We start from the raw sequence: 110,434 nt of genomic DNA on the forward strand, positions 1-110,434 counted from the left end.
CTAGTTTACTTGTTTATGTTTCTCTATAATGTAGTGTACCCTTGTAATCCCAGATACACTCTTCCTATATCTGATTAAATTCAAGCACCTTTTATCAGGTTTGACTTCCAGTTTATCAAAATGGGCTTCCCATAAATAGGATCAGTCACACTACAGGAGGTTTTGCTTTACCTTTTAGGTAACTAGCCATAGAAAATGGTTTTGTTTTCTCAAAATAATTTCTGGGTTGTCTTTGTTAGATTTTTTATTACTTTGGAAAACTGAGCTTTCAAAGGGTTAAAGTTTTTACATCCATATATATTTCTGTATCATTTTTGAAGTATTTTCATTATTACTCTGGTTAAATAAAAAATTATTATTTAGCAATGACCTGTAATTCTGTTTTGATCCAGTGTTTTGAACCTTTTGAAATTTTTGGCAGGTTTCTCCAAGATCAAAATACCAAATTAAGTCTTTCTGACCTAAAATTAACTCTGGGGTTTTGCAGTTGGACGCCTGGAAAAAAAAAAAAATATATATATATATATATATATAATTATTTAATATTTATATAGGTATTAAATAATTAGACCTATTTAGCAAATTGTATGAAAAGCATTTGGAAATAATAAATGATACTAGATCTTTTTTCAGTTACATCTATGCATATGTTATTGATATAAATTTCTAAAATGAATATAAGTTTATAAAAACCTAATGTTATCTATCATAATTTTGATTATATTATATCTTTTCTATGGTTATATTTTTATGTTACCAATGTGAGTACTCTAAAGATTATATGAAATTCATAAAGCTTGATGGTATTAATGCACCACTGTCAGTAATGATTCTGGTTGTTACATGCTGCATGTAATAAAAATAACTAAATTTCCTTGTCATTTGGGAATGTCATCAGATTTTAATCATGGCTATCTTAAGTTTTTGTCATCCACCGTTAGTTATTAAGTTCTTTTTTAAAAGTATTTGCAATCAGCTATAGTCCAAAATTGCTTTTTGTGGGAAAACTCTAACATACAATTTTAAACACAAATTTCTTACAAGATTAAGATGCATAAGCTAAATATAAATTTCCAAAACTCTAATAAAGAAACAGATGGGTTTATAAAACTGCTAATTAAGATAAAGCAAACAAATATTAATTACATAAAATTAAATAATTAATAAAGATTATTTTTATTACTTTTATTTAAAACAGCGTTAGTCCTTCACTTAAATGTTTTGTTTTCTAGATTTAAGAAAGTTTTCTCTCATAAGCTATCTATAGTTTTACAACAATTTGGTAAAGTATACTTTCATGAGTGAGGTGTGGATTAGTTGTCCTCTCTGCTTAGGCTGGGAACTCTCCAGGGCAAAGCTCAGAGACTCCAAGGGTCATCAGTTCTCACTCTACCCTGAAAGTGATCCTTAGTGGGTCAGAAGCCAAAGTCAGTCCCCTTTTTCTGTGTGCTTTGGGGATACTGAACCTAGGGAAGAACAGAAATTAATCATCCCTGAATTTTCGCTTAATCCTCCTTTCAGTCCTTCAAGATGCTTACTATTTTCTCCTTTGGTCGACTGAAAAAGCCACATGAAGGGCCAGGAATCAAATGTGCAAGGGTCTTTTTAAAAAACCTATGTCCATTACTTCTACATTGAGATACCTCCTTCCAAGTCTTATAGAGGAAGCTTCAGGGAAGGAAACAGTCTACCAAGGCTCCCCACTCCTATGTCTGTTCTCACCATTACCAACATTCTACTCCGCTCAAAGTAGTTGGCTCTTTTTTTTTTTTTTTGAGAGGGAGTCTCGCTCTGTCGCCCAGGCTGGAGTGCAGTGGCCGGATCTCAGCTCACTGCAAGCTCCGCCTCCCGGGTTTACGCCATTCTCCTGCCTCAGCCTCCCGAGTAGCTGGGACTACAGGCGCCCGCCACCTCGCCCAGCTAGTTTTTTGTATTTTTTAGTAGAGACGGGGTTTCACCGTGTTAGCCAGGATGGTCTTGATCTCCTGACCTCGTGATCCGCCCGTCTCGGCCTCCCAAAGTGCTGGGATTACAGGCTTGAGCCACCGCGCCCGGCCTGTAGTTGGCTCTTAAACCCAGTCCTACAATTCACCCCCTTGATTTCATTTATTCTCTCAGCAAATATTGAACAGGCTTTCTGCTTAATGCTGAAAATACAGCAATGAACAAGACAGACAGGGCCCTGCTGTCTTGGACTTTACAATCTGGTAGGAAAAAGAACAAAGTAAATAGGTCCTTGTCATTTTGCTTTTACCCTATAGCTTAATGATAGACTTTTAAATCACCACTCAATTTTCAGCTCTGCCTCTTCAACTGCCAACTGATCTTTTAAAAATACCATACTAACTGTGGGCTATTCTTGCTTAAATCCTTTGCTGATCACTCAGACCTAAAAGACTCTATGGTAAGTTCCTTGAGTGTGACAGTCAAGGTACTCCAGAAGCTGCCCTTACCCTTCAGCTGTTACCTGCTATTTCTTCCCCATGATAAACACCGCAGTTCAACTGGATGACTCCTTATCCTCCCAATATGCCATCTCAAATATTTCCAAACAGTTTGACTTAGTTGCCAACTTTTTTTTTTTTTTTTTAAATGAGAGATCTCAATGTGAACAGAAATCTGTATCTCTACCTCATCTGTCAGCACTATCCACATTTCATTGTGGCAACAATTGGCTGAAGCCAAGGAGTGATTGCCTACTTTAGATTGGGCATGGATTTTCTGAAGTGCCAGGTGCCCTCCTGATCTGAGTGTGATTTCCTCATTTATGTTGTCTGCCGCATAGGCATTTGTGCCAGTGATCCCTGTACTGCACTACCGTTTAAGTAGAACAAGAATGAGACAGTGTGTATCGTATAATGTTAACAACATAGATATGAGTCAAAACCACCAGGTTTTGAATCATGGAGAGGTTTCCTGGGGCAAAAAATTTCCCATGAGAATTATCTTTGGCAGACCAAAGACCAATAACCCAGAGACTACTGAGTTTGAAGTAAGCTGTAACATGACACGACTGTGCTTTATACACCCAGCCAGAAAATAGCATAATAGGTCAAAGGACTTGTTAAAAAGAGACAAGTTTTTAAATAATACTTTTATGAACAAAAGTAGAGATGTTTTCTTTTTATCCCTACCTGATTCCTTCAAAATTCAGAAATTACTTATGAGTATTCTTATTTTTCTTTATATAAGCTCAGTCAAAACCTGCTTTGTAAGCAGGATACAATTGGAAATATTGTTTATATGACCAAGGCTTTGACTAAAAGTCAAAGAATGCACATTCTTAACTACAGTTAACTAAATTAACTAAGTTAACTTAACTTACAGTTAACTAAGTTAACTCTAGTTAAGAATGTGCATAAAATCCCTGGCTTCAAAAGATCCCAGACATACAATGAATGAATAAAAATTGTCACTTCCTAACAGGTCCCAGAACTTAAGACAATTGAACTGGATCTTGAATTCTCTTGATTTCCTCTAATATTTGGCTATAGGTCTCCAACTCAAAACAAAATCTGCCCTGTTTCCAAAGCCCTGTGAGCTGAAACTAATAGATTGTAAAGAACAAACCTCATGCATGATATATGGACCATGTAAAAAGTTTATAAAGCTGCCTGATGTCATGATCCAAGACATTAAAATTAAAACCAGCAGTTAATGTTTTCATGCTGTAGACAGCCTTCCCAAAATGATGGAACAAGACATTATATTATAATGAGACTTTTGCCACCCTTAATGCTACCTTTTTACTTGCAGAATAATGGTGTAATTGAAATTTCATGGTCAATAGCTTCTTCTGGTAACTTAAACTTAAAAAAAAAAAATCCTTTAGTATCCATTGGTTATATAAGAAAATGGTCATGCTATTGATAATACCACATGCTATACTTGAATAATTTCCTTGGGAACGTTGAGACCCAGAAACACAAAATAAGGAAGTGGCCACGTGGTTACAATAGATCTCACCTAATTCCTTTTGGTCATAGGAATAATTCAATTGTTTTTCTTTAAGCCCAGGTTCATGGCTCAAAGCCGTTATGTAAACTGGAATTGTTATATTACTGTTAATTTTACTTTATATTTTTCCTTTTAAAACTTTGTGTCTATCACTTGTTAAGGTTTTGCAGATGCACAAGTCCTAAAAAAAATAATGCTGGGCCAGCATTTTAAGATGATCGCTAAAGACACTGAAACAGACAAAATTGAACTTAATATGGACTCCAGTCACTTCCTTCAAACTTCCCTTGTCGCTCAAATGTGACTGAAAGGGTTTTAACACTGATTTCTAATCATCAGTCACTCCCTGTGGTATGGGACAAGACCAGCAACTAAGATAGAACCATCCCTACATGAGGGCACATCAAAACCTATCTACAGGATTATTGATCAGTGATGCTTTTGGAGAAAGATCTTGATCAAAAGGGGCAACTGGGAAAGTTGGCAAAATCAAGATGGCATCACTAATATTAAGAAAACCCTGGGCTGGGTGCGAGGACTCATGCCTGTAATCACAGCACTTTGGGAGGCCGAGGAGGGAGGATCACAAGGTCAGGACATCGAGACCATCCTGGCTAACGTGATGAAATCCCATCTCTACTAAAAATACAAAAAAAAAAAAAACCCAGCCCAGCATGGTGGCGGGTGTCTGTAGTCCTAGCTACTCGGGAGGCTGAGGCAGGATAATGGCATTAACCCAGGAGGCAGAGCTTGCAATGAGCTGAGATCATGCCACTGCACTCCAGCCTGGGCAACAGAGCAAGACTCTGTCCCAAAAAACAAACAAACAAGCAAACAAACAAAAAAACCTGAAAAATAGAGTTAAGGGAGGTCATGAAGACAGCGTACTTACATTAGTATGCCTGATAATGAAAAACACTCCACAAAACCACAACCTTGCACAAAGGCCATCTCAACCTTACACAAAGAAAATACTTCCGCAAGTATATCTGTTCAATAACTGCATATCTAACCTTGAACTGGCATTACTCACCCTTGTTATTGATTTTTGCAGCCAAAGATAATTATTTAAAAACAATTATCTAATTCTCCTCATTATTTTCTTTTAAAATCTTTTATCTTCCTTTACCTCCTTGGATATGCACATAGTGTACTACAGTCTGCATATCCCTATTCTAATACCCTCTTCCCAAATGAATGTATTTTCTCTCAGAAAACCTCTCTCTGTTATTTAGGTTGACAGCCCTAATATAGCCAAATAAATACATTCTCAGTTTGCCTGGCAAACAGAACACCATGGAAGCCCCAGGCTTCAAACTAATGAATAGTGACTTTTCCATTGATGGTTGCAAATGGTGCATGGAAGGTTTAAATTTTCATCTGTTACTGTCACTCATGATGCAAATGTCACTGCAGGTAGGCTTCTGACTTTTCACCTGCCAAGGAAAGTATCTTTGCAGAGTCCAGGAAGAGATGGATGTGTTTTCAAGCAAGTTTCCTGTGTACAATTGTCAGATTAATGAACAAAGCAGATATTTCAACTAACGAAAGAGTGAGCGTCCTTCTCTAACTCAAGGACCACAATCCATCAGTCTAATGCTTCTGCCAGGCCTCAGGGAGAGGCTTCCTCCTGTTTTTATTTACTTGACCTCAGCATCAATCCAGGTGCTTTCTATTGGATAGAAATCATTCAATTGTAATGCCCTATAGAGTCAGCCTTAAGTTTCCTGTACTTTAACTCCTAATTTGTAAGAAAAGCTTATCCGGAGATGACATTTCTTATAAAAGCATTGACATTTAGTTTTTCTGCTCTTCAAAATTTTTTCTTGAAACCTTGGCAGACACTAATTGCACTTCTGATCTATTTTCAGAAAACTGAACTAGAGAGAAAGAGCTATGCTCTTATTTGATGCCCAGGCTTTTGTACAGGCTCTTCTCTACCTTTCCTGCCTGGTGGATTTATAGTGCTTGACTCACATTCATTCCATGTACATGATCTACTTGATGCAAAAAGCAACACTACCTTCATTTTTACCCATAGTACCCTTTGTACCTATCTCTATCCTAGCACTTGAGTCCTGGAGCATATAATTCTCCCACACGAGTCTCATCTTCTTGAGAACAAAAACTGACTTATTTATCTCTGTATGCTTGATAATAGTAAATGCTCAATAAAATGTTTGTTGATTAGTGTGATGAATGGATAAAGAGATAAATGGGCAGAAGGAAGGAAACTGCTTGTATCAGACTCAGATCACTCTCAATATGAAGACAGGGGAGGAGAAATCTGATTTATTTTCCCCAGGCCCCAGAGATGCAAAGATTAATGAAACATTTATCTAATTCTCAATGTAGCCGATTAGTGATGCAATGCAGGGGGTGCCTACTAATTAGTCTTCTAGAAACACTCCTTATAAGTAGAAATTCTGAAAACCTTTTTAGTAGTTGTAACTGATTGATAATCACAGTATCATCTTTCTCAGCCAGGAATAATCAGGGTGGCAGATAAGGTGAGATGGGGAGATGATTGATTGACTTTCTTCCCACACAGTCTGAGTTGGAAAAAAATTAAGTTGAGGAAACTTATATTGTCATATGTGATAAGCCAAAAGTGATTCAGAGATTTCCCAGAAATCAGGATAACTAGGAAGCCTTTTTTAAAATTTGAATGATTGTCTTTCGGCCTCTCTGTTTCCAATAAATAAAATTCTATGCTATAAAATAAAACTTTTTACTTCCCTATGTTCATCTGAATTTATTTTTTTTCCATTATAAATGATAATAATGATTTTTTACTCATAATTGTTACCTAAAAACTGAGTTTCAGCTAGTCTCAAAAAGGCTTTTGCTGAAAATATGTGAAAAACTACCCAAAAGAGCAACCTCACAAATAGGAAGATTGACTAACCTTCTTATGGCTGGAACTGAGAGAGGCTAGGAAGGTCCCATGCCCACCTCACCACCTATCACATGTCACAATGTTTAAATTTGCACATGGAAATGTATACATTTCCATATTACATTTTTCAATCTTTTGGAGGCCGTTCACGGGAGTGATAACACTTACTAGTGTCAAATAGTCTTCACATTGAGTTTGCCAGATATGTGACACATGGGCTGCCATGCCATCTTCATTCTCCCTCCTTCTCCTATAGGCTGGTCTTGGCACTCATAGCCTCAGATTCCTCAAGACAGATTTCCAGGCAGCTGTCACAAAGGGATTGAAGTTGACCTGCAAAATGATACCTCTTCTTTAAATGTTAGCTGAACTCTTCCTAAAACTTGCTTGGAAGCCCCGTCTTTCATCTGTGATCGTTCAGGTGAGTCGAAATATGTGGCTTATATTTCCCTCCATAAAAGTACCTGTTTGCAAAATGATACCTGTTTGTTCTCCCAGTTCTAAGGAGACTTACTGACAGCTGGCAAGTATAAAGAAATTCAACTATCTTGATCTCAATATAAGGTGATGTAAGTGATCATGGAAAAATTCCCTGTGATAATTCTGTGATTATCAGTAATCAAAATGGTAGAATGATTCTAAAAGAAAAGAGAATAATCTGGATGGCTCAACACTTGAGGGAAATGAGTGACATAAGTTTTTGTTGTTGTTGTTGTTAAATATACAAGGAAGACTCCATCTTCATCTTAATTGACTTTGTGCATAATTACCCCATATCCATGTTGAATACTGTCATGCAGGACCCCAAGAGAAATACAGAAAGGCGTTTGCTTTTCCCTGAGGAAGTGTTCAGTCTGAGGGAGAGTTATGTTGCTGAAATAAGAAAGCATAGAGAATCATTAAGGAATTGAATGAGAGTATAAACCCAGGAGAGAGAAATCACAATTTTGTCTGTCAGTAAAGCTGGCAAATAGCATGGTATAGTCACTTAACTGTTTTAATTTGATATTTCTCAAATCTCAATTCTTCTCAAACCATCTTTACCATTTTGTAGCCATTTCCACATACTACTGATATAATTATTTAAATGATATTTAAAAATCAACTTGTTGACTTTTAAATAATCTTTTTATTTCAGAGTAATTTTAGTCTAAAAATGTGAAGCTAGTGCACAGAGTTCCCACATACCTCACACTCAATTTTTCTTGCTATTAACATCTGGTGTCAGGAGAGTGCCTTTACCATGATTAATAACTCAAAACTGATACATTATTATTAGCTAAAGGCCATAGTTTACTTATAATTCCTTGGTTTTTTATTAAACTAATAAAAACATTACTTCTGCCATTACTTTTAATGGCAAAAACCACAATTACTTTTGCACCAACTAGTATTTTATATCTTTTTCATCTTCTAGGATCCTATCCAGAATACACATTACATTTAGTCATCATGTCTGCCTAGGATCCTCTTAGCTGTGACTAAGACTTTTTTTATTTTTGATGACCTTGACAGTTTGGGAGATTATGAGTCAGGTATTTTGTAGAGTGTTTCTTAACTTGAATTTGTCTAATGTTTTTTGCATGATTAGATGGTGTTATAGGTTTTATGAGGAAGACCACCGAAGTAAAGTTCCCTTCTCATCACATCCTATCAGGATTGCACACTGTCCAGATGAGTTATCCCTGTTGATGTTAGCTTATTTATTTTTCACATCAGCCTCCCTTCAGAAGTCAAGATCAGATCACAGTTTTGATGTGCTGTTTGTATCTTCTAACACATTTTTCACGGTCTTTTATCTTTGTGTTTCAGTTTAGGCAATTTCTGTCAACCAATTTTTAAGTTCACCGATTCTTTTCTCAGCTGTGTCAAGTCTACTGATGAGTTCACAGAAGGCATCAGCTCTGTTCTCTACTTTTATTTCCAGTATTTTCATTTGACATCTTCCTGTAGTTTCCATCTCTCCACTGAATTATCCATCTGTTCATCCATATTGTTCAACTTTTCCACTAGAGCCTTTAATATATCAATTGTGGTCATGTGAAATTGTGGTCAGATAGCTCCAATATCTGGGTCATATCTGAGTGTATCTGTATGTATCGCTTTGCCCATTGAGAGTGTAACATGTTGCTTACTTCTGTGTGTGTTACGTAATTGTACTGAAAGTTTTACATTGTTTGTAGGACAGCAGAGACTGAAGTAAATAGCATTCCTGCCTGGAAATGGGTATAGCTCTTCTGCTAGGCTTTTAGTTTATGGGAATGCAGGTAAGTAAGAGTTGAGCTGGATTTGAGTTTAGCTGTTGCGGTGATACCTTCAGTGCCTCACTGGCTTCCATTTTCTCTACTGTCACCTCATGCTTAGGGGTTGGTTTTCTGGAAGGCTTCTCACCATGTTCCTGCTCTACTCTCAGCTCTAGGTTTTCCCTGTGCTCTTGCCCTTCAGAGAGGCTTTCTCTGCAAGGTTTTGGCCCTCCCCAGTCAAAGACAGCCATTGCTTGTTAGGTAGTGCTTGCTAGCTTGCTGATGGTGGGCAACAGGATTTTCTGTTGCCCTGATTCAGTCTCGTATCATTGCATCTCAGAACTCTCACAATCATCCTTCTCCCTCAGTGGTAGAAAATCTCTTGTGGTTTGGCCCAGTAGGTTTTGTACCCCTACCAAGATGTACATTTTCCTTTTATGAGCTACAGTGGGTCCTGACCTGTGAACTGTGTGTGGTAGGGTTTGCTGTTCTTCTCCCCAGTGACATAGGCATTTTCTCCCAGAGGGAGCATCCCAATGGAATGTTCTGTCTTTCTCCCAGGTTGTGATCTCTCCCTTTCTCCAGGCCTGAACCACAAGGGAAGCTTTCTGTCTTTTCCCACCTGCCCCCAGTCTTTCTTGTGAACACCCAGTGGAGAGCTGTGAATAGCCTGCATGCAGATACAAATTCCCCTTCTGTTATCAGTTCCCAGGGCTTCTATATTCTCACACTTTTCCACACTCCATTTTTAGCAACCCTTCTTTAAATGTTAGCTGAACTCTTCCTAAAACTTGCTCGGAAGCCCCGTCTTTCATCTGTGATCTTTCAGGTGAGTCGGAATATGTGGCTTGTATTTCCCTCCGTAAAAGTACCTGTTTTCCTTCAACTTTGGGTTAGTTGGTAGACCTGTGACCTCAGCTCTCTGATGCATTCAGGAAACTGTATCATTTTGCAGAATACCTTGCTATTTCTGACTGTTAGGGTGTAAGCAATGCTTTTCTCAGTTTTTATAACCTATGCAAAAGCCAGAAGTCCCTGGTACATTTTCAAATAAACATATAATAACTTATTAATGTTCATCCTCATCTACCTGAAATTATCTAGTTTACTATCATATTATACATATCAGACTTTGGGAGATTTTCCTGTACTAGTAGAAAAATGGACTGGTTATCAAGAACCCTGGATTGTACCCCTGCTGTACCACTAACTAGGTGTGTAGCCTGTGGAAAGTCATTTATACATTTTGGATTTCAGTTTTTTCACCTGCAAAATGAAGGTGTCACATCTTGTTGATCCTGAAGAGCCCTTTCTAGCTCTAACTTTGATTACATTTCATATTTTTAGAAGGAAAACATATTTTCACATGCTTTTAATTGTGTGTACATTCTTTACTGAATAGAGAGCTGAAATTAGAACTTAGACAAATGTTCCCTGTAATTTAAGTACTTCCTAGCAGCAAGTTACATGCTTGATAAATTGCACTGAATGGTAAGTGTTACTTTAGGAAGTGAGAATAGTAAACAGCCCACAAAGAAGGCCTGTGCTTTGCTGGCTGAGTAGTTCATTAATTTCAATAATTGATTTAATTATTGGCAAAATATAAATCCAGAGCAGCTGTGACTCTACACATAGAAAAAAAAAAAAAAGGAGATTTTCTGTAAATAGTAGCCATAGAATTGCACCTCAAATTTCCAAAAGGAAGTTCAGTGTACAACTCACATGAAAATCAAATTTTACAGGATCTACATATTTTATAAAATATATGTGTTCACTTTATTATTTACTTTTTACACTAAATAGAGTATCCAAATAAATACTACATTTATTTAAGTGTTAATGTTAATGTGTATCTGTTTTTAAGATTTCAATTTGTCTGGATTTAAAGCATAAATAAAAATTACTTGTTAAATTGTTTTACAGTAGGAAAGTACAGGATTTAATATAACTATTAATAGTGAAAAATACATGAAAGCATATTTATTTTTGGCTTGTCATCTCTCTGCTTGTCCCCAGAAGAGATATTGATTTTTTAACCTATTTGTTTATTCTTGTTCTCTAACTTTATTTGATAAATTTGACATGGAATTTGTGAAAATGTCAAGTATTACTTTAGATATATTGCGTTTATGTTGATAAATTATTTAAACTGACCATAGCATTGCCCTGTCATACCACCATTCCCTGAATCTTGTGAAAGAGCAGTGCTTCTGATTGATCAGCAGGGTTGTTCTAGGTCAAGTATGGGGTTCAGAGCCTTTGGTTCCCAAAAGCAGTGTTTGACTCAAGGTGGCCTTTCAGATATGTTGTACCCAAAACTCTACTCCTCTTCTCTGCAGTGTTGGGTCAAACTCAAGAAATTTCTCCTATAATTTATCTTTTTGTCCTTTGAATTAACTTATTACCGTTAAATTTGTTGACTGCATATCATGCACAAATGTCACGTGTGATGATGTAGTGAGGCATACACAAACATAAGTGAGATAATTTTTGCTTTTAATATGCTTACAATTTTAGGAAAAACATAGACAAGTAAATATTCAACATCGTGAGGATGAGCATCAAACCTGATAATCAAACAAGTTCTATAGTTTCAAACATGGTACCATACATTTTTGCAGTGCTTTATAGCAATGTTTGTGAAATCTGATTGTCAGGATTATCTGAGGAACCTACTAAATTAGAATCTCCAGTTTGGGGCCGAGGATTTGAATATTTGGAAAACTCAACAATGATTCTGATAACCATCCAGGTTTGGCAGCCACGTCTTTTGGGTTTAACAAAGTGAAGAACAGTTTATTTAATTTTTTTTTTTTTTTCTGGTAAGATACCCATAATTTTATGGAGGGACGTACTTTAATGCATAGATACAGAAGGAAGGTGAACCATGATGGTACCAGAGCTTTAAGGAAGAAGAAACTACTGCTTGGCATTAACATGGATAAACATGTTGATTGCATTATTTCTTGTCACTATGAATGTACCAAGTAACCCTGGCACTCTCCTGGTCATCAAGATGTATTTAGGATGGTCCAAATACTGTGAGGTGAAGGTTCTTGGTCATGGGTTTTGCTGTGATCTTTTCTCCTCATAGCCATGTGAAAGAAACTACTGTGCTATAATCATGGGTGAAGGCAGCCTATGGACAGTCAAATGATTGATAATGTTGAGTTTGAGAAAATCACCATGAATTAGTAATAGCGATGAAGGGCTTTCTGTATGTCAGAGAATGCTCTAAATCTCTCCCTACCTGTGCTCTTATCAGTTATGTGAACTAAAAATTCACTCTGTTATCTAATCTAGTTTGAATTAAATTTTGTCCTACTTTCAACCTACTTTACCTAATGAATATGTTCATCAAACATTTATTGAGTACCAATTTATGTGTTACACACTTTCTCAGCACTTGGGGCAAATAAACAAACATAACTGAGAATCTCCTTGCATTTTGTTGACTAGATGCTCACAGCTGTATCACAAGTTACTAATAACTGGATATAGTTGCTTCTTTTGGGATGGGGCTGCTACAGTGTTTGTACCTGGTCAGCAAGTCTAGTCATCTGATTAATGTGATCATTAATTCAGTAATGATTTATGAGAGCTTTATGAGCTAATCATCTGAGTTAATCCACATTAATGTATCTTTTAGGTAATATGCTTCTTTTCCCAGATTATAAACGATTGCAACATCGTTCAAATGCCTCTGCTTCCAAGAGGAATTTAGAACCAGGGTGGAGTTTTCCATATTTTAGTTTCCATCAGAAGACTGCCTGCCATATGCATAAAAGGACAGATCTTGTTTTTCACCCTTAATCACGATTTCGACTTACCAAGCTTGCCCAAAACTTTAGTTTGAAGTGGATGAACATTGTGCTGAACTCTGGTTTTTTTTCTCATGGTCTACTATGTCCTTCGGACCCCATTTGCTCATCTTCTACTCCACTCTCTATTAGAACATCCTCTAAGGAAAGGATTGTACATATGTGTTGCCCGATGGAAAGACTTCAGCCAGGATCTCTTTTGCTTGGTCAGCATTCGAATGAAGTCCAATCCAGCTCACAATCCTGTACTCCCCAGCTGTGAGGGCTTTGCATTTTCACATTTCCTGCTTGTCTTCTCAGGTGTTTGGCTTCTCGTGTCCCAGCCTGATGTTCTAATAGCAGTTACTCATACTTTTGGTAGAATTTTGCTCCGTGTGTTTACTCTGAAATATTCGTACTATCTTATTTCTTCTTGGAATAGCAACAGGCAAGCAGGTAAAAGAAACTTGGAAGGGAAACTCAGCATCTAACTCAACCTGTGTGTTCCAACACAGCTTCCATTTAACTCTGTCATCCCCTAAAACTATTCAATTTTTTAAAATTAACTTCTTTAAATCACTTGTGTTTCCTGTTTTATCTATTTTCTGTTTGTGATATTAGTTTCTGTCAATGTGGATTACTTAGTAAATTCTCAAGAGACAGATGGTGTTATGTACTTGGTTCGAGACTTGGCAAGAATACACAGTCACTAATGGACTTTTTGATATTAAATATTTTAACAATTATGTCCCTTGGACTAGTAATACTAAAGAAAAATATTTTTAATTCAAAACCCCTTGTAAAGAGGGTAACTCTTGAAAACTAAAGACTTTGAAGTGCTCCTGTTTATGTTGGTTATATTTAACTATACTTCCCGTGTTATTAATTAAAATGGATTTTTTTGTTTGTATTTTGTTTTTTGTTTTTTTTGAGAGGGAGTCTCACGGTGTCACCTAGGCTGGAGTGCCATGGTGCGATCTCAATTCACTGCAACCTCTGCCTCCCAGGTTCAAGCGATTCTCCTGCTTCAGCCTCCTGAATAGCTGGAATTACAGGTGCCCACTATCTTACCTGGCTAATTTTTGTATTTTTAGTAGAGACGGGGTTTCACCATGTTGGCCAGGCTGGTCATGAACTTCTGACCTCAAGTGATCTGCCTTCCTCAGTCTCCCAATGTGCTGGGATTACAGGTATGAGCCACAATGTGTGGCCAAAACAGAAACTCTTGATATTTTTATTGATTAATTCATTTATAAATAACAACTATATTAAACCCATTATATGTTAACATAAATAACATTTTCACTAAAATAACTATATTTTCCAAAACAAATAATAATGAAGAGTAACATTGTTTGTTTTTGCAAACTTCTTTAACATCTGGTCTAATACAACTCAGCTGAATTTTCATATCTTCTTTTTCGTTCAGTCATCACACATCACGTAGCCTTTGCAAAATTCCACTGTCTACTAATAAAAATGGAAAAGAAAAGCGCAGATAACATATTGGTAGCACCATTAAGTGCCTTTGTCTTGTCTTTTGAGATTCTCTGAAAAGGTTCCAGAGACCTCACCACTGCCACCATGTTTTGAGAGCTGCTACTCTGAGTGATAATCAAACTTAAAGAAACATAAGAGGCATCTTACTGTAAGTGTGATCTGGAATAGCAAAAATGGCATGTAGAGTTTCATCATGAAAAAGGTAAAAAAAAAAAAAACAAAAAAAATATAATTTTATTTGTCCAACCATGTAGCTTGATATTTACCTGCTCAGATGGGAAGGCGACAAGAGAGACATCACCCATCACCTCCAGTTCTGTGGCTGCCAGATTTTCTGATGGTATGGGTATAGCCACAAAGGTCCTGGTGTATGGCACATGACTTGACCTTAACATCTTTGTTATTCTCTTCATTTAGAAAGAGAGTTTATGTCTCCCACCATGAATCCTTCTAACAAATTGACGAAGTCTATAAATTCTATACAGAATAATGTTTTCAATGTTAAAAATGAAATGCATAAAATTAAAAAGAAAAATGTATATGAAAATAAGTTACCAACATATTTTATTGAGACATAATAAGAAATGGCCTTTTTAATAACCCATAACATAATCAAATCTAATGACAGATAAATAATCAATATTATGTCAAAGTGGTGATGTGCATAAACCATATTTCAAGATATCTGAAACCATTGTAAGGTGATATGAAAATATGTCTTATTTATATTGGGATAAAGTCAGGTACAACTAATATTTCTGTGGTTTGTTGCCTATATTCATAGTAGGTTAGTAAAATACAAATATAATTGTTTAAACCATCTTTTTCATTTTTATACTCTCCCTGAAATCTATCCATAGATGGTTGGAGATCTACTAACTCTAGCTTCAGTCATGTTTTAGCGAGAAATGTTTCTGATAATGTTATCCTTGGAGCAGCAGAATCACAATCACCTAGAAACTTGTTGGAATCGCAAATTCAAGGGTCTCACTCCAGAACCCCTGGATCAACAACTGAAGTGGGGCCCAGATATCTGTGTTTCTTCAGGTGCTGATGTACACAAATGTGTGGGCACTAATGTTCTAATAGTTCATTTACTATACTCATGAGCAAAGTGTGTCCTGCATTAAGGAAAAAGCAGTCAACTAAGGCACATAGTAGAGAACTGGAACAAAAGGGATCCCTTTCAGAGGTTATGCAAAATTTCTTGCACAGAACGATCCATGCAAGATCACAGAATACTAGGAAAATAGAAGAGGACTTGGAGACCATCTGCTCCAGGAGTAATATTCATGTTAAATGACAATTCGATTATGTTTATACATGTGTTGAAAACTACAAAGTTTAAGAATGAGGGTTTTGGTCAAATTTTAGTAAATGAATGAATGAATAGGGTCAGGTTTAACTATCTATATAGATGAATGTGGAGATGGCGGAAAGTAACAACCCTCAAGTAGTATATTTGCTCTCTTAAATATTTCCAACTCTCTTATCTGTAACTAGAAAAAGATTTTGAGGAAAATATGTAGGAACTTGCCAAAAGACAACAGAAAATTAGGTCCAGAGCCTGAACTAGAAACTCGGGACCTCTAACCCATAATCTAATACTGATGCTCTCTTATATGTCATAGGGCAGTAACTTCACAGCCTGTACAATTTTATATGCTTGGACCTCAGAGTCTCCTCCAGAAGATAGATTGTTTCTTTCCAGATTTTACAAACTAGGTAAATAACTCCTTTAGATAATATCATATTCTGGCCAGGCATGGTGGCTCATGCCTGTAGTCCCAGCACTTCAGGGAGGCCAAGGTGGCTAGATCAAGACCAGCCTGGCCAACACAGCAAAACCCCATCTCTACTAAAAGCAAACACACACACACACGCACACACACACATACACACGCACACACAAAACAGCTGGGTGTGGTAACGGGCGCCTGGTAACCCCAGCTACTCAACCTGGAAGGCAGAGGTTGCAGTGAGCCAAGATCATGCTAATGCACTCCAGCCTGGTTGACAGAGTGAGACCCTGTCTCAAAAAACAAAAAAAACAAAAAAAAAAAAAAGAAAGAAAAGAAAAAGAAAGAAGAAAAAAGAGAGAGAGAGATCACATTCCATTAAATGATTAGGATTGCCATGGCTGTTTAAGTTGTTTACATGCTATTTGAAACATTGGAAACCCCAAGCCAAGCCAAACCAAGTCATCCCTTCCAGAAAGACAATTTAAGACATTGATTTTATAAAGACTCATGCACACGTATGTTTATTGCGGCACTATTCACAATAGCAAAGACTTGGAATCAACCCAAATGTCGATCGGTGACAGAGTGGATTAAGAAAATGTGGCACATATACACCATGGAATACTATGCAGCCATAAAAAGGGATGAGTTTGTGTCTTTTGTAGGGACATGGATGCAGCTGGGAACCATCATTCTCAGCAAACTATCGCAATAACAGAAAACCAAATACCGCATGTTCTCATGCATAGGTGGGAACTGAGCAATGAGATCACTTGGACACAGCAATGGGAGCATCACACACTGGGTCCTATTGTGGGGAGGGGGTAGGGGGGAAGGATAGCATTAGGAGATATACCTAATGTAAATGATGAGTTAATGGTGCAGCACACCAACATGGCACATGTATACATATGTAGCAAACCTGCACGTTGTGCACATGTACCCTAGAACTTAAAGTATAATTTAAAAAAATAAAAAATAAATTTAAAAAAATCATTTGAAACAATGTTACTGAACAAAGAGAAAGTAGGATTGTTTTCTTGAATGAAGACATATAATTCAATGTACCAAGTTAAAATGGAAAAAAAAAAAACAATCAGACCTGGAGAGAGGGCATTCTAATTGTAAATACCAATGAATAATGGAGCACACTTCAAGGGAAACACTAGAAGATTCATTGCTGACGAATGGACCCGAGAATAATTTCTCATTTCACGATTTCATTCCATAGAGCTTTAGGTTAGATGAACAATTTACTGCTGCTGTGCCTTATTTTTCTATTTGTAAACTCAGTAAACTTTCAAGACCATGTTGTTTACACTCTCTTACAGAATGTTGTCCGAACCCCTCTGATATTACCAAAGAATATTTACCATAGACCTTGAAATTGGAAAGGGATTTCCTAAAAACTAAAGTCGTTTATATTACAAGTAGTTTAGCTAAGTGACATTTTATTATAGATACATTTTATGTATAGGAAAAATTAAAACTATTCGTAAAGTTTTTGATACAGAAGAATACTAAGGTTAAATAAAAAATAATCTTACACAAAAGTCATGGAACTTGCCTCCCAAAATTCAATGGTCAACGAATATTTAACCTATGCTACATAAATAACAACAGAGAAAAAATAACTGGGGAGAGTTCAAGGTTATTGTAGGAAATATGTGCATATAAATAAAAGACTATAGCAATGAAAGTGCCCTTATACTTGTTCATACTGTCACCATGGGGAAATCTTTTGAATAGGCTTCTGAGTCCACATAAATAAAAGAATTAGGAACACTAGTCTAACTGCTACAGAGAATTGTGCAGTCATGCCAAAGTTTCAAACAGGGTAACATTTAAATTAAGTGACTCATGGCTCTGGAAAGTATTTCTTGTTCAAAGTTGTATAATATGGGTGGACCGCAACAATTCAGAAACCTTCACCCAGATTCAACAAAAAAATCTCAATTAGTGTATATGATGAAATAATAAAATTCATAGGATTACTTTAAAAAGGGACTTGGGAGGTCATAAAATCAGAAAATAAAATCACAAGCTCTACAATTTAGAAGGCAACTTACCAATCTTATAGTATAACTATTTCTCATCACTTTTTTTGCCTTACTCTACTGATCAAGCATATTTCTGAACTCTACTTTCCTACCTTCTATGCAGATAGTTCTAAATATAATTAATATTTGTATTAATGACTTAAAGTTATCAGTCTAAGAGGACATTAGTTTTCTATTGTTTTGTAGCTAGTTATCACATACTCAGTGACTTGAAATAGCACCTATTTATATGCTTACTGTTTCTACAGTTGCAATCTAGCACATTTGAGCTAGTCGTTTGATCAGGGTCCATCTCAGAAGGCCAAACTCAAGGTGCAGCTGGCTGTGTCCACATCTGGAGCTGTGGCTAGGGAAAGATACACATCCAAGCTCCATCAGGTGGTTGTCAAAATTCATTTCCTTGTGATTGTAGAACTGATGACCTTATTGTATTGCTATCTGTCTGTGAGGATTTTTCTCTTCTTCTTGAGGCTATCTTTGGACCAGGTGCAGTGGCTGACACCTGTAATCCCAACACTTTGGGAGGTCGAGGTGGGAGTGTTACTTGAGGCCAGGAGTTCAAGACCAGACTGAGCAAGAGCAACATAGAAAGAGTTCGTCACTACAAAAAAAAATTTTTTTTGAATTAAGAAAGAAATTGAGGCTACACTTGGAGTTTCACCAGGTGGCTCCTTCTACTTCGGGAATGGAGAACCTTCTTCAACTGGAATTTCATTCATGCTGCTTTTGACTTCCTCTGCTGAGACCAGACACAAAAGGGCTCAGGTGACTAGGTCAGGCCCAGTTGAATACTTTCCTAATTCCATTTAACATTACCAAATCCCATGCATTAAATCAATTTATATTCATAATTTGGGGAATTATCGAGTGTATATGACAAGAAGATGGGAAATCTGGGGGAGTCATCCTACAATTCTGTATACTATAGAATTCCGTGGAATGGAGAAGATATGGACTTTGAAATCAGAAAGGGAGGGGTTAAAAACCTGACTTTGCCACCTGATTTATTTATAGTAAGTGCTTAAGAAATATTTGTTGATTGAATTATGAGTGAAAAAGTGAACAAGGGAATATGGAAATGAATGAGCTTAACATTTCAAAGCCTATTTCATCATTGAGAAAGAAAAATAACAGCACTGAATTGAAGGATGCTTACAAGAATAAAGTGAGATTATACACAAAGAGATCTTGGCACACAGTTAATATTCAATAAATTGGTACCTAGTATTAATCTTTCTACAATGGCATAGTATCTAGGCTTACCACTTTTATAAGGACTTCTACTGTTTCTGGTTTGCTGCAGCAGTCTGCTGCTAACACCAGCAATAATTCCAATCTTTGCATTTTTCTTCTCTTTCCCTTGCTTGTAGAGCCCCTGGTTCTGCTACTTCTTTGAGCAGCATTAAAGTCAGATATCTTTAATAGCCATATAGTGTTTTCTTCCTTATGCTCAGTAAATTAGTTGTATCGGTTGGGATAATAGGGGTTTACAACAAACAAAAAAAAATGCATTTTTACATATTTACATGCTACTTGTCACAAGTAGGCTATGGATCTCTCCCACATCAGAATCCAGGCCAATGAAATACCCCTCCCTAAACCACTGCTAGTCTCAAGGCAGAGAGGAAGGGAACATGGCGGAACCACGCCATGGCTTACTTCGTACTCTGAATCATATGACCAAGCATAACATCCATGGGGCAGAATGCATAATTCCCCCACAGCAGAGCAGCAAATATTTTAATACAATCAGTCTCATTTTAGTGTTCATCCTTATGTAGTTAGTGGTTTTCAATTATGCTGCTCCTTTTTGCTTTATGTTCAGGTACTGTTTTATTGACACCACATTGTTGGTTTATGTGCTTAGAGATGTATTATGGAAGCAGTCATAATATTCAGCTTTGTTTAGAATTTATCTCACAAAATACATTAGTTTAAAATTATAACTAAAAGTATTCTGGAAAATATCACCTACTTATTTGTTTTAAAGTCATCCTAATTTAGATATTCTTTTTTTATATTCATTTTTAATGTATGCTAGCCACTTTTTGTAAACCAGCAAGCCACAGAAATACCCTTGTTCAGAACATTTCAAAATTGAGAAGGTAATTCTTTAGAATGTCAGTCAGTAGCATTTATTGGAGAGTGAATTGAATCAAAGGTACATTTATTTCATAGTACTATCCATAGTTTATACTTTCAGTTTTCATTTCCAGGTAATTCAGAGAAATTACAGTCATCAATTCTAATGATCAATAATATATGTCATCTTTACAGTTGCTTTGATTAAGGAAATAAGATACAGTGTAATGTAAAGACCTCCATAATGCTCTTCATAGCGAATGGAAATTAGCCATTTCAGAACATTACAACACTACTTTAGCCACAAAATATTGTACTATTGCATTGACAGTATATTGACCATAGGTCAAATTATTCCCTCTAACTCTACAATAACTTCATAATTTAAAAAAAAAAAAGTATCTTGCAAAACAGATCTTTCACTACATAGAAGAATTTTTGAGATCTTGAACATTTCCTTAATTTTATCTGTAACACAGAGGCCCCCTCGTGGTGGCATCTAGGTATTTGCAGTGACTATTTCTAAAGAAGAGTTTCAGGCTGTCTGGCATAAACAGAGCCTTTCTGGTGGAGTGAGGCTTGGATCGGTTCAAACTTTTGAGGCTCTTGGCATATGTAAAAATTACCAAAAATAAGTCTGATAAAGACAGAATATATTCTGGTGTATTTTAATTTTTTTAGCATACACAAATGCAATGGAATATAATTTTATCCTTTAAACAGAGAGAAAAGATCAAAAATATTAATTCAAAGTTTTCTAGATGGAGGTGACATGTATTCATAGAACCAAGTTTAAAGGTGCACGCTGAGCAGATTCCAGGGAATTCAGTTAATCTTTGTGATATTGGTGGGCTTTTCTCGTTAACTACAATTTTAAATTTGAGTTCTTCTGTTGATGGGGGATTAAGCCAAGTGTTCCTCCTTCCCAACCAGTCCAATTCCACGCCTCAGCTCCTCTGTTCCCCACCCTGCCCTGCTTATTCTTGTGAACAGATAAATCATCTCAAATGAGGACTCTAAACTAAGAGGAAAAAATGGGTATTCAGCATAGGACAAAGCTTGCTCTATTTCCTTTTTTCCCTCCTATGTCACCCTTGGTTCAGTAATAATCATGAAAAGTAAAAATAAAAATTGAGAAAGTGTTTTGGACGGGAAGTGGAATATGATAGGCAATGTCATTAAACTTCCACGGTAAGAGTGTGACTTGAGGTCTTCATCAACCTTACAGAATACTCAGGTACACAGCCAAAGACTCTGATTTAGAAGGCTGTTTTGGTCCTGTGAAGCTGAATTTGAACATGCACTCCAAGGTATCCTGGGTCAGTTTAGCATGTGTGTGTGTGTGTGTGTGTGTGTATAACCTTGGCTACAAATTAGAATCAACTGGGGAACTTGGTAATTCTGATTCCCAGAACACACCCGACTAATTCAATCAGAATTTCTCAGAAAGGGTCCAGGAATCTCCTCAAATTCTAATATGCGGCTAATTTGAGAAACACTGGGCTGGAAAACAAAAAGGTCACAGGAGTGTCCCCATCAGGCTAAGACAACCAGGGACACACCCGAAATTCCACAAAGTTAGATTTCTTAATTCATTGCAATGAAGGACTTGCACACAGAGGCACTGTGAGTGCCTCAGTAAACAAAAGCAAAGATGGAGTTATTTGAGTACACAGGAGGAGGGTGGATGCTAGTGTTTCAATAGGCTGAAAGCAAAGCAGAGCTGTGTATAAAGGGGTCAACATCAGGTCTGCAATGCAAAGTGGACCCAGAGTTTTCCTTCCTTGGCAGCAGGAATGTTGAGATAGATATGCAGTGTGGTATCCAGAAACCCTTTATCTGAAGCTCTGCAGCTGGGTAGAAATCAAGAATGCTTTTCTGTGTCAAAATGACTTAGATCTTCCAGGCAAGAAAGGAATACGTCTTTCTCATAGATATGATTTCAGGCAGTAAGGTTTCTGATAATCCATGATTTGGGAGAACAAAAATTTCTCAGTGTATAAGAAAGCAACAGTCACTCAAAGAAGCGGACACATTACAGCCGCAATATGTGCTTGGAGGAAACACTGATTCCTGTTAACTTCGCAGGTGACTTAATCGGTGTCTATTATTCCAACCTGATGAATGGTGGGACAGATTTTTACAGTCCGAGCTAATTGTTTTACCTTCTCAGACATGACAGCTATCCCCACAAAATTGCTTCCAATAAGAAACATAGGGCGTAAAAAGAGGATCCCGATAACGTGTCAGTGTGTAGATGTTATTCATGAATTAATTCAGCAAAGATGTATTGCGTGCCTACTATGTGCTGGGCTCTGTGCAGGGAACTGAAAATTCACTGATGAACACTACTCAATCCTCAGTTCTCAAGAAACTTACAAACTGGTTGGAGAAAAACACAAGTAAATAGGCAATTACAACAGTGTATAGAAATGTTATAGCTAGATTTAAAATAAAATTCCACGGACAATTAATCCAGTCTGGGGTACTCAGAAACTGAAAAAATATTATCAGATGTTATGGAAGAGAGAGGAGTGGTGGGGAGTTGGGTGTAGGGAAAGGGGCAGACAGGTGGAAGTAAAAGAAAAATGACTTTGAAAATAGAATCATCTGACTTCTAACCCAGACTCTACTGCAGTAACTGAGTTTTCTCACTTATAAAGTAAGGAAAACAAATCAGAGAAATATTCATTGAGTACCAGACAGAGTTCTAAGTAATAGGAATACGTCAGTGAAAAAAAGAGACAAGCACCCTGACCCTTGTGTAACATCAATTAAAGCAGGTGTTTATTTGCAGAAAGTAAATAAAAACCATAACTAGTAAGTAAATTATTTGCTATGTAGGTAATCAATGTCGAGAGGTGGTGGGGAGAGAATTGCTAGTGGAGGAGTCCTGGGAGAGGCGGGGGGAATTGAAGATTCGTTGTGACGTCTGTCAAAATGCGTAGGCAGCACGGGGCATTCTGGTGAGGTCAGCTCATAGAAGTCATGCTTAGCTAAGCTAAGAGGAAATCCCCTGGACTGTGTCAGCCACAATTTTGACCTCACTCAATATTCCCCTATTCTTCTGACTTCAGAAAGCCTGACTTTGTACCTTAGATAAACTTCTTATTCTATAGCACCGTTCTGGACTTCTCATTGAGATCATTTCTGAAAAAGCAATCAGACAGCAGTTGACATTTCTTGCAAACACTGGTAGCAGTTGAAAAGTTTAAGGCAGAGCCCTGGTTTGCTTATAATGTTCTAAATTTCCCTTAGCTGTTCTTTCCCTTTCTTTCATTCCCTACTTCACCCAAACCTGATTAAACCATGGTTCTCAACACCCACGCTTTCGCCCCCCACCCTCAAAACTAGAACAATGTATAAGAAATTTGGCTTGTCACATTCACCAGAATGAAGAGGTGTTTTGTTAATTTGGTGGAGATGGTCAGGGATGCTGAATGGTCTGCAATTTATGAGCCAGTGCATGTTAATTTTTTGAAAACGGATTTCATTCACAATGCCAATAACTTCTCTTTAAGAAACACTGGGTTAGGAAAACAAAACTTTGCCCAAAAGATTTAGCTATTTCGAAAATTAGATTATAATGTGCTCAAAGCCTACCTACCTCATTTGTTAAGGTGTTTCTATTTTAGTTTAAAATATTTCAGAAGGGTGAGGTGTAGTAATGCCTGTAATTCCAGAACTCTGAGAGGCCAAGGCAGGTGGATTGCTTGAGCACATGAGTTCGAGACTAGCCTGGGCAACATGGTGAAACTCCATCTCTACAAAAAATACAAAACTTAGCCAGGTGTGATGGTCTGCACTTGTAGTCCCAGCTGCTTAGAAGGCTGAGGTGGGAGGATCACTTGAACCTGGGAGGTTGAGGCTGCAGTGAGCCGTGACATCATGCCACTGAGCTTCACCCTGTGCAACAGAGTGAAACCCTGTGTGAAAAAAATTAATTAATTAATAATAATAGTGACATGCTTCAGAATATACAAGGAAATATGTATGTGTTCATTTAATCTGCATTTTAGTGATAGTCAATTGCTGTAATCAAGAATTTACACTCCAGATATAGTAAGTATCTAATCAAGATGACTATGGACATATGTTTTGGTCATTCAAATAATAAATGTTACAAGATTTTATTTATAAAATTCGATGCTTAATAATTAGCAAAATGGTGACCGTAATGGTTTTTTTCAATAGTGAAATTGGTGTTATTAAAAATACATAGTTTCTAAATGGTAGAGCATTCTTGCACCTCCGTGGTGTAAAATAAACCCATGAATAATCATGTTCAAAGCTTAATTGCTAAATGGTCCTGAATATAGAATATGGTTAAATGAACTATGGTAAACTATCATTTTGCTCTTAGGTATATACTGGGACTACAGTCTAATTGATGTGAAAATTTTAATGTATGCATATAATAGAATAGTATACATTAATGAGAATGAACCATTGCCACACACAACATGGATGAATTTCAGCAACATAAAGTTGAATTAAAAAATCAAACATAAAAGAATATACACTGTAAAATTTCATTTTAACTATTTTCAAAAATTGATTATACCAAAATTAATTGTGCTATGGTTATAAAATAGGATATTATATTATACAGTTATTAAAACATTCAAAGACATTAAAAACTCATAATTTAATAAGAGTAATTTTTAAAACTATATGTATTATATATGACTCCCATTCTGGGAATAAAATATATGTATAAGTTTCTAGGAGCATAACAAATGTGTGCAGAGAGATATCAATCAGGGTCCCAATAAGAAATATAGTGATATACTCAAATTAGAACAATAAAAGAAGGCTTTATTTTAAAAACGGGAGAGCAGGATATAGGGGAACTACAAGGAATAAATAACACAGTTACTCCAAACAAAAAGAGAGCTATTACCACCCCTAAACTTGAAGAGCTAAGAAGAAGACCAGTTACCAAAGCACAAGAGAGAGTTGCCTAGAGGTGGCCTTTTTGAGAGGAGCAGTGGTTGCAGGCGAAGGAGACAGCCAGGCCAAGATGAGCACAGAGAGGAAAGGGGGAATAGTATAATTCACTCTCCTTCCTCCTCTGTGTCTTCTGCTGGGGCTTTGCATTCGCACTAAGCCAACAAGACATCTCTGATGTGATCTATACAGGTTGGCACACCAGACAGAGAAATGGGTACACAAGGGTACGGGTGTGGTTATCAATACTGAGGGTGTTCAGAGGCAGGTCTCAACCAAAGTGGCACGGATTACACATGGGATTGATTTCCTGGATTATCTTAGGAGATTCTGCAGGTATGGCCAATTGTTTTCTTTATATACCTTTATATGGCTTTACTGTAACAACAATATGTGCAGTATTTTTTTTTTAATTCTAGGGGAAAAAATGTATCTGTGTGTGAAGAGATGTGTCTATGTGCTTGTGAATGAATGTATGTGAGTGTATGCATGAAAGAGAGAAAAAGAGGCAGGAAGGGTATGAGAGGAAGTGGTTTAATGAGATTGTATGTGTGCAGGTGAAGCGGTATAGGTAGAGTGAGATGTCATGTCTGTGTGTGCATGTGTCTGTGGGGGAGGCATATTAATGATTGTATGTGTATATGAAATGTGGAGGTGGGGTATATGTGAATGAGGACATTTGTGAGAGTGTACGAGTGGATCTGAAACTATATGTGTATGAGGTGTGTGTGTGTGCACATGTATTTATGTATGTGAATAGGTGTGTTTCTGTGAGATAGTTGGGAGTGGGGTGTGCAGGAGGGGTGTGTTTGTGACAGCGTATGTGAGGTGCACAGGTGGATGTGAAACCATGCAGATAAAGGGTAGGCCGGTGTGTTTGAGGGTGCATTTGTGATGTGGCAGGGGTGTTTGTGAGGGGACATACATATTAGCATGTGTGCATGCAGGTAAACACATATGTGAGTGTTCTTAGATACATCCATACACGTAGAAATAGAAATATTTTCTTCAAGTAAAAAGAAAACCAGAAGAAATTATGCCAAAATGTTAATAATAGTAATCTCTAGTGGCAGGATAAGAGGCAAATTTCATTTTCTTCACTTTTTTGTTCGATTGCAATCAGGAAAACAATGAACATTTTGGTCTGTTTTCTTTGCTCCAAGAATATATGAAAATATTATTGTACCTTTTTGGCAGCATGTAAAAAAATCTTGACTAATGAAATATTCCTTTATGGGACTATGTTTGAAAATTGGAACTGCCTTTTTCAATATATAACTGAACAGATACCTAAATCCCTGGTTAATTTGTAGAAGGAAATCTTCCATTTAAATTTGAGAACCATTAAAACATTTAATTTTGTAATACAACTTAATTAATTCCTAGGTATTCAATAACCGAAACTAATTGCTACTGATGTTTTCAAGCCAACGACCTAATGGTTTTTGCATTAATGAGTCAGTGAAACTAGTTCAATGTCCCATTTATATCAAACTGCTTCAGAGAGCTAAAGGGCTTTAGGTTTTCCAAAAACTCAAAGCTTATACTAGACATTAATAGTGATTATCAATAGAAAGAGGGGTTTAGATAAGTTTTAATTTTTCTTTCAATTTAGTGTTCTATTTACAGATGTTTTGTTTGTTTTTAATGATGTATATATAGGGCTTATGTAATAAGGCTTCTGTTAACTAATTTTAAAGCAGGTTTTCTTCCTAAGTAGAAGAAATAGGCCTTGAATTCTTTCACTGAAAACTTATTTTCTCTGCACTGCCTCATTTCACTAGTAACAAAATATGGAATTTTCCCTCTTCCAAGTTATGATTTTATAAAGGAAAAGTTTGTGGCAGTAAATGGCTGAAGTGTTATTCTATTTTTAATTTATTTCGAGCTTAGACAAGTTTTTTTAAAGTGAATTACTACCACCGACATCAAGTCTTTCAGCCCAATTTATTTTATATTGTTTCCTGTAGGCTCCATGGTATCTATGTAACTTGAATTGGTTGCCTGAGTCGACCAAAAATAAAATTCTAAGCCCCCAAGATCTGAACAAGCCCCTCCTCTCAGCCAAGGGCATTCCAAAGTTATCCTGAAAAACTAGTTCAGGCCATGATGGGAAGGGGAGGTTAGACATGCCTCGTAATACCCCCCTCTCTTTTGGAGTTCAGGAAAAGCTGACCAGCATAAACATCAACAGACCTTAGGTCTGATAAGAAATACTTACAATCTATTCTCCCTAAAGCCTGCTACCTGGAGGCTTCATATGCATTATAAAACTTTGGTCTCCATAACTCCTTATCATAACCCAAACATTTCCTTCCTGTTGATTCCAGGTCTTTAGATAATAACTGTTTCAATCAATGCCAATCAATAATCTTTAAATCTACCTATGACCTGGAAGCCCCCACTTTGAGTTGTCCTACCCTTCCAGATTGAGCCAATGTACATCTTACATGTATTGATTGATGTGTTATAACTCCTTAAAATGCATGAAAGCAAGCTCTACCCCAACCACCTTAGGCATATGTCATCAGGATCTTCTGAGGCTGTGTCATGGGCCTGTCCCTAACCTTGGCAAAATAATCTTTCTAAATTGATTGAGAACTGTCTCAGATATTTTTGGGTTCATACTTGAAATCATGGAAAACAAGTTTAATTTTATGTAGATAGCAATTGATAAGTAATTACATATATCAGATCTTTTCTTCACACTCAGCTTTTAAAATGTGAACAAGTCAAACTCAATTGCAAATGCTAGTGAGGCCAAACTGAAGACAGTCATGATTGCAAAACATAATCACTCAACCAGAGAGGAGCGCTCACACCCAGGAATGCTTTCTATTGTCTGATCTGTGCTTCTCCCTTTGTCTCATCTGATTTCTCAATAGCACATCATTAAATAGACTGACTTCAAATAATATCATTTGGAAACTGCTAGGAAAATGTTAACAGAAACAGTCTTAAAAACTCACCATGTGCCTTTTCCTAGGGGTAAAGGAAGAGTGATCAGGCTTTTACTCAGCTGCTACATCAAACCACTGCTGTGGTTCAGTGAACACCTTATTTTCCCACTTGAATTTGAGCTCTTCTGCAAGATCGCTCCTGCCAATCTTGCGGAGATGTCGAGCCAGGAGGCGAAGTTTGTCGGTGAAAGTTGGAAGCGATTTTTTCCAGAAGCAAAGAAACTCATGGATCTGTTCTGTGAGATCATCAGGGTTCTTGAGTTTGATGAGCTGAATGGTGCTACGGTGAAGAGGGAGAGTTGAGGAAAGAGACTCAGCGTTTTCTTCTGAGAGCTCCTCAGCCAGCCAGTGGAGCAAGTTATCCCAAAGGGCTTCTGTCAGGCACAGGAGGAACACTCAGAGTTAGGACTCTTTCCTGGAAGATGCATGGGTCTAACCCTCCACACCTGTTTATAGGAAGTCTCCCTGCTCTTTGGTTTGGCCTTGGAGCATAGTGCATAGATATGAGACTACCTAGAGCAACAGTCAAAAGCCTCTGAATCCCTGGCATTCTGGGATCATCTCCTGAGGGCACTAACTATTGCAGAGAGTTTTAAATGCTTATGAAATTTTAATGTACCTGAGAACCAAGAGGGTGTGTTAAAATGATTTTTACACTCTGCTCTACATAATCTAATTGAGAAAAGCTAGGGTAGGAGCAAACATTTTTAACAAGCTCCCAGAAGATGCTGGTGCTGAGGTCCCCAACCATGCTTTGAGTAGCACTGTTTATTTGTTTTTTGTTGCTGTTGTTGAGATGGAGTCTTGCTCTATCTGCAGGCTAGAGTGCAGTGGTGCGATCTCAGCTCACTGCAACCTCCGCCTCCTGAGTTCAAGCGATTCTTGTGCCTCAGACATCCAAGTAGCTGAGATTACAGGCACGCGCCACCACACACAGCCATTTTTTTTTTTTTTTTTTTTCTGTATTTTTAGTAGAGACAGGGTTTCACATGTTGGCCAGGATGGTCTCGATCTTCTGACCTCGTGATCCGCCCACCTTGGCCTCCCAAAGTGCTGGGATTACAGGTGTGAGCCACCACGCCCGGCCTAGTAGCACTGTTTTTGAAGGGTCATTTTAGGTTCAAAACCTATTTCTCCTTATTAGTGCTAATCTGATGCATAAATTATACCAGCAGCTAGCCAATTCTCACACACATCCCTAACTATATACACAATCACACACACAAACACACACACAACACGATCTACCACCCAAAAACAATTCTGTGGAAGATCCCTTACACCAACACTTTCCACTGGGCCATCCTCTGTTGACTCCTGTTCACCTGTTGTTACGGTTGTTACTGATATGTAACTTAGATCCATAACTCTGAATGAAACCTTTTTCTCCACTATCTGTCTCCTTTCACATTCCAGCCCTCCCCTGCATCATAGCCATTTTCTCCCACTCTCATGCTCCACCCCTGCACCGGTTTCCCTGGTCTGGTGTTAAGCAAGCATTCTATCTGCCTTCCATTCATTACTCGACTATTCCTTCCTCCTACACACTCCTGTAAATTGCACTCTGATTTTACAATATAAAGCCACCTTTCTGTGAAAACAAGGAAAAGGGGCCAGCACTTCCTTCTTCTCCATCATCACTTTCAACCCAGTGCTCTGCTACCTCCATGCAATGCATTTAATTTGAAGTCCATGCTATCTGGGCAGGTTTTTCTCATCCCATCCACGTCATCAGCAACACTCTGTAGGCAACTTCATCGGCAGCCCTGCGGATCATCATTCACACCTCTGACCCCAGATTATGTGGTTCCTTAATTTTGTCAACTCCAATGACATGTCTCGTGATGCCAAACTAGAAACTGACTTTCAAGGCCGATCTTCATGTTTCATGCTCAGTCAGAATTATTCTACCTCCATGGTTTCAGCCTCTTAATATTATTGTTGACCTCTACCTCCTAAACTTATTCCATGGCCTCTATTCTTTTGCTTCTGCTCAATATGCTCTTTGCTGCCATCAGTACTATAGTGATCCCTTGGTGTCCCCCAGTCATTCAGTCACCTCTGCAGAGTCTCACATATCTCTGTACCTGCACTGCTCCTAGTGATCAACTATGCACATCAACGATAGTCTTGCATCCACTTTAAAATATGTCGTCTTTTTTAGGTTTCATTTTTCTCAGTTTGTCAATCTGAATCTTGAGTTATTCAGATTGCATTCACTTACCTGGGCTGCCTGATGTTAGGAAAATATGTTGAATGCAATCAACAAACTGTAAGCTATGTAATACCATTTGAGCCCTTAGTCACTTGAAAATCCATTAAGAATAATTTTTCTAAACTCAATATAAATTTGTTTGTAACAATGACATAAATCTTTTCTCTTATCCTTTAGCCCCAGTCTCAATCTCATTCTGTTTCTCTCAGCCCATGTCTGCTTCTACTTCACCCAAAGTCATTTGACTTGATTTCTCCTAACTTGGTTTTCATTTCAAAATTACTTTCTTACAAAATCTCACCCCTCTGTGTTTGCTGGATTTCATCCCTCACACTATTATTCATCAAGTATTTTCCCTTCACGCCTGTCCCTTAATCTCCCCTTCACCAAGGCTCCTTCCTTGCTTCCTACAAACACTCTCAGGCCTCCTCTTCCCTTGTTTCTGCTACTGTGTCAAGCTATTGTGCTATTTCTCTCCTCCTCTTTATCACATATTCTTTTAATGTCTAATGTAAACTCGAGGCCTCAAGTTCCTCACTATTGACTCACTACTTAAACGTCTGCTTAGGGGTTCTATGCCCTTCTTCAAAACTCTATTGACGCTTTCCTTTCCAGTCTTCTGAGAGGCCTCCTAATTATTACGCACTGCACTGATTCCTGGCTTGCATCTTCTCTGACTTCCATGGAGCATTTTACTCCTCTGCTTGGAGTCCCTGGCCTCCCCTGCTTCTCCTCTTTCCTCTCTTGCCCTTTGTCAGCTGTATTTTTCCCCTGCTAACTCTCTTCCTCCTATATTCTTTTCCCTCTGCTAACTCTTTTCCTCCTAATACTGCTGTATTACTGCATCCTATCTCAGACCTCTTCTATTTCTGTCCTCTCCCCTCAACGAATGAATGCATCAACTCTTACTGATGTTACCCTATGGGAAATATCCTAGATCTACCCAATCTTTATCTTTTGGCATTGTTTACCTAAATCCTCGTATAGCACTCCAATATTCATCTCCTAATTATCTGTCAGTGGATACTACAGCCAATACAAATGTCATACTTCTAAAATTAAAATAATCAATGATGGCCTTTCCTTCTCACTACTTGATCTTCCTTCACTCTATTCACTTTCTTAGTTAATGCGACCACTCAGCTGAGCAAGCTGAGACATGTGATGTTATTCACATTTTTCAAAGCCTATTTCTTATCCCCTGCACCCAAGTCCTGATGTTCCTAACTCTGAGCATCTCAAATATTTGCTCTACTTTCCTGCCTTGCTGGCTCAATCTTAACCGTGTTCTACCTAGCTTCTTCCTTGCTTGTTGCAGGAACCAGGATTCTTACTTGTATCCCTGCTGTCAGTTTTGGTTCACCTGAAAGTCTAATCTGATCTTGCCAGTCCCCTGTTAACGAATTTCTTGTAGGGTCTTCCTATTGTCTAAACATCTTTACTAGGCATTTAAAACTTTTCATGTTTTCTCCCACTCAAAATGTCTAAGCTCATCTACCATCACCCTTCCTACAGCAGTTCTGATGGCATTGGTCATGTGGGAGGACTCGTGTGAGGACAAATATCTCCTAACCTGTGTAAGAAACTAGAACTTCCTAGTACCCATAAGAAGGATCCTTCTACCTTTCTACTCTCCAGTGACTGTTGATGATGGCAGTGATTATGCTTTTATCTGGACATCAAATTCTTCAAAGGTTAACAGCATTATTAAACTTGCAAAGCTTTCATCTATTGCTGTTGTTGTTTCCTATATCATCTGCTCTCTTTTTAGATCCAGTTTATTTACCCCTGAAAGGGTTTATAATATGGTGTTTATTATATCCTATTCCTAATGGAGTTTAGTAAGACCTGAACATTTTCTGTACCAATCTGTAAGGGTAACCCCTGATTGAAAGTCTATCATTCATAGTGGGCCTGATGCACTAGTAAGAAAATCCTCACTGACGTTTTCTCAAGACCAATAAATTATCACATTAGCAGCTACTGACATCACAAAGTAAAATGTTTCAAGAGCTAAAATAGAATAAAAGTTTCCAATTGCACCCTGAAATCTGTAGCATTATTATGTAATTGAATTATGCATAATGACAACCAAATATTAAATGCTTCTTGTGGTTTCATGTCAACATATACCTCAATTTCAAATAGACTGACTTCAAATGTTGATTTGAATTGACCATACTTCAAGATTTACATCTTAGGAGTCAACATTTCAGCTCAAAGTATAGTCATCTATTTAGTAAACTAAGCAACTGCTAGTCATATGAATAAAATAAAACTCAGTAACATTTATATTTCTTGCAGATTTCAACTCAGCTTTAATTACATGAATATTTAAGAATGATAGCTTGGTTTATTTGTGTATGACTTTGCAGGAAATAAGTATTTATTAGACCAATAAAGTTAATGATTGTTTAATTGGAAAGTCACTTTCTCCATTCCTTTTTATGAAATGATTCACATATATATAACATATAAGAGGTGTGGGGAAGCACCATAATGATGACAAAGCAAATATTCCTCACCTACAGGATCCTTAGAAACTCTTTGGGTACTCTGTGGACGGTTGATTAATTTCTTATGCTATTGGGGGAAAGGAACACAAAATAAACAGAAGAAATAATTAATTTGTGAATAAGTTACAACAGAAATTAATCCAAACTTCATCTCTATTTGGAAGAAGTACTGAATTGCATACCTCACAAAATTAAATACTTATTTATGCATGCATACTCAGCACTTATTTTCCTAAGTAAAGCAAAGTATACTAACCCAAATATTTCAGCACATTTAAATTTAAGAATACACATTTAAATATTATTAAAGCACTCAGATTAACTCTAAATGAACATTTTCCAACCAAAATTTAAAACTGTTAAACCAGCTAGCATAGAGCAAGCTACCAGCATGCTATAAAGATGCTATTTTGTATTTTGTAAAATCCCCTCTGGGGCAGGTGCTTTGCCTCAACACTCAGCACAGAACCTGACACCTAACAGGTTAAAAGCAATCAAATCAGTGAGCAGATATTATTTGAAAATCAACATTTTATCAAGAAGTAAATATATTTATTTTGCCAGCTTTCTACAGAGTCTGCAGAACAGTTTTTTCTCGGGTAATAAGAGATAGTGGAGATAGCATATGAGATAAAATAAAATTATCTGGGTTCAGATACCTAGCCAGTGGTTGAGAGCATTGCATTTTGGAGAATTTATTTAAGTGCTCAACCTCAGCCCTGAAATGCCTTTATGGATGTCCACATCACAAAGCCTTGCACACAAATGTTCACAGCATCTTTATTTGAATTAGCCAAAAACTTGAAACAACTAAAATGTTCTTTAGTAGATACATAGTTGAACAAACTATAGAATATCCACACTACAGGATACTAAAGTAATAAAACAAAACAAAACATTGATACATAGGACAATTGGCAAGGACCTCAGGGCATGACGCTAAGAGAAATATTCTAGTCTCAAAAGGTTATGTATTCTGATTATATCACATTGTTGAAATTATAAGATTATAAAGATGTAGAACAGATTAGTGATTGCCAAGGGTTACTGATGGAGGGGGAAGGGGTGAGGGAGCACAAAAGAGATCTTTGTGGTAATGGAATAGTTCTATATCTTGAATGTGGTAGTTACATAAATCTATACCTGAAAAAATGCCAGAGAACTATACATACACATTGTATCAATGTCAACTTCCTGGTTTTGATATCTTGCCATAGTTATCTAAAATGCAACCACTGAGGAAATCTGGGTAAAGAATACATTGAACTTCTCTGTACTATATTTTGCAACTTCTTGTGAATCTTTAATTACTGTATGTCAAAACGTTTTTTAAAGCTTATTTCACAGCAATGATACGAGGATGATGTAAGTGTTACATGTTAATGAGTAGCATACTGCTTCCCACTGAGCCCCCTAATACAAGTTAGTTGAATCTGAATATCACATTTTATAGGCATTCTTGTCACAAATACTACATAAACATGGAAGCATATAAAACTTTCATTAAGAAGTTTTAATGGGAAAAAAATTAAGAAACATAGCATGAGTTGAAGTATGTTATTATACTATAGCACTGCAAAATAGCGCATATAATTTTCAAGGCATCAGCTATATGTTTGAACCCCTCAAAATATTGAGAGAGAAATACCAGTTTAAATAATGCAGCAGATTGTATCATTCCCATCAAAGGGCCCATGGCCTTGGACAAGAGATACATATTGAGACTTTTCTTTATATCAGCAGTTTTTCCCCCTCCATAACTCTTTGTTCACAGATGTCTCATCGTATTTGGATGCACACAGAATGCTTCCAGTGTTTAAATTTTTTTTCATGTACATGAAAATGCAATTCAAGTACTTCATCTGATGCACAACCATAGAAGCTGTGAATTGGGGTAGCTCAGGCTCTTTTTAGACTTCCAGGCACTGTGTTGGTCGCCCATGTGGTCCCTTCATAAAGGATTTTCATAAAGGATTTTCAGTGTTGCCTTCTCTTCCCTTCCTTTTCATTTTCCTCCTCTCCGTGCCCCCAAGCCTTTTTTGCACGATTTTGGTCTGTGCACTCTTTTCGCTTGAACACTATCTTTTGAACCTCCTTGGTACTCAGGCTCAGCTACAAGCAGAACAGTCAGCCAACATTTGGCCTCCTGCAGTCTCCCCTCTCACAGGTTCCCAGCATCCCTACATGGCTCGCCGGATGCCTTCCTTAGCAGAAACAGTTCTCATTCCCATGCCCCCCCCCCCCAACTCCCTCCGCCCCACTTTCCTCTCTTGCCTCCTTGCAATCAAAAGATGCTTTTAAAGGCACTTCTCTGCTTCTTATTTGGTTTTTATTTGCAGGTTTTATTCCACAGTTTTCCAGGTCTCACTCTGTAACTGAGTATCCCAACCTCCAATCTCAAAATTCATTTTTAAACTTTTTTTTTTCCTTTCTTGATTTTAGCCTTGAAATATACTTTGAAACTGTTTGTTTCTCCCTTTGCCACCAGGCACTTCTGTGAACCATGCTTGCTTATCTAATTGTATGCTTGCTTAGAAATTCCAGGGGCCAATCTTGAAACAAACCAGGCAGAGAGACCAAGCTGTGAAATCCTCCCTCTTAGCGGGAGTTACAAACAGCCCACCACTACCAGGCTGAAGTCAGGATCACAAAAACTGGACCTCCATATGGGTGATTATGCAAGATAGCCCTTACAACAAGACACACAGACCTGCACCTTCCTGCACGACTTCTGCATGCTTTCTACACCTTTTCCTTCTTAAACTCCTTCACTCCGCCCAAAATGTTGAAATAGTCATTTGAAGGCATTAACTTGGCCTTTCCCCCACATGCTAGCATTTAGTTAGCAAAACTGCTTTCCCTTCAAAACAGTAACAATAACAGCAACCACAACAACAACAACGACAAAAGGTGCCGTTTGATTACATTTTCTCAGATTCTATTTGTGAAAGTAATATTTCTTATTCCTCTCAAGTAATCTGTTTTATGTTAGTGTTGCATATTTTAATTTGCCACCTACGATATCTTAAATGCCACTTGCAACATGTCAGTGCGCTGGAGAAATGCTGGACAAATTTAAACGTGACTCTCCAGCTCTCTGTAAACTGTTTCCTTGCTGCACAATCCACATTTAAATGGGTATAGTGGGGCTTATGTGGCAGTTCTCCCTGAATTATAAGCCTCTTGAGGGCATCAGTATAAAAATATAAGCAATTCAGATATGTACAGATGTGTCACATTTTATGCTGTTAAGCACGATGCAAGGCTTATCTATTTAGAAGTCATTTTAAAAATTGAAATCAAAGACAGGCACCTACACCAGAAAGAGGTATGAGTGTCTTGAGCTTCATAGCCACTATCATTAGGATTCTTTTGATTACTGACTACTCTTTCCATGCTCCCTAATTACAGCCCTGTATTGAATTCTTAAAGCAAAGTAAACCATTTTTTACTTGAACTCCTACGTGTGAAAAGTTTATCTTTTGTGTGCAACTCAACAAACTGGAGTTGGTTACATCCACTCAGTTACCCAGTGTTATCTCCCAAGGAACCTCCACGAGTTTACCGTCCTTGGGGCTTTTCAGTGCTCCAAGATCCAGCCATTATCAGTCTTCCCTTTACTCAATAAACTTAATGTTTTTGAAGGCCAGGAAAGTCTATCTCATTCCTGTATATGTCAGACATCATCGTAGATAAGGTGTTGTACACACAAAGCAGTAAAAAGTATTTTATTGGCTGGGTGCAGTATCATGCTTATCATCCCAGCACCTTGGGAGGCTGAGGCAGGAGCGTAGCTTTAGCCCAGGAGTTTGAGTCCAGCCTGGGCAACATAGCAAGACCTCATCTCTACAAAACAAATACAAAAAAAAAAAAAAAAAAAAAAAGCCAGGCATAGTGACTCACTCCTGTGGTCTCAGCTACTTGGGAGGCTGAGGCAGGAGGATCACCTGAGCCTGGGAGGCAGAGGTTGCATTGAGCTGAAATCATGCCACTGCACTCCAGCCTTTGTGACAGAGTGAGACTCCCCCACTCAAAAAACTTAAAAAAAAATTGCGTTCACATGATGATACCGTCTCTCGATTTAAAGATACGCCCCTTCATATTCTGCCATATTTTCAAGGAACTGGTCAAATTCGACCTCTTTTATCAATTGGTTTCTTATTTGGGAATTTATACACTATGCTCTCACACAATTTAGCTAATAACTTAATATATTGTTGTTAATGCCATTCATATGTGTTGTTTGCCCTCCCGAATTAGACACTCAGTGATTTATTGTGTCCTCTTCTGCATCTTCTTTTATATCAGTACTTACATTTGCCACATGTTAAGCACATCATACCTTTAATAAATACTTAATAGCCAGAGGGGCCCTCCGTGGACAGTCACAAGGATTGTTATCCTCATACATGTAAGGTCAGCAGTTTCAGCTGTTCACACAATCTGCACAGCAAGGTTTTTATGTATCCATGAAGATTTCTTCTACTATTTCCTACAGAACACATTTCAGATCTCCGCTGCTTTTTGAAAAACACATACCTTACACCCTGTCTACCACTGTCTCACAAGGTGTTTAGTTTTCTTTTCGCTGAGAAAATTAAGCAGTGGGCTGGGCATGGTGGCTCATGCCTGTAATCCTACCACTTTGGGAGACCGAGGTGGGTGGATCACCTGAGGTCAAGAGTTCGAGACCAGCCTGGCCAACATGGTGAAAACCTGTCTCTACTAAAAATGCAAAAATTAGCCAGGTGTGGTGGTTCATGCCTGTAGTCCCAGCTACTCAGGAGGCTGAGGCAAGAGAATTGCTTGATCCCAGGAGGCCAAGATTGCAGTGAGCTGAGATTATGCCACTGCACTCCAGCCTGGGTGACAGAGAGAGACTCTGTCAAATAAATAAATAAATAAATAAATAAATAAAAATAAAAGAAACAATAGTAGGCAGTGGTTCTCAAACCTGGGTGTTCCTGCCAATGAACCTTGAGAAACGGGCAAAAAAGGGAAGCTCACACTTTGATTCAGCTGGTCTCAGATAAGGCCAAATTTGGAATAAGCAACTGGGTGATTCTGATGCTGAGGCTGAGTGACTGCACATCGAAAAAGCCAATCAAGTATCAAACCCTACATGAATTATCAACTAGCAACCCTATAAATGTATCCCAATGAATGCATGGAAGAATGAAAGAAATATCTTTATCCAAAAACTGATGAGAATTTCTAATGTCACATCAGGACAAAAGTAAACCAGATTGCTTCACCTTACCTAACTCTATAGGGATATAGTCATAAAAACATTAATTTCTATTAAGTAATTTCATAAATTACCTTACAGGAGTCACACAGATGACCTAGCTCTGGGGCCCATCTCCTCATGCAGAAATTCCAGCTTCTGGAAAATTTTTCTCAAGTATTTCTGGCAGTTCCATTGGCTTTACTCTCTTGGTATCCACAGTGTTCCACTAGGTGCCCCCAGTGCTCAGCTGGACCATGCAGCCCTCCACACTCCTTCTGTGGGCACAGCAGCTTCTCCCCATGCATCTATCATCATGTAGCATGCCATGATGGTTTCTACCTGTCCTTCAGTTTTGCTTTCATGGTGCCACATAGCTCCAGCTGACATCTGTGGTTTCCACAGGTTTGCACAGCTGCTGTCCTACTGCTGCTCTGCTAGGTCCCACCAGCAGTGATACCGCTGCACCTGCTCTATACTGAGCTCTTGGTCCCTCTTGCTTCTCTCCCAAGGAAAGAAATTCTTGTTAGTGGCCAACCTAAGCTCTCTCTCCAGGTATACGAGCTGTGTGGCAAAACATGATAGGACGAGGAAAGTGGCTTCCTACCCCTCATGCCATATGATATTAAAGTAATATTCACTGTGCCCTGATATGCCACAGAACTAAATAAAATAGGTTTTCTTTTTTTTAATTAAAACTTTTTTCCATCAGACATAATCATACATCTAAGGAGTGGAAATGGAAGATAGATTTTACCAATAGCTGCAGTGCTCAACCCTAAATACTTACTGGCCTCTGCTGACTAAAGCGTTCGGTGTATAATTTATATTTATATATTTCACATATATTTAACATACATTATACATAATTCTGGTATATAATAATATATATTATATTTATATATTACATACTCAACATGCAATATTTAATACATTCATATGTATTTAATACATTTATATGCTAAATTTATAAAATATGTTCACGCATTTTCAGTTAAAACCATCCTAACTTCCCTGCATACAGAACTCTGTCAAGTCATATCTCATATACCCAGTTATTTCTGAAACTCAGGTTCATTTCTTACCCCAGAAACACCTCAGCTTTCATGCAAATAACTTTCTAGGCTGTTTACTTCTCTGCACACTCATAAGGCATGTCTGGAACTCTCAGAATTGAGCCTGAGCTCATATCTGAGTTGTATAAAAATTGCTTTCTCCTTGGTTACCTCATTTGCCTTTCACTAAAAAAAAAAAGAAAAAAAAATGTGTGGAAGATGGGGAGCTCTTACTGTTTTCCTCTGTGATACATGCAACATTAAGGATCAAGAGTGATCAGGTTTCCTGGTTGAGAGCTAACCACACTAGTCTCTGACAGTTCTTGGGACTGGAAAGAAGCTCAATACTTCAGCCTTGGCAGGGACTCACGCTCATTGTAATGTGCTTTCAGGGAGCTTTGGGGTGGTACTGGCACTGACTAAGCTGATGTCACTGTAGAAACATGTGCATGAAAACAAGAGTGAAAGACAATGCAGTGGAAAGACAATTGCCATTGTGGACCAGCTTTAGGGCTGATTTGTTTGGTGATATCACGTCATCATTGTGCCTTCCCAGCCGCAAAGAATGAACACAGGTCATTATAGGGAGCAAAGCAAAGATAATGGAGCTCCTCACAATACCCAGTAAAACCTAAGGTGAAAGTTAGAAAGGGGACAGTCAGGAAAATCATAAACCCTTCCCACCATTTTAAACATATTTTGAAGGGCTAAGTAGAAAAAGCAAAATGTTACCTTTGAATACTAGAGCAATATTTTTATTATTTTATTTTATTTTATTTTATTTCATTTTTTGAGATAGAGTCTCACTCTTGCAGCCAAGGCTGGAGTGCAATGACGCAATCTCGGCTCACTGCAACCTCTGCCTCCTGGGTTCAAGTGATTCTCCTGCCTCAGCCTTGAACTCTTGACCTTAGGTGATCAGCCCACCTTGGCCTCCCAAAGTGCTTGGGTTACAGGCATGAGCCACCGTGCCTGGCCAGAATGCCCTATTTTTAACTGTACCTTGTGCAGTCACTAATTTCAAGGGCAACCGAAACAATACTATTGCCATTTGCCGTAAGAAGTTGTAAAGTTTGTCCTCTGTAATTTCTACTGCTTCCCAGTTCTTGCAGACTCTAGTGCAGAGCAAATTTTTGTGTGAAGTAACACCGTAAGAATTTTCTGATACCTTTAGCACCATTTAGCATGGATGCCACATAGCCTTATAGCTAAGCATCAAATTTATACAATAAATGAAAGAAAATGGCACGTTGTTTTTATTAATTTTATTATTTACCCTAGAGCACTTATGCATGAACACATTCTAATAGGTTATTATTGTGATACCTGTGGCAATAGCTCTTTCATCCAGCTGCCCTAACCTCACACTCCTCCCATTCCCACGTACTTACTGTAGGGCTTGCTTTTAAATAAGTCTTTTGTTATTAAAAGACATACAGGTAAAAGTGATAGAATTAACAATAGACTAAGAAAGTACATATAATTAGTATTTTTCTGTGTATCTTTAGCATGGATTTTTACCAGAAGCATTTAGGGTGTTATAAGTCCTGACTTTTCCTGCTTACTGTTCTTTGTATTTATTTTGCATATAGACCTCTTCTACTACATAAGCGTTGCCATAAGCAAACGGCAATGCTTAGTTTATAATGTAAAATCATAACTTGTTTATAATGCAAAATCATTATGAATTGTATGAGTCATACATTATAAAGTTCAGCATACCCTTTACTGTTATGCAATAAATGAGCTCAAGTTAAGCAAAACTTGAGCTCATTTACTGCATAACAGTAAAGGGTTATTTACTTTATTATAATCTTATCACTTTTACCTGTATGTATTTTAGTAACAAAATAAAAGACTTCGTTATCGGAAAAATCCTACACAGATGTCACAATAATCGCCTATTAGAATGTGTTCATGCATATGTGCTCTAGGGTAAATAATAATAATAGTAAAGAGTATGCTGAATTTTATGATGTATGACCTCAAGTTTTGCTTAACTGGAGCTCATTTATTTAATAACAGTAAAGGGTATGCTGAATTTTATAATGTATGACTCATACAATTCTTAATGATTTTACATTATAAACAAGCTAGACATTATATTGATCAAGAAAGTAATCTGGTACAAAAATTAATGCTAGCATAAAAACTCTGTGCTGTAGTTATGTGTTCAACATAATCACAAATCTAATAAAAGCTTATGTAAGTATCAAGTGAGGATGTACATGTAACTATATCATTGCAAACCCATAAGAATGGTTTGAAGTGTTATTATCCCCATTTCACAGATATAACTTTTCCAAGGTAATATGGCTAGGATATGGCAAAACTAGTCATGAAACTGAGGTCTGTATGAAGCTCTAACAATAAATAATACTTCCTCCAGATAATAATACCAGCTACTATAATTGCCATGTACCAGGAATTACTCTAAAAACTTAAAGTATGTTATAGAACCTTGACAGTATAATATGGTATATAGTCCATCATAAACATACACACACATCCTTGTGAGTTTATTATGCCTATTTCACAAATGAGGAAACAAGTTTAGAAAGATAAAGTTATTTGACTAAAACATACATGCTAAATGACAAATACAACATTTAAACTGACATCAGTAAGAATCCAGGTCCTGTATTTGTAACTTTAAGTTAACCTTTGTATGTAACATGAAGGTTGTAATGTGGAACTTTCCACTCAGTTACTTCAGTACCTCCAGCACTACGCTTACTATTTACATATATAAATTTTATTGACTTGGTGGTAGTATTAGATGGAAGTAAAGAGCTCAACTCCTAACATATTATTCATTAAACTTGTAACCTTAAGCAAAGTAGTCCCTTTGTGCCTCAGTCTCCTCCTTTTAAAAGTAAAGATATACAATGCCATTAGAAAGAGGCATTGAGTTACATCATGTATCTGAAATTAGGGTATCATATGTAATAAGTGTTCAAAATAGTACCAGTTATTACTTAAAGTATTTTTTAAAAATATTTGTTGCCTACATAAATACATTTTAAAAGAAACACTTCTATTTAAACCGCAAGTGGGAAAACAATTTCATCTATATAAACACAAGAAAACCTTAAAAAATACAATTAAAACATGACAATATTATTAAATTCTGTAGCCAGCCAAGATCTCTGAATCCGAAAGTTATTCTCTATTAAAAAGAAAGCTTTGCAATTGTTAAGGAGGTATGAAAACAAGTTAACAACAACCTGAGTTCTATTCAGATTAAAGTGTAAAAAGAGAACATTGTTTCACTGTTTTGATTCCTTTTTGTTGAAAGCTGGTGTGTATATTGTACTAAAACAGCACCTGCAATTCCAAACTTTGGGAAACAGCAGTATAACGAAGCAACCCTTTTATTTGCTGTGAGTCATATCATTCAGTGTAAACTTATATGAGAAATATTTTTGTCTTTCAAAACTGTACAGATAACATTTTAAGGGGTATGAATGATAAGTCACAAACAAAGTGCACGGAGCATGAACTCATAACTTAAGATGGAAAAAACTGGAGCTGTCCTGCTCAAGGAACGGCTGTCATCTCTGCTCTGACAATGAGCTAAGAGCTGATGTCACCATATGGATAGAACAGAAAAACACTAAACTGTTCAGAAGTGGCAAAGCATTCAAAATCAAGATGGCTGAAGAAGCCTGCTTCTGACTCAGGGGCTGAAAAGATTTAGGTAAAGAGAAAAACCACTATCCAAGGCTACAGAAGTTCTATTCCAAAGCTTAGTTTCGGCAAAAGGTACGACCTTCCCTCCTAACTGGCTCTTTCGAAAGACCTAGATTTGCCAAACATTCTAAAGGTACAAAGGAAATGACAGGCGATATGACATAGTGGTCAAAGTGGTGGACACAAGGAAAACAAGGATCTGGCTTGCCCAAGGAATAGAAGGAAGCCGGTAAAGCATAAAAGAAAAACGACTTTGTAGTCTGAGTCCTCATACGGTCTCTGCTCCTGTGTAGTCCTACAGGCTGAGCCAATACATTAAACTCTCTTACTGAAGTCTCTAACTGATTGAGATAATGTCTACAAATGACAGGGCCTACATCAGTAATTCAACAAATGAACCCACATGCAACGTGTAGGCCCTGATTGGATGCTATTTGTGAACAAATCAACTGCAGAAAGAAAAAAAATATAGAGTCACTAGGAAAATAGGGTAGGGCTGGGCAGTAGCTTATATCATGTCATAATTACTAATACTATTGGGTGTACCAGTAGTAATGTAGTCTTGTGTCTTTTTTAAAAGTTTTTGCCCCTTAGAGAAACATTCTGAAGTATTTACATGTAAAACGATATTGTACCTGTGATTTGCTTTAAAATACTCCAACAAAACAAACCCACAAACCAGGGTACTACACAAAATAAGTATGGCAGAAAATGATGGGAGGTGGGTCCATGGAGGTTCATTGTATATTTTCTCTGTTTTTGTGTGTATTTAAATATTTGTGCGTGCTTACATGCATGCTCACACGCATGCACCCGCAGACACACACACACACAGTTTTTTTTTTTTTAAATAAGTAAATTAAAAGATACCAGTACCAGCACTCACCAATAATCTGTTGTTGTCTTCATGAACTTTCTTATAATTGCGCAGTGTAGAACTTCCTGAAAACCTAGGCAGAAATGTTTGGCCTTCAACAGAAAAGGAAGTACCTCCACATAGAGAGGTCTGGAAATCAGCACAAATCCACAGAGAAGTTAGATTACAGTGTAACAAAATAAGAACAGAGCTTAGAGCAAGAAGTGCTGACCAATAGTGGTCCCACTCGGAGGTAAATACGGAAATTAGATATGGAAACAAAATCAGGCTACTAGCCATTATGGAAGTAGTGTAGATCTGCGACTTTGTTTAGCTCAGATCTTTGCTTCAAACTCATGCACAATTTTTTATCCAGCCAGCTTTATATTTTGCTTCCTCATTATTTTTTCAGTTGCTTGCTTCTTAGAAAATCACTCTTTTAAAAAACATCAATCTCATTATGGTTTTTTCAAGTGGAGGGAGAATTGATACATTTCTCAGTCCTTGATTGGACAAAAGAAGACAGCTTTAGGCCCCTGGTAACCAGATGGATGAATTCAAATGATTTCAAAGAATCTAAGGAGTGGAGACAGATAGAAGGAAGGGGCATCCAGGAATGTCTACAGATATAAAGTGGGCAAAGATCTAGATATTTCAGAAAATATAAATGGGGGGAAGCAGTGAAGAAAAATTATCAAAAGCAGTATGGAATAGATAAATCTGATTTCTAAATGCATGTCTCTATTTTCATTTTTTACCTATTAATGGGCAAAGTAGGTGCACCGCATGAGGTTGCCATGAGGGTTAAATGACGTAATGCACATAAAGCACTTCAAACATGCAAGCGCTCCATAAATCTAAATAATTGTTACAATGCATAAGATTTTGCTCAGTATTCCAAGTAATTTTGGCAAGAGCAGATGTCCTTGACCCATAAATACAGCTATGTGGAAGACGCTATTACTTCTTAAAGCAGTTCAACAAATCAAAGAAAGATATACAGCATTGCCAGAACTTGCATTAATATTAACCTCCTCTCTTTATTGTTCCACTTTTAGATTATAATCCCAACAGGTTTTGTCAATCCACTTTAATCCTGTCCCTATTTATTCCTGTGCCTATTTAACTCTTAGCATAATTCTTTCTAGGTTACTCTAGGAGATTTAAAAAAATCCTGGGCTGGGCGCAGTGGCTGATGCCTGTGATCCCAGCACTTTGGGAGGCCAAGGTGGGTGGATCACCTGAGGTCAGCAGTTCGAGACAAGTCTGATCAATATGGTGAAACCATGTCTCTACTAAAAATACAAAAATTACCTGGGCAAGATGGTAGGCGCCTGTAATTCCAGCTACTTGGGAGGCTGGGACAGGAGAGTCGCTTGAACCCAGTACGCAGAGGTTGCAGTGAGCTGAGATCGTGCCACTGCACTCACTCCAGTCTGGGCAACAGAGCGAGACTCCGTCTGAAGAAGAAGGAAAAAAAAAAAAAAAAAAAAAAAGGAAAGAAAATTCCTGATATTTTGTTTTGGTTTGGCTTTTCGGATCATAGCTGGAAATAGTTTTTCCAACAGAAAGAGTAATCTGAATGTTTCTGGGAAAGGCCTGGGCAGCCACACACCAAAGTCTCCCTCCCAGGTCTTGCCACAGCATGTGAAATCCTATTAGTCATTCCTTTAAAGTCATGAAAGGCTTCTGCTAGATAGAACTGCTAGCTGGAAAGAAAACAGGTAAGGCTTCTGTCAGCTATTAAAACTCCACCTTCAATTGCTTTTTCAATTTCCCCAGCATGCTTTCATTTATTCATTAAAGAGTTCAGCAAAACGTTATTGAATGCATCCTCGGGGAAGGGATTACAAAATTGAATGAGCAGTGCTCTCAGTCCTGAGAAACTCAGTCTCAAAAGCAGACAGTAGTATAATGTTAGGAGTGTTGCCATTGAAATCAGACAAACTTGGTTTCAAACAGTAGCTTTGCCATTTCCCCTTGGGGAAAACCTCTCTATGCTTCAGTGTCTTAAATGAAGAAATATTTATTTAAGGTTTTTCTTTTGTTTCAATAAATAAGTTAATGTGTAAATGCTTTGTCAAGTTACTAGCAGGAAATAATTTAGTAGGTATTCGTTATATTACCATTACCATGATTTTTTTATAAAAATAAAAAATTATAATGGACCATAGCTTTATATACGTATATAAAATATATGTTATATATATAATATATGTAATATTTTATATATAATATATGTAATATTTTATATATAATATATGTTATATATATATTCAAAGTGCTCTAGTTACAGATACAGTGTATCTAGTTACAGATGCAGATACAGTGCAGTGTCTAACACTGCCTGGAGAATTTAAAGTCTTCTAAAGAGGGTATAATAGGCTTAAGTGTGGAGTCATTGCTGTCACAATGGCAGCCTGTGGGAAGAGTCTTGGAAAGAAATGAGGCTTTAAGTAGAACTGGAGCAAAATATGTTATTGGGGAAATGTAATATAAAAAGGTTATGACGATGAGCTGTGGGAGTTTGTAACAGGCCCTATATGCCATGGTAACTGGCTTGGACTTTTGATCAATAGACATCCAGTGATGAGTTTTGGAAGAGTGATAAAATCATATTTGTTTTAGAGGAAAACCAAACTGTCAATTGTGAGAAAAGCAGCCTAAAGCAGATAAGGGAACTGGTGACAGGCCTCCAAGGAAAATGTTGCTATCATCTCTGTGTTAGGGCAATATTAGAGGGACTGAAGATGAAATGCAAGTTTAAACAACACTTCCAAAGTAAAATCAACAAATACCGTATTATATCACAGGACAGTAGCTCAAACCAGTGTACTGAGAGTAACCTTGGAAATCCCCTTCACGACTTCCTCTATCTGCCAATATTCTCCTGCCACTCAGTCCCACCCACATTCACTCTATTACCAAGACCTGTTGATCTCAAATTCTGAATCTCTCTCCAACTCTGTTCTTTTCTTGCTGTCCTTACTGTCATGATCTTACATAGGCTCTCTCCCTCTCTTCTGTGGACTATTTCATTAGCTCTTTATTTCACTATTGCTAAGCTCATCCATTTCTAGTTTATCCTTATAGGCTATTGTAGTAAAGTTGCTAACAAAACTTGATCATATCACTCTCCTAGTTAAACTTTTACAATGGCTTTCCAATGGCTTGAGCCATTACTCAAACGATAAAAGATCAACTTAATTATAAACAAACCAGATACCTATGTCTCCATCCTTAATTATGGCCATACCAGTTTCAAGAATAACAGTAGATCAGAGATTTTCTTGTTTACTCAAAAACTAAGGGTCTCTGGTTTGCATGTGCTCTCTATGTCATGAAATCAATCACAGTTTTTTGGTGAATTTTGACAGAAAGCTTGTTTACCACAATTACAGTATCATTTAGTTAACTTAAGTGAGGAATTAAAGGCCCTCTATAATCTTTCCCCAACTTATTTCCAACACGACGTTTCCAAATCTTCCCCTGAAGAAGCACAGTTGCATTCATCATCCGTTCTCAGAACACATCTTGTGCTTGACCACTTCAAAGTTTCTACTCCTGCCATCTCTCTTGTGTGAAACTCCTTGCCCCTTTCTCTCTTCCTCTCCAGATCCTAAACATTCTCTGCAATCATTCTGCTCTCTGAAGCACCCCCTGGTCACCTCAGTCCACAGGGATCACCCCCTTCCCTGAAATGCCCTAGCATTTAACATCTTACTATTCATTTGCAATTAACAATCAGTTCCTGTTATTGCTGTATTGTTGTATTCAATTATTATTTACCTCTTGCTTTGTTTTATAACTTTTAAAGTGTTTATACTTTATTTCCTAAACTGGACTGTAATTTCCTTGAAAGCTAGAACTTTGGCTTCTACTACTATTATTATTATTGTTATTATTATTAGGCCTTACGCAATATCTTGTAGGTATTAGGCACTTTGTGGTTTCTAATTAACAAGTTGACTAATACAATACATCTACAGAAAGAAAAATAAAAACAAAAACAGTTGAAGTTAATGAACTAAAATCTGTTTGAGTTAATGAGCATAATTTTTTACTTATTAAATGTTATAATTTTAAGAGAATAAATGCATACACATCAATGACTTTTTACTTATTAAATTTATTTAAAAAGGCAGGAATATGTGTGCTTCCTTTGTAAAAGAAATAGCAAAAGCTCTATGACAATAGTGACAGATTCCTGTTTAGCTATACTGCCCTCCAAGCAGAGGAAATCTTATCTTTTAAAGTCAAGGGTTGAAGGAGGAAGAAGGAGGGAAGGGTTAAGAGGGACCAGAGTAGGAGAAAGGGGAGAAGGGAGGGCAAAAAGAACGTATAGAGGAAGAGATAAAGGGGAGGAGAGTGGAGGGGAAAGGAAAAAATAATGGAAGGGGAACAATAGAAAGGGATGGGGGGAGGAGAAGGGAAAGAATCTCTTCTCATTAAACTGGTGGTCAAAGTACTTTCCAAAAAAGAACACAGGATCCTGTTTCTGACTAAACCAGCTTTGTTCATGTTCACCTCATGTTCCTCTTAGTGACATGGTCAAAACTGTGGCTTTGAAGGTCATTCCGGTTGCCTGTAGAAAAGTGGGACTGCAGACATGAGGATAACATGTAAGGGAGACGCACGAAGTGCCAGAGTTCTCCCTTCTCCATCCATCTTTCTCACTGGAAAGAGTGAGAAGATTTTGGAAACTTTCAGGGGTTAAAAAAATTAACATAATATTTCTACTTACCAAGATCCTAGTGGCTTTCTTCTATAATTGATAGGGGAAGGGATATGAAGCACCAAATATGTTATTGGCATTAACTCTAGTATAGAAAGCATGACACTAGGTTATGGAAAACTTAAGAAACAGCATGTGGCCACTATTCCCTCAAAAACCACAGCAAGAACAAAACAAAACAAAACAAAATCCTGATTTTTCTTATAAGACATTCTTCTAGTGTGCTCTTTCAGTCTCCTTTTTAAAATGCCTAGCAATAACATAATAAGTTTCATTTTATCCTTGAACCCTAATATAATTTTGTAAAATTACTGCAACTGAGAAGTCTGAGTAGAATTAAAATGCTTGTGGATGTAAATATTTTTAATGGTTCAGAATCATCTCATTTATCTAGTCAAAATTGCTTTGGTATTTCGTATTATTGGAAAAAATAATATAGGAACAACATTACCCCTAGCAGAGCAGTGAGATGGTAATGAAATCCAGTGGTGAAAGTGGCCATTCTGACCAACTGATTCCTGCACTGCCGTCTGCCTGCTTCCTCCCTTTGACACAGCAAGTTATTTAATGTGCTGAGAAAGATAGTGTTGAAGCTGTATCATTATTTACTAGAAATCACATGTCAGGAGTTCAGTTTTAAAAAAACAATAATCCAGAAAGTTCAGGCTAAGCAAAACTTGGGTCAACAGGTCACTTACGTAAATATGTGGGTTAGATTTTACTGGGAAACTCCAGCCTCGAGTAGGTGACAGCAATCAGATCTGCAGCCCTTCTTTCCTCCAAAGCAATACCTCTAAGTAGGAGGAAGGAGTCAAAAGCAGTCACAACCCAAGCTAGCACAAATAAGCAAACGGCCTGCAGTCACCTATCTGGTGTGACTTCAGACGCACGCACACATGCACACACGCACAAAATATTCTCTCCACTCCCTTCCACCTAAAAAACTTTTGAGAGTTTTTTGAAACTTGCCTTGTTTCTACCAAAGTACAGTTACGTACAGTGTGAATTGAATTTACTTGAACATTTTGTGAAAGGAGAAAGGCTGAGGCACAACTTAAGAAAGATTTAGGAGTGAATCATTATTCTTTTCAGCCACATATTTTCAAATATATTGTTTATGGGATCATTTTCAGAAGATTATATGCAATATGAAGTATCACCAGGACGCTTCCTATCTTACAAACCTCGTCATCTTTTCTGTAGCCCTCACATGCGTGCTGATCATCACAGCCTTCCTTCGAGTCCTTGACTTGAAACGCATGCCCATTTCGGAGGCTTGGAATTTGTTGCATCTAATCCCACTTGGATGCTCTCCTGGCCATACAGGAAGGTTCTGGTCTCCTGTTGCTCCTCAGCCCAGTAGTCCCCTCCACAGTAAGGTCTTCCCAAGCTATCCCACCTACCAATTCACACCATGAATTCTGTGCCCATCTTCTAATGCTAATTTATTTTCTTTCTTGGCACTTCTAACTTTCCTCCTTACATTTTTGGTCCATAAAATGCAAGTTCTATTGATATATACCCATTCACTCATGTTTATTGAGCATCTCACTTACGCCTGACACCATTCTAGGTACTTGTGATTTGGCAGTGAACAAAAAATGTTCCCCATATTCTCAGAGCTTACTTTCTAGTTATGGACGAGAGGGTTTTTCTGCAAGAAATGTACAAATGAAGAAATACACGTAAAAATGGAGAAATGATTTAGAGGAAAAGAAATAGGGCAGATTAAAGAGGATTAGGAGTGTCAGGTTGTAGGGGTAAGAGTAGATTGCAACATTAGAGTCAGGGTAAACCACAGAGAGAAGGTGAAGTTTCAGCAAAGAAGTGAAGGATGTAAGGGTGACAAACATGCAGGTATCTGATGGAAGAACGTTCCAGCAAGGAGAATCACTAACACAAAGACCTAAAGCAGAAGCAGGTGTGGCATATTCCAAAGCCTCAAGAAGGTCACTGTGATTGAATAAGTGAAGAGGAGAGTAGAGCAGAGAAGGCCCTGGAGTCAGTGAGGGCCAAGTTCACACAGAGTCTTTATTCTGAAGGAAGCTGGGAGCCACTGAAGGGTTTGGAGCAGAGGCATGAGATGATTTGACTGATGCTTTAAGGCAGTAGTCTCCAACTATTTTGGCACCAGGAACCAGTTTCATAGAAGACCATTTTTCCATGTTGGAGGGATGGTTTCGGGATGATTCAGGCAAGTGACATTTATTGTGCACTTTATTTCTATTATTATTATATTTTAATATATAATCAGATAATTATATACCATAATGTAGAATCAGTGGGAGCCTTGAGCTTGTTTTCCTGCAACTAGAAGATCCCATCTGGGGTGATGTGAGACAATGATAGATCATCAGGCATTAGATTCTTGTAAGAAGCACACAACCTAGATTCCTTGCAGGTACATTTCACAATAGGGTTTGCACTCCTACAAGAATCAAATGCCGCCACTGATCTGATAGGAAGCAGAGCTCAGGCAGTAATGCAAGCAATGCAGAGTGGCTGTAAATACAGATGAAGCATTGCTCACTTGCCCACCATTCACCTCCTGGTTCATAACCAGTCACGGATTGCTACCATTTCATGGCCCAGGGATTGGGGACCTCTGCTTTAAGGGATAACTCTTCCTCTGAGTTGAAAACATGCTATAAAGAAGAAAGAGAAGAATGAGACTCTACAAACCAGAACACCACTATACACTGAGGCTTTGGGATACACTGTTTGTTGAATTAATTAATATATGAATGAATGAACCACAGAGGCTGTAGAATATGAGACACAGAGATCCTCACAAGTATGAAGTAAAAGTGATATGTCTTCTCTTCTTTATGAATCAGATACAGTATATGTACATCACACTTTAAAATTTTGTATGTGGTTCTATGCCTATATACATGTATGTAAATATTTGCTGTGTGTTCTCTGTGAAGCACTTTTAATTTGGACAAATACCTTCATCTGTTTTATGCTACATGTATAAACACCCACATAGTGTCATGTTCATTAAGGCCAAGCTGTTGCTATATTAGGCTACTTCCATTTCCTAAAAAATAGCACATTCTAATACTGCTTAGTTGAGGTGAATTTTTTAAATTCTGAACTTTATGAAATAAGTCTCATCTTGCAAAAATAAACGTCATGGTTTCAATTCCCATTTAGTTACACTAGTTTGAACAGAAAAAAGTTCCCACAGCCACAGATTCTTTTTCAACCCAGCAAACTTATTTCTGAAGACTTTGGGCACAAGAAAGGGCCCAGGGAGTGAATCTGGAAAGCCCTGTACAAACCCATCTGGGATAAAAAGAAAGCACAGATGGCCTATTGGCAGTAGATGCATCTATGAAAGGCAGCAGACATTTAAATGTACTATTTTTAAACATGCCAATATAGTTTCAGGATTATCAATTTCCAGGCTGAGTAATTGTAAGGTTTGCAGAAATTATCTTGTTCATCTAGTTAGTCACAAATATTTATCAAGCATGTAACTATCTCTCCGCACTGGCAATAGAGAGTTGAGTGGGACAGGGTCTGTGCCTGTGCAGTTTATTGAATGCATTCTCAATTTTGATAATGTCACCCTTGGGGAGAGAAAATTCGTCCTTGGGTGAGACACAAAAAGACTTATTCTTTTAGATGTATAAAACACAGATAAATATGTAGTATATAAACAGACACACAATATATCTGTGGTAATAAAATTTCACAAGGAGGGGTGATTAGAAAAAAATATTTCAGGAAAAAGACTCCCTAAAAAGCCATTACAGCAACAAGGGAAGGAAACAAGCAAGCGGTTGTCATGAAATATGGTAACAACAGTGATAAGGAGAGTACAAAACGCTGTAGCTCCATATACCAGGAACACTTAACCTGCTACAAAGGAGGAGTGAGGGAAGGCTTCCTTGGATAGGTTGCACTTAAGCACTAATGTGAAAGAGGTTCAGTAAGAATGATTCAGGCACATAGGGAAGGAATGGTGTGTTAGAAGCAAAGCAGAGAAGAAGCGGATGCAAAAGTACTGGACAATCGTAAACACAGACTTTTACTGAGGAAAATCTACACAAACCCCTAAATTATCTATGTTGGCTAATTCGGCTTGACTAATTTGGCTACTTTTATAAAGTTAGGCAACAGAGAAAACACTAAGTGAAAGCTCAATTCCTGTCACGTTTTTGGACTTCATGTCTGTCCTCTCTGACATAAGGGCCTTTCTTTCCATGGTCTGCCGTCATCTCAGTAAGGCCCTTACCCCCTCTTGCCAGAGAATTCCAACCACCCCTGGCTTGTCTCCCTTTCATCCTCTCATGGCAGCACAGCAACATGGTGCTCGCTGGAAGTAATGTGCCAGCTGAGCTGCCTGGAGAGCAGCCCTTATGTACCCCTCTCTACTCCAGATCTTCATGTTGATCCACATTGATGCCTTAGCATGCCAGGTAAGAGTTTGTAGAATCAAGCTCTAAACTATGGAACAGAGAGAATTTGAGCATTCCTTCAAGTCAATAGTTCTTAAACTTTTAGAATCTGGAGAAAGCTATAGACCTGCCCTTATTCATCAAGTCATAGATATTTAGGGTGCCTGCTATGTGCCAGGCACTTTTCTAATCACAGAAGAAGGAACCTGGATAGAATAGACAGAGTCCTTCGTTCACAGAGTTTGCTTTTTTAAAGAAGCAAAGAAAAATAGAAAATATATGAACAAATAAATCTAAAAAGATCAATGATTAGTGTTAGGAAGTAAAACAAGAAAGGGTGACAAGTTAAAAAGAGACTTCAGATTGGGAGATAAGGGAATAAGAATAATAAGTGACATCTGAGCTGAGGCCTGAATGATAAAGAAGCAGCTATGGGACTATCTCAGAGAAAAGTGCCACATGCATAGGTAACGGCCATATGGTGCAAAGTCTTACAGTGGAAATGAAAATGCACCGAAGCAAAACTGATAGTAGATGTACACCGGTTTGACTATACTGTCATGAAAGTATCATTTTCAGTATCAATGGCTTAATCAATTCCTCTACTTATGCATGCTTCCCCGGGACCCCGGGATCTCCTCAAAAACAGCAAGCAAGTAAAGTTAATGTCACCAGGAACCTATTCCTCTCTACTGAGGGCTGCTTTCAAGTTCACTGGTCGATGTTCAGGTCATATCATTTGTTAAATATTTCTAATATTATCTCTATACTAAAGCATAGTACAGACATCATACATCAAATGTGAACATAGATGCCCTAAAATCCATCTTGTATCTTTGACTAATAATCCTAGCTTTATGTGCTAACAAAGTGACAGCATAATAGCCATTCAACACACAGGAAGCAGATTTCTTGGGTCTGAATTTTAGCTCTGCCATTTACTTAGCCATGAGAACCTGGGCAAGTTGTCTAAAATGTCTGTGCCTCAGTTTCCCACAAAGTAAGAACAATTATGTATCATAGGACTTTTGTGAGGGTTTAGTGATACAATGCATGTAAAGTATTTGAAAGGCCTTTGGCATATTAGACATTATTACAATGGTTATTACACAACTTGTTAACTCCTGCTAAGCTATACTTACCACCTCCGTCAAATGCACTGTATCTTCTCCCCCTAACTTGCCTTTTTTCTTCATTTCCAGTGGCTGAATTTCCACCAACTTACAAAGCTCAGATAAAATGCCACAAACACCACAAACTTCTACTGGTTACAGATTGTAGAAAAGCCATTTCCCTTCTCTGAAAAATTATTAGTACCATCTAGTACCAACTGTCAGTACCACTGTTTATATCATCTAAATATAACTTCAATAAGTTACTATCTTACAACGTAATTTTGTGGATATGTTTTGTGTACTTATTCACTGGATTATAAATTCATTTACAGAAGCACTATTCCATAGAAATATAATTTGAGATACATATGTAATTTAAAATATTCTATTAATAGTAACTAAAATGTTTAAAAAATAAAAGAGGAAGTTAATTTTTATATATTTTATATAACCTAATATAACCAAAATATAAGTTTACCATGTAGTCAATATAAACAAATTATTAATGAGATAGTTTATATATTATTTGTACCGGGTCTTTGAAATGCGGTGTGTATCTTAAACTTACTGCCCATCTCAGTTTAGACTAGCCATATTTCAAGTGCTCCATAGCCACATATGGGCAGTAGTGACCATTCAGAACAACACAGCTTTAGGGCATATATTATCCTTTACAGCTCTGTATTTATCACAAAGCCTAGCACAGCACATCCCCTATTTCAGAAGTTCAATATTAATATTTGCTAAATTACTTTAATGATTTATTTTAAATCAGAACAAAATCTAACCACATGGTAAACATATTTCTGCTAGTCATACACACAAAAAATATAAACATGAGAAAGTGATTTTAGCTGTCTTTAAAGAATAAGAAGTTTGTTTTTACCTCAAGATTAATGAAGTAAATTTTTCAGTTATATTTCTTATTAAAAATGTAGTTTAGATTCCCCAAGTCCTGTTTCACTGAAAGAAATTGTAATACAGACCAATAAAATGTATCTATTTGTGTGTTAGACATGTTCAAAGAAATAATTTAATCCTACTTTCTGACATGAGTAAGAATTTTAGGCAAACATAACTCATGAAACAAACATGCAAAATATGGTAAGTTTCAATGTAAATATTTTGAGGTCATTTTGCTCTTCACCATGACTTTTCCTTAAAATGATGTGCTCTGAAATGCATTTTTTTCATAAATGATTTTCCAGTGACTCAGAGGCAGTTACAGAAAATGAATGACATTATTTTCATAGTTAGCAACAACATGCTGTGAGGACCAGACCAATCTGAAGCATTCTTGTTAGAAAGGCTGATACGAACAAAAGGAGAAATCCTAACACGTTTTCTAATATTCTAAAATTGGACCTACCTACTCCTTCTTTATTAACTCTATTCTTACCTTTTCTTTTAACTGTGTGTGTCTCTATGCCTGCAAAACTGATTGTGTTACAGAATTATAAATAATTAACAAAATGTAATAATTAGAAAAGTAAAATAACTCACCTTTGGCAATTTCAATGGTAATTTGCAAATTGGCAACTGAGAATGGTTTTCATTAGTTACGAGAGATTGATTCAAGTTGGGGACTATCTTTCCTTTAGGTACTTTATAAACGACAATGGTGCCTTTATAATGAGGGCAGCTGTAGTTTCCAAATTCGTCCACTTCTTTGATTTGGAGTTCTAGCCTAGGTTTTCTTTGCAAGTGAAAAATAAGTGTGTAGTCTTTTCCATAATCTTTCCCATTACCTAAATAGAAGTAAAATGCATGTATTACCTTTAAGATATCTCACTTTGGGAGGCCGAGGCGGGCGGATCACGAGGTCAGGAGATCGAGACCATCCTGGCTAACACGGTGAAACCCTGTCTCTACTAAAAATACAAAAAATTAGCCGGGCGTGGTGGCGGGCGCCTGTAGTCCCAGCTACTCAGGAGGCTGAGGCAGGAGAAGGGCGTGAACCCGGGAGGTGGAGCTTGCAGTGAGAGGAAATCGGGCCACTGCACTCCAGCCTGGGCTCCAGAAGAAGACTCCGTCTCAAAAAAAAAATTAATTAATCAAATATGTGTCACTTTGTGTTACTTAATTTTCAAAAATCCAAATAATTATTTTACTTTAAAAATATGACTAAAACTTTTGTGTATCATTATCTTTTGTCAAAACATAACCTGACAAAGGAGCAATAGGCAGAGACCATGTAGATTGCTCAAAAGATTTCTCATGGGTTGTTGGGCCAGGTGCTCTCTGGCTGCTTCTAAATCAAATAATCTTTAGCTTTTCTTTCTCTATTCCATTTTGGTATAACCAGAAATTACTATAAATATTCAGCTTTTGCAATATTTAGAAAATTATTTTCACCCATTGAGAATTATCTTTCTCCTTTCCCCTAACTATTCATATTGCGACCTCACAATAGACATTCCCGAACTGCACTCTTCTATAACATGTGGCAATTTAAGTTTAAATGAAAATTAATGAACAGTAAATATAATTAAATTTAACTCCTCAGTCTACCTACATTTAAAAGTCTCAGTGACAGCATAAGCATAAAGGCTACCATAATGAATAGCACAGATATAATACATTTCCACAATTGTGAAAATGGACAGTGTTGATCTAGAACTTTCAGGTGTGATAGTTATTGAATTTGTGTTACTGAAATTTCTATGAAAACCTGACAGATTCTCCTAAAATGATAATATATAAATGTTTTATCAACTCCTTACTGAAAATTCTAGAGTTTTTATGAACATAACATTTCACTCATTGGGGTTTTACCATGACAATCAGAATATTTTATCTTGTTATTTCAACAGCAGAATAAACACTACCATGTTTCCTAAGGCAATATATGTCTGCATCAAAATTTATAAAACTTGTAGGAAGCTATAATGTAGCACTTAAGATAATATATCTTGGATGTATAGATCTAGGTTCAAGTCCAGCCTCTATGATTTGTGTATTCTGTAATATTTATCTGTTAATATTTGTCCATTGTTTTTCATATCTCTGAGCTTTTTAGAGACTTCCCTTAGCTTCCTTATCCTTAGCTTCCCTTAGCTTCCCTTAGCTTCCTTACCCTTAAAACAGGAGAAATAAAACTTAACTCCTAGGATTGTGTAGGAAATGAAATATGGATAAAATAATTATCATAGGACCTGGCACACAGTAAGTGCTCAATAAATGACAGCAATGATACCAAATGATAAGAGGCAGGATTCTTGCACTATTTTGAATTTGCGTGCAAAAAAAAAAAAACAAAACAAAACCAAAATCAAAACCAAAAACAGAAAAACTCAGATTATTTTAAGGAAATGTCAAGATGAAGCTTTTTTTTTCGTTTCTTTTCTTTTCCTTTTTTTGAGACTGAGCCTCACTCTGTCACCCGGGCTGGAATGACACAGCTCCACAGTGGTACAATCTCAGCTCACTAAAACCTCCACCTCCCAAGTTCAAGTTATCCTCCCACCTCAGCCTCCCAAGCAGCTGGGACTATAGACGTGTGCCACCATGCCTGGCTACTTTTTTTTTTTTTTTTTTTCCGTAGAGACGGGGTTTCACCATGATACCCAGGCTGGTCTCGAACTCTCCTGAAGGCAAGCAATCCACCCTCCTCGGCCTCCCAAAGTGCTGAGATTACAGGCATGAACCACCAGACCTCGCCAAGATTTAGTTTTCATGTCTACATGGAAACTTCCTTTGGCTACTGTAAGTCAACATACAGTTGACTGCCCAGAGTTTTCTTTCATGGAAAACGTTCCATTTTGCCCAGGGAACAAAGACTTCAGTGAGAGATATAGATGATACCAGGACCCTTCTCCTGGTCCTGATTGCTTGAGGTCATTTTGGTGATTTTTCTAAAGCTCAGTTAAATCTAGAAATAGAATAACTCCAGATTACAGAAGGTGTAGGAGTAGATCCCTTTGCAAAAGTTTATATTTGAGATGCAACTTGGCTACTTAGAAAAAAAAAAAAAAAACAGATTCCTAGGAGACGAATGACTAGCCAGGGTTTGTCTTCTTAAGAGAGTCTCACTTTGGTTAAAAAAAAAAAAATGTGGATTATTTGGGGTAATTTAAATGTTATCTAAATAGTAAATTAGGTAAATTGGAGTTTCCAGCTCACTGGAGTGACACCTGGCTAACTTCTGCTTCCATACTACTAGAGTGCTATCAAGCAAAATTTTACTACTTTGGTCCCTGTGGAATACCAATTAGTAAATTTCCCCTTCTATCCCTTGAAAGACATTATACTCTCTGTCAGGCACACAATTATTCATAAGAAATGATTTATACAGAGGATATAAGGATTGAGGGTGAGGCATAGCCACTCTGGTTCATTTGAGACCTAAAATGTTTACCAATTTTTAAAACTAAAGATCTCTAGGAAAACTCTCTAAAGATCACATTTATATATGAAGTAGGGATGAAATTATTGAGGATTTACTAATAGTAAATAGCAAAATCTTCATGTTGTAAACAGAAACCATTTTGTAATTTTTTAAAGTTGGAGTTTCATTGTTGTTAAGGCATAATAATATATTTTAAAGACGTCTGGTCCCTGAACAAAAAACAGATCCAAAACAATAGAAGTTGCATGAAGAAATTGCACTACTCTGTTTTTTTTCTCCCTCACTGGCATATTTAAAGGAGAAATAAAAGAAAAACTAATTCATTCCACACCCAAAAAAATTGAAAGGGCTAGCAGTCCGGGAAACCAGAAAAACCCTATAAGAACCACTGGCTCAGTGTATTTCTATATTCTAACCCATTCTCCACCAGCTCTACCTCTAAGCCATGCCATCTTTTGCCTGGTTTACTGCAATTAAACAGTAACTGGTCTCCCTGCTTCTCCCCTTGCTCTAAAGCCTATTCTCAATGCAGTTATAATCTAACTCAGATCACTTCTCTGTTGAAAAGCCTTCATGTTTTCCCAAGTCACTCAGCAGAAAAGGCCGTCTTTCCAATGGCCTACAGGGCATGATCAGTTCTCACCTCATCTCCCACAACCTGCGCTCACTCCCTCTGATCCAGCCATCTCAGGCTCCCACTGTTCCCCACACACACAAGGCAGGTTTCCACCTAGTTCACTGGCACTGGCAATCCCTCTGCCTGGGATAAACTCCCCTGAGACAGGATTATGGCTTGCTTCCTCACCCTCTTAGAAACTTCTTTTTTTTTAAATGTCACCTTTCCAGAATGGTCTTCCCTAAGATAAAACTGCAAGCCTGCTACATCCCTTAAGATCCCCCTATCCTTTCCCTTCTTTATTCTTCTATAATTCACTTTTCAGCCCAAATTAAGCTATGCATTTTATTTACTTATTTGCTTATTCTCTGTCTTTCTTCATTAGACTTTAATATACATAAGGTCAACAAATTTTTGTTTAGCAAATTAAAGAATGGTTATTATATAGGTGTACAGATACATGTAGAGATACATCCCATAGAATATCTAGAAAAATCACTGCCCTAGGCCAAAGGGCATTCAGGGCAACTTTAAAAGACAGACCTGATAGGGCATTACTAGATGTTATGGGTGATGCTATGTTGCCATTATATAAAATCATATTAAAACACTTTCTGACATTTTCTGGATTTTGTGTGCAGTGGGGGCTTAGTTACCTTGCAATAATTCAAGTGCTAAACTGACAACTCTCACCTAGAGAATGAAAGCTTGCTGTAGCTTGTGTCCAGAAGAATGCCAAAAACCATTATAAAAACCAAAGGACACACCTATCCATCTTCCTTCCTATTAGAGATAGAAATATAGTCCATGTCCTGTGACCTTCACTGAAAAGCCATTCATATTCTCTATAAGTGAATAGAGAGATTTGGGCATTTTCAAAGGGCAGTAATCTAAATTTAATCTAAATTAAAGTTTTAAATACTTTTAATTGCACTTAATATTATAATGTGGTTTTCTAAACTTTAGTCTTCATTTCTTTCCACAAATACTGAGTTTCTTCTAACTGTCAGACTCTGTCCTAGGTGCTGGAGACTGAATGCTGACCACCAACAGGACAGTGCCTCCACGGATGGGACTGTGGTAGGAGAAACTGGAATTGATCAAACAATTAAATGAACGAATAGAAAATTGCATGTGACAAAGGCCACAAAAGAAAAAAGGAGGGTCTGCAAAAGTATAATAGAACTATTAAAAAATAAAATAAGTTCTGACATAATCAGGAAGGACAGAGAAAGCTTCTCAGAACATGATCTTTAAGGTGAGACCTGAAGATACAGCAGGAGAGAACTGGGGATGAGGGTCGGGGTGGGGAGGGTGAAGAGAATCCTCCAGGCAGAGAATCTCTAGCTTTATCTCTTTGATATTCACAGAGACTACTCTAGGCCCTGATAAAAGGATGGATCAATTATTTTACCAGAATGAGGTATCAATTGTTTACTGAGGACCTTGTCCCTCTTCGGCAGAGAAAAACCCAGTGAGGCTCCAGATCTGAGCCTGTCTCCCTAGGAAAAGCAAACCTAGGATCTGGGTATACTGCCTGATTCATTTTCCTTGAATGAAGATGAACTCTTCCCCATCCGTTATACGGAGGAATTGCACAGGTGCCGGCTGCCTTGGATGCTCTTGGTTTAGCAGGTGCTCCCCAGTCTCCACAGCAGGCAGTGGGATGTTCAGTACCACTGCTTGTGAGTAGAACAGTAATGCACTCCTGTTTAGGGTGGTTGGTAAACACAGCTGCTGTCCACAGTATTACAGGAAAATCATTTGCATCATTAGTTTGGGTGGGACACTTCTGGTTAGTACTATGTATCATTAGAGAGATTTCTCCAGGGTGGACGCTGTGGTTTCTGCTCCAGAAGCCAAGTAGGAAGGGGCCTCTTCCACCTTTCCTTCCTCTCCCCCCTCTCTCTTCCCTGCCCCCTTCTCTGCCATCTTTGTCACTTGCTCACTAAGTCCTGTCAGCTGGTCACCTCATTTTAATACACACACTTGTTAGACTCTATTTCAGCGCAGGGCAAGCAGTTAGAAAGAGGAAGGTGTTGACTTATTGAAAAAGAAATTGTTGTGATGGCAACTCTTTCAAAGAACATTTGCTTTCTATTCCCACACAGCTGTTTTCTCTTCATGTTCTTTTTCTTCCTTTTCTCTTTCTCTTCATCTCTTTCCTTTGACCGCTTTAGTCTCATCTATTCACTCACTTCTCTAATCTCTCCTGCCACCTCTCATATTCATCCTGCTTGCTTTCCTCATCACTGTTACATAATCATTCATTCACTACACACTTATCAAAAGCACTTGCATGTTCATTGCAGCACTATTTACAATAGCAAAGCCATGGAATCAACCTAGGTGCCCATCAATGGTGGACTGGATCAAGAAAATGTGGTATATATACACTATGGAATAGCATGCAGCCACAAAAAATAACAAAATTATGTCCTTTGCAACAAAATGGATGCAACTAGAAGCCATCATCCTAAGCAAATTAATGCAGAAACATAAAACCTAATATTGCATGTTCTTATAAGTGGGAGCTAAACTTAGATGCACATGGACATGAAGATGGCAACAATAGACACTGGAGACTACAAGGGCTGAAAAACTCATTGTTGAAATCACTCTCTAGATATAAGTCTATCAAACATTGTACAGAAGAAAATGAAGAAGATAGTTTGTTTATCAGTCAATGATATTTCTTCAGTGTATTTGATTAAAGTGTACAATGACTGGTAATACATTACTTGTATCAATGTTTAGTTGGGTTGTTATCAAACATAAAGCACTTTGTAAAGAAAAAAAAAGCTTTGAATATACCAATTCCTATGTTAGGCTCGGAGGATGTATTAACAAGAAAGACATGGTCACTGCCCTCACGAAGTTTTCATTCTGGTGAAGGGTAAAGGACATAGCATAACTATATGAACAAAAAGTAAATAAGTTAATTAAATAATTTCAAATTGTCATAAGATTTAGAGTGAAAACAAAAATAGCACTAGAGAAATACGAGAAAAGAAGTAAGCAAGGTACATACGTCGTTTAGGTGATCTCAGCTCACTGCAACCTGCAACTTCCACCTCCCAGGTTCAAGCGATTCTCCTGCCTCAGCCTCCCAGTAGCTGGGATTACAGGCACCTGCCACCACACCAGACTAATTTTTTTTTTTTTTAACTGAGTAGAGACGAGGTTTCACCATGTTGACCAGGCCAGGCTTGAACACCTGACCTCAAGTGATTTGCCTGCCTCAGCCTCCCAAAGTTCTGGGATTACAGGGGTGAGCCACGTACCCAGCCTAGATCAATTATTCTTAATTTCTTTTTCGCCATAGACTCCTTTAAAGTTTGGTGAAAACTGCCCATTGATTCTCAGAGTGGTCTTTGAAAAATATAAAATAAAATACATGGAATTAAAAATATGGCAATTACACTGAAATATAGATCTAGTCACCTATCTTTTGGCAGTCCACTGACCCCCAGGTTAGATTCTTTGTAAAACATCTTAAAGAGTTTGGATATTATTTTATAAAATATCTTAAAGAGTTTGGATATTATTTTAGATAGAATAGGAGGTAAAAATAAGGTAACCACTGGTATAATATAGTATGATTTACATTTTTAAATGATCACTCTTACTACCACATGGTAATTGATTTCATATGGCCAATAATGGAAGCACTTAGAAGGCAACTTTATTGTCGTAGGAAAGATATGATCCTAGTTTGGATTCAGATAGTAACTGTGGAAAAGGCTATTTCTAAAAAGTATCATTTAGAATCTTCCTGTAAAGGAACATGCATTCCCTAAGTAGAAAATAAAGAAATGGGAACGGAAGAAGTATAATACATAAGTCTTTTTCTCTCCCTACTTCCTAAAGTCTCTCGTCAATCCTCTGAAGGTTTCCTTAGTAACACAAGTTTAGCAAACTCTTCTGAAGAGCTTGTGGCTTATAGCCCATAAAATATATAAAAAGATTTCTTTATACTTACTTGAAGCAAATATGTTTCCAGTAAATCTTAAAAGAAGTTGTTCTCCTTCTCGAACTTGGAAATGACGAGATGGCTCTGGAGGTCCCCCAAACCCTTCCAAGCGCAGGTTCTTAAGCGCCTGGCTTAAATCTTTGGAAAGCACCACTAAAACAGCTATTCTATGTGGATTGTCCTTCTGGTGAGACAGCACTATGCAGGCAGTGGTGCTGAGCATGGCTTCCTCTAAAGATTTCACAAAAGTAACCAAATGACTATTGTCCATGGTGGAAGAGAGGTGAAGTACAATAAACCTGCATGGAAGAAAGAGGTGAGACCCGAGAGAAAAATGCAGCGTCAAGAACACCACTGATACCTAATAACAACCAAGCAAAGAGCCATTATCAAACAGATGTCTTTTAAAATCAAATATTCTCAAGGCCAACAGGTTAGATTCATTAATGGTTGTAAAGAAACTCTTGGCCATCAAGAAACTGGCTCAGGCTGGGCACAGTGGCTCAAGTCACTTGGGAGGCATCCCAGCACTTTGGGAGGCCATGGAGGGTGGATCTTTTGAGCCCAAAAGTTCAACACCAGCCTGAGCAACATGGCAAAACTCAAATCTCTGTAAAAAGAAAGAAAGAAAGAAAAAAGAAACCAGCTCAAATCAAACTGAATTCTAAAACATGTTCTTAAACAAAGAAGTCATACAGTCTCAGCTCAACTTTAAACATGGCAGCATATGTTAAGTTATATTTTAATTAGAATTACAAAAGAGCATATTTAAAATATAGAAGAGAAAGATGAGCACAATAATTGATTGACTCTCTGTAGGATGCAGAATATATACCATAATTAAATGGGGATTGAAATATGCATCTCTGTGTAGGTGGGAAGGATCGTTAGGATGGACCTTGGTAGGGACTGCATTATGTATCACCCTCTCTGCACACATACACATTCATGTGTTGAAGTACTATCCCCTGGTACCTCAGAATGGGACCTTATTTGGGGATAGGGACTTTACAGAGGTAATCAGGTTAAGGTGAAGTCATTAGGGTCTTCTCTAATCCAGTATGACTGATGTCATAAAAGAGAGAAATTTCAACACATAGAAATGCATAGAGAGAAAACACCCTGAGACGATGAAGACGGCCATCTACAAGCCAAGAAGAGAGGCCTGGGCAGATCCTTGGAAAGAACAAGCCCTGCTAGCACCTTGATTTTCACTTCTGGCCTCCAGAACTGTGAAACAGTAAGTTTCTGTTGTTTAAGCCACCAACAACAATGTGTGGTACATTGTTACGGCAGCCTTAACAAACTAATACAAACCTCTTTCCCTGGACTGGGATACCCGTTCTCAAATTCTTCTCCAGTGATTTGGCCTAAAAGAGGCCCTCACCCGGAATAGCCCTACATCCACAGATAAGGACTAACCAATGTGGGGATACAAAGTCAGCCACCTTGGTACTCGTACTGCAGAGCTCCCCAGAGGGTGTCAGGCTACAGAAATACTTCATCTGAAACCATCGTTTTTTCCATCTTCCTCCTTTGCCCTACAGGATTTACCCAAGAGCTCTCTTTCAATGAATCACTTGCTTTTCATCTCAGACTCTATTCCTAGGAAACTGGATTCAAGAAAATCATAAATGTAAAACCTCCCATTATGAAATAAAAGCTATCTTTAGATATATGATCACCTGTCTCTATGAGTGGCTACCCTTCATGAACTTTAAATCTGTCTAAAACTCTTCTCATAATGGGCTGTCTAGAAAACATGGAAATGAGAAAGCAAAATGAGGGCACTGAAGTAACAAATTCCGCTTATCTATACATAGTTATGAGATATGCATAATATGAACAGTTAATTACTATCTCCATGGAATTTCAGAAATGAAGGTGCTATTTTAAAACTATTTTGGAGTTAGCAGAAACCTGTAGTTATGAGTGCTTTCCAAAAGTACTTGTTTAACTATCATAAATGAAATTATGGATAGCATATCCGTGTCAATTCTGGTTTGCATTTTAAGTATCCTTTAAAGAATGGTTAATATTTCTATTTGAAGAATTAAAATGTAATCTTACTATTCCATTTCTATAAACACCATTCATGACCATCAGAAAAGAGTATCATCGAATTTGATTGTTTATTGTATTACCTCTGCAAATGTTCATTCAATTCAACTGATATCAAGCCGCTCTGTATGGTTTTCACAACAACATCATCAAGCTCACACCAACCACTGTCTTGGCTTCTAAATCCCAGTAATTTCAAACATTCACTGGCATTTTTCCCAGGTTTTCTTACGGAGGCACTTTTTGTCCTATATAATCGTAACAGAAGAGATATTGGTACAATTTACATGGTATAAATATCACTTAATGCTTTCATTCTTTCATTATGAATGATCTAATAATAATTCATTAAGTACATACTATGTGCCAGTAATTATACTTTGCACCACAAATACAGAGATCAAACTATATAACCCTTGTCTACAGAAGCATGTAATAACACAGTATTATCTGATTACAGCACAAGGTGATCTGTGTGATAATTAAGGAAACGTACACGGTGGTTTAGGAGCAGAAGCAAGAGGCTGGGGAAGCTTGCAAAGTTAAAATGCTAATATTTGAGATGAGCTTTGGAGAATGACAAGCTTTCTACAACTGGCAAAATAGATTTAAGAGAGTACCCAAAAACATTAATAAACTCACTGATGTAAACCCAAATACTCTAGAATAGCAAACAGTGGTTGTAAAGCAAAAAAGGTAAGCGCACAAACCCAGGAGTAAAACTGCCCAGTTTCAAAGCCTGGGTGGCTCTGCCTCTTATGAACTATATGACCATGAGCAAATTATTTCATGTCTCTGAATCTGTTTTCTTATCTATCATATGAAAATAATAATAGTACTGATATGGTTTGGCTGTGCCCCCATCCAAATATCATTTTGAATTGTAGCTTCCATAATTCCCAAATGTTGTGGGAGGGACCTGGTAGGAGACAATTGAATCATGGGGCAGCTTCCCTCCATACTGTTCTTGTGGTGGTGAATAAGTCTTATGAGATCTGATGGTTTTATAAGGGGTCTCTCCTTTTGCTTGGCTCTCATTCTCTCTTGCCTTCTGCCATGTAAGACATGTCTTTCACCTTCCACCATGATTGTGAGGCCTCCCCAGCCATGTGGAACTGTGAGTCCATTAAACCTCTTTTTCTTTATAAATTATCAAGTCTTGGGTATATTTTTATCAGTGGCATGAAAATGGACTAATACAAGTACCAACATCGTGGGATTAAATGAATTAATATTTGTAAAGCACTTATAATTGTAGTGAGCATAGGTAGTATTAATATTCTAACTCTACTTTCTACTGTAGGCACAGCCAATTTACTTTCTTGTACAATTTTCCTTCTTGTGTAGCCTGCCCCACCCAAAGGCCCTGAAGAAATTGGCTGTATGTGCCATGTGATATTTTTCCCCAACCACAGCTCATGTGACTAACAGTATACCAATTTCCAACGGCCAGCCAATTTGATTATCTTTCTTTGGGATTTGACTAAGTGGTACAGGGACTGTAACTTGTCACAGTCCTGTTTCTGTGGTACCTTGGTCAATGAAAATTAATAAGCAGAAAGATTATTCAGAGAGGAAAAATAGATGCTAAGAGAGAAAAGGAGAAAAATCAAGAGGAGAGGATCCATATAGTCCTAGAGATGGAGAAAGCAGAGGTTCACTATTGTAGCCTCACAATAAACTCTTTTCTTGAATTTGTTTAAGTGAACATCTGTTTCCTACAATTAAAGGAAGAAAAGTCCCTAATACTGAATATCTTTGGGCAAAAATACCTAGTCTAATGATGCTACCTACACTCCACAAAGAGACAGAGCCATGGTATATGAATGGAGACCAGAATGTGAATTTCATATATTCATTTGTGAAGTGAACTAGAGTTAAAGGCTTAAAAATCAACTTACTTTCACAGGTTGACGTGTCCTATGACCCATGGATTCAGATTAGAAACTGAACTTGATTTAAAATGTCTACTCTGAAAACTTCTTACTCTGTATTGGTTACTTCAGGGGATCAGCTAGATTAAAATTAGGAGCTTAGGGGAAAAATAACATTTACTTTTATGCCACTGGGTTATAACCACAGATACGGTAAATTCTGTAACTCTTGGAAGTTAATAATTTATTCACACAGGAAGTTACTCTCTCACTGAATCCAGAATGTTGGTCATTTACTAGAAATTGACTGGAATGTAATTTTTTTTCTGATAGCATTCATTCACTTTTTTTTCTGTCAAAAACCTAAATTATCTGTGGAGACCGACAGGCTCCCAAGGGTGGTGGGGTTGTCCCTAATCCTAGGACTATTGGGTATATAACCTAAGGCAAATAGTGTATTTGTCATTCATTAATGCTCCTCACCAGAATATCCAATTTCGCCCTGATCTGAATATATGACAAGGTTACACTTCCTGGAGTCTGTAGTTGAATGGGGCCAAGTGACTAGTTCCAGTAAATGATGTAAATGAAAAAAAAAATATGTGTCACTTTGAGGCCAAGCACTTAATTGCTAATATGGGTCTAGCCAAAGATCTTTCTTCTGCCACTGTCATAGCAACCAAACAGTGGCTGTTCTATCTAGAGTGAGGATGACCAAGAAGCAGCCTACCTTTGATGGCCACGACAGATGCAAAGATTGTCATTTAAGCCCTTGGGATTTGAGAGTTTTGTTATCATGCCATAACCTAGGCTAATCTGTGCTATATCTGTCTTCTGGTTCCAGTGATCCATTCAGTGATGAGTTTGTGATAGATCTGGAGTGAGAATAAGGCCCTGGGCTTTTATGCATATTCATAGGGAAAAAGCTTCCTCTTTTCCACTGAACTTGGACTTATAAAGATGTAGCTATTTTGCCAGAATCAGGAACAAGCATGTCAGAGAATGGAATTGGCACAGAGGAAAGCAGATAGAGATGAAGAAGAGAGACTAGCTTCTTCCTGGTTGAAGAAAAAATATATAGATAGATACATCCTCAGATTTTTAATTTACATATATCAAAAATTCTTTTTTGCTTAAACACTTTGGATTTGCTTTCCTGTCACTTAAATCAAGAGTCCTTAATGATATAAAGATTAAACTTAAACTTTAATAGGCACAGTCCACATTCAAATTAAATAATCTGATGGTATACTTGTGTCTCGCAGCTGTTAACAGCTCTGCAACTAAACTATTTCCTTAATATATGTTATTAGCAAAGTGTGACAACTAGTATTGTCTGACAGTGAATAGCACTTGATCAAACTCCATAAAAGGCAACATGCTGACATAGTGATAATTCCAAAAATAGTAAAGATTTATTTTTTAAATGTGCTTATTTTTAAATGACCAATTTTGCTTGGGATTCACGCAGACAGTACTAATCTCTCTGAGGTTACTGATAAAAATGTCATGCTACTTTATCTGTGGAAAAAAATAATATATGATACAGAATTTGACGAGCATTCAAACCATCAAAATTCTCATTCTGTATTATATTTTACTTTCAGGATATTTTCTTTGTGATATTCATCATGCATAGATATTTAAACGTGAATGTCACCAATGTTTTGAGGTTAACTTTTTCTCAGAAAACTATAATTATTCATTAAAGTATTATTTTTAAATGGTATGCTGTATTCAAAAAACTTAAAATGTTTTCCCATTTTTTAAGTTATTCATGTTGATTATAAAATTCCCTTAAAATGGAAAAGTAAAGGGAAGAAGAAAGTCCACATAGCCACATTGTCTGAAGTCAAATGTTATAATATATATTTGATACATTTCTGGTAGTTTTTATTTCTACATGGATTATTTGTCTTTAAAGTGGTGAAATATTTGACATATTTTAAAACATGTAATATTTATGTTAATATTGTCATGAATATTGCCATATTTATGTCAATATTTGACATATTGTATGACAAATTGTATACCTTAACTTTACCATTTGTAATCGGTGTAATCGTTGTTGTATATCAATTCAAATGACCTGAGTGCCTACCACACAGCTGAGAGAAACGTTCTCTCTTGATATAACTGTATATTCTGACTGTGGGTCCATCTACTCTTGGAGCTTTACTCAGTTCAAGGTGTCAGAGTTACAATTATCGTACAGAGGAAAAAATCCTACATAATCTAAGTAGTCCTCAGTCTTCATGTATTGTCCCATTCTCCTTTGCTTTGCTGATGTTGCTGCTTCACTGCTATTGAAAACAAAAGATTCTCCATGATCTGATGCAATGCCCTCGTTTGGTGTATTTACCTACGTGTGCCACTACTCTGGCAATAGCTTTTAAGGTGAGGAAAAACAAGAAAACTCTCTTTCCACTGTTATGCTATATGTGATTCAGTTATTCCACCCTGAGCTTGAGCTCTCAATGACACTGTACCTTAGTGGACCCATGCACCCTGGCCCCCAACATGCCCACACAGTAATTTTTTTAAAGAAAATTTCACAGTGCTAGAACTGTCTTATATTTTATCCAGTTTCTGGATAAAAAATGAGCATAGGTCATCCTAGGCTGAAATTTAGTCATCCATTCAAATTTCTTTCTCTATTATGCTATCTTTTCTTGCCAGCTGACAGCAGAATATCCACTTAAACCCAACAGAAATGTTTCAATAATGTTGCACCTCAGGAAAAGAAAGGGAGTGATGACTTCAATCTCTTTCATCTCAGGAGACTGTTCACTCTGTAGATTTGCCTGTCTATCCCTAGGGACAATAAGATTCATATACCAAAGAGAATACAGATAAGTAGATATATTGGATAAGACTCTTTGGGGTACAGGTAACAGAAACCCAAATTCATTTTACTTAGTTATAAGTGAATTAATTATAGTAATCCTTGATTGTTAATAGGGAAAACAGACAAATGTGGAGGGCCTCAGATAAAAACTCTGTCTGGAATTGGAACATCATCTTTATCTAATTACTTCTCTTCTCTGTTTCTTTCCTTTTTTATCTAGTGCTATTAATGATCATTCTTTTTCCAGCAGCAGAAATCATGGTTGTTGACAACTCCTGAGTTTTATATCCTAAGGTATAAGCTACACCCCAAATTACCTTTTTTATTAGGCATCAGGGAATTGCAATCAGCGTCTTGTGGTTCAAGTGTTTAATTATATGTAGGGATATTAATGAATATAGAAGCTCTCATTGCATCTGCATGGATAGAAAGGGCAATTTGCAGAAATTGTGGTACAATTCCCAAAATATAATGTGTCTAGCAGGGAAAACAATAGATATACCCTCCAGCCTGCATTTTCTCAAGTCTAACAGTACACAGTTACATATTTCCCAGTTAAATTGCCTAAACACCACACAAACGACATTCAAAAGATTTTTCACAAGATTACAAAATCTGCTCCAATGCACCTTAATATTTTGTTTCTGTAACTGGGAAATAGACACTATTGGGAATTTTTCAAGGATAGTTTCTTTTATATTTAAAAACTAAATTATTTCTCACTTGGCCTTCCAATTCACAGGGAACCTTATTTTCTTACAGAAAATAGTATATATGAATTAAAAATACTTCTAAATACACTACCTCCAAGTTTAACACATGAAACAAATCTTATTTTCTCCGTAAGCATTTACTTCAAAGTTTCACTGAAACAATTTCACTCTATTAAATGAGATTTGCCTGTGTTGACAATACAGCACTCACTGATAAGCACAAAGGAAAATGTAGTATGAATGATTTCATTATTTATAAAATTGTCATTTCCTGATTAGGTAGATTGTCTAAAATATTATAAATTTAATACACAAAATCCAGAGTTATAAATAACAAATTTAGAATAATCTCTAGTTTAAAACAACTAGATCTTGATAAATGTGCTTTTTGATATGTATTTTTTTGGCTTGCATACTTTTAAAAGAATTTTTCGATACAAATTCTTTTGAAATTTTCCAAACTCCTCTCCAAATAAAATGTGTGAAGTCAGGGTCGCAGCTAAGGGAGAAACCAGGCAGGAATGAGGGGATTACTAAGATGGCAAGCACCTTTCCTGTACTGTAGATGCAGGAGCATGAAACCGTAAGCAATAATCAAGTGAGCAGAACACGAATCTGTCAGTCCTTGGGGTAACAGCCATGTGGGAAAGGTGAACTTGAGATATTCACCAAGACTCTCAAGAAGGTTAATGTAGCCCCAGGTAAGTAGCAGATGGTTCTCAGCAGAGGTGGGAACCAATGCCACCTTGAGGAAAGCAACTCCATTATGCCTGAAGAAAGCCCACATTTGCATGCTCACAAGCAAAAGTTCTCAAACAAATTAGAAGGTAAATACCATGGATGGCAGATATAAACACTCCCAAAGACTTCAGATCTTAGAATTAGGAGATTTAAGATGAAAACAACTATATATGAAAAGTTTAATAAAGGACAGTATTCCACAAATAAGTAAGCAGGAAGAAACTCTAAAGATAATTAGGGAGATTTAAATAAGGGCCAAGTAGAACTTTTTTCGTTTTTTGTTTCTATTTTTGTTTTTTTAAACAGGGTCTCACTCTGTCACCCAGGCTGGAGTGTAGTGGCGTGATCTCGGCTCACTGCAGCCTCAATCTCCTGTGCTCCCACCTCAGCCTTCCCAGTAGCTGGGAAAATAGAACTTTAAGAAATAAAAAATATAATTGTCTAAAACAAAACTCAAATAATAGATTAAAAGTACATTTTTAAGGTATGCATTATTTTTGCCATTTCAAACTGGAATGTGAATAAATTGCACAGAATATGGCACATAGAGACAGGGAGATGGAAAACATAAGGGAAGTAAAACAATATGGAATTTAAAAAGAGGTGGTCATTTGTCAATTTTGGCTTTTGTTGCCATTGCTTTTGGTGTTTTAGATATGAAGTCCTTGCCCATGCCTATGTCCTGAATAGTATTTCCTAGGTTTTCTTCTAGGGTTTTTATGGTTTTGGGTCTAACATTTAAGTTGCTAATCTATCCTGAATTAATTTCCATATAAGGTGTAAGGAAGGGATCCAGTTTCAGCTTTCTACATATGGCTTGCGAGTTTTCCCAGCGCTATTTATTTATTCATTTATTTATTTATTTATTTTTAGAACTATCTTAACAAATTTTATTTTGCTGATATCTTTCTTTTATGTGTGTGCCAAAGTGATGGCCAGTAAATATGCATGTCTAATTAAGTCCAGAAGAGCTCCTTCAATAAGTGTAAAATGAAAGTTTGAGTGATAAGAAAGTGTCATGTCAGTTTCACGGGCAGCATTTTCTCTTTCTTAGTGGTTCATAAAATAGAGCAGTGCTTTGCTGTCGATGGTGTCTTAAATTCGGTGAATATTCAAAGGTAAATCGAATGCTGAACAGCGGCTGTGTGCAAGGCGGGTGATGTGTGTGCTGTGTGTGTTTGCTCATCTAATGCTCATGACACCTTGTCAGCTGTGAGGGAGGAGAGGGAATGGGGGAGCCCCGGGGATGGGAGTGCAGGGTGCAGTTTAGAAAGTGGGGGGTGGTCAGGGGTGGCCCCGGGAGAGGTTTGAGCCAAGACTGCAGGTGGCAAGGGGGTTATGCCTGAGCCTGCGGGGGAGGGGGGTCCCAGGTCCCAGTAGTTCAGTAGTTCTGTTTTTTTTTTTTTTTTTTTTTTTGGAATCCTTTCCCCATTTCTTGTTTTTGTCAGGTTTGTCAAAGATCGAATGGTTGTAGATGTGTGATATTATTTCTGAGGGCTCTGTTCTGTTCCATTAGTCTATATCTCTGTTTTGGTACCAGTACCATGCTGTTTTGGTTACTGTAGCCTTGTAGTATAGTTTGAATTTAGGTAGCATGATGCCTCCAGCTTCACTCTTTTGGCTTAGGATTGGCTTGGAAATGTGGGCTCTTTTTTGGTTCCATATGAATTTGAAAGTAGTTTTTTCCAATTCTGTGAAGAAAGTCATTGGTAGCTTAATGGGGATGGCGTTGTATTAAACTAAAGAGCTTCTACACGGCAAAATAAACTACCATCAGAGTGAACAGGCAACCTACAGAATGGGAGAAAATTTTTGCAATCTACTCATCTGACAAAGGGCTAATATCCAGAATCTACAAAGAATGAACGCAGACAAATTTACAAGAGAAAAACAAACAATACCATCAAAAAGTGGGCAAAGGATATGAACAGACACTTCTTAAAAGAAGACATTTATGCAGCCAACAGACACATGAATAAATGCTCATCATCACTCACCATCAGAGAAATGCAAAACAAAACCACAATGAAATACCATCTCACACCAGTTAGAATGGCAATCATTAAAAAGTCAGGAAACAACAGGTGTTGGAGAGGATGTGGAGAAATAGGAACACTTTTACACTGTTGGTGGGACCGTAAACTAGTTCAACCATTGCGGAAGTCAGTGTGGTGATTCCTCAAGGATCTAGAACTAGAAATACCATTTGACCCAACCATCCTATTACTGGGTATATACCCAAAGGATTATAAATCATGCTGCTATAAAGACACATGCACACGTATGTTTATTGTGGCACTATTCACAATAGCAAAGACTTGGAATCAACCCAAATGTCCATCTGTGACAGACTGGATTAAGAAAATGTGGCACATATACACCATGGAATACTATGCAGCCATAAAAAAGGATGAGTTTGCATCCTTTGTAGGGACATGGATGCAGCTGGAAACCATCATTCTTAGCAAACTATCACAAGAACAGAAAACCAAACACCGCATGTTCTCACTCATAGGTGGGAACTGAACAATGAGATCACTTGGAGGCGGGAAGGGGAACATCACACACCGGGGTCTATCATGGGGAGGGGGGAGGGGGAAGGAATTGCATTGGGTGTTATACCTGATATGAATGATGAATTGATGGGTGCTGATGAGTTGATGGGTGCAGCACACCAACATGGCACAAGTATACATATGTAACAAACCTGCACGCTATGCACATGTACCCTAGAACTTAAAGTATAATAAAAAAATAAATAAATAAGAATAATACTTGCTTGTTCTCGATATCTTGAATCTTATTAAGTCAGCTTATTAATTTTATCTACTTATCTTGTTAAGAGCATGTGAGTAGTCCATTCTGAGAGCCCTTGTATTTAAAAACAAAACAGAAACAAAATGGCGTCTTTGTAGGATGAAAACCCTAATTTCTCAACCTTGCCCTTTGAGAACTTGAGAACTTTGAAGATTTTGGTCCATTTTTATTTCCTGATGTTAGTGTTGCAAGGAATAAAACTGACACCAGATTGATTTGATTCCTTTTTTACATAATCTGTTTCTGGTTAATAGATGCCTATGGAATTATGTTTTATTTAAACCTACGTTTCAGTTTACCATGTTATGTCTAAGTTGGGTCTTTTTTCATAAATATTTTCTAGTAACCAAGGCTTTAATCAACATCAAAAAATCAAATTCACCTAGCCCTTTGATTGTTGCTTTTTTAATGATTGCTTGGCCTCTTCTTCAGTGGTACCTATAATTATCAGTTTGTAGCACTTTGAAATGACTCCTTATCATATTTTGGTCCCTTTTCATCTCATCTTGTTATCTTTATGACACATCCCTTTGTCCTTTCATCTTTTCTTCATCTATTCTGATGATTTTCGGCTAGTGTTTCTTGGCAATTATGTTTACTGGCTACAACTAAACTTATAAAATAGGTTTCTTTAATATTCTCCAGGTAACTATAATTCTCTATTCAAATGACTGTGAAACATCAGGGTGATGCTCTCTCTCTCTTCCTTTGTATTTCTACAAGTTTGTTTTTTGTTGTTTTTGATATTCTTTAGAAATCTTGGTATTGATTTGTTTTTCTTCAAACACCTTACAGGATTTTGGGTTTTTTTCTTACCTTTGAATGAATGCTTATCCACCAATTATTGTTTGGTAGCTATTTGAATCTCTTCCTTGAATCTAGAGATGAGATCCCTTTGCATAATACCTGATTCAGTTGTCAGCATCTAGCCATTTTTACTGAGTATAATTCCTCTGGACTAAGGTATGTCTTTCTCCTACCCATGCTGACTAAATTTCCAGTGCTTTGAATAGATTGAAGCTTTCAAAATGCGCCACCCCAGCATGCATTTCTGCTAGGGTTCTTACTGTCTCCATCTTTATCTTTATACTTGTGGGAATTTTGGGGTCCATAACAGCTAAAATTATTACCTTTTTTTGGATCCGCAATATTTTCTTTCTAGATTAAAGGGATTTCATACTATTTTAATACAGAATTTAAATACAAGATATTTGACTGCAAGTTTTAATCATCTAAGCTTCTTTATCTGACATTAGGCCAGTTCACAATATTAGAAACTTACTCACCGGCTGAAATATGAAGATGTAATCCTATTTATTGTGGCACTTGCTCTTCTTTTATGATCTATCTCAGAACCAAGATTGTTTTTATCAAGGTATGGAGAACAAGGTAAAAATACAGTCACTGGCTTCTGAAAAGGATAAGTTGATGGGTGCTGAATGTGAATCACAGGGCTGGTGGATTGGACTGAGTAGAAAGTATCTTGCTGTGCTTTTAAATGTGCCACCAGAGCTGGGTCAACTGGTTGAATCTAAACAGAAAATATATTTTTTCTTACATTTTAATAGAAAAGATGCAAACTATTGCTACGTTTCTAATCCAGTTTTTTGAAAATTCTATGGAGCATAGTTTTATACATTTCTCTATACATTGCTAGCTGTAATCAACAATGCATTTTATAAAATATTTATAATGTATAAAAGAACACAGTATTTGGGCCCTTTTAACAAAGTCTTTCTGAAATATGGGTTCCCAGTCTTATGTTATAAATAACCAAGAAACAGACTTAATTGCAGGCAACAAAATGACCTAGAAAACAAAATAGATGTTTTATAATGATTTCTAATTAGGACTATTATTAGATCAAGTGATCTTTAGAAACTAGAAAAACATGACTTATTTCTTTTCACATAAGAATGGTTAAAAATAAAAAATAGCTAAGATGATTCCAACATTTCAAAGTTCATGGCAAATATCTATAAATAAGTTATTTATTATATGTTTTCTTCCTAATCGTTCTTCTTCACTTACCACTTACATTAACAACTGGGAGAAATAGAGAGGAGAGCATGGGAGGGGAATGAGGGTAGACGAAAAGGAAATATTATTTGAGGAAATAAGTCTTGAAAAATATACATTTACATGTCCTTTGCAAATAGTGTTTGCATATATTAAATCCTTACTCCCAGAAAATGGCTGTTTCATAATTAAATAGAACCAAATATTTATTATAATAAATATTGTAATTGATTGTCCTCTTTTTTGCCATCCTCTCTGATCAAAATCTTTGAATTATATGAATGTTCCAAAGTCTGTCATCAATTCTTTCATAGTCATGCAACATAAATTTTCCCTATAAATATCATAAACAAAACAACACAACACAAAAGACTAACTGCGAAAATCTTTCGAGTAAAGAGAAGATTTATATTTTAATGATATTTAATATGCTCAAAATCATTACATTATTGCTGATAGCCCTATGTATTACGCCATTACAACTATATAAAGTAATCCATTTATTGTTATATTAAATATTGGTACCTTCTTTGTTGTTTAGAACCATGCTCGATGACCCACAAAATCTATGAGCAGGAACTCACCTATTTTTAATATGTTTACCTTTAACTGCACAAGTACTGGAGAGGTAAAAACTCCTGGAGGGTAACTTAAGGATATTCGGGAATCCATGCTTGACTTAAGAGTGAGGCCTTTCTTTGTTACTGTGAACGACTCTTTCTTTAAACAAGACACAACAGAAAAGATACCCAATTTGTAAACTTTTACTGAAGCACAGGTCCCCTGTATGGAATAAAGAACATTAAAACAAGCTATAGCACCGATTTGAAAAATATTTGCTATATAGACTCTATGGATTGTCAATAAAATCTATACACTCTTTATTTAATCACCTGCAATTTAAAATGATTCCAGGAACCTAAAATGGATCACTTTATGAGATTAAGTAGAAATAGATAAGAGTTTCTCAAATTTAGACTACAAAATAAAAAACAAAAATAAACATATTTCTTAAATTTAAATTAAATCTTCCCCCAAAATTGTGCAAAAATGGGCAATTATTTTCAGTGTTTTCACAAATATTATTGTTCCTAGAATTCTAGCCTCCATTAGTGAGAATTGATTTTAAATATTGACCTTTATCCAAAACATTCAACACTGTTTTAGGGAATCCTAAGGACTGGCATTCCATTATTTGTATACTTTGCTTAAACACTATAACACCTGTGCTGTCAGCAAATTCTTTCTTCTAATAGCTCACAATATCTTAGGTTCCCCAAATAAAGTCGTTTTCTCTATGTCTCTCCTCTGTGCAGTGGGAGCAAATGACTAAGATATTTGTGTTTCATTTTATATGACGACATTCAAATTTATAATGCATGTATACAGACTCAAGGATTTTTATTGCACAAAAGGGAACTGCATACATAAATGAAAACAAAATGATCTTTTCCTATAATCACCAAAGCTTAAAAGAAGGAGGCAGAGTTACAAGTAATTTGGTCTATTCATACTTCCCCAACAGCAGCCAGGCTTTGCCCCAGCATGAGTGGATAATCATGCTCACATACACAAAAAAACATTTCAGGGACAGTCACAATGGAAAATAGTCTACCATTTGAAAGCTGACTAAGGAAGAGATTTCACAATATCGTTGAATGAATCTGTCTCTGGGAAAATTCAGGGCATGGTGAATATTATTAATTGGCCAGAGGGAAAATTGTGAGAAGTGAAAAAGAAAGATCTTCTAGAAACCAATGGTGGTTGCTGTGCACTTCGATCATATTTGATAGATTCTGAAAAGCCAAAAGGGTTTTTAAATAATTAGAATTTGAAAATGTCATACGATCCACATAAAAATTTGGAAGTAATCCAGAGTTTAAATTTTTTTCTTACTATAAAGAGAAAAATTCATGCCTGTATTTGTTATGATAGACAATGATTCCCTCTCTTTCTCTCCTTCTCTCTCTCTCTTTTGTTTTAATTATCCATTTACTAAACATTTTCCAAACCCATTTTATGACAAGTGGGCTACGAGCAGTTTTCGCTTTTATTGTGATAGTTACACAGACTGGCCAAAATTTAAGAGCTCCAATCAAGGGCAATGCTGACTAGACTATCATACCTAGAAACTTCTGATACTAAATATAAAATGTATTAGTTGCAAGAATTGGAGTAAGTAAATGGAATAGGCTTAGCTTTATATTCAACTATAAAACCTTATTTGACACCCAGAGAAAATCAAAATCACAAAATAAATATATAATAAATAATTCCATGTATATATGGACTTTTTTTACATTTATTCCCTGCCCTCCTCATCAAATGACAACTTACATAAAGCTGAAAAAGATAAATATTTTAATTATTTAAAAAGAAGTTAAGTGGCCCAAAGAAAAACTTTAAATATTAGTATCCATAAACTCCATACTAAGTTTATTTATTTTTATTTATTTTATTTTTTTGAGACGGATTTTCACTCTTATTGCCCAGGTTGGAGTGCACGGGTACAATCTCGGCTCACCGCACCCTTCACTTCCCAGGTTCAAGCGATTCTCCTGCCTCAGCCTCCCGAGTAGCTGGGATTACAGACAGGTACCACCAGGCCCAACTAATTTTTTATTTTTAGCAGAGACTGGATTTCTCCATGTTGGTCAGGCTGGTCTCGAACTCCCGACGTCAGGTGATTAGCCTACCTTGGCCTCCCAAAGTGCTGGGATTACAGGTGTGAGCCACCAAGCCCGGCCTCCACACTAAATTTAATAGTTATTATATTCTCTCTTCACAGCATATGAATTTGTGATCATACAGAGCCTCAGAGTTATTACAATTAAAATCTGACATGAAAATGATAATTTATTAACAACTAACATGTGTTTATAGGTTTCCTTCTCTCTTCATAATTTATTATCTATTTAATTCTTACAACCATACCAGGTAGACACTATTATGATGTTCATCTCTCAGATGAAGTCACTGAGTCACAGCAAGATTACATAATTTTCCCAAGTTCAGACAGTAAGAAAGTGTAGAAACCATATGTCAAACCTAACCAACCTTCTTCCACAGCCCACATCTTAACTACCACATATACTTTCTTCTATGTATAGACCGAATTTCATTTCTAGACTTATTAACAATCTCAAGGCCTACATACACATACACAAATTTTTAAATTTTTTGTACATTTTCCAAACCCATGAATAATAAAAATTAAAGCTACTATCATCTGGGGATTCTAACATCCTTAAATTTAGACGAGGGTCCATCATATTAGAAATGTTGGTCTGAAGTTAGTCAAAAGCACAAAAGAAATTAAGCCATGATTTTGATTTTGTTTCCTAGGTGAAAAAAATAACATTTGGTAGGTGTTCAACCCAAACTCTCCATTCCTAACTTTGGCTAATCATTTCCATCCTTTGATCTTTATTGATGGCAATAAATTGTGAATGCACTGGCACAAATCCAGAAATCCTTCCATTTATTACTAGTGGAGCAATTATATCTACACTACAATCTATTAGTCTGAGTAATATTTAGAAGAGGAGCCAAACAGCAAATGTAGATATAGCCAAGAATTTACTAACCTTATAACCTCCCTTCATTCCTTCCAGTGAATTTGGGTTTAAGTAACTTGATTGAAGGTTTGTGTCACACACTTTCACCATGATATCTCTGTAATTTCCTCTGTAACGTGCAGTAAATGGAATTGCAATGCCTATTGGAAATGGAATTCTCTTTTCCTTATCTGAGCATTCAATAGTTACGACGTTGCTAACTAACTCTTCATTATCACCCACTATTAAAGAACTCATGTTATTTATTATCCGGCATTCCAGTTGTTGTAGAACATATGATGGTGCTGTAATATAACAAGACACTTGGGGGTCAGTATCATCACTCAGCACATCAAGATACCTGAAGGGGAAAAAAGAATGTCATTTTTCCAATTATTTGATTTATGTACTTTACAGCTAAATGCAGAAAAGCACAGACTCTAGATCTACATTGTCTTGGTGTGAATTCCAGTTCTGATCAAACCTGTGACTTTGGGCAAGATCCTCAGCCTCTCTGTGCCTCAGTTTCCTCAATGGTAAAATGGTGATAACATAATAACTGTCTCATGGGAGCATGAATTGAATTAAATGAACCATTACATGGGAAGTAATTAGGGCTATATCTGTTACACCATACGTGTTATACGTATCAGCTATAATTAGTTTTGCTACCATTGTTATTTAAGCAATTGATTCATTCCACAATATAAAGCTGAAGATTGCTGAAGTTTCTTGGTAAAATCAGTACTAATACTTGAATAATTTCCTCAATTGTGAGGAGAGGGAGTAAACATATATGAAGTATTGTAATTGTCTAAACACACTAGATCAAATGATGATGGTGATTATATATTTTTAGAAAAGCTGAGAAAGATACAAACAAACTGTAAATTTATCATTGATCATAGTAATTAGGCAAAGATTACTTACAATCTCCCAAAAAATCAATCCAAAATTTTATTTTGGTCATTTGTTTTACTCTTTTTTAACCATCAAATTTGCTGAGGATTTTGGAGTCATAGATTTGAATTCAGATTTGAGATCAGTCACTATTTACTTGACTTTACAAATTAATAATTTTTATTAAAATAGCTAATATTTTGCTGCTTTCTATTAAGTAGTTTTTAGGCTACACACTGTTCTCACAACTATTATATCAGGCAGGTGCTACTAACATAACTATTTTACAGATAAAAACACTGAGGCTTAGAAAATTTAACTTTCTTTCAAAGATCCCACAGACGGTAAATTTTAGGATGGATAATTGGCTCCATCTAGCTTTAATGTAAAAGTCCAAACTCTTGAATATAATATCATAATTCCTTAAATCATTCAAAAATGCTGGTTACTTTATTCATTGCAAATTGAAACTAACATCTATTTCATAATAGTGTGTGAAGACGGAATGCAATGAAACATTTAAACTTACAATAATGTGTTGGCCTAAGGTGTGTGCTCAATAAATGCTGGTTTTCTACATTAAAATGACCAATTTGAGCTCCTCTTTTTTTACAACTCATTTATACCAGTGAAATGATTGAAATACTGGCAATGTTGAAGAGAAATAAGATGATCTATATTTAATAAACCATTAATGTCCAGCTCTACAATAATCAGATTTTAGACATTTTTCAATTACTGGTAAATAGAATTTTAAAGTGCAATTTAACATAGAAATCCAAAAAATATGTAGAAATTGCAGAGAGGGTCATTGATTTATGTTTACAATTCTAAACTCATAGTTAGAAGGAATAGAAAATGACTCAGCACATTGTTCTGCTTGAGTATTCTTTGGTGATGGTGAAAAAAGTAATTCAGAAAACGAGAAACATTGTTTAATAGAGGATACAGTGACCCAGCATTGTATAACTTTAGGAATGACTCTCCTCTGTGTCTTGGAAACCGTATTAATACACTTTTCTTCCAGGAGTTATGTTTCTCAAGTGACAGATGAAGTAGGACAAGTAGACTTTTAAACAGTTCCATTTTCTCTAGCCCTAGTCAAATAGATCCAGACTAGACACTAAAATACAGTTACATGGTAGTTACCAAACAGCATGGCACTGGTATACAAACAGGCACATAGACCAATGGAACAGAATAGAGAACCCAGAAATAAAGTCAAATACTTACAGCCAACTGATCTTCAACAAAGCAAACAAAAAACATAAACTGGGGAAAGGACACCCTATTCAACAAATGGTGCTGGGATAATTGGCAAGTCACATACGGAAGAATGAAACTGCATCCTCATTTCCCACCTTACACAAATATCAACTCAAGATGTATCAAGGACTTAAATCAGACCTAAAAGCATAAAAATTTCTATACAATAACATCAGAGGCCCAGCACTGTGGCTCACGCCTGTAATCTCAGCACTTTGGGAGGCCGAGGAGGAAGGATCACTTAAGATCAGGAATTCAAGACCAGATTGACCAATATGGTGAAATTCCATCTCTACTAACGATACAAAAATTAGCTGGCGTGCTGGCAAGCACCTGTAGTTCCAGCTACCCAGGAGGCTGAAACAGGAGAATTGCTCGAACCCGGGAGGTGGAGGTTGCAGTGAGCTGAGATCGTGCCACTGCAATCCAGCCTGCGGGAAAGAGCAAGACTCCATCTCAAAATAAAATAGAATAAAATAAATAACATCAGAAAAACTTTTCTAGACATTGGCTTAAGCAAAGACTTCATGACCCAGAACCCAAAAGCAAATGCAACAAAAACAAAAATATATAGGTCTTAACTAAACTAAAAAGCTTCTACACAGCAAAATAAACAATCAGCAGAGTAAACAGACAACCCACAGAGTGGGAGAAAATCTTCTCAATCTACATATCCGACAAACGACTAATATCCAGAATCTGCAAGGAATTCAAACCAATTCATAAGTAAAAACAAACAATCCCACCAAAAAGTGAACTAAGGACATGTATAAACAATTATCAAAAGAAAATATACAAATGGTCAACAAACATATGAAAAAATGCTCAACATCACTAATTTTCAGGAAAATGCAAACCAAAATCACCGTGCAATAACACCTTACTCATGCAAGAATGGCCACAATAAAAAACAAACAAAAAAGATGTTGGTGTGGATGTGGTGAAAAGGGAACACCACTTTACATTCCCACCCTCAGTGTAAAAGTGTTCCCTTTTCACCACATTCACACCAACATGTTTTATGTTTGTTTGTTTTTTGATGTGAATGAGAAAATAAAATGTTTGTTTTTCCATTCCTGAGTAACTTCAGTTAGAGTAATGTTCTCCAATTCCATCCAGGTTGCTGTGAATGCCATTATTTCATTCCTCTTTATGGCTGAATAGTATTCCATGGCATACATATGTGTGTGTGTGTGTGTATATATATATCTAATATATTATATACATTTCATATATAATATTTAAATAATATATAATATGTAAATATACATAAAATATTTATATACAAATATAACATAAATATACAATATTACATATAAATATAATATATAAATATATAATATATAATATTTATATATAATATATAACATATATTATATAACATATATTATATAACATAATATATAATATATATATTATATAACATATATTATATAACATAATATATAATATATATATTATATATTATATAACAATCATATATAATATAACAATAAATATATATTACTATTATATATAGTAATATAATATTATATAACATATTGTATATTATATATAACATATAATATTTATATAATATATAAATATAAATATATAATTTATCTTATATATTATATAGTATATATTTATATAATATTATATAAATATATATTATAGGCCTATTATATAATATATAAATTTATATATTATATAAATATATCATAAAAATATATTATATAAATATATCATATAAATATTATAACATATTATATAATATTTATATAAATATATAATATATGATTGATTATATAATCATATAATATATAGCATTTATATATAATATTCCATATATTGTTATATATAATATGTAATTATATATAAGTACTACACACAAATACATTATATATTATATAAATATATAATATACACACATATAATATATTATATAATATAATATATTATATTATATAATTATAATTATATATAATATATAATTATATATAATATAATATATTATATACGTATATTCACACACACATATATGTATGCCATGGAATACTATTCATCCATAAAGAGAAATGAAATAATGGCATTCACAGCAACCTGGGTGGAATTGGAGAACATTACTCTAACTGAAGTTACTCAGGAATGGAAAAACAAACATTTTATTTTCTCTCTTATAAGTGGGAGCTGAGCTCTGAGGATGCAAAGGCATAAAAATGATACAATAGACTTTGGAGCCTCTGGAGAAAGGGTGGGAGGGAGGTGAGGGATAAAAGACTACACAATGGGTACAGTGTACACTGCTCAGGTGATGGGTGCACCAAAATCTCAGAAATCACCACTAAAGAACTTATTCATGTAACCAAACACCACCTGTTCCCCTAAAACCTATTGAAATAAAAAAAAAAATTTTTTTTTAAATTAAAACTTTAAAAAAAAATACAGGTATGTAGAACATGAAGACATACCAGTTAACAATGGACTGCACATGTAATAGTGATCCTAAAAATTATAATACTGTATTTTTGCTGTACCATTTCTATGTTTAGATATGTTAAAATACACAAATACTTACCATTGTGTTATAGATGCCTATAGTATTCCATATAGTAACATACTTTACAGTCTGTGGCCTGGGAGCAATATGCTATACCATATAGACTAAGTGTGCAGTAGGCTGTACCATCTAGATATGTGTATGCACATTCTGCAGTGTTTGCATAATTGACAAAATCACCCAACCATGCATTTCTGTGAACATATTCCCATCTTTAAGTAACCGATGACTGTAATCACACTGGTTTATTCTAACCTTATTTTTCCCTTTTTGTGTACACCAGACAGCCAGGAAGAGATAGGTTTCTTTCAGAAAGCTATCTGGGTTTATCACACACATCTTTTATGTGGCATGATGGTTTCCTCAGCCGAGGGATTGCAGTGAGTACTCAACTTCTCAAATACACAAGCGAAGCACAATTGGTTTGGGTGCTGCAAAGAGGAAGTCACTAACCAGGAAACACCTAAAGGAGGTGTTAGAGGGAGTAGTTCAGGCAATGACTCATTAACCGATGCTTTGAGTCATTTCTGAATGTGAGAATATGAAGCTTCAATGTTTTTCTCAAGTGAAACAGGTAACCACATATAGACTACGTTAGCAGTTGTTTTGTCAGAGCAGTAGTTCTTACAAATCATGTAGGTTTATCATGCACTGAATAGTCTCAAACATAAAATTCATCAGACTCTCTGACCTGTAGAAACATTACAGCCAAATTAGAACCACCTCTTCATTTTATAGCAAGATAATTAGGGTCAAGGTGAGCAAAATGACTTGCCTAAGATCATAGTCCTCAAAACGGTATCATACACCTGAAAGGGCATCAGCACATCACAGCAGAGATGGGGGTAATGGTGGTAAGTGGCGGGTGAAGAAAGTGGGAGTTTTTGGAGCTAAAATAAACGAATAGACTAACATTTGCCTGGTGTGAATATCTGAAAAAGTGGCCTGGTGTTAGGTTGTTTAAGTGATTTTCTCATTTGACCTTACCAAATAATCCCAGGATGTATATATTATTTCTACAAATAAGAAAATGAGGCTAAGAAATGAAGCAAGTTGCCCAGGATCATAGAATTAGTATATAATAAAACAGAAAGTGAAATTTAAGTTTGTTTGATTCCCAAAACAAATAATTTTTTTTTTTTCACTTCTAAGCGTGTTATGTTTGTCTGGGAAAATATGGGTGTGAATATCTTATTTTATAGGGACAAATAGGGCCTTAATACCTCTTTGCACAGGAGATAAAATTTACAAAATAGATGGATCTTTCTCACTTTTTTGGAGTCATGGTCTCCTAGAGAATCTGATGACAGTTCTAGACCATATCCAGGGAAATGAAATAGGAACATATACATTTTTATCCAGGAATATATCCAGGAACATACACATTCAGTTTTAAGTACCTCCCAAAGCTCATCCATGAAATCCCAAGAGTTCTACAGACACAGGCTTAAAACTCATAATGATTTCTTGAGAATATAAATAAAGTGAATCCAAGGATAAAACATTCTCTCCAAATCTTCTAACTCCCTACAGTCTTCTAGTTTTTATTACTATAATTGAAATAGCAGTAATTTGCAAAGTGTTCATGATCTGGACAATTGATCATTTTAACTACTTTCCTGTCTACTCAATTCTTTCCTCTTTAAAAAAGGGTAATGTGTTTCTTAAAGCTATAAGAAATATAGCTTTAAGAAATATAGCAATATTAATAATAGTGGCTATATAAATTTTCATAGGAGTAATTCAAGCTGAATTACTGATTTACAATATCTTTGGGAGATATGAAATGGAAATTTTATTCATGTGTAAATACTGTGCATGTTGCTATAGTCTAAGTGTTTGTGTCTCCTCAAAATTCATGCATTGAAATCCTGGCCCCCAAGGTGATGGTATTAGGAGGTGGGTCCTTTTGGGAGATGATTAGGTCATGAGGGTGGAGCCTCATGAATGAGATTAATGCCTTTATAGAATAGACCCAAGGGAGCTCATTCACTTTTTCCACCATGTGAGGACACAGCAAGAAGGCACCTCCCAGACACCAAATCTGCCAGCATCTTGATCTTGGATTTCCAAGCCTCCAGAACTGTGAGAGATGAATATCTGTTGTTTAAAAGCTACCCACTTTCTGATGTTTTGTTATAGCAGCCGGAATGAACTAAGACATGTACTGACTATAGAAACACATATATAAGTAGGCATACTTAAGCACTTCCCACATTGCATTTACTTACTCCTTTTCCATTATGTTATTCTTGTGCTTTATATTCTCTGAATCATTGGGAAGAGTACTATTTATATATTTCTTGGAGATATCACATATTATTGAGGATGTGGTCATCTCTTCTCTTGGGCTTTCTGAGGTTTCTTGAATTTTTCTCTCTGTCGTCTGGATTATGCCATGAATCTCTTTCCTGTTGCCATTTATGTTCTCAACAGTCATGTGTTCTATTTGTTTATCATCTTCATTTTCTGCATTATCTGGGAACATTTTGTTCTGTGACTCTTCTTGCCCCAGTACACATCCTTTTAGTGATGTACTGTTTTCTTTTTCCACTAATGCTGAACTCATATGTGTTTTATTTTTTTCTAACTGGACCTGGTTTGTGTAATGACTGTCCTCTCCATTTGTGGGAGAAACAGTAACTGTTTCTATGACATTTAGTTCCCCTCTTGCAGCAATGTCTGCTGCTTTGGTATCTTGAATGGAGGACATTGTCTGCTGTGGAGTACATTCATCATGCATGCCGCATAAATTACACATCTCCTTTTCTTCTTTCTTTAGAAGTGCAGCAGTGCTCCCCAAATGTTCAGTTATTTTTATGAGGCAGTCTATGAAAGTAACGATTTCTACACACACATACATAGACACACAAAGAATAAATACAAAACTAAACCAAATTATGTTTCTGCACTCCCATCTAATGAAACATGGCAAGATAATTTTAGAAACCTACAAAGACCTTTACTGGGCATTTAAGCCAATCTCATGAAGGAGAAGTAATTGTACAACTGTCACTCTTTTAACAATTGTAGGATTTACAACAAACCACTTTTATCATGGTAGCAAAGAGTAAATCTAATCCCTCTTGCTTATAAAGATACTTTGAATATTTAAAGACAAATGTCATAACCTCTCGCTCCTCCAATAAGAACTGAAGTCAACATCTCCCTCAATTGTTTTTCATTTGCTATGATTTTGAGAACTGTTCTTTTACCACTGGATATACAATAGTTTATCAATGATCCATTTAAAATGCTGGGCTGAAAATTAGGTGAACACTCCAGATGTGGCTTGGTTGGCAGAAACACCATACCTCCATTATTTCTGCCAATGTAGATGCTATGTTTTGGAGCCCAGTTACTGCTATAAGAATTGCATTAGGTTCATAGTATTCCTCCTGATGAATTTGTGATCACTGGAAATTTTCAAATTAGTCCTTCAGAGAATAGCTCTGACCATACCAATTCTCTGATTGGAACGTGAAGTGACTTTTCAAAGCCTACTAACTCAGGTCAACCTTCTTCATTCGGGAGTAAACTCTCAGTATGGTCAAATCTGATATCATCTCTCACTCCATCATCATTCTTCCCACGCTCCTATTTGTTCATCCTGCTTCTCTTCACTACTGAGGTCACCTGATGACTTCTTGCAGGCTTAGTGCCTCTCTAGTCTTTAGAATTCAGTTCTAAATTAAAGAATATGTAATTTAAGGCCCCATAACTTAGTGTTTTTAAAACTATCACCAAATCATCCCTTTGCCAAGTCCTTGTTTTTTTCTGAATATATATTTGTCTTGTTATGTTGCCAAGGACCGTGTTCCATTCCCTCCAGAGATTAAAGGTCTGATTTTGGGCTGCAGCTGATGGCTTCTCAGTCATGCTGCCTTTGGAAAGATTTCCCTGGTGCCATTTACCCTTTAGATTGAATTTCTTAATATCGTCTACCCTGGATTTCATCATAGATGGAACCTGCCCACTTATCTTGATACTGTATTATTTAGAGTTGAATTTCATGATGCCACCTATATGCTTATCTGGAGTAACTGTTGTTGTCTAGGATTATATTCATCAGATTCCACATTCTTCCTGCCTTACTGTACTTTTCCACATCCATAACTGGACCTATTCCCAAGAATCCCTCTCCAGCCTCAGTGTGTGGGGATCCAATTCCCCATCCCAACCCACTCCAGGCTTCCCAGTAATTTTGCAATTAATAAGTCTAAGCTCAAATGACCCTAGAGACAGAATATATTCTGATTTAAAAAATAAAAATAAAAAAATAAAAATAAAAAAACTACTAGCTCTGCCTCAAACTAGGCCTGTATTTTCCTGTCTCTTACGTCTTGGATCCTACAAAAACTCTCTATTTCCTGCTGCATAAGTCCAATTCACTCTTTAAGCTTCAGCTTAAATACTACATTTTTGTAGCAAACTTCTCAATTCTCCACCCTACAGATGGGATTTAAACTGCTTCTGAAGTCCAAAAGCACTTCATTCATGTGTTTCTAATGGGACTGGCCCCAGTGTCCCTGACATTATTGTGCATTTGTCTCGACTTATTTCCCGTATGAAATTGTTAGTCTCTTGTGGACAGAAACTCCATCTTAGCCTTGTTGGTATGCTCATAGTCCCTCTCAGATCTTGCCCTAATCAATATTTCTTAGAGAAAGAATAAGTTATAAAAAAATACTTACCTTTTCTCCAGACACATTGATTCTCCTTGTCAAGCAGCACATGCAGCTGCTGGCAGGTGGAATGCAGGGTGCCTGCGGTGTGCTCCAGCAGCTGGTAAAGGGCCCTGCTGAGCTCCTGACCCAGAAAGACTACAGTGGCCATCCAAGTGGCCCCACCAGCCCCCTCACAAAGATCATCACCCAGGAGTGCCTGCTTTAGCATCTGGTTTTGTCTCCAAATCTGCTTCAATATTTGGCCCAGTTTACCTGAGCCCATGTATTCCGTATCCATTTTGTGGTCCAAAAGTGGTATTTTCTCTCCAGCCAGTAAAGCTTAAAGGTTTTGCAAATTCAAACTTGGTGATGGTTATGTCTCCTAAACTCTAGGAGACGATCCAAGTCAGCTAGACAAGCACCTTCTTACAACATAGTGGTTTATTCAGTTTGGTGTTGACCAGTGAAAAGTTACTAGGTGACCAAAGAAGGGGCGTTACTGTACCATGGGTGCTACTGTGTACAGAATACATTAATCACTGGGGTAGAGCTAACTCACACAATCCAACTCTCTATGTGAGTTTTACAAGATCAATATACTGTGGAAGTCCCAAATACTTTTCAAGATTTCAGGCAACAAAATATGGATTCCAGGTGGGATAAGAAGTTTATTAATCAAAGGTAAACTGTTAGAACAATATTGCTGGCAGGATTCCTGTAAACTTAAAAATATTTATGAATAAAATAATGTGATGTCTGATTTGCTTCTAAATAACCATAGGGGTTGGTAGAAGTATTAAATTTGCTGTAAGAATTAATAAATGTTGAAGCTGGATATGGTTACACATGGGGTCTTGACAAGTCACTCTAATTAATGTGTATACGTATAATATTTTTATAACTAAGAGTTTAAAAAGATTCCTCTACTGGAGCAGAGCCTATTACCATTGGTTAGTAAGTATAATTAGCATCTTCTTATATGGTAAATCTGCAGAGACTGAGATAAGAACTTGGCCTCTAATAATTTCCCTCTAATTGGATAAAATGCCCTTTCACTGAAGGAAAGCAAACCTGAAGAGTAGCTTTCTCTAAACTAGCAAGGAGTCTTTACCATGTGTAATTAAAATTCAGATACAACAAGCTCTCCCCACTGCTGCCTGTCTGCCTGCCAGCACATCATATATGGGGCTATGCAATATAGCACTTGGGGGTATTTGGAGGAAACCAGAATAGTCTGCCTCCCTCTCTCCAATCCCACTGCTCAAGGAAGGGAGAACACACACCCACGCCAAAGGGAGAGGGCAGTGAGTACATTCCAGAGAGGCTCATGTTCCCTCAGGGGTACTGGAACAAAATGAAAGCTTTTCAAAGGGAAGCCGGAGTGCTTCCCTCCCACAGGCAACACATTATCTCATCTTAAGCCCTTGGAGTTCTAAGAGCTACACTCAGGGCACCTGGAAGACAAGATGGGAAAAACAAGCCCAGAGAATAAATAATGAAGAATGACTGCGACTGCACTAAAGACTGTCAAAGCCTCTGAAGGAAAAGGAAAGGAGCCGTATTGAGTGACTGGTGGCTGCGGAGTGGAGAGGGGCTCCTTCGCTATTATGTGTCTTATTTTTCAGTTAACTTCTGTTCACTGAAAAGGGGACCTTTTTTGCAACATGAGTTCCTATCACTTCATGGATTGGATCATATAAATCTTCTCAAACTAAAGACTCACTCATTCAATTTTATTTTCTTTTTCTTACTCCTTAAATAGATGTCATTCTCAATAATAATGTATACATGGTTTTAATTCAATGCCAATTTTGAAAACTCCTATAGCATTTACTGTGGGACAGGAACTAAGTGCTGGAGATCAGCCGTTTTTAGGACTTCAAGAGACAGGTGCATGAACAGATTATTAAAATAAAGCTTAGATTTTATTGAGAGCTAGAGGAGAAGTATAAAGAAAAAGTATCACAAAAGCTTTGAGGAGTTAAAAAAAAATTCTGTTTAGAGGCCTGGAAAATGTTTGAATTAGAAACTAAAGGATAAGCAGGCTATAGAGTAAAAGAAAAAAATATTCCAGCATAGGAAATAATATGATCAAAGTCATGACATCATGAGATTACATAGTAGGATCAAAAAATGTAAAAATATGGCTTTGGAGGAAGGTTCAGTTAATGAGTCAAGAGAAGTAGCAAATGAAGAGTTCAATAATTGTGGAAAGTGAGGAGAAGAAATTAGAATTTTGGTTTACAGATAAGAGAGAAATTGAATAGATTTAAATCAGGCTGCAATGTGATGAAATCTGTGCTGCAGAGATGCAGCTGTATTAGACAGCAGAGATATAAGAGTTAGAAGGCTTGAAGGTCTGTACTAAAACAGCAACAGAGCAGATGAAAGAAGAGGATGGCATGAGAGGGGATTTGAAGTATAGTGGATAGAACTTACTAAACTTACCAAACCATCAGATTATAGGGAGAGGACTAGAAAGCACTGAAAATGCATCCATTTATTTATATGAGAAAAAAATATACTAAGAACTATGCTTAGTTTTAGAATATGACTAAAATATTTAATTTAGGTGATTACATAGACTATGAAACTATTAAGGAATTTAAGAGGGACATTGGGCTTGATGGGTAGAAAATTTGTTTTATTTTAGATTTGTTGAGTTTGAGGTAACTCAGAAAAATTCCTTAGAATGTGTTTGAAGTTTAAAAATTAGAATAATATTGGCATATTTGAATGTCATCAATAAATAAGTGGTAAATGAATCCCTGGAAGTAGAAGAGATTAATGGAGAATTTACCAGGCATATGTTAAGTATTGAATAAAACTGATCATGAAGTGCTGCTTGATCACTTCAGCAATCTACATTTATTTCTAGATATGTGGGAAAATCCTTTCTCAGGGAGAAAAAACAAACCCAGACATTCTCTTCGTTTCATTCACATTTGCTATCCTCAAGTTTAAACTTGTTCTCTGTTTGACTTCTTAGGAACATACAATATTTGCAAAGTGAGACCTACCACAGGCCACGCTGCATTTACTTGTTAAAACATGCATCGGCATGTTCCTTCACCTTGTTTTCCATTAATTGATGTCACTAACCACAGAAAGAACAGACATTTGCAGTCAAGACACCTACAGAAGTTCACTGCAGAAATTCATCTGAATGGTTTTAACATTTGATTATCATCTTCATTGTTGCTACTAGTTATTATGACTCCTTTTACTTTCTTACTGAGAATTCAGTGCTTCCATTGATGTTAGTTTGCAGTCTTGAATTCATACCATTATATGGTCAAAAGACAATAGTTTTTCTTAACATCAAAAGTATCCAAGTGGATTAGAAATAAAATTCAAATAGGATAGTTCCTGTTTACTATCTAAAGAAATAAAAATATGCAATAGGGCTATCAATGACAGGCTATTACTTCCAAAGGAAGTGAAGACAATAAAGTTTTAAAGCATAATGAAGAGTGCTATTTTTCATGGCATTTATAGTGGGTAGTGGTGGGTAGGTCAGATGTAAGCAAAAGAGTTATGCCTGCCTGAAGTATCATGAGTCAATGTTATTAGTTCTATAATGTGATTTTATTTTCATTGAATTTCTGTAGTTGCCTACATCAGAGACTTTGGTACTTACAGTCCAGAATAATTGTTCCCCTTTTGAACATTCATATTGAATGTCTGGTCATCTTTTGTCTGTTTAAGATAAACTCATGCATTTGGATGATGAGTGGATGGAGAAGGAAAATAAATTGTTTTCTTTTTGTTGTGTTTTTGTTTTCTTTAGTAACTTTTGGACTAGTAAAATATAAATTATACATTCAAATTTTTAACGTGCTTATCAATTTTAAAATGTTTTCAAAGACCAAGTGGTAAAAATCAAAGCTGCTAACACTTCTGATTAAACAAAGTAGATTAGATATATATTCCACATCTGATTTCTAGCGAGATGCCCTGAAAAGGATAAAACAATATACAAATCCCAAACGATAAAGAAAATGGGTGATAATAGACAAAAGATGTCAACGAACTCCTGGAAGACTAAAAGTAGATGGACAAGTAGTAAATAGCCAAACAGCTGAAACCTAAGCACCCAGACAGTCGAAAATCGGTGAGTTCTTGTCACAGAATCTCAGCAGTTCCCGGAATTAGAGACAGTTAGGACCTCTGAAAATAAAGGTAAACTTAGGGCTGTAAACAGGTGTTTTTGTTGAAACTCTGTTTGGAGAGCAGGTAGATTCCTAGATTCCTCTCTTCTGCCCCAAACAGCCAGGCAACAATCTCTCTCCCACCCACCAGAAGCTAGAGACTTCCTCTATGAATAAATGGGGGCAGCAAAGCTCAGCAGAGTAGAAAACTGGAGGGGGTGCTATGCTGACAATGAGGTTAAGTGAAATTCTACAACGTTAACTTATGAGATCCCGCTTTATTCTTCTGCTCAACTCCAAGAACACAGGCTGGGAAGCATAACCTCCCAGGCAGAAAACGCAAAGTTTCCTCCACGGAGTAACTGAACACTCCATGAGAAAAACCTACTGACAGTGAAACTTTCAGTGTCCCTCTCCCTATTTCCAACTCCAAAAGCCTGCTCTGCCCCCGCCAGATCATCCACAGTGAAGCTCCACATCATATAAAGATTCCAAACTAGGCTCTTCATGCCTCACTTTAAGTGGAATAACAATCAAGGAGGTCGGGCATTTGAAAAAGCCTCTAATATAAAGCTAGAGACTAAAGTAAACAAACACAACTAAAGAACTTGGGGGGGGGGGGGGGGTGGAAAACAGAACTTCCCTGTGTTTACAGGAAAGAGAAAATATCAAACGAATCTGTAATTAGCATGTTCAGAGTACTAGGATAAGAAAAATAATGCACTCACAAGTCAAGAAAATATTTCCTTTAAAAGGGGAGCATTACAGCAATGAGAAAAGACTCACAAAAATTAAATTATGATAATAGAATTTTCTTAATATGGGAAAGAAAAAGCGGTTGAGTAAATTCCCCAAAACATCAAACAAAAAGACGAAGATATGGACAATAGGGGTAAAATGGAGGTTAAGAAAATTAAAGGCTAAATCCAAGTGGTCGCACTAATATGAGTTCTGGAAAGAGAAAACAGAATGAATGAAATTATCAAGGAAATAATATAGAAATATTTCTCAGAATTAAAGTATATGATATTCTAGACAGAAAGAGCCCAGAACAGTATGTGCAAAAAATAATCATAACCAGTCATATCAAATTCACACCAAGGATCAACATTCCAGTAGCCTCAAAAGAGGGAAAAAACTGTCATATTTAAATCAAAAGGCATTGAACCTCTCTACAGCAACACTAAGACCTAGCAAATAATAAGTTGTGATTTCAATATTCTGAGGGAAACCTCTTTCCAATTCAGGATTCTTTTTCTGCCAAAGCATCATTGCAGAGAAAGAAAGGGCATTTTCGGGTATGCAAATGTTAAACTATTTATCTCCCATGTACCCATTTTTGGGAAGCCACTCACATGAACTCTATCACAAGCAACAGAGTGACACAAGAAAAACGCAGACATAGGAGTCAGGAACTGGAAAATCCAGCAAAAGAGAGAGAGCTAAATCAAATGCTTTAAATGATGTCCCAGGGTGACAGCAATGCTGTGGTCCTAGAAAGCCCCCATTCCAGACTGCAGTAGTCACCTGAGTGCTTCAGAAGTCTGTCTGCAAGCAGAAAAAATTGAACTGACAAATTAGCTGATGTTTTAAACATTTTAAGAGAAATTTTACAATTCTATTAGAGAATTGAGGAAAAGAATTGTTGATAATTTAGCAACAAAAACAAAAGACAATTATTAAAACTAGCAAAAACTAAATGGTAAAGAAAAGGATACATAATTATAGTGTATCGCATAGTTCTGTTATGAATAATATTGACATAGCCATAATAATAAAGATGTCCATACTGTAAAATAAAAACTGTGATATATGCGTATTATTAGGATGGGCATAGGAGGCATGTACATAGAGAATGTATATAGCAGCGTGGATACAAGAGAGCAAAAAGTCTTATTTCTAGAGCAGGAAGTCAAATATTTAAAAATAAATCAAACATTTAAAAACAAAGAAACACTATTAGGAATCTGGAGGTAAGTGCCAGAAGAAACTTCTAGAAAGTTTAATGTGATTGCCTCTGGGAAAAGACATGGGAAGGAACTAGGCAACTCCTGACTTCCAGGAGCTAGCCTGGCACCACCAGCAAAGCCCTGGGGTTGCTATCAGCTGTCCTGGTACTCACAGCTAGGTGTTAGCATTCTGTTGAACGTTAAAGAAAAAAAAAAAAAAAATCACATGACATCATCTACTGTGATGGATCAAAACAAATTGAAGATCACTCTACAATCATGTCTAAACACATGAGCATTGTTTAAGCCACAAAATACAAAACATTCCTCTCTCTCAGCTAATACGAATGAGGACTGCTTCTTAACAATTGCATCTTTACCATTACTCTAATCTGCCCTCTCTAAAGATAAGACTTATTGAGATAGCCAATCACAGATCATAACCACTTTTAGACAGCATCCAATTCAGAGCGGGAAACTTTCGTCGGGTCACCCAACCAAAGCCCAAATCCTGTTATAAGTCCCTTTTAACATCCTTTATCTGAGACACCCCTGGATTCTCTGTGGTGTGACTTTTTCCTCACTGAAATGGGTAATGAGTCCTGCTTATTCAATTACAGGTGTGCTGCTGATGGCATTATGCTGGAGGACAATGACAGACGCTCAGGCACTTGGGGAGGGAGAAGGGCAAGCTGCAATGATCTGTTGCTTTTCTTTCAAGTTGTTGTCATACTATATGATTTTTTAAAACTATGTGTGTTATGTTACTTTGATATAAACTAAATTCGCATGTTAAAAATGAAATAAGCCAAATGTTGCATTCCCTAGGGATCCTTCAATGGTGATATTAAGGTTGACACAACGCATTACTTCAAGTGGGTTACTTCAGATCAGCTAACATACACTCTGTTGAGTTTGTAAGAAGTAATTCACTATTTGAAAATGCTTGGAATTTGGTGGCACATGCATGCTCAAGAATGAACTCAAATTTAAAGCAATCAAATGAACTGGGCATGAATTTCAAACAGAGGTAGAGTAACTACCACATGGTAATGGCTTAATATCAAATACTTCATCTGGATCACAGAGCTCTAGATACAGCAGAAGGTCAACAAATGTTTGATGATTAAGACAATGTTGAAATGTAATAAACAATTCACACATTCTTTTAAGAAAATCATGTCATTCTCCCACCTAGAAAATAATTAATAAAATTCCTTAATATCACAAAATATGTGGTCAGGTTCAAATTTCCAATTGTCTCTCAAAAGCCACAATTATTTTTACACAATTTTTAAGAAGTAGGTTCCAAATAAGGTCCTCAAAGGCAACTAACTCTCTTTTAATAATTCTCATATGAATTATGACAATTGAAAAATGTATTAAAAACATTATATGCCAACAATGGAGAAATTTAATTACAGGCTAGAAAATTATCTTTCATTTTTGTCATTTTTATGTGGATGAGGAACAGAGGTAAAGGAATTAATTCGAAAGAAGTCACCAAAATTGAAAAGTCAGTAGACATATTTGCAGATATATTTTCATTCCTTTGTGTTTAAGTAAATTCTTTACTATTCCATTAAAGTAGTTATTGATTTTGAGATGTTTTGTTTTACATAGAAGTTTAGTATTGAAAGTTCTTATTGGCAAGTTCTGCATTCACTATGTAAATAAAATGGTTTGGTGTGAAGAACTGAACTAGAACTGAAAAGTACTTATGAGTATTCAATTATTTGGTCAACAAAAGCTCCTTCTTAACACCATTAATGGCCTCTGAAATTAACATCAGTGTTTTGGATTACAGCTTTGCAACATGTCTCCATGAGTCATTGTTGTGTTTGTAAAGATTATGACTCTTTATACAGTCACGGGCCTATGACATGAAACTAGTGAAATACATTTTCATGAAATCAATGAAATAAAAACTAGATAGTTTTATCTTCTGTCAAAATCTTATGAGACAGATGTTAAAATGAGGGTGTGCCAGATGCATTGCTACAGTATACTTTATGGTATCATAGTATTTGGAATGTGTTTCTGTACCATCTTCATTGCTGGACTTCCACCAAGATGTGACTAGTGATTTAAGAAGTAGTTCTGAAAAAGACAAAGAAGAAACACATGAATGAAAAAGAGTTTTTAAAAAAGGAGACAAAGAAAAGGTCTAATATGTTCTGACACTAACATATTCCTCCCAAATCACTTCCAGGTTCTCTGTTTTACTTCTGGACAATCATAACAAAATTCATCAATTAAATATGACTATCCTATTTTAGATCTTACCTCCTTAAAAAGTCCTTTCTACCTGCACTCCATGACATCTCTTAGAGATGTCGTACACTCATCCCTTTGAATGTTGAATTGTCAGCAGAAATATCCCTCACACTGTAAAAATAAATTTGTAAGAATCAAATTCTTTAGCATAAACTCAACACTCAACATCAAGAAAACTCTATCTTGAAGTAGGGAAATGATACAAAAGTTTCACATATATATATATATATGTGAGAAACAAAGACTCTTGAAGGCTCATTGTGTACAATGTCATCCTTCTAATAATGATGAACACTGTGGGCTCCTGAGGTATTCTCAGCTCATGCACATTTAGCTTGAAGAGCTCAAATATTTCTAAAAAGCAACAAATCAGGCATTCTTTTGCATCATTTCCCTACTTCAAGATAGAGTTTTCTTGATGTTGAGTGTTGAGTTTATGCTGAAGAATTTGATTCTTGCAAATTTATTTTTACAGTGTGAGGGATATATATACATATTTATTTATATATATATTTATTTATATATATATATTTATATATATATAAAATAATGGACAATATTAAGCTCTTTAGAAGTATAACTATTTCCCCTCTTAGACTGTTGTTATCTTGACACATTTGACCTTATGCTATCAATTATCTTACATTATTTATATCCACTATAGGTATTAACTATGTCCAATATCAGAAGAGAAAATGTTATCAATCTTCTTTTTTATTTTACTTCCCCTCATCATTGTTCTTATCACCAGGTTCAGGGACATTCTAGAACCCCAGTGAGTGGCAATGAGTGGGAGGAACAGCCATGGCTGGACCTAGGCTAGCATGTTCATCATGAAATCATCACTGGCATCTCCTTTCTGGCCATGTTTCCCATCCACCTACCCCTTTCATTGTACCTTCCAAGTTACTCCTTATCTCTTGCTGCCTTGCGCCATCTGTCAAAAAATCACCTGAATAAACCCACTTTCATTAGAGTCTCGGCAGGTGTCGAGTCTCCTCATCAGCATTATTTGATTATTATTATTATTTTTGGACAGAGTCTCACTGTGTCGCCCAGGTTGGAGAGCAGTGGCATAGTCTTGGCTCACTGCAACCCCTACTTCTGGGGTTCAAGCGATTCTCATGCCTCAGCCACCAGAGTGTCTGGGACTACAGGCATGCACCACCACACGTGGCTAATTTTGTAATTTTAGTAGAATGGAGGTTTTGCCATGTTGGCCAGGCTGGTCTCAAACTCCTGGGCTCAAATTATCCACCCACCTCGGCATCCCAAAATGCCGAGAGCCACCATGTCAGGCCCTATTTGAATTTTTAAAGAGTGAATCTGTAATAATAAAATCTGAAGCTTCTATGGGATGCCTTTCCAGGTGCATCTCAGCCTATGTGTTAGGTTTGTATGTGAAATATCATTAGGAGCATTTGTTTTCAGCACTGTCAGAAATACATAACTACTAACTGTTTCATTTCTTAATTCAGAATTAGCTGTAACATTCCAAGGAAGTTGCATTTGATTTTTTAAAATTTATTTTAACTCCTTGTGATAAAAATGAGAGCAAGGGTGAATTAATTTCTATCCTAGTGGAGAAGTCATTTTTGTTAGGACAGAGGCTATCCAAGATTGTGCTACTGTTTAAAGATGTTATTGCAGTTACTGGCAGACCCAGATAACAGCTCTGATGTAATCCCAGATTCCCATATTGAATTAAATCTGATTTGGGTTATTTAGGTCACATATTGAAGAAATGCCCTTTCCGTGTCATTTCTCTGTAAATAGTGGGTGTCCTTTGGTTTTCTCTATAATATATATTTATTTTTGGAGCTCATTAAACAGGTTAGGCAATTTAAATAGGTCTAGTCAGTAGACAGGAGTTAAATCTGAGGATAGAGAAACTCTCTGTGGTATTATCTAACACACAAGATGAGGGTTGTTCTTAATTCTTGGCTCCTACCTACAAAAGCACTGAAAGAGCCATTTGAAAATAAGGTCTTAAAATTAGATCCATACTTGAAATGGAAAAAAAAAAAAAAAAAAAAGACTTATCGCCTTTTATATTTGCATTTCTTAGGAATATTAATTTTGTTTTAAAAGCAAAAGCTTTAATAGATAGTGGATGTTATAAGAGCCATTTTGTCCAGGTGGGGGTGAGAGTAAGAAAATTTGAGCTTAAATAGTATAGTACAATTTGTTTTCCCCATCTCTCGTCTCATAACTGCTTTTGCTGCAAATACGTGGTTGCAATCACTTCTTAATCTTAAGTCAATCTGCATTTTTGAAAGTCTAAAATAAACTGAGTGCTTAGGAGTTAACGATCTCATTATACTTCAGTAATGGTGCCATATGAATTCATGTGATTATACAGGATAGTACAATAAAGTCAGAACCTCTGATGGGAAGTGGCTTCCTTGTGTCTTGAAGGAGTTAATTCCTCAGTGTCTCAATTATGTCCTAAGAAGGACCGATGGTACTAGGAAATACATGCCAGAATGTTCAGTACTGGAGGACTTCTCTTATTTCAAAGGTACAAGAGTAATAATATATTCACTCATGGAAGAAACTGTTGCCTCTGTTTGAGCTCTTTTAAAAACCACAATTTCATTCATTAAATTTTCAAAATGTTAAAGATAGCTTAGAATAGTAAAAAGGAGTAATTTCTAAAAACCTGATGATTACTAATTCAATATCTGGAAGTACAAGGAGCCCTCGGATCATATTTTATGAAACAAGATGTAAGATTTTAAGATATGCATTGTCAACATATTCAAAATAATTTTATTAAAAACCTCTAGATTTTTTTTAAAAAAAACAGACTTTCAAATATTTTACTGTATGTCACTTGGTCTCATTTCAGCAATAAGATCTAAACTTAATACCTGGAGAATAATCTCAACATTCAAAGATAGCATGAGACATGCCATAAATTAAACAACAGCAACAACAAAAAAGCAAGAAAATATCTTCAGTATGCTTTTTGAGAAGTGGTAATTCACACGAGGACTATTTATGAGTAAATTAGGTTGTTATGATGACTTTTTAATGAAAGTTGGAATTCTTGTTCTGGTCCAGAGAGATAGTCATGTGTTTGAATGACCTTGAAGACTGTTTTTTTTGAGCCATTATGTAATCCAGCAGCTGTGGCAATGCCCTTTTCTGAGATACACAAAGAAGCAAACTGGAATAGACAAGTGAATTCTTGAGAAAGTTTGCACATCGCCATGTGTGTAGAGCATCAGCCTCCATACAACATTAACTGTTTCCAAATGATAGTGGTGATGCCCAACCTGCAGTTTAGCTGTGAGATTTGGGTCAGTAATTGATGTCACAGCCCATCTAGGGATGACTTTAATCAACATCACCTGTGAGCCATGAATAGCACAAACAGCAAGTCAAGATCATCAACAGTAATCCACTACAGGGAAACCAAATGTATTACCAAATCTCTGCTGGCTAAAAATGAGCAGTTATTCTCTATATAACTACATATTACAGAGAATAAAAGCCCTAAAGTGAGTCATTTGTCCATCAGGCAATATATAGTGTTTATTGTATACTAAGCACTGTTCTAATCTTGTAAGTAGCTTAAATAGTTTTTCTCTCTGTGGATCTTAAAAATCTAGCTGGAGTGACTAAACTTGCATTTGATAAAGATCAAAGAAAACTAAAAATGTACATTCAAAAGAAGAAATGAGCAATGTATTAAACGAGTTGTTTAAAGAATGCATGAAATAGACAAGAAAGCAATGGAAACACAACAAATAGATGTCAAATATTAAAAACTCGAGATGTCCTCAAATGCAACTTCAAACTGTTGCATAGACCTCGATTTGTGGAAAGAACGGGGGAATCACAGCTGAACTAATAGTGCAACAGTCAGGAGAACTTCACAGTGCAACCAGCCCCAGGGATGTAGCCACAGCCTCCAAGCTGTTTGTCTCCGCTGGTTACACCAAGCACATCCTGTTTCCATGGGGACAAGAACTGGGAAGCAGCCATATCTTGAACTTAAAAGAAAGAAAGAAGGATCTTCTGGGTTATGTACCAACTCATTATTAATGATGAGACATTCTTTTGCTCAGTCCTTGAATTTCTCATGCTGGTGGATTTAGTTTAATTTGGTTGACTCAGAGAAGACTTTGTGGATGTGAATTTGAATGAAAACGCAAGGTTTTTTTTTTTTTTTTCTGGCCTACAATGTGTAAGACATGAAAGAAATAATTTTACTCCCGCCTGTTCTTTCTCTAGATGTTCCTGGGATTTTTACCTCTGCTGTATATTACTTGCTAAAGCAACTTTTCCCCTATGTTTACTCTCAAATGATTTTTTTGGATACAAAAAGGAGAAAACAATGGAAGTATATATTATCAGATAATTACTTCTAGCCCCTTTCAGCCAAATCTTGAGATTTGAAGTTTGGATCCTTTACAAGTCTTCAGAGAAGTGTTTTATGCTGTGGCTGATTGCATTAACTACACAAGATACAGTTTCCTTTGAAGTTTTGAAAGATACATCTTTTGGACAGCCTCAATATTAAGGTAAAATATAGCTTATAGCACTTCATAAGGTCAGGCTCAAAGGACTTCTCACAAGTAGACAACTCTCTTTCAACACTTTTGAAGAAAACAACGGCAACCACCGTAAACGGCTAAACAAAACATCAGAAATATAATTAATATCAGTGGCATCTAAGTATACATACAGAGTTACACACACATTCTACCATAAATTCCATGTGTTATAGAGAAATAAAATTCATCCATTTTGGTGAATGTTAATAATTTCCACTTTCGACACTCAGCTGATCAAGATAACATAAAAGCTTGTTTATTTAACGAATGTTCACTAAGCATCTATTATGTGCTTTCACTTTTGTGTGCCTACTCTTCTAGTCACTGAGAAGAAAAGTTTCATTTCTCAGGCAGCTGAAATTAACGTATGTATCTTATATCCTCTTTGTGTAGGTTAGCCTACATGATACGGCTAGCTAGCTAACTATGTTAGTTGGACTTAAATAAACACATTTCTATTGCTATGTAATCTGCCCATATCATATAATTTTGTTTGGATATCAAATTAATGCTACAGGTAAATAAATACTCAACCTGTTGCAGCATGCAAGGACTATCTGATATTTCACAACAAAGTTAATGCCAAGGTCCTTCAGATAGTATTGCTCTATCATGACTGCTAGAATAAAGTAATTAGTAACAGTTATGCTTGAAACAAAGCAAATTGCTGTATTTCTAAATAGTTACTGAGTCTATTCTGTTGTTGTCAAGCTTAGAATCTTTTTTTTTTGCACAGTATATACCAAAACAGTATGTTTTTAAGCTGGTTATATAATAGTTTCACAGAGCGACTATAATGACTAAGAAATCGTAGATGCTTTTGTTTCATTTTTTTTTTTTCCCAAAATGAATTAGCTCTTTTGACTGGTTAAGGATCCATTTTCATGACATCAGACCACTGAATGGAATTTTGAGTTCTTAGAATTTCAAAAGCTTCATTATCTGATGTAACATTCAAATCTAATTTGAAAGGAAATGCTTCATACAGTCCAAGTCCTCAGAATGCCTTTGTAAAGAGAAAAGCGTTAAGAAACTTCCTCTTGCATAGTCACCTCTTATTGTCATTCTTGAATGTGTTCTCCTATGATAATTAGATGTTTAAATGTTGAAATAGAGTAAGAGTAAAATTAGAAGAAATCATACAGTTCCACAGCTGGAAATGATCCCTTAGGTCTTCCTTGTCCAACGTTCATATTTTATGAATGGAGATACTGAGGGAAGAGTTAGCTGGCTCTCGTGATACTACAGAGCCAGATCTGTAACCAATCAGCTTCGTGTTCCAGTGCTATTACCTGACACAGGTTAAACAAAAAGACTATTTCCTTTAAATAAAAAGCTATGAGATGTAAATTCACATGCTTGCTTGAATTGAAACTATTAAATTTTTCACAACTCCCTTCAGTATTCTTTCTTCTTTTGTTCTTTTTTTAGAGATGAGGGTCTTGCTTTGTTGCCCAGGCTGGAGTGCAGTGACATAGTCATAGTTCACTGCTGCCTCAAATTCCTAGGCTCAAGTGATCTACCCACCTCAGCCTCTTAAAACTCTGAGATTACATTATTAAGCCACAGCACCTGGTCTGTTTATTTCTAAAACTTCTTCAGTGATTTGTAATCATGGTTTGGGCATAGTAAACATTGATATATATGTACATATATAATTTATTTAAAATTTTATAGCCTACTTATTTCCATCCCCTCTAAAAAATCCAACTATTTAAGCTTACCTAAAATAAACTCACAAACAATATGAGTACTACTAATAAAGTTTTAAAAATAAAAAATTTTACAGGGAAAAGAGAAAAAGTATTACTAGGAAAGAGAAAACATCATTCTTAAGCATTGAACTTCACACTGAGTTTCCTGGCCATCAAGGCAATGGCAGAATAAAGTCTTAGTCCCATTTTTATATGAAAAGAGGTATAAAACATTTCTGCCAGGGAGAGAAAAGGGGAGGTAGCCGAGAAAGACTTGGTTTGACCTCGGTTGAAGAAGAAGAGGGAAGGAAGAAATGAAGGAAAGGGAAGGAAGGAAGGAAGGAAGGAAACAAGGAAGGAAGGAAGGAAGGAAAGAAGGAATGAAGGAAGGAAGGAAGGAAGGAAGGAAGGAAGGAAGGAAGGAAGGAAAGAAATTTGAATGGAAGCATTTTAGATGGGCCCTGCAGTTTTAAGGAATGATCACCCTAGCCATCAGGTATGGAATTACAGATGATTTTAGCATCTAGATCTTTACGTAAAGGATATTAATATAATGAACAAGGTCTCCAAAGGAGGCTTTGAAAAAGTATCAAAATGTCTTCCTGGTTCTTATATTGAATCCAGTGAAAGCATTTGAACATTAAACTGTCCTCCTGGGAAATAATTTTCTTTTAGGCAATAGGGTACTAACTTAGCATATTCTTGATCATCTCAATGGAAGCTGAAATAGAAGATAAAGCACTGGAAGAAATGAAGATTAGCTTATCCTTTATATATTATATATATCCTTATTCATATATTAGATCAACTATGCTTTGGGCCAGAATAAGTGTCAATCCAATCAATGTGGCATTATATACAGTGAGGTGAAGTGTATCTTCACCTACTCGGATTTCCTGGAGCTTGGAAAAGGTTGCAATATTTTCTTGGATACTCTTTCAGAGATAACTTCACTCTAGACAAAAGACGAGTGGAAGTGAGCGAGAACATAGGCATGGAACAGGAAAATTTCCATGGATGTTCATCTGTGTGGTCTCAGGACAACTGGATTTTCTCATTCTAAGTACAGAACTTTCCAAACATAGCCTGGCTTCTGTTAGGGAAGGCAGGGTATGTGAACTATGAGTGTAAACTCTATATAAAGAAACTCTTATTTTGAAACTCTATGTAGCGATAAAAAGGTCTAGAATTAGCACCCAGGCAGTTTTGTTGGTCTAATCAAATTACAGATGTCAATTTTTCTAAATTAATTATTTGTTTATTAACTTTCCTTTTTTTCCCTCTTTGGTGCTAGATCTTATTTTCTTAGTATGCTAATATTTTTTCTTTCGCAGTTGTGTTTATCCATGTCATCCAAGAAGGAAATAGCAGTACCAGATTAAACGTGTAAGAAATGGATTACGGGAATGGCAACGGAGTGCAAAGGGGAAGGAGCTGGGAAAGGCTTGGTCTGACCTTGGTTGAAGAATAAAAAGAGGAAAGGAAGCAATAAAGGAAAGAAGGAAGGAAGCAAGGAAGGAATTAATTTGGGTGGAATCATTTTAGATGGGCCCTGCAGTTTTAAGCAAAGATCAACATAGCCATCTGGGAGGTCTCAAGCCAAAAATCTCTACTCTCAAAGGACTTCTGGGTTTCCCAGCAACAAACCTGCCTTGGCGTCACTGCCACACCCAGACATTGGCCGAGAGCCAAGAAGTAACTGTGGTCCTAAAGCAACTGAGGCAATGAGTTTCAGAGCTTAGCAGCTAGAGCCACTGGTTAGTTACACTCTCAGCAGTCAGGGGTCCAAGATGCACATTCTCATGGCAGCCACAGCAATATAGATATTATTGCTCTAATGCACCTTGAGCAAGTTAATCATATTACTTCCCCCTTTTGTCTATTTGTTTAATATATAATAATTAAAATCATTTCTTGAATATTCACTAGGTGACAGTGTTAAAAGCTTTTCACGCATTATGTCATTTCATCTTCTCAAATACCCTGTTACGATTCCCATTTTACAGATTACTTAGTTCATTTTCTTACACAAACAGGCTATGATACACTATTACATTACCTTGGTAAAACTAAGAACTACATTTCCCAGAATCCCCTCACCTATATAGTCCCTTCCCAATATAGAGTTAGCGAACAGAAAAGCTTGAGAAAGATTTGAAAATTGGAAGTGATGCAGCAGACAATAGTCTGTGAAAGCTGTTTTGCAGTCTGAGGAGGTAATGGATAGATTGTTGGTGCTCAGTAGGTTCCAGTGTGCCTTCATTCTCTGCTCTGCTGCTAGGTCATCCTCCAGCCTACTGGCCCTAAAGATCAATGCTGTGGCCTCAAGACATACTTCCAGACATTTGGCTGTGGACTTCTAGAGTTGTAGAGTTGGTCTCTGCAGGGAGCACTTTCTATGGGATCCCCTTTGTGGCTCAAATTTAGCAATTGAATATACTCAGCTTCTCAGATTAGCTCCTTGCTAATTTCTTTTCTGATCCTTTAACTCCTCCTCCCCCCACACCTTCTAGTTCCTCCCACCATTGTATAAAGTCTAATTCCTATGAGTCCTTTTTCCTAGAACACACAGGGACTTTCCTCCTCTGCCTGAACCTTGACTGATATAGCACCAGAGCAATAAACATCTGTTGAAGGAATAGACAATTTACGCCTAGCCCAGGGACTGAGATCTATGCAGTTTGGACTCAGAGACCAACATCCTCTATTTTGGATTAAAGTAAGCAGAATTCGTTTCAAATACCAAATGCGTGAATGAAATTTGACCAGCAGTTATCGAAATCAAAATAACTCACTTGTAATGTGAAGTACCTCATTTGTAGTTTCTCAATGTAATAATTCATCCTACTCTTTCACAATGTGTGATATGTAGAGCCAAAATTTTGTTAAAAAATTAAAAGAGCATGAGCACCTACAAACGTACCTGGTTAAGACTTGTGATTTTTGCATCCTAGAAAGCAGAGGATAGAAACAGGGATTATCAGTCAAGCTGCTAATATTAAATAATGTCTACTGTGTCTAAAATTGCCTGTAAAATGTATCTTCAAGATGCTCAATTAAGTTATTCAATATTATTATGTAATTTAAGAGATCCCACCCCACCCCTGCTCTACTTCAACCGGATCTGTATCCGTTTCATCTATTTTATTTTCATTTCCTCTGAAGATTTTGTTTGAACAAAGAAGTATTCTTTTTTCTCTCCCTTTTTTTTTTTGAGACAGAGTCTTACTCTGTCACCCAGTTGGACTGCAATGGCGCGATCTCAGCTCACTGCAAGTTCCGCCTCTTGGGTTCAAGCGATTCTCCCACATCAGCCTCCCAAATAGCTGGAATTACAGGTGCCTACTACCACTCTTGGCTATTTTTTGTATTTTTTTTTTTTTTTTTTTTTTTTAGAAGAGACACGGTTTCACCATGTTGGCCAGGCTGGTCTTGAACTCCTGACCTCAGACGATCCACCTGCCTTGGCCTCCCAAAATGCTACGATTACAGGTATGAGACACTGGGCCCGGCTGAACAAAGGAGTCTTCCAATATAAAAATACTTTCAAAACCACTAGAATTGATTCTCCAGATGTGCTTAGATTTATCTATGTCCAAAAATGAAAATATCTAAGTTTCAAGCTGAGACCATTACTACAAATATAAAATATACTCACGTAACCCATAACGCTTAGAATTCTGTATAAAAATTTCTGTATTAAAATTCTGTCTAAAAATCCAAATTTTTATAACATTTAGAAAAGTACAAATTTTCTATTTATTTGTTGAAGAGTATCACTGTGTTCACATGATCTCCTAAGAAATATAAACCTACACTTTTTTGAAATTGTATTGGTGGGTCCAGTGAAGTTGTTAGTTACATTCGGTGCTTCTTGAAGGCTCTGGAATTCAGCAGAACGTTCATCAGTTAAAAATATCATATATCAGAACTTCTGGATTTTACGAAATGAGAAAATTAAGAAACATTGACTTTCGGAGATTCTAAGACATTGTACTTTGTATTAATCAGCATTAGTAAGTAAATTAAAGTTACTAATATAAGAAGTAAATGAAAATTATGTACAAAGGGATTTAAAAGCTCTCTAGTACTAAACAAGAAGGATGTAGTTATTTACAGTACTCTTCCCAAAGTGAATGCATGGAAAAATATTTGACAAGGTAAAAAAATAAAAGAGAGATGAAAATACAGAAAATGAAATTAGAACTCTATATAAGTGGAAGCCATATTAAGGGGCTCTTTTTAATTGACTAATTTTTCTAAAGTGGTAAATTCCTTATAAGTCAGTGTTTATTAGTTAAAGTAAGCAAAATGTGGGAAAACATTAGTCTTCAACATTGAGCCATTTGCTTTTAGTGTTATAATATTTGCAATAATTTTTTTTTGTTGTCCTGTAGTTACTTTTGTACATGTATCTTCAAAAGAAAATGACTTTTCATAGAAATGTCTATAGAATGTTTTTGATGTATTCTGTCTTCATGGACTTTGGAATGGGTTGCTGTTATGTTGATTTTTCTCTCACATGTAGTCCAAGTTAATCTCATAGATAATCTCATAGATAGCTCGATGGTTTTCACATATGCATTCACATGTTTAGTTAGAATAACTATTCTTTATTGCCTACAATGTGACTGTTTTTAGTTAATTAGTGAATAATGTATTATTTATATTGTTTTCTTACTTATGATTCATTTAATCCATTAATCCATTGATTGTCAGTAGTGATCATGACTACTCCCTGACCCTTGCAGACATGTATTATTCATGGACTCATCTGCATGAGCTCAGTGTAGATCTTTTAGGCTTTAACACAATCCACATTTTTAATTTTTTTTTTGTTTTCTGCATTTTATTTTTTCTCTTTCCAACGCAACAATTTTTTAAATTTAATTTAAGTTAATTTTGAGTTCCGGTATACATGTGCAGGATGTGCAGGTTTGGTACATAGGTAAACATGGGCCATGGTGGTTTGCTGCACCTATCAAAGCATCACCTAGGTATTATCCCCCATGCATTAGCTATTTACCCTGATGATCTCCCTCCCCCTGGTCCCCCACAGGCACCAGTAACCACAATCTACATCTTAATAGCACCACAGCAATATAGGGGGTATTTGTTATCTCTAGATGGAACAGCAACTAGTTTCCAACGACTTTATATTACTTTTGAAGAAGTTGGATGCACTTTCCATCATGATCACAGAAAAATCAACACTCTCCTATTCTTGTCAAAAACTAATCTTGTATTGACCCAAGCTCCATGCCATCCCAGGCAAAAGGTCTTGCTATTCAATTTATAGCAGTAAGGATTGCCTAGTATTAAATACTTTAAAGCTAAATCAAAATATTTGATAGAACATTCATGTTTAGCCTAGAAGTGGATGATTCTATGACAAAAACTGCTAGTTAGGACTCTGTATATATAAAAAAATATATCCCCAAATAGCTATCCTCCTTTTATTCTGTTAGTAATAGAAACCTGGAATTTAATAGAGCACATAAATGCCCAGATAAGGATTTCATTTTTCTGCCTCCTTTGAAGTTGGATGTAGCCATTTGATTAAGGTCTAGTCTATAGCATATGGGTAAATGTAACAACTTCTAGTTCTGGTCTACAAAAGTGTATACTGTGTCCTTTCTTCTTTGCTTCCCAGCAACTGAAAAGTGGATGTAATGGTAAGAACTAGAGTAGACATATTTGGCCATAGGATGTATGCTGCATGTTGATAGGCTTGGTGGTTGGCTGACAAGTCGGCTGGTTTAGAGGCTTTCTGGCAGATAGGCTGGAAGGCTGGCTTGGAGGCAGGCTGAGAGGATAGCTGACAGGCCGAGAGCCTGTCTGGATGGCTGGCAGATCCAGAGGCTGGCTGGGAAAATGGATGTTAGGCTGGCGGAGAGGCGGGCGGGGTGGCTATGTTGTCGGGCTGCTGAAACAAAGTACTATAGACTGGGTGGCTTAAATGACAGAAATTTATCTCTCACAGTTCTGGAGGCTGGAAGCCTAGAATCAGGATGCCAGCATGGTTGGGTATTGGTGAGGACTCTCTTCCTGCCTGCAGACTGCTGATTTCACCTTATATCCTCACATGGAAGAAAGAGGGCCCAATAGTTCTCTGGGGTCTGTTTTATAGGAGCACTAATCTCATTCATGAGGGCTCTACTGTCATGACCTAATCACTTTCCTAATATCATAATATTGGGCATAAGGACTCAAACTTTGAATTGTGAGGAACACAGTCAGTCCCTAAGAGATAGAAAGAGCTGGATCTAGTCCTAGACTACTTACATGAACTAAGAGAGCAAAAAACCTCTATCTTATTTAGGTGACTGTTGCATTGTCCTTTCTTGCCACATTCAAACAAGTTTGTTAACTTATAAAACCCATATACATAAAAATCCTATACTGGACTATTAAATAGAGTGGTTAATTATGGCCTAACTACTTACTCCGCTTTTGAATTTGAGCAAATTATTTAAAGTCTCTTAGCCTCAGGTTGCTATAACTTCTATAAAATGTGGGTTGCAGCTGGGCACAGTATCTCACACCTGTAATCCCAACACTAGGAAGGCCTAGGTGGGTGGATAGCTTGAGCTCAGAAGTTTGAGACTAATCTGGACAACATGGAGAAACCCTGTCTTTTCAAAAAAAAATACAAAAAAATTAGCTGGGTGTGGTGGTTCATGCCTGTAGTCAGTCCCAGCTACGCGAGAGGCTGAGGCAAGAGGATTGCTTGAGCTCAGAAGACAGAAGTTGCAATGAACTGAGATCATAACACTGCACTTCAGCTTGGGCAACAGGGTGAGACCCTATCTCAAAAAAAAAAAAAAAAAAAAAAAAAAAAAAAA

General features: G+C 36.6%; 1 protein-coding gene across 2 annotated transcripts; it reads right to left on the reverse strand.

Annotated features, from left to right (window-relative positions):
• Window positions 1–24,564: 24,564 nt before the first annotated feature.
• Window positions 24,565–89,394, reverse strand: DTHD1 (death domain containing 1). Of its 2 annotated transcripts, XM_031935295.1 has the most exons (10): window positions 88,981–89,394; window positions 86,518–87,133; window positions 79,612–79,942; window positions 76,628–76,807; window positions 75,292–75,536; window positions 65,096–65,260; window positions 62,961–63,250; window positions 55,518–55,762; window positions 32,934–32,991; window positions 24,565–28,567 (listed from the first exon to the last, which is right to left on the reverse strand). In XM_031935295.1, the coding sequence occupies exons 1-10, from the start codon at window positions 89,249–89,251 to the stop codon at window positions 28,245–28,247; spliced, it is 2,724 nt and encodes a 907-aa protein (XP_031791155.1). In that variant the 5' UTR covers window positions 89,252–89,394; the 3' UTR covers window positions 24,565–28,244. The 2 variants fall into 2 exon arrangements, with proteins under 2 accessions (XP_031791155.1, XP_023080442.2); XM_023224674.3 differs by lacking the exon at window positions 86,518–87,133.
• Between the last annotated feature and the right edge of the window lie 21,040 nt (window positions 89,395–110,434).

This window comes from Piliocolobus tephrosceles, chromosome 3, assembly GCF_002776525.5.
Source record: "Piliocolobus tephrosceles isolate RC106 chromosome 3, ASM277652v3, whole genome shotgun sequence".
In the NCBI taxonomy this organism is placed as follows: Eukaryota; Metazoa; Chordata; class Mammalia; order Primates; family Cercopithecidae; genus Piliocolobus; species Piliocolobus tephrosceles.

Bases quoted from the DNA above. Each gene is read 5' to 3' on its own strand.
- DTHD1 (XM_031935295.1), bottom strand. From the start codon at position 89,251: ATGGATACGGAATACATGGGCTCAGGTAAACTGGGCCAAATATTGAAG. The intron at 79,943-86,517 runs GTAAGTAAATGC...TTTCCCCTTCAG, and splicing joins AATAACATAATGGAAAAGGA to GTATCTTGATGTGCTGAGTG. The intron at 75,537-76,627 runs GTAAACATATTA...TTTTCTGTTTAG, and splicing joins CAGTACTTGTGCAGTTAAAG to ATTCAACCAGTTGACCCAGC.